The sequence below is a fragment of the Eleginops maclovinus genome, chromosome 11, assembly GCF_036324505.1.
Source record: "Eleginops maclovinus isolate JMC-PN-2008 ecotype Puerto Natales chromosome 11, JC_Emac_rtc_rv5, whole genome shotgun sequence".
NCBI lineage: Eukaryota > Metazoa > Chordata > Actinopteri > Perciformes > Eleginopidae > Eleginops > Eleginops maclovinus.
The window spans coordinates 18,173,360-18,298,614 of record NC_086359.1 but is presented as its reverse complement, the minus strand read 5'-3'; the positions used below and the strand labels follow the sequence as shown (position 1 = coordinate 18,298,614).

General features: G+C 38.6%; 5 protein-coding genes and 1 long non-coding RNA gene across 9 annotated transcripts; all 6 read right to left on the bottom strand.

Annotated features, from left to right (window-relative positions):
* Positions 1–7,219: 7,219 nt before the first annotated feature.
* Positions 7,220–15,332, bottom strand: hrh2b (histamine receptor H2b). 2 transcript variants are annotated; one of them, XM_063895631.1, is made up of 3 exons: positions 15,292–15,332; positions 9,433–10,241; positions 7,220–9,217 (listed from the first exon to the last, which is right to left on the bottom strand). In XM_063895631.1, the coding sequence occupies exons 2-3, from the start codon at positions 10,051–10,053 to the stop codon at positions 8,687–8,689; spliced, it is 1,152 nt and encodes a 383-aa protein (XP_063751701.1). In that variant the 5' UTR covers positions 10,054–10,241; positions 15,292–15,332; the 3' UTR covers positions 7,220–8,686. The 2 variants fall into 2 exon arrangements, with proteins under 2 accessions (XP_063751701.1, XP_063751702.1); XM_063895632.1 differs by lacking the exon at positions 15,292–15,332 and adding an exon at positions 14,983–15,030.
* Positions 15,333–28,329: 12,997 nt separating this feature from the next.
* On the bottom strand, positions 28,330–39,732 carry LOC134872484 (uncharacterized). 2 transcript variants are annotated; one of them, XM_063895807.1, is made up of 4 exons: positions 39,683–39,732; positions 32,586–35,825; positions 30,681–30,755; positions 28,330–28,976 (listed from the first exon to the last, which is right to left on the bottom strand). In XM_063895807.1, exons 2-4 carry the CDS (start codon positions 35,753–35,755, stop codon positions 28,757–28,759), a joined length of 3,465 nt encoding a protein of 1,154 aa, XP_063751877.1. In that variant the 5' UTR covers positions 35,756–35,825; positions 39,683–39,732; the 3' UTR covers positions 28,330–28,756. The 2 variants fall into 2 exon arrangements, with proteins under 2 accessions (XP_063751877.1, XP_063751876.1); XM_063895806.1 differs by lacking the exon at positions 39,683–39,732 and adding an exon at positions 36,956–37,171.
* Positions 39,733–42,282: 2,550 nt separating this feature from the next.
* LOC134872752 (protocadherin alpha-C2-like) lies at positions 42,283–66,691 on the bottom strand. The gene is made up of 4 exons (XM_063896182.1): positions 63,917–66,691; positions 60,399–60,466; positions 55,536–55,621; positions 42,283–46,019 (listed from the first exon to the last, which is right to left on the bottom strand). Exons 1-4 carry the CDS (start codon positions 66,455–66,457, stop codon positions 45,712–45,714), a joined length of 3,003 nt encoding a protein of 1,000 aa, XP_063752252.1. The 5' UTR covers positions 66,458–66,691; the 3' UTR covers positions 42,283–45,711.
* A 9,672-nt stretch (positions 66,692–76,363) lies between these two features.
* LOC134871722 (protocadherin alpha-C2-like) lies at positions 76,364–84,972 on the bottom strand. 2 transcript variants are annotated; one of them, XM_063894559.1, is made up of 3 exons: positions 82,419–84,972; positions 80,515–80,551; positions 76,364–79,650 (listed from the first exon to the last, which is right to left on the bottom strand). In XM_063894559.1, the coding sequence occupies exons 1-2, from the start codon at positions 84,852–84,854 to the stop codon at positions 80,540–80,542; spliced, it is 2,448 nt and encodes an 815-aa protein (XP_063750629.1). In that variant the 5' UTR covers positions 84,855–84,972; the 3' UTR covers positions 76,364–79,650; positions 80,515–80,539. The 2 variants fall into 2 exon arrangements, with proteins under 2 accessions (XP_063750629.1, XP_063750628.1); XM_063894558.1 differs by lacking the exon at positions 80,515–80,551.
* A 5,458-nt stretch (positions 84,973–90,430) lies between these two features.
* LOC134872747 (uncharacterized) lies at positions 90,431–93,000 on the bottom strand. The gene is made up of 3 exons (XR_010166853.1): positions 92,897–93,000; positions 91,284–91,388; positions 90,431–91,205 (listed from the first exon to the last, which is right to left on the bottom strand). It is a non-coding gene; the product is annotated as an uncharacterized LOC134872747 (long non-coding RNA).
* A 609-nt stretch (positions 93,001–93,609) lies between these two features.
* Positions 93,610–99,878, bottom strand: LOC134872232 (protocadherin-10-like). The gene is given in 6 exon segments (XM_063895438.1): positions 93,610–95,222; positions 95,225–95,380; positions 95,966–96,078; positions 96,161–96,228; positions 97,247–99,391; positions 99,393–99,878. Coding segments are annotated over 6 exon segments (2,985 nt in total). The 5' UTR covers positions 99,780–99,878; the 3' UTR covers positions 93,610–95,106.
* Positions 99,879–125,255: the final 25,377 nt, after the last annotated feature.

The following is a 125,255-nucleotide window of genomic DNA, read 5'->3' as shown; positions in this document are numbered from 1 at the left end:
ACAAAGCCATGCTTGACTGCCTATGAGGTTGTACACACTTTTTATATTGATTTGAACATTGTTTAGCTGCAGAGAAATGCCAGCCTAGAAAACATATTCTATAGCCTTAACAAAACAAGTCTTTGGTAAAAAAACATCTTAAATAATCACACATTAATAAAGGTTAAAAAATGTCCAATATCATGGATGATATTGCAATTGCGGTAGTAGTCAAAATAAAAGCAATTTGTTTATTTATTATTATTTATTTGTTTAATTGTGCAGCCCTTCTTGAAGGATATTTCTCTTGATTACATCACATCATCAGAGTTGTTCACCCGATGTGTGCCCTCTTACAGCTGTTACAAATGCTTTGAAGGACTCATCTCTCCATTCTTGGCATGGGGCTACAATGCGTGTCATTAAAGGAATAATCTTCGAAAAAAATATCCGAATACACAAACAAATACTTTCAATAGTCAAATTACTGTGACATGACTCCATGCTTTAATGTTCAAAAAGCTCTTTATTTTTCTCATACTGCCTGTGCTGCAGCACCTCTTTTCACCCTCCGTCTGAAACCAGAGTTCAGTCTGCTCTGATTGGTTAGCTGGCCAGCTCTGTTCTGATTTGTTCAACCGCTTAAAGATGTTCCACCCCCTTAGCCTATCATGCACAAAGTGTTATATAGTGATGTCACTATGTTTTGAAAGTTAAAAAAAGGAGTCCAATGGAGGTGTTACAGGCAGAGAAAGGGAGTGAGTGGGAGAGAAACCCCCTCTGGAGGGAACTTTTGGATTTCGGCCTTTGCAGACCATTTACATGCACACAAACCTATACAACGCACTACAGGAACGGGAAAACACCCAAAGCATAAAAGGGCCCCTTTAAGATCTGCAGATGGAGGCATACAAAAGGTGACCAGGTTTTTTGCAAAGGGTGATCCCCCTCTTTGCCTACTACACTCAAAAGCTTAACGCCTCTATCTCCTTTTAGACCCTTTTTAGAATATCTATTTGTGAATCCTTCAGAAATCATTGATCAACACTTTTATTGATTGTGTCTTTGTTCTGCCTGATTTCTGTCTGCACTCCTTTCCTTTGGTGAGGTGTTCTTTAAAGCACTTTTGAGCAAGAAAAGAACTATAGTTGATTATAACAAAATGCTAAATTCTGTATGCTAAAATCACAGGACAAAGCAACCAGCAAGTTCTTCTTAAGCACTTCACAACAAGGCTCCACCTCTGGTGCAGCTGGCACTTATGTGGGTTTGGTAAAGAAGTGCTGAGGAGGCCGAACCCACGTAAGGAAGATGAGTCTTTCTTGTACAGCAAAGTGCACACAGCCGAGATGAGAAATCGTAATTTATCACAGCCTTTTTGGCACAAACACAAGGCATCAGCAGATTAGAAATGAGACACACGCTGCTACTGAAAGTATATGTTGGAATAAACTGTTATTTTGGCTTACTTCTAACAATTGGCAAAATTCCACAACCCCCCCCCCCCCACCCAGTGCAGCCTGCGGAAGACATTTGTTCAATTATCCATTGCAACTGCTTTCCTCTTCACGTCCACTGGGGACAATTAGGATGTGTGACTTAACACACACCAGCCAGCACTACAATTAAGCACAGAGGCAGTATTTGTAACCTCACAATGCAGGCTCAAACACTTGAAGAGAAAAAAGGAATCTTTTTTTAATGCTTCGCACCTCACCACCCACTTTACCGCCTACTCAGTTGCATAATGTATGAGGTTCAATCGCTCAGTGCATTACTACGAAAATAAGTAAATAGATTAAAAAAAAAACAAGATCCAAATGTACTAAATAATGAACTCCTTTCCTCAGATAATAAGTAATCATATTTTCTTTTTTCATCTCTTTCATGCTCTGCTTGTTCTTTGAAGTGGGGTGGAATAAAATTCAATATTGGCCTTGATTCAATTTGAGACAACAAGTTCTAAGAGATTGTTCCTGCTGCCAAATTGTGAAGCTGATTCTCTCCATCCAACCCTAACGTATATGAGTGTATTCAATTAATTAGCAATAATTTATCAAATAGATCTTTTAAACTGTTAATCCAACCCTTTGAGGCTGTACTGCCACAATGGCACTTGTGCTGTCTTGTTCTCAGAGCACAGCAACCTGCAATATTATCAACAAATACAATGTTTACTTTTTCCTGTGATATACTTTTATCTGCATCATCAAAATGTTGTTTTTCTCTTGAGATGAAGAAGTCCAAATGTTATCTCTGGAGGAACATTCTGAAGAGTAAAACTGGTTTGTACTGCCATCTCGTGGACATACAATGAGAGAATAGAACATTTACTGCCCCATGTTCACTGATACAGACTGAACAATGCCCTGTGGATACATCCCAGATTTAACAACCTATCTTTATGAATCCACTCACTGAAAAATGTGCATTCTCAGCCAGTCAGGTTGAACATTATTCAAATAATAAGTGCTGCCTCAATAAGAAGGCAGCAGCTGCACCATGGTCAGATTAACCCACCAGGGGGCCCTGCAGCATAAATAAATTAGCTCTTGGCCAAAATTACCTTCTGTTGTGGTGATTTGTTTAAGAAATATTAAATTGGGAGAATGCACCATAGAAACAGATGCAGGGCTCCTCGACAAGACAGACACCTGCTTACAGGACACAGATATCATCTGTTCACATGGTCGTTCCACGATTATATACCAGAAAGAAGTGAGGCCATTGTATATATGACAAGAGCCACAAGGAAAGTTTGGTGTTGTAGGTCAAAGACAGATAAAGTCTGCAAAGGGGGATGGGTGGCGTGAATGGATGGGTCAAATAAGGACAGAATAGTTTGAGTCTGCGACCCGTGCAAAACCAAAAGTCAACATTGAATAACCAATGTAACCTACGAAAGCAAAGAAATGTAACCTACAGTACGTGATAAACATAGTCATACTGACTTATATAACCCAAACTATATATCTTTTACTTACACTTCACCACATAAATAAGGCGCCTGACGTAACTGTAAGGGAAACCTTTAACTAATCTCCTTTCATAACGTTGGATTTTCACATTCTGTCGACTTGTGGGTGCAGATTGACCCTTCTAAAGTATCATAGTGGTAGTAAAAACAACTATTAACAACCATTTAACGACCTGATAACATTTGTAACAGGTGCACCACTTCAAACCAACTAACTGTGCCAATGCCAATGCTTGTTCTATAGAGAAGTTACAATCATTGCCCCAAGCATCACCAACACTCTGCAGAGCATACTACTGGTAGAGTTAGAATCAGGTCTTTTGTCAGGGGTCCCTTTGCCCTAGTAATGTGCAACAAATGAACGAACAACACAGGTAAGCCTGTGGAATCTGAATGGTCATGAGTACACAACTTTAAACACTAGCTCCACTGCTCATGCTGGCTACTTCTGCAGTTGCTAAGGACTAAACTTATACATGGTGACTGGTAATGCATTGAAAAGATGTTCAGCACTAGCGGTTGAATGTGCACGCACTATAACTTAACGACATGGAGAAACCGATTCTGTATTATACAGATAGCATCCAAACTCTGGAGACTCAGGTTTGAAAGGTATTACAGTTTGACACATTTCCCATGTTTGAAATCAAAGGAATAAGTAATGTGAAATGAGTCAATCTGCACATGATTTCTTTGCCCTCTGCATTACACACTTGCTACTTATTCTCTCTACTCAACCCCTAGGGCATATACAAATGTCTGCAAGGAGCCCCGAAGGTATTGTTTGATAATGTTTAGAGAGTTTCTTTACAGTAACGTGCTCATCAGGGTGAAATAACAAGCATTAAGGGAGTCTCATGTTGTAGCATTATGAGTTGGTTTCTACTTTGTCTCACATTGACGACACAGAAAGACCTTCACATATTTGTAAGAAGTTTGTCTAAAATACGAGCGAAAAGAGAACTCTGGTAATGGCAATCTGTTGGAGTACTTCCTGTGTTATAACACAATAAACACAGAGCCAACATCGTTTTGTTTAAAATATCTGTGCCTTATTAACATGAAGGAATACCTGTTCACAGACCTAAACAATAACAATGCAACCGTTGACAATGAGATAAAATGCTGCTCTGTCTACAGCAGGTGGGATTTCTTTTATTATCTCTGTGCTATGGAGATGTTACATCTGAAATGATTATGTGAGAGTAAACAGGGATAACCACAATGGAAATGAGATTAAACATCTGAGGTCAGAGATGGTAGCGCAGTAACAGGCCATTTTATACCTAAGAGACAAGCACAATATTGGATTAGCACACTTTGGAGCGCTGATAAATTTCCATAAACGACATGATGACGCACAAGGAACCGTTGTGCATCGGTTGGTCTCTCAGTTGTCGCTCGACTTTTTTATGATAATCAGTAGTGGATCTATTTTTTTTTATCCTCTTATTTTTCTATATCTTTGGGATTCAGTCCAGTTTTAGGACAAACATTTCTAGAAGATCAAACACCAGACTGATAAGGTTTAAATCTGTAAAACCATTACATAAATAGGACTTTTTCAGGTTTAATTACAGACTCTATACTAAAAGTATTTAGGCCTATACCTATCCATTCTGTAGAGATCAGAAACATCTAAATAAGTTGAGTATTATATTTAAAAATACATAAGAAATGCTGAATCACTGCAATACAGAACACAGGCCCATTCCAATGCACTTATCAAATGAAAACATAAGACCTAGTTATTTTCTGGGGCTTAATTTAAGTTATAGTTATGTTTCAAGTCACCATCACAGTGTGCCAACCAATGCCAATTCTTCCCGTGACAAAACTGTGAAAACTGGTGGCTCAAGCTCAACAATTTCACTTATTTTTGGACTGATTGTAAAAAAAAAATCTGGGTTTGCCTAAATACAAATGTAAATACATTTCCAAACAATTAATAAAACCCTGAACAGTGAATATACAAAGTTAAATGTTCAAAGGTTAAATGTCCTATACACAGCTACAGTGTAGCTGTGTAATGAAAAACAGGTTCCTCAAACAATGCAATATAAATATACACTAGACATAAAACAAATCTAAAACGCATCACGATAAGAGAATACCTCGGAAACTACAAAGAGTCCAATCTTGAATTGAATCCACAATATGGTGTTCTTGAAAACAAGTTGAATATCAAAGAAATGCACAATCGTTGTTAAAGAGAATATCACATACAATGAAGCTGAACTTTTCCCTGATTGTTAATAACATTTTATTTCTCATGTCGTCTAAAACAGTAAAGTTATCCTTCCCACATCCACCTATATTCCAGATTTCATTATAAATATTATTCTTTGAGCAAAAACGGGTTAGTTTTAAGAGATTTAGATAAGAAGTTACATTCATGGAGTGACTGATACCATTTCTCCAGACTTGAGGGAGTCACATCTATAATGGAGACGTGTTTTTGCAACATGTAAACATCCCATGTCTTTAACACTGGTTTTCCATTCCTGCACAAAGTCATACTTGTTACATGTTGTGTATGTCATAGAGCTTTCTCTGGTGGATTTGAACACGTTTTATAGCGGAAACTCCCTCCCCTTCATGTCTTTTTACACATGTAACAATGAAACTCTATATACCTATACTCTGTATGACACGTACCAACATGCGTGACAGTATTACAATGTTATCATCCTTAGCTATATGAATGCTTCATATAACTGATCCTGCACATCCATTCTCACTGTTTTACTTCCTGCCACTTGACCCAAATAGGAGTCAATAATTTGAAACGACTTCCACTTTATGGGTCTCTGTGCAGCTGCTGACTTGATCGCTTCTCGTTTTCATCCTTACAGTCGTGAAGTGCAATCTAATGTCCCTTCCTTGGCAGCATCCCCTCTCCTGCAAGGTTAAGGCGAGACATCGATTCATCCCAAATGGATTTTCTTTTCCTTTCCCCCGCTTCAACCTATCAACCTCCTTCACCTAGCACCGACAGCACCAAGGCTCACATTAAACTTAAATTTGAATCACGCTATGCTCGCCGTGTTGATGGCAGTTCTCAAAAACCATTTCCATTTGCAAACTCTTTTTCAATCATGGCAAGGACCAAATGAAGCCAAAACAAATATCAAAATGCATTCAACAGTACAGCGTCTACAAAGCACTGATAGCCAATATGCAAACATGGGTTTCAATGAGGAAATTCTTATCAATATACACTGCCTGGCCAAAAAAAAGAGGTCACACACTCTAATATTTGTTGGACCATCTTTAGCTTTGACTACGGCACGCATTCGCTGTGGCATCGTTTCCACAAGCTTCTGCAATGTCACAACATTTATTTCTGTCTTGCATTAATTTTTCGCCAAGATCTTGTATTGATGACGGGAGATTCGGAGCACTGCGCAAAGTCTTCTCCAGCACATCCCAAAGATTCTCAATCGGGTTCAGGTCTGGACTCTGTGGGGGCCAATCCATGTGTGAAAATGATGTCTCATGCTCCCTGAACCACTCTTTCACAATTTGAGCCTGATGGATCCTGGCATTGTCATTTTGGAACTGAATAACCTGGTCTTTCAGTATATTCAGGTAGTCAGCTGACCTCATTCTTTGGGCACATAACGTTGCTGAACCTAGACCAGACCAACTGCAGCAACCCCAGATCATAGCACTGCCCCCACAGGCGTGTGACCTTTTTTTTGGCCGGGCAGTGTAAAATGGTTTGTTCAAATTGGATGAGATGGGTTTCAAAAGATTAATAACATCTTTGGTAAGAATATACTTAAATAATAAATGTCCTGCTCTGCCTTTGCATGAAAAAAAGATTTAGCTAAAAATATATTTAAAATGCAATAAAAGCTGTTAAAAACAACCAGTGTGCTTTTTGAAATGTTTCCGTGTTAAAGTTATCTTTTTTGTTGTCGAGTATACCACATTTACATTCCACATTTTTTTGTTCTCATCCTCATCGCATTCCACTGAACAAAACAGCAACCAATGGGCTGGAAATGGCCTGTATCATTTTGCGGTCAGTTATATATCTCGTTGATATTTCTGGTTCCAAAAATTCCCAAAAGATGTCTTACTGTATATACAGTCTATGCACTCATATAAAGTTTGGCGTTTTTGTCAGATCATTTTAACTTTTGCTGTCTTTACATGAGAATAATCCCCCAAAGGATATACAGTACATACAGTTATCAAAGCAATCTTTTCATGGATGAAGATTTTATTGTATTTAATCAAAATGATACAGTGTCTGTTCAGCAGCTGTTCTGTCCAGTTGCAATTAATCTGTAAAAAAATAAAGGAAGTCATAAAGGTCGACCGTGCCCATGTCAAGTCAAACATATACACATTTTGCACATAAGAAACTACTTGCTGGTCACTTATTTACTTTAATTGGCAGGGCTGGGGGGAGAGAAATTAAACACTTTGTAACCATCTGTGTCTCCAGGCGAATACCTTACTGAGTGATCTATTTATTCCACTGTGCTCTGTCCTGACTGCCCTTTATTTTGCTTTTTACACCTGTACTTCAAACAGACATTTCACTACTGTACATTATAATATTTTGGTAACACTTTCTATGGCGCCTATTTCTATAAGTCATTATGAACACACTCAATATGTTTACCCCTTGAGATACTTGAAAAGCACATTAGAGATAAAATGTATTATATTGCTATTCTTATTGCAATGCATCAAAATATGCTTATAGCACTGTATACTTTATAAATACTCATAAATGTATTAATTCACTCTGCATTATGGTAATCACAACACATGGTTAAGCATATCTCAATTATACTTATTATATAATGCTTAAAGTATAACCTTCATTGTAACAGGTTGACTAATTGAGTTTTAGATTTCCTTTATCTATCTCTAAACTGCCATTGCATTTATCATTAGAAATTATAAAAACAATGTGTAAGATTCAAGATTCATGATTCAAGAAGCTTTATTTATCCCGAGGGAAATTGAGGAATAAGGTGCTATAGTAAAATTACAACCCAGTTTTGTATTTTCATAATGCTTTATCGATGCGGGCGCCAAAGGTGTTAATTATAGGTAATCAATAAAATACCGGCCATCTTTTAATAATTGTAATATTTATAAGTAATAATAATAATTATTATTTATATATTATTATAATGACTTATTGTAATTTAATCATTATTATTATCATTAAAATGTGCCTGATATTTTTTTATTTTTGATAATACATGTTATTTACAAAGTGATTTTCCTGGAGCTCAAAGCGCTTTCCAAGCAAGTAAAGAAAAATAACAACAAAAGTAAAAATTGCTAAGCTACGTGGAACAGGGGCTAGGGGTTAGAGCAGGGGTGTCCAAACTTTTTTCAATGACGCCCACATACACTATACAATAGGGCTGAGAGACTGTCCTTGAAAATGTCCCAGCGTTGCTGTGCTGTGCAGAGACGAGGGTGTCCAATGTTATTGGCCAGCTGACGGGTCGGTTGGAGCCAGTTGAAACATATGTCAGATATAGCTAACCGTCGTAAAACAAAAAAGAAAAGAAAAAATGTTCAAACACAAACTGATAGTAGGAAAAATTTGCATTTGGAACATTAACACAAATGCTGTGATGAAATGCTGAATGTTGTGTTTTGAGTTGAACACATTATCTTTGGCACAATACTTAACATCCGAGTGATAGTGTTAATGGTTAGCATGTTAGTTTATAACATGTTGCTGCAAGTTTACGGTCCAGCCGAAGAACAACAGGTCCATGGCAATTCACCTTGGCTCACTCGATGGGATGGGATACCATTTATCTCCTGTGGAGTGACGCTCTTTGCGTCAGTTCCGTTATTATCTGTGTTTTTATGACTGCTTTTTTCAGGCTGTTGGGAAATCATTTGTACGTTAGTAAAGGTCAATCGTTTATGAACGGACACACGCGTGAGCTGCAGTTGTCTGCGAAACGGGCCTCTGCAGCGGAGCAGCTCTGCGTAGGCCCTGCGGAAATCCCTGTTGAAGGCTGGATACAGGATTGGGTTAAGAGCTGAGTTAAAATAGCCCAGCCACAGCACCACAGAGTTAAGTGTATTAGGGGGGTTTGTCTTTTCCTTTATGCTCATGCAGGTTAATATGGTGAAGTAGGGGAACCAGCAGATGACAAAAGCCCCCAGAACAGCTACCAATGTCACTGTAGCTTTGTGCTCCCGAGCTATGGCTGCATTTGATGCTGAGCGTGCAAACGATGGAGTGGCAGCACGAATTCGCTTCACCTGCAAAGAGCCGTAAAACAAAGGTTAGAGACACAGATTATGAAAGAAATTCCATCAGCAGCAAGTGAATATGACTGGATATCATTTCAACTAAAATGACATTCACTATTAGAAAAATCATATTTTTTATCGATTTTCCTTAGACGGATGCAAAGATTGACCTTTTACATCGAGCCGGCGCATTTTTTACAGAATAAAAAAAACGAAACACTGACCTGTTCTCGTGCCACTCTGAATATGCAAAGATACATTCCGCACATAAGAAGCAGAGGCAGGTAAAATGAGCCAAAGGCATAAAGGAGGACGTAGTTATTATTCCATTCAAAATGGCAGTAGTGTCCCTCTTTGTCCTCCTCCCCCATGCCCCAGTCCGAGTGCTGCACTCTGTAGTCCACCGTGTTCCAGCCCAGGTGGATGGGCACAAAGGACACTGCTAGTGACAAGGCCCAGATGGTGATCAAGGCCAGTGTCACCCTCAGACGGGTAACTCTCCGGGAGTAGCTAAGAGGAGATGAAATGGCTAAGTATCGGTCCACACTGATGGCCATCAAGGTGAGGATGGAGGATGCACAGAGCAACACATCCAGAGAGATGTAGATGTTACACAGGGCTCCTCCGAGGGACCATTTTCCGCTGCGCAGCTCCACGGTGGCAGATAAGGGTAACACCAGCAGGCCGAGCAGCAGATCCGTAACCGCCAGAGACACCACGAAGAAGTTTGCGATGCGCCACAGTCGACGGCTGAGCCCCACAGCCAAACACACCAGCACGTTCCCACCGATGGTCAGAATGATGAAAGCCACCAAAACGAGCGAGCGGAGAGCCATTGAGATCATGGTCACCTCCCCTCCTTGGAAATCGTTTGCTTAGGAAACAGGCTCAGCAAGGACAGATTACTTTCCCATCAGACACGTCTTTACATGGCTCCTTTGTTTCAAGGTATTCAGGTTCAGTAGTAGATCATTGTGTAAAGCACTTCAAAAAGGCATGTCTTTCCCGAAGTCCCTGGTCTGTTAACACTTTCCTGGTGAAGAAAAAGAACAGTGGTTATTATTTAAAAAATCACATCATAATATTTATACACTTTCATAATTATGCATTTCAAAGTTCATTCATTCTCAGTTCGTAAATCAAAAGGGTTAGGGTTGCACAAAATGCAAGCAGACAAATGTAACTGCTGTGTGTTTGCTATGTAAACTGTTTGAATACATCCCTGAATGGTACTGCTTTAGTCTCAGCATTGCATAAAAGGTCCACATTGATTATCCAAATGAGCTACATCTATGAAAAGATAACTTGTCTAACTTGTAGGTTTTGTTGTGTTGTTTAGCTTTCTTTAATCCTAATCTTTAATATCCCTACAATACAGGTGATTTCTTTATATACATATAAATCCATTCAATCCATCAAGGAAATAATAAAAACAAAAGTTAACTTGTAGAGGTACGCTGGGTAAAATCCTAAGAGTAATACATTACCATTTATAATCATTTCCATATTCAAACACAAGCAACATCAGTAGTACAATCTGTTATTGTTTAACCAGATTCACAACATCTCAGTTTTCCTCATTTAATGACAATGTCGATGTTAGAGCTTTGGTTGACATTTTAAAAGTTATACACTTAAGCACCTAAGCTGACAAATCAGACATGGTCTTATGAACAATACAGAAGGACTGGTTTTGGTTCTAAAGATGGTATATGCAGGGTTTTGGCTGTCACATGAACACTGATCAGTGGTATAGTTAGAGATAAAGGGAATAGGCCTCAATATAAACATATAATGAGGTGGTGGAGCTGATTCCTAGAAAAGGGAAAATGTACTATAGACAAAGAGAGATACAACATCTCAAGAAAGTGTGGGCTGCGCAATGTATTGCATCACTCTCAGGCTAATTCAAGAAAAGATCTTAAAAAACGTTCAAACATTCTGCCACAGTCTTAGGGGTAAAGTAAACAAGAAAAATTTTTCCTGTTTATCCAACCACTTCCAGAATGTTAAGGACACACATTTATTTTCCCTGATGGCTTTGCATCCACAAATAAAGCCTTTCTCTATTTACAAGTGGATACACCCGTTGAATATCAAAGTGTGTATAAAAGAGTAAAATATGATCCATCTGGAGCACCAGACTGGCATTTTACTGTGAGGTCAAAGCTCCATCTGTCTTGCTTTAAAGGGAAGCTTAACAATTTCATTTTTAAATTAGACTGCATCTAAAAATGACAAATCCTTTTACCAAATGCAACCTCAAACAAGAACTTTTAGCAACAGCAGATATTATGTTGTATGATATTTAATATATGTGTATGTTGCTTTTGCATCACCAGCATGCATTGCATGTCATCTGCGGATATTTGTAAAGAAACCTTAAGGGTTACTTGAGATGTAATGTCATAAAAATGTACAGTACATATTCAACAGCTTATTCTATACAGTGAGGTCAAGTTTCAAAAAGTGGTCGCACAACAATGAAATTGCTATTATTGGAGCTGGGATCATCAAACATTTATACAATTGGGCTCATTGAATATGTTATAGTCTCAGCTTTCTAGCCGTACCACATTTATGCAATTCAAAACATTTTCAGGAAACCCATCATTCACAAACAAATTAAAGCAAAAATAAAACCTTTGTACTATTTGCAAAAGAATGCATGGTTTCTGTCCCAAAGTGCATTGGAACAGCATACACTTGGTTGGTCAGTAGAGGAATGCACAAGCTGCTCTCAGTCCTTAATTTGGAGCCTACAAGTGGTCGGAATAACCTGCAATCATCTCAGATACTTTAGACATTTCTCTTAAATAAGGATTTTTACGTTAATTGAGCCAATTTGGGAAGACTTTTCTTTTCTGACCTTATTTTTATTTAACCTTATCAATTACACTTTTTTATTTAAAGTAACATTTGTGTACACACCTTCCGCATCTGATAACATCCTACAATGACAATCAAGAGGCTTTGTTTAACTTGGCAAAAACTTTACGTTTTTTATTTTTATATGGACTGGACCGCACCTCTCAATCTAAATTAGTTTCTAATACTCAGTGATAAACATGCAATATTTGATAGTCATTAAAAAGTCCAACTTTATGACCCCTGTTCAACAAATAAACTGCTTTCTCTTTCATGCTTAGTTTATTCTTTATATGTCAAATTTATGGTATCTACAAACATAATGACGAACAGATTGCGGGGTTATTTTGTTTTATGAGAGTGCTTGTGACCCATTCAGGGTTTTCCAAAAACAATCACATTTGGTGACGTGCTGGCTGACTTTTTGTTGGTGAATTATGCAGACAATACTTAAGGCGGTAGAAAAGTAGGGTGCTGCAAACTACAATTTGCGTTATTATTAAAAACAGTTCATTTATGTCATTATTTACTCCTAAAAATTTAGAATTAAACCTTGATCAAAGACAATCAGGACAGCATTGTGTTAATTGTAGTAAATATAAAATACAACAGTCCATCATGATATATTAGGTATCTAAGGATACACACATTTATTTAGAATAAGTGCAATAACAATTCAGATGTTAGCATTTATGTAACACTACTATAGGTAGATCATGATCAAATGGGTCCCTGGGCACAGATATGTAAAAAGACCACCTTGCTAACTAGAAGGGTCTAATTGTTCATCATTTTGCATCCCATTGTAATCACTCTGGATTGATTTGTAGTTGTTTTGCGTAATTCTGTAGTCATTTTGCAGTGGAGCGATTGTTTTACTCATTTTGGTCTTTTCGCATCTTTGGAGAGGTTAAGAATATTTGTTTAATATTCCATTTCTAATTTTCATGTTGTGTTATATATGTTCACATTGAATAATGTTTGCCCCCTGATCAAATATAAAAGTACAAAAAGAAAGTCATCTGCACTACAGACTTTTTAAGTACCAGAAACGGCAAGCATTTCTGTGAGTTTTAGCTTTTCTCAAATAAAAATGTTTAACTTGTTTCCTCAAGCTAATAGTTGAATAATTTATCGGAGCATAGTTTCAGTTGTACCTGGCCATTCAGGGAATTCAAGGTTTTAATGTTATTTAGTCAAAAGATTGCCCTCAGGGATGAACACTTCTTGTTTCCATGGTGACATTGGGTTGTTCATTACTGACAGAGTTTAAATCGAGTTGCGGATCTCGTCAGCTTGCTGCTCCTTGATGCTATGAACCAGGCTTCACTCAGGTCGAGGATTTAATACTGAACACAAATACAAGCCATGTTTCTCTCCCCTTTCATATTGCCTTGTTGTAACAGGCTTTATCAGGTGAAACACAACACCATTGTTCCATGATGAGAACCTGAGATCTTTTTAAATTTCATTGAATAATTAATAAAAAAAACCCAGACAGTCAGAAGCCTCTTTTACACATGCACTGCAAACCTGAAGCTAGAATTACCTTGCAAAGCTGTATGGGAAAACACAATAGTTCAAATTATTTAACTGGACTTTAAAACCGATTAGACCGATTTAAACAGATTAACCCCACCAGTACAAAGTCTGTGTAATTGAGCGATGTGTGAACAGAGCCGCCCATTGTAAGGTTTTTTTTAGAGCGAGTGGTTGGTCTGTTCTATTGCAGCTGGTGTAAATGGTAAAACAAAATAAACACATTTGAGGGTGAGGAACATTTCTGAATGGAGTGACCCGTTTCTGGAACCTCAAGCTGATAATGAAATTGTCCGACAAGTTCAATAAATGGTAAATTGTTCTTGACCAAAATACAAGCCCGCTACGTGACCATAATGTAATACGCTTCTTGTCTTGCCTCCTGAACGTGTTACAAGGTACCACCCCTCACCTAACCAAACAAGTTACACTTACAAAATTGTGCCGATATTATTCTCCAGTAACTTTTCAGAGCTCATGTGAAAGTGTTAAAAAATCGAATTTACCGTGGAAGAGGGTACATTTGAGAATGAGAAAAATGTACCAGAAATCAATCATGTAGTTGCATGACTAATCATTATTGTTAAGTAATATTGACTGTTTTTGCAATACGCAGCATCTGTTTCTGTTTGGCATCTGTTAATGATAGAGGTACTGAATATCTGTTCACAAAAGGATAGAGAACAGGTCGGGAATTTAAAAAAAGACACTCAACATCATTGAATACATCAAGTTAAGCTGCTCTAGTTTATGAGTCAACAATAAGGCAAAACATCCGGCTGGAACCACACAAGGTGTGCCAGCAGTTCAACAACATGGAAAACGTGAAACCACTGAGAGTAATATTGTAAAATCTGTTGGCAATTTTCCAAAGTCACATCCAAGGAGAAGATATATGATTTGTGAGTAGAACATTTTTTATCCTTGCCTTGTCCTCTTGAGCTTATTGAAATATATCTCCACTGAAGAAAGACATTTTTTATCCCATTAGCTTATGAAGGATGTGCTGTTTGCATTAAGCAGACCAGTAACATCTTTTAAAGAAACCTAGACCTAATTGCCTTGCAGAAGACTGGAAAACTCCCACAGGATCGCTAGTAATCATATTAATAAGATACACCGTCTCGTTTTTACTGTTATAAGTCAGCGGGAAATACTGATGCAATTAATTAAGTTGTACAACATTCAACTGTGATTTAAATACAGATTAAACAACCAAGAGTCACTATCGTACCAACAATTCAGAATAGAAATGGAAGATAATACTTCAACTACATACTATAGACCTGCATGACCGCAAACACATTGGATCAATCTTTAAGAAATGAATATTGGACGTAATGTCACATAAAAATCTAAAAACATACCTGTGGCCCCACTTCGACATGTTCAAAGTGGTTTCAACTGAATAACAAACTCACCATCCAATGAAACCGTATTTTTCTAACACTGAAAAAATTATCTTACAACAAATGCAAAATCATAACTTGCCTTGAGAATAACTTTACTGCACTGGAGAGTACTGCTGGATCAAGACTAAACCACCTACCTGCAGGCTCACCAACATCATGTAAATGTGTAACCAGAGAAAATAAAAACGACTCACTAAACAACACATTCAGACTTTTCTGAATTTAATTTCCTAAAAAAAAGTATTTCAAATGGTGTTGACTCACCTCACATTGTTGGTCTGTCCGTGTGATCCCAGCCTTCGTCGGAGAACATGAATGATCCCTCTGTTTCCTTGATCCTGCTTGAACTTATTTCTCTCTCTCTCTCTCTCTCTCTCTCTCTCTCTCCTCTCTCTCTCCTCTCTCTCTCTCTCTCTCTCTCTCTCTCTCTCTCTCTCTCTCTCTGTGTGACACATGTAACCTATTGAGTGCTTTAACTCCCTCTAGTGCATACATTTGTCGATTGCTCATGCGCATTGTCGCTGTCGTTAGGCCTTAGATTATTTGATATAACAAGGGTATTGTCAAATTTGAAGGGGCTCAACGGTATCTCAAAAGATTAGGATTGCATTTAATAAAACAAAGATTTGTAAGAAGCACTCAATATTGTATCATATCATCATTTCTTTATTACTGGATCAATGGGATATTTTCATTCAAGACCAAAGTTGACTGACAGGTTGTTGCTAGTATGGTGAAAAGTCCAAGCGGCAACATAACGGCACACATAAACAAGTTTGGAGCGTCGAACAACAAACGGTTCTGGTCTTTGAAGCGTAATAAATTAGACTTTATTTAAGGATAGCCCCTTCTTTGACGTGCCTACTAATACTAGTCATTACACCAGTCATCATAGCCGATACGTCTATGGTTAGTCAGAGTATAATTATGATTGTTTTCTTTTTGTGATTAATGAATTACAAAGCACAGCAATAGTCTCTTATTTAGGCTTAAGGAGGGATTTTTATTAATCTGCTATGTCCTCAGATTAACTCGCCTCACTGACATAGTACTACTTAAGAATTGACTTAAACCAAGAGAGTCACCCCTCCTTTAAGTGCATATTATGGGGTTTATTTAAGAATTCAGTCTGGAAGATTTGTGTGGATGTTGACTGGGAAGTTAATTTCCTCAATCCAAGAGGGAGCCATAAAATACCAAATATAGGGAGAGGAGAAGGCCTGAGAATCAGCGAGGCTGGCAAGACTATTTGTTCAACTGGAAATAGCAGTCGCTTCATAAAACTGAACAGGTCCTATGAGGGTAACAAAGACAGATTTCTGAGGTGGAGAATGAATGAAGAATATTGAGTAATAAATAAACTCAGAGCAATGGGATGCATTGGTCCAGAATTAAATGTTTGGTAAGCAAAGCCAGAAGATAGGAATCTTGTTATTTTAATCAATAGATTCTTTTTTAACAAACGGATGAAAAATGGACCATGATTTGTATTATCTCTTTTTTGTCACTTTCTATTTAGCTTGAAAGTTGAATTACGTTTATTCAAGGTGTGTTACCTGCAGAAAGAGACTCAACATGTCTCACAGCCACAACAAACTATACAGTAGCAAGTTTTAAACAATAAAAAATACAAATAAATCATTAAAAAAGTAGTATGAGTTTGTTACAAATGTAATTTCATTTTTGACCTAAATGATAATGAAAACAAGTTAAGATTGCTTCATATTAAGAATTTATAAAAGTTAGCAACTAGCGCTTAGCAGAAAGTTTATCTATTTTATTTACCAGCATTTCTATTTCATTTGAACAAAAACTGTACATGCAAAGTACCTTGAAGCCAAAACATTTATATCATGCACCTAAATTGTCACAAAACATTAAGCATTTCTGTTTTTTTTGGTTCTTTGTTGACTGTAAACATCTGACTCATTTGTTCCACCTGCTGGACATCAGAGTGAATTATGGTCAATCTGAATTGCAAAGCAGTAAGATAGAGAGCCAACATTAATAATACAATTTAACGTCGTGTTACATGGGCCTTTTTTGTCTTTATAGAGTACTTTGATACCGTCTCAATTATTGACAGAAGGAGCTGTTTATGTGTAATTCTGGTGAGCAGGATGTTAGATTGTTCTGGCCACAGCATAAGACTCTTCTCCATTAATAACAGGTTTAAGGACCTTACGGCTGTGTTGTCTGTCAATCATCCTCATTACACGGGTGTACTAACATTATGCGAGAGAGCCTGAAGTGATGCTTCTGACTAACAAGCTTCTTCCTCACTCTTTCAAGGTCGATGGTCTGGCCTGCTTTGTGTTGCTGTACGGCTAAATCAGAGTCTTCTTTTATCATCGAAACTGTCTTGTTAATCAAATAGAAAAACAACATTGATCCTGGCTGAAAAAAAACAAGATAAATGATTTGTGAAGGGAAAAACCTAGTTAGCAATGAAACACATTCTTGAGGATACATTCTGATCCTTTGATTTTCATCTATTTCTCTCACTCTGTTAGACGTGTAAAATGGATTCAAATAGGTTTTAATTTTATTCCTAATGAAAAATGTTTCTACAGTTGTTAGGGGGATTGCATTTAAATTCCCCATCAGATAAATTCTATTAACTTTGGTAATTTTCATGATTTCAAATCGAGCACCATAAAAATATCAATACTCTGGTGTACAATATAGAACTAAGGACATTCCCAACAGCTTTTGCTGTAGTTTTTGTTTAGTGAGCGCTAGAAGTTTAAGTAGTTCAAATATACTGTGAAATAGTTGAACCCAAACAAGACAACACTGTGGTACTAAATCACTTTGTAGCGAGGCCTTAAAGCAAACACTGCCTTATTGTCTATGTACTCTCAATGGGACCATAATGTACAAACAAACATTATGCAAGCATAGTAGGCCGATTACCTTGCGTAAAGCAAGGAGTAAATAGCGTGACTGACTGGTTGGCTCAACTATAGCTGAAAAAAAACTGCTTTAAGTGAAGTTTTGTCGGATCATGTCGGTCAGAAAAGTTTTAGTTGTTCCAAAATGCCACACTTGAGCGTGGGGTGCCATCATCACGAAAAGGGAAATGCAGTAATTGCTTTAATGTGGCGATAGCAGTGCGCTATTTCAGACAGTCTCTGCTGGAAGGCAGAGTAGTGTTGCACTCATGTGTAGGCTGCACATCAAAAAAGAAAGAAAAAGTTGTGTGAAGAAAAGAAAGAGGAAAATTCAAACACTGCCTTCTCTATCACCTCCACACAGCAGTGTGAAAAACGGATCATAGGCTTTTGAGAACTTACCCCTCATTACAAAAGTGACCTGAAACAATTGCTATTGTCTTCAACTTTCAGATGCAGTAAGTACTTTGTTGACATTTAGATTATGCACTGTACGTTTAAGGACAGGAAATAGGGTAGAAGTGGGATACCTGATGGGACTGGAGGCATACAGATGGTGTAATACAAAACTCAATAGCATGACTAAACAAACATACACATAACATAAATAGCCCAAACTGCAGCTGTCCTTCCATGTATAAATTGTTTTTTTGACATATCTAGGGTATATTTCTTCTTGTTGATGTCATTTGGTTTCATTATGTTGTTCCCAGTATGTTGCTTGATCCTTGTCCGCCCAATGAATTTCCCTAAGGGGCAATGAAGGAAGTTATTATAAGATTTGAGATGCTTTGCTTGACATTTTTCTCTGTAAAACTATTTATAAAGGGGCAAAGTATTACTTTGAGATGTTCTCTGTTGACTAAACACAACAAGGTGATATCTGGAGATAACGCTATCATTATTACAAAGATATTTAAATTGTGCCCTATGAAAGTCAGATTTGTGCCACCGTCCTCCCACTTTTATTATTCTTATCAGTGTGGCTCCAGTGTTCAAAATAGCGTTAGAGAGAAGAATGGAAATTGTTATGCGTGTTATGCAGGATTATTAGGCCAAATTATACCACGTTCAAGGCCACAGAAAAGCCCCAGGCAATTGCCAGCTCTGTTGTAAAAAAAACTTCAGCCAGTGCTCTCTCCTTCCTCTTCCATTGTGCTCTGTCATATTACATTTCCATCCCAAGGGAAGACAATCCCTGACATCTCAGCGGATTACTGCTCCTCAGCCCCTCTGGAGGACACTCGACCCTGAGAGGAGGAGCAAGAGTAAAACCCCAATCTACCCTTTCTGCCCTCCTTCACTCCTCTCTGTCCCCAAGGAAGACTGCCACTGTGTCTCCACGTCAAAATGAGTCATTAGCCGTGTCTGCAATTCCAACCAGCAGCAATGTTTCCATATGGCGAAGCAAGGTAAAGTCTGTTGTGTCTATATTTAGTAGATATAATGGCGGGAAAGAGGTAGTCTATAAATAATCAACGGATATAAACAAACAAACAATACTGACATGGGAACTGAAAGGATCTGCATAGTATGACTGACCGGAAACTTGGCACGGCTGCTGAATTTTCTTGCCAAATTAAGTACGCATCTTTTTGGTCCACATATAATGAGGTCACAAGGCCACAAGCTGCTAATTTAAGTGTGCTCTCCTGACAACCATACTGCTGTGTATCCTGACCACCCCATGATATCATTTAATTGCATATTACCCTCGTACAGAAAATTGTCTTGCTGTTTCACAAACACAAACTTGTTCTCTAAATTTTAACATTACCATTTCAAATATAACACATTATTGAATTTACCAAATGGGATTTCAGGTAAGGAGCAACTTGCTGCATATTATCCTGATAGCTACTAAATGAACCAACGACTTGATTCATGATACTAATTTTAAAATGATTTGATTCATAACAAAAAATGACCATATTGTTTCCAGTAAGAAAAAATAGTCTGTTCCGCAGTGTGCCAATGGCTGCTATGACAGTAATGTAATCTAAAATGATGGCAGCACTGATTGATGTTTTCTGTAACTGTCCAAGTCTGTTCACATTTTCTTTTCCATTAACAAGTCTTTTATTTACTGCCAGAGCCGCTACCGTGTTCCCTTTAGTGTTTACTTCCTGTCTGTCTTCTTCTGCTGATGTATCTGACGTCCAGTGCTCTTTCATTTAAACTCTTTTTTTCTCTTGTTCTCTTTTTCTTTACTGGGGACAGTTTTGCCATAACGACTCAAAAGTTTTGTGCCCTCCAAAAAAAAAATATTAAAATGAATACTAAAAAGTATTCTGTGGTGTTCTCCAAATGATGTTAAACTAATGTTTGTTGTCTACAGCTGAAGTAACATTTACCTGACTTAATTCTGCGGATTTATGTGACTGCTGGACATCAGACAGACAGACAGACAGACAGACAGACAGACAGACAGACAGACAGACAGACAGACAGACAGACAGACAGACAGACAGACAGACAGACAGACAGACAGACAGACAGACAGACAGACAGACAGACAGGAAGTAAACACGAACAGGAACACGGTATGGGCTCTGTAGTGTTTAAGCACTTGTTAGAGGAACAGAAACTGTGAACAGACTTGGACAGTCACAGAAAACATCAATTAGAGCTGCTTTCATTTTAAATGAGGTTGATGTTGTCTGAGTTCCAGCTGTTCGTGCGCCGTAACAGAGTTTTGTTTTTGTAGAGGAAGCAATACGATCATTTTCAAGTCAATAAAATAATTTCAATTAATATTGGCAGTCAAGTTGTTAGTTTGTTAGCATGTGGCCGTGTGATAGGCGGGATAATGTGCAGCGAGTTGGAGTCCGGCGTGAACAGAGGGGTCTACCTCTGAAGAGGTAACCTCTGAAATGTCGAAATAGACCACTCAGAATTGAGTATTCTACTAAGCCATGTAATAATAAATGTTAAAGGTGCCATAGAATGCATCTATCTGGGATTTTAAATTGTTCTCTGATGTCTACAAAGAAGGTATATGACTTTGGTTGATCCAAAAAATGTCCAGATGCGGTTTTACAGGCCCATTTACAACCCTATGATTTGGTCCTAGAATGAAACAAGCTGAATTGTCTTATTTGGGGCTCATTTAAATAATTATGATGAGCTCTACTCTGATTGGCTGGTTTACAAAGAGCAATCCATGGCTGCCTCAGAGCCCACAGAAGTAAGTGAAGTTCGCAAAACTGTGAGGGATGAACCATGGAGGCTATTGGCATCCAACCTTACATGTTTGAGCATTTATCAGAGGAGGAAACCGATGAATTTGAAGAACAGCAGCTGGTCGGAGATTGGAGAGCAACGTTACGGAGTGGTAAGTGCTAGCGTTAGTGTTTCCAGTAGCGGGGGAATGCAAATGTTGGGGCTGGACTATCGTGTGTGACGTCACACACAGGGATTGTTGTAATTTGCCGGTTTTGCAGCTGTGATATGCATAATCATGATTTGCACGTGAAGGAGGAAAAAATGGTGTTTGAGGTTCACAGTATGTCAGTTCAATGTACCGAACTCTCCTCATTCAACTATGCCAAGGTAAATACAGTTTTCCATTCTATGGCACCTTTAAATGATCTTCTATAACACTGGTGTATTGGTTAATCATGGCATAAGCACAAGCATTCGTGTACTGTTGCTATAATCAAACAAGTGAATACAAAAAAACGATTTTCAATATCAACAACACAGGACAAGTTGAATAAACAGTGCCTCAGTCAAAAGAATTCCACACAACTCGATAGTTAGTTAGCAGAAATAAGTGTACTGTTGTGTGACTTCAAATAGAATAGTTCTAAATATTTCCTAATTCAGACCATATACTGACACGGTTTGTAAGATGCCAAAACTATCAGCGACTCCGCTAGATTAAGGCTGTAATTATACAGCTCTGGAAAAAATTGAGACGACTTCAGCATTATCAGTTTCTCCGGTTTTACTATTTATAGATATGTCTTTGAGTTACTTGATTATTTATTTTTTAATTGTATTCTATAAACTACTGACAGCATTTCTCTTTGGTGGAATTCAACTGGAATGGCTGTCATACATGTAGAGATTGAGATTTAAGAAAAATGTGGAGTGGTCTCTTAATTTTTTCAGGAGCTGTATATGGCAAGCAAAGAATCCCACTTTGTACCCCACTGGTATATTCAGCCTCGTAAAAAAGTGCGTAAAATAGACTATTTGCATCAAACTTTAACATCATTTTATGTGGTTTTCTCACAAAATATAAAGGAAAAAAGAAGTCATCCAAGAGCTACCGTTCCGTTGTTGACATGCAAGAGGTTTACTCCTCCGGAGACGCAGGAATTACCAATTAGCACTCTGGGTGTCAACGCAAGGTTATAAGTGTATAGTGCATTTCAGAGCGTAAAGCATCATCATGATGACACTGTCAGAGTTCATTTAGAGAAAGCAACTGACACTAGTTCTCACACTTACTTGCCAGACGACATTTAAAGAATAACAATCCAGATATAAATTGAATTGAGTTTTCAAAGCTTATATTAAGACCAGAGATTTAAGTCTGTACAATCAAGTTAAAAATGTAGTACAATATATTTATTAGCATCCTGTAGACGTAATAAATTACACTTCACTATGCTGGAAATTGGAATAACAGGCACAGAATGTCTGTCAGTGCACAGCAGGATGCCCTGGGAGAAAGAGCCTTGCAGTGGAAATGAGTTAGTCCGTTCTAAAACTGTCTCACACAATATAAACTGCCAAAAAAATATTCAAACAAAGAATATTTACTACGTTTACCTCAAAAAGACCATTTACATAATTAATGACAGAAATAGTATCTCTTTGCAACTTTTCCTAAATTCAAAAAGCACAGGACACTTTCAGGCAAAAGGCTCTTGGGTAAAACAGCAACATTTGATGCCTTACTGAGTTGTCAAAAGATAAGCATATGTTCTACTGGATTAAAAGCATGCATGAATCATTGGTGCCACATACAGCTTAGTGTGGTGCAGAAATGCAAAAAAATGCAAATCAACACCAGTGGCCTTTTCAGGATACTGTTTGTGTTTGTCAGTATGCAGTTTGAGTAATTCAATGCGGCTCTAGGAGAGGAAACCGTCGTTCCACCACTTTGGCACCAGACTGAAATATTAAAACAGTTTTGAAACATTATTCACATTATCATTGAAAAATAAATAGAAAGATCACAATGTGATTTTTTAAGTGGATCTGTAAACCAATTACATTTTCATTTGTAGTCTCCATTTGTAGACTGTAATATCTCTGCATACAATAATACTTAATTCAGAACGATATTCATACATATTTTGCACTTTGGGTGTTGTGCCAGTCAATATTACGATTCAGATTACATTTGGACACCTTCCCCACAGGATTACTCATTGATTCCAAATACGTACAAAACTGATGACATGCCCATCAGCCTCAGCTGCATTTAATGTCCATTAATAAGTGCAGCTAAAATAAAAAAATAACTAAACATAAACATTTCTGGTTCCCTTTTGTAGTAAGAAGCCTGAAATAAGGTCTGTAGTTTACACAAGCTCCAAACATAAAACATTAAAAAAATTCCGGACATAGAATACGTCAGTAAATACTCCGTTTGTGAACATGCAAAGCTTTTATATGTCACAAAGACAGTGTTTGCTAACAAGTGACTAAAAGATGCTTCAACTTCATCACACCGACACGAGACCGCCGTCAGCGTACTGGCGGTGATGCGCAGTCACAGAGCTTTTTTTTTGCAATATACTGAAAGCCAATCGGGAAATTCCATGCATTCTTTTCAAGGGAGCCCTTTGCGATGCTAACCTATCTCGGTCGGCCTACAAAAATATGTCATCACTGCACCATTTAAAATTAGCATGTAGCTCACAGCTTCACAGAGGCTGGGAACTTTTTTAATCAGTGATACATTAACTCAAGTAAAATCAATGACTATGAGAGAAGAAAAACAAAGCTGTTCGCTACCCCACTTCAAAATAAGACCTTGAAACATGAAAACATTAACCTCTATTTAACCAAGCGTTGAAAGCAACGTACACCAGTCCTGTTAGAGACAAAGTCACATACTTGTCTGCTCAAATGTTTACCTCAAAGTCTATATGGCTGCGTACTGCAAACTACAAAACCAGTTAGTATACTGCCTACTCAATACACAATTTCATATGCCACTACTAGCAGAGTATTCACACTGAAATCAATAAATCAATACATTATCTCCTCATCACGACTCTACCAATCAAAACGTTTGAGGAATACGATGACACATCGCACTCTGACATAACACTATACTATGATAGGTACATGACCATTAAAAGCACTTAATCATATTCATAATGCTTTATCACAGTAATCATGACACATTTTAAATTGACTTCAAAGATAAAGCATCTTATAACATCAGAATGGCTCACTGACATTTCTTTTTTGGCAAGGATCAGAAATTGACCCATAAAATACAGCTAGATTAAAAAACCTTATTTCTATTTTAAGTCAGTTGATTAAGCTCTTTCAGAAAAATGTAACATTTGTGAAATGTAAATGTCCATCATTGTTTGAGTTGAACAAATACATTACTTTTACCAAGTTGTGTGTGTTTTTCTTGCAAACAATTGATTTATTAACTTCAAACCAAACAATGACCCCCTACGGTTACATCCAGCTTTTAATGTTTTATATCTCTCATACTAAATTGCATGATAATTCATTTTAACCTTTATTATAACGCTTCAGCTCTTCGTCATTTTTCACACACAGGTACTGTACAGCTTATTTAAGCTTGTGAGCTGGCAGCTACCCATTACATTTATGCAGCGGCTGGTGAGAGCCGTTGGACCTCAACCAGACGGACCAGTGAACCAAAATAATGAGCTGAGGGCTGCATGGAGCTGCAGACTCTGGCAGTGCTTTTCAGTGGTGTTGCCAGTGCAATGTCTAATCTTTTCACCTAACTGGGAGCCATTTGATTCAAAGTTAATATCAGAATGTCACATAATAGAGATGAACGTTTTCCAGCTGGATAGTTTGAACTGTTACGTCACAGAACAGCCGCACCAGCTTTATTAACCACCAAGCAGAAAATGGAAACATGTTTTTGAAATAAAAACTTAAATGCATTTGCTTTTTATACATTTAGTATGCTAATAAAATGTGTGGTGCATACTTGTTACATATAAACTTAAGGAAAATGGTCATTTTACATACAGGCATGGTACTTTTATAATGTATTCTGGAGCATCCTACCCTTTTTACAAGTTACATGTGATAAGATAAAGCTACATTTTTCACACATAAGATACAGAAGTATCTTAGAAGTATGTCTGACAACTAAAGGAAAATTGCAAAACAATAAGCAGGGGTGAATCTGATCCCTTACAAAGTGTATTTTGCTACCACAAAAACTTTAAACTGAAATATCTCGTGGCTGTATGACGGGCAGTATGCAAGCCCAAAAGCATTTGTGAGACATTCAAAGCAGGTTTAAATTGATCAAACATGTAGGAGGAAAAAAACACTTAAAGCAAAGGAGGAAAAGCTACTTTAACAACAGTGCTAAAAGGCGCAGTTCTAGAGAGTTGTGCACACCTTAAGTGAAATAGCACAATAGTTTCATGCCTGAATGGTGCTGAATCCTCTCCTGAGGCATAAAAGACATGTTAATATTGATCAAGTTATTTCTCTTTAAAAGAAGCAATACAATCACGTTGTAAATTGTTCTTCTCTACCTCCATGGGAATTACATTAACAGCTACAGGGAGTTTGAGAACTGATATTAAATAGAAATACCCATTTTGAAATCGAACTCTTTAATGTTCTCATAGACGACAAGTAGTTCCATTCTGTGTGAAAGACATTCTCTAATATAGAACACAAGTGCAATATGTTTTCTGGCCCCGTTTATGTTTTGTTTTATAGAGCAATTTGTCTTTGGCTCTAGGACTCTAGTGCAAAGAGGTTGCTGCAATATTGTTTAGCAGAACCACTTTTCAAAATTGGCAAGTCTGTTGGCAGAGAGCTGCAGAATCTCAGCAGAGCTCTTAAGTCCAGAATGTAGAGCTCTCTGCACAAGCAAGCAAGGACGCTTCTTCATCCCATTTTCTACATTTCTAGCTTGTTAGTAAGTTTCACAGAAATGCCACTCTGAACATGACGTAATGTAATAGGATCTAGCTTTACTGTAAGCAAGGTGGAGGTATTGCTTATACAGAAAAAACGTTAGCACGTTAGTAGGTCAAAGCAGTCAAACACCAAAGCAGCAAGGCCTGCCAGACCATCATTTCATTTCAGTCTTTGTTTTCACAAGAACATCAAAAATGCTTTTATTTGAATGAGTTAATGGAAAGTATGGAAAAATAGAAAATCATAGAAAGGGGATCTGCAAACTGCAATTTCTTTTAATAAAGGCGTATTGATTTATTAACTGCTGCAGCTGATAGTTAACTTTCTAAATACACCAATTTGCTTTACAATGTTAAAATATAACTTTATTTTAAAGGGTATTTGATACTTCTACTCCACCACGATTCAGAAGCAAAAAGGGTTTGACCTACTGCATTTACTTGATATCTTTAGAAGCTTCAAATTAGGATTAATAATGCAAGATACAGTCGACATATCATCTATCATGAATTATTAAAAAGTTAAACTAAACTTTACACAGCAGTTAAAGAAATAGCTGCAACATTAAATGAAGATACTTAATGTTCTGAAATGGTCCATTCTGCATTATGTCCAACGCTACTTTTACTTTATTGTACTAAAGTGCATTTTGATAGTAATTATTTTGTACTTTTACCTAAAATGCATTTTAAAGGAAGGACTTGCTGTATTCAAAACGTGGTATATATATATAATATATATGGAGGTATATAAGATAAATAATGAACTTGTGGTTGAATATAGTTCAGGCATCATGTCGAGCTATATCATGTGACAGCTATGCATCTGTCGGGCTGTTTGCAGAGACTTACTTTTAGCCGAGAAGCTAATTGTTGTGCCATCCCGAAGAGGGCCCAGCTGGTGCGATACTGTATCCGTTCGCCGTTTCAGGAGCTTTGTAATCCAGTCTTTAAGTTCACCGTCTTTCTGGAGACTTTAACATAATTCCATCATGATAAATCGAGCAATAAATGCCTTCTGTCATTTGTTAACCATTGTTCCGCGTTGAAATCAGTTCTAGCTGTTTTTAGCTTTAGCCGTCCTCTAACAGTTCCTGATTTCTATGATTGAGTCTGTCTACCAATCACAGGCTGTGGTCCTGATTGTGTGAAAGCTCTAAAATATTTGCTCAATGGAAAAAACAGCTTGATAATAAAGATATAACTTCATGAGAGAATACTTTATAATACAACTTCTACATTTAGAGGAAAAGTACTTTAAAATGTTGTGCTGTGATTGTATTACTTACAGGCATCAGAAAACAGTTACTAGACATTAGACGTTGGGTAGACTGAGTGGTCTGATATAAAAGGCTCTTTAGAAAGGCATAACGTACATATCCTACACATACAGTATACATTTACAGTCTGAGATCTGTAAACAAACTTTGAGTAACATTTGAGGATTTCTGAAGATATTTGGCCATTTCCTAAACACTGCAACTTTGTATGCATGCATGCATGCAAAAAATGAAATTGTTAAATGAACCTTTTTGGCAAATCTGTGCTTCCTTCATGAGGCTACAAGGCTGTCAGCTGCTATGGACCCTCTTTTCCCTCAAGCACCATTTGCAAGAATGTCATTTTCAGTTTCAGAAGTATTTCCTCTCAGCTTCATTTTAATTAAAGCACTTCCAAAGTATTTTCAACTCAAACGTTGATATGACAATATTACTTAGCTTGTTGTTCAATATACAGTTTACAATACATGTGTTTCTCTTTTTCCCTTTCTTCCCCTGAACTCTCTAAATCTCATATCCCTTGCATCGATAATTTATGAAGTTTTCAGTGGAACCGTCCAAAAGGTTTTGTTTCATGTTGCTGTTCTTCACTTTTTATGTTCATTTGCCTGTGTGTTCATGTGCACATGGACATTTTGAATTTGACTCACGCTTCATTGCAGTCTTTCGTCATGTCATTGTTTTACTCCGAAACCTTTTATGAGGCTCAGATTGTTTGGGGATTTGGAGACCATCAGCACAATTGGCAAAGGCATAATGAATGTTTTTCTATTTTCTCCACTTTCGTGGTTAGTTTGCAGTTTAAAAAAAGGTTGAGATGCACTGAAGCTGTACATCTCAGCAGATTACATATATAATTCATAAAGGGAGGTTTAACATTCTAAATTAAACAAAGCTCTGGAAAAAATGAACAGATTTACAGACAAACAAACAGTGAGTAAATTCCCATTTATTTTTACATTTCAAAATGATTCCATTGAAAAACTTGTTTTATGCTGCGCATTTAATCTTAACAAGCAGGCAAGAGGGACAGATAAAGGGGAAATGTAACATCAACTAGAATTTATGGTGCATTAATCATAAAGGTGAATAACAGAATCTTTTATGTAAAATTACATAAAGAAATGTGTGGCTGGGGTTTGCCCGTACATTTAAAGCAGGCATATTGACAACAAAATCACAGTAACTTTCAAAAGTGAATTACGGATGATACTAGCTGAAGGTCACAAAGATAAGGGGTACAAAATAATGTTTATAAGCTTTGACAATGTGCAGGAGATTGGAACTCATCTGGGTAAGAACCAAATCCAGAGTAACCTTATTCTATGGGTAGGAAAGGAGTAGTCAGAGTCCTCTGCACAGGCTTCTGCTGGTCACTTGAAACACAGGCTTATGGCTATTAAACAGCACACAGGTATTTTGGAGAGGTCTACACTTGCTGGATTTTCCTGGGTAGCCATTTGAACAGTGTCTTGCACAGCTTTTTGCTTCTCACCTTTGACTTTGTTAAGTTCTTAATGATGATATTTCTGAGCAGGCTGAAGTTCAGGGGAGGGGATGAGTGCGCCTGGAAAGCATTATTTCCTTTTGATGAAAGGTTCAGAACCTCCAAGAAGCGTCTTTCCTGCTGCCTGAAGTCATACTCCACACTGGACAGACAGATATGCAGCCCAGAATTACTAAAACACCCCCAAAAACAGATGCGTGAAAACAAAATGTATCAGTTCTTCCCAAAGAACGCATATGAATGCTTAGATTTGTCAAATCTGCATTTCCAGCTTATTTTTTCTATTATGCATCAAGCTTTAGTATTTACGGCTCACTTTGTGGGGACTCGTGTGGGAGGATCTGCGCTTGTCAGATTTCAAAGTGGGTGATTGGTTCAGGCAGAAAGACATCCCCCAGCAGTGTGTCCTTTGTGTTTGAAGGTGCACACCTTTTGTTCAAATTGCCTTATCTTCCATTTGGCCTTTAAGGACCAGATGCCAACACACAGCAGTCAGCAGATCAACTTATGTAATATGTTTTTGTCATGCAAAAGCAGTTTCGGGAGTAAGTAGATCAGGAGGAATGTTTTGAATATTTCAAGATAAAGACCATTTTAGGTTTCGCTTTGTAGAGTGTGAGGTTTTGTGAGGTTTTTTCTGAAGATGATGGGAAGACTTAGATTTCCGTAGCCACCTTTCAAATACTGTATTTCTGGGACAATGCTCTGTTGTTATGATGTTATGATGTTATGATTTTTTGCCTCATCTGATGCAACATTTCCACTAATGGGTGCAAACCAGCATCAAAGTTTGAATATGAGAGCTAAAAACTATTGCATGACATGTTTTAATGCGTTACATTTTTAGCAAAATGGGCAAGGTATATGAACTAAATGTCTGTCATTAGCTTTCTCTATGAAAATGAAGGTTTAACCTTTAAAATTGGATGTGAATACAATAATTTTCAAGATAAGGCTACTTTAGTTCAACTCACTTCAAGAGCTACAATATGTATTTACATTTAACACAATATCAAATCTATGCAAATTAACAATGCCTACATATCTTAAGTAAAGTGATACTTATAAATATGTCTTTAATATATATATATATTTTAAATGCGCAGGGTGCTTTGGCATAACTTGTCCCCTTTTTGCTAGTTTAAATTTCAGAGAGTGAATCTTTATCACCATAAATCTGGATTGTGAATAGCTAGAGTCACATACGGTCAGTGTTTTAATTTGACAGTGTTCTGAAAAGATTTATGATATGCCCAGAGGGAAAAATGTAATCTCCCTATGTATTCTGAGCGATGAAACAAATGATCAGTACAGAGCTTTTCATTTAGTAAGCTGCCCATACAGTAAGTCATTAATTTTAAGTGAGGAGAAGTGGGCAGTCTGACAGATTAGTGCTCGGTAACTGAAATGGCAAATGGCCTCGGCCTTGTTGAACCGTGCCTCGAACACAAGGGAACTTTGAATAAAACCCATCATTTGAAGTTGCCCTTTGATAAAGTAAGGCATGGTCCCACTGTTTTTACATTAAAAACATCAGTTAATCTGTGGCAGTTCATAAAAAGTCTTTAAACAAAGTGACATTGTTAAATATTGATTTATTTTTGGGGAGTATCCTTGTAAAAATATCTCAAAAGGGATTGTTTGGATCCCAACTTATTTCCTAATCTTAACAAGGGTTTCCTACTCTATAATCAAGACTTAAGACAATATCAAACTATATAAATGTATTATTTTCTCCAACCATAGTTCTACATTTGTGCAATACCTCATTTACAAAGTTGCTCTTTTCACTTATCAGTTCAAACACTGCATGAAAGCAAAATTGGCAATTTCACTATTATCTCACCTGTACACAATACAAGCAGTCTTCTGGCAGGTTAAGCAGTTTTTGAGGTCCTGTCCAGTGTTGTAGCATTGCCGACTAGGATAAAAGAAAGTAAACATAATTGCATGAATAAGAGAAAACTCCCCCATTCTTTCAGATTCACAGCTTAGTATTCTCTCCACTCATCGTGTGTGTATAATATTCTTCCAGTCTGATGTTGGCAGCAATTGGCCATATAACATGCATTATGTCAGACATCAGTTGGTTATTAGGAGCTGGTTATTCTGAAACATGACCTCGGAGGCAGTCACAACCTATTAGCACACTACAGTGGATGAGAATGATTGACATAGACACATTGCCAGAAGGCAGTTTTAATTCTTGTTATTTGTCCCAGAAGAGTTAGACGGCTAAATAAATCTCTCCGAGATATGCCCTCTCGAAATGCCCAAGTAGGTTTCTGTCACACTCATGCACACGTTTGCAGGCCTGGTTGCAATCTTCAGTGTTAAGGCTTCACATCATGACACTACGAACCCAGCTTTATAACATCTTGACAGTATGTTAGCGTTCAAAAGATGTTTGTGCAACTTCTTACATCCAAATGTATCTAAGACAGTGCAAATAAGAGCTGTTTAATCTTATTAATCCGTTATTTCAAAAGTGGATACTAGTTCAATGTCAGCAGAAAGTCAATGTTCAACAAAGTGGTACTTAATAATTTGCTGCAATAAATTAATTCCATAACCAAACATTTCTTCCAAATTCTGATTTCAATTTAAAACATAAAAAAATAAATAAAAAATGAACCATTCACATTTTAGTGACATTCTTTTTGTTATTTTAAAAAGGGGGTTGAAAAAAACCTGTAATATCTGCTGTATCTGTTACCAAATTTCTAGTTTTCTTTTGTACATAGGTTGTTTTTACCATCACCAGTCAAGGCTTTATAAAGGCTCCATGACCAAAGGCATTGTAAACTGTCAAGAATTCAAAATGTTATCTCTATACATTGTTTATGTCGTCCATACGTATTATTTACATAGATAAACAACCATTAGAATAACTACGAAATTATTGTTGTATTTAATGATTTTCTTTGATTAAAACTGTTAATTTGTCTTAAAGTCATAAATCCCCACAACTAAGATTTACGAGATTTCATTTGAACACATCATAGCTTACCTCCACCTAATACTATTCTTTCCTTATTAGAGCATGAACGCAACATAGTAATCCAACCTCTGTTAAAGTAGCGTTTAAATCTGTTATTGATCTGAACAGGACCTTGTAGCCCATAGTCTGCTAAGAGCTAGCAGCTAACGGCTAACATCTGACAGTTAACATTAACTAGTTCTCCTCTGGCCAATTATAAAACATATTTTTTGTAAGCAATGCAGTATTATCACATTGAAAATACTTTGCATTGAAAACCACCCCCATCCCCCTTGTGGCGGGTCATCTGTACCCTTTGACCCTGCCTCTTGAGGGTGATAATCAGAGTAACCAACACTTTCTCCACGGAACTATGGATGAATTGGCATAGGCTACTGTACATATCATTTCACAAATGCACACTAAAGTGTTTTTTATTCAAAAAATCAATGCCGTTTACCAAGGCATTGGAAGGCCACTGTGTGTATCCACTAAATGCAATGGATGACTCACTGAAAAGTCAAAGATCTGCAAAGCAAGGCAGCTTTTAAAGTAATTCCCTTGACCAAATCTGGCAAGCATCTACTTTATTGGAATGTGGAATTGAATGTGGAGTCTATTAATAATTTAGTCATATCTGACACTGCAGGGTTTGTATTATGCTTAAAGTATACACTAAATGTTTGATAAGCATCATGGAATAATGCTGCTGTGAGTTTATATGTAAAGCAATATGTTACACTAGTCATGCAGACATACACATCATCTTACCCGCTGGTGGGAGTGTGGCACGTCTCCAGGTCATGGATAATATTAAGCAGAGTAGTGATCCTGTCCTTGTTGGCTGCCAGGCTGGCCTCCACAGTCTCGAGCCTCTGCTGTAGGGCTGCTGATTTGCAGCACTGTGGGGAAGGAGGCAGCAACAGGGCTGCAGCAGCTGGGTGCAAGTGAGCCAGGCTGGTGTCCTCTGGGCACGGCTGAGAGGGGGCAGCGCTAAATTTTGAATCCGGTCTGATGATCGCCTCTGCCTCAAAGGACGGGAGGCGGGAAATGGATGCCAAGAGCTTTGTTGATGACGGCAATATGGAATTGCCTGTGCTCATACAACCCTTTTCCTGGCTGTTAAAAGGGACTGGTGCATTGAATGAAAGCTCTGGACTTTTGTGTGTTCGTGGTAGGGATGAAGTATCTGAATCAGAGGTTTGGAGAACTGAAGGTTTGGCAATTGGCTCGACATGTGCTTCAGTGTTTTTCAGTGATGAGAAAGTGGGCTCACAGTTTGATTGTGCTTTTGCAACTGGTTTTGAGTGATTGGGAGGTGTGCATTCGTCTGCCTTATATTTAAGATTAATATTTGCATGCCTGACTGACACTCCCGAGGAGTATTGTTCTGTTTTTGAACCCGTCTCCTGGGTCTTTTTTACTGGTGGGCATTTAGCAGAGTGTCCCTCATGTTCAGTGTCTTTGTATTCTTGATGATGTGTGCGCCTTTGTTGCCCTGTGTTTATGCAACCCCGGAGACAAGAGCTGCTTGACTTAATTAGGGAAATATAATTCTGAAGGTCGGTGACCTGGGGCAGATCTGAATTTTCATGGTCATTTGACTCATGCAAAACTAATTCATTGATTAGATTACCATTGAATTTATTTCCACGCGTATATGATTCAGTATCTGAAATAATGGCTGATTTAGGAGTTGGGGTGCTTGCATCACTGACTTTGATGTGATCTTTTGACACGTTTAGCGGCTCGGATAATGCAACTGGAGACGTTGTTGAGTAGTTTTCCTGATTGAAAACAACCCCACACACACGAGATTCATTCCAACTTTGAAACCTGTTGTCTGGTGCTGGTGTGTGATCAGGTTGAGGTGCTTCAGTACAATCAAGAATGTTGATGTGTTGTGTTGTGTTTGCTGTTTGAAGCAAAGTTGAATCTGATGCACAGACGTTACTTTGGTTTCCTGTCAATGTAGATGAAGAGGTGGAGACTGTGTGTTGTGAAGTTTTCAGATTGATCGAGGAGTACCTGAGGCCTTTATTTTTGTATGTAGATGTAGAAGTGGGTGCTGCACTTGAAGGCAACCTAACCCTTGAGTATAGGGGTTTTGTTTCACTCAATGTTGCGTTTAGAGATCCTGTGGAAACATGAAGCGCAGGTTCGGAATTTGAGGAGTTAAGTACAATTGGTTGGATCTTTGTAGCCACAGATTTACACTCAGTGCTGGTATGATCTGAACTCAACGTGCGATTCAAAACGCTCTGTGGGACAACAGTTCTGAGAATTGAATTTGGCGCAGTTGTGTGTGGCAGGGGAAATCTAGTTGAGTTTATTGCAGTGTCAATAAAAGAAGCTTCGCCTGGTGATTTTTCCTCAACGCTTGTTTTTTCTTGAGGGTAATAACCCAAATCACGAGGGATACTAGGTGGACTTACAGGTGTAGTTTGTGGCGCAGTTTCCACTTTATTGATGGGGTCTAATGTCTTGGCTGCCTGTATTTCTACATTTACTTGTGCTGCATGCGTTTCATGTTTAACTTTATCGGATATATTTTCCGTTGACACCAGTGCGGTATTTAAGGTTGTGGTTGATTTACGTGTGTTGGTATTAGATGTGTTTTTAAATTGTGAAGATGGTGACAAATCTTTTTTAGGCACATTATTTTTTGAATAATTGTTTTGTGGATTTTGGAACTGCTTAGGATAAGTGTTTGAATGTGGGTTGTTTGGTTTGGTAGCCGTGGCCAACTGCGGAGTCAAAGCGAGACTTGTTGGTCGCGGGATCTTACCGTCTTGTGGCGATTTTGCTAAATATTTTGTACTGGCTTCCTCTTGTCTTGTTTCAATAGTTGCTTTAGTAAAAGTGATGGTTTTGGAATGAAGGATGGTTGTGGGTTGAGGGGACGTTGCATCAATTGCAGCATGTGTCTGTGACAAAGTGTCCAAATTGCCTTTAGAGTGCACTGGGCATGCTGGGTGGGGGGTTTTTCCATACTTTAGTTCTTCACTAAAATATAACATTTGTGGATTAACGAGTGTCCTTTTGTCTCTGTTTGTGATGCTCTCTGAGATTTCATATTGCCTCGGCCTAAAGTTTGTATCCATATGGGGCATCTGGACATGCGTGGTAGGCAAGACCGAGGTTACAGCTGACTTTGATGGTTTCTCTGCGAGACAAGCGCCGGTAGTTGAGCATTTCTCAGCAATGGCTGTATTCGGTCTGCCACCGCAATTGCTGCATATTTTTTGTGGCATACCAAAAGGTCGGGCAGCTGATAACAGCAGCTTCCCACACCGCTCTGCATAATGACCTTGCAGTCCAGTTGGGTCTCTTTCACGAGAGAGTGCACTGTTGACAGTCTCTGCCTCGTCATTGTGAACACTAATTCCGCCGATCGCCTCTGAATCCACCACGCTGCCGTTGGTGTATCGGTGAGAAGATTTGAATTTGGACCTGACGTTGGCTACATTCCCAGCAAAGTGTGGGTTGGTCTTGATTGCCCTGGCATAGCAAAAAGTCCCACTACTGTTCCTCTGACTGCAGGCCACATCCTCAGAGGCCTCACCTCCTAGTGCTTTGAAAGTCACTTCCTTTTTGGTCTTTGATTCCCCACTTTTCTGTTTTAAAATAACCCTTTTCTCCTTGTCATTCTTTGTTAGCAGTAGTATCTCCTTGTACACTGTTTCCTTGGTGATGTAGCTCTTGGATGTTTGAGTAATGCTATCCGATGGCGTAGAGAGTGTATCAGTTAACTGTACACTGTGCTGGGTGAGTGGTCTGCTTATCCCCGGAGACGTTTGAACACCCACGCTGCACTGAGGTCCCCATGTGTGCAGCAGGGCTCTGTCTAGTCCTGTTGTTCTCCAACCACGTACTCCAACCAGAGCAGGGACACCCAAAACTGGAACTGGAGTTGTCAGGTCAGTGGCTCTTCTCCCCATCCCTTGTTTGGCTGTCTCAAAAGTCTTGTAATTCGAGAGAGCGGTGGTATTTCGACGCCATTACATCCGTCTAAAAAGGTAAGAGAGGAACAAGTTTACAGTGAGAGGCGTTTGAGATGGTGCCATGACAGAAATCCATGAGAAAGCAGGACAAGTTGAAACAATGCGCAGAGCTAGAACTGAGACGAGGGACAGCTTCAATGCCGCAGAAATCAAAGATAACTATTGTTGTCAGAAATGAAATGCAGACTTGAGATAAGGCAGGAAGACTGACGCTCTCAACTGAAAAACTCTCCCAACCTGGTGTGCCTGAATGAGAAACAGAAATCTGTTAATGCTGATAAAAAGGGGGGCTGTGAAAATAAGTGTTTTATATTAGATTATCACTTGACAAATACTGTCTCGTTTCAGTGTCAAAAACCACAAAGTATAATTTATTTAACGAACACATTCAAAATGTAGCTGTTTTGGTAAACTCTCTCTCCTCTCCAATGGGAATGTTTGTCATAGCAAGCGGCTTTCACTGTGTTGTCCTCCACATTCAGCTCACCTTGGAAAGAGGCCATAATGTATACACACACTGATGCTATAGACTTCATTAAGCTTTGTGTGCATTTAACTGGAACACCCTTTCACAGGGCTGGCATTTTGTGTGCCCATGCCACTCACAAATTCACGTGACAGTATTTTGTGTGCGAGAGGTCATTTTAATAATTTACGCAACAGCAGTTCCGTAGTCACCAACGGGTGCTTTAATGTGTGAGGTTTTTTTTGCATATTAACAGGCATTCCATCATTACACAATGAAAATGTTGAGTGTGAATGTTTGGGCTCGCAAACGTTGATTTATGACAACATTTTCATGCAAACACATTCTGACAAGGCTCCTCCATCCCCCTCAACAGCCTTCATACAAGGATGTCAGAATTGCAAACAAAAAAAAAGGAACATTTTGACATCTTTATCGGTAGGGACTATTATTATTATTTTGGTTTTTGTGTCACCTAACGTTACTGCCGCTCAGTAAAGTGACCTATGTCTGTTAATACACAATTAAATTCTCCTTTGCTGGGGGAAAAATATACATTCTCTTTCAGTGCCACACACTTTCTTCACATGATCAGGACTGAAGAAAACAGATCTGTTTCTTCAGCACAATTGTCACCCATAGTGTTGTATTATTCTGTCAAGCAGGCTTACCTGAGTGTTTGTTTGATCCTGCTGCTAGATGTCTTGTTTTCTTGAGTCCAAATGTCAAGAGCTACTTTTACGCCTTCTGTTTTATGTCCTCATTGATCCTCAAAATTTGGAGTGACTTTGTCTTCATATTTCTTATCCCTTGGTGGTCGAAAACAAACTAATGGGAGTCTGCAGGCAGTCGTTCTGCAAAGCATCGATTCTTGATGAGCCCTCAATTCTAAACTAATCTACCTTTTATTGATCAGGCATAAAGCCACACTGTGTCCTCATTGTTTCCCCTTCTCCTTTTGTTTTGGTCCTGCTGCTCCATGCTCACTCCATAATCACAACACAGCAGAATGCTACTGTATGCTGCCCTCTAACACTCTCTGTCCTACTATGTCTTGCCTTTTTGCCTCCTCCTCCACTCTCCCTCACTCTCTTCCTCTCACTCTCACCCCCTCTCCCCCTCTCTTTTTTTCTACCACTATCCTCCTCCCATGCATTCATGTACCCTGATCTACAGCTGGGTGGAAAAAGAAGAACAGAGCGAGGGAGAAAGAGAGGGAGAGCGAGGAAGTGACTTGCATCAGTGGGGTAGGGACTGTGTGTAAATTACCATGCAGGTGAAAAAGCAAGGAAAGTCATTAACAATGATTTTATAAGACATATGAACATAGACAAATATTTAGCAGTCTGTGGACACAATAAAAAACTAAAGGTAGACATTTTCTCTTTACCACAACTCTGAGTATTTTCTGCTACCAGCACATCATTATTATTGTCACATACTGTTAGTGGACATAGTCTAAGGTTAGTGTGTAAAAAGAGTGGCAGCAAGTTTTAATACAATAAACTATTTAGCTATTACATTTTCTGACCAACATTGGTTTTTGGTCTCATACACATAGTATTTGGTAAGTGTTGTCATTAATATAAACATAAACTGAACTGGACATGGTCACCTGATGTCACCTATTGGTTTGTGAAATAAAGATTTTTTAGCCTTGAATTTGGCGTCGGAATTATCTTGCGTATTCAACCCCAAGTGAGTACATCAAATGTTGAAAAACATATTTTTCGGCGACCAACATGTTACAGCAGACTTTCATAAAGCAAAAAATAGACAGCAAAATGGTAAAAGTCATTAGCCACAAACATCACCAAACCACACAACTCCGTGTTAGCGACATGTTAATTGAAAAGTAGCCCCGCCGAAACACACTTCATCTACTTTGTGTTTCTATTTGATTTTAAATAGGACAATTATTTAGAAAATACACATCATAGTGTAACATAGAACATCGTTAACTACCAATTGAGAACATAAACTCATCAGGAAAATGTTCAAACAGGTAAAAAAAATTGTGAGAGGTATAGTAGTTCTTTTCTAGGCTTCCATACAATCATCCTTGTTTTCGCAAGCAGTATAGTCACCCCCTGCTGGCTATTAGTAAGAAAACCGGTTAAAAATACTACTATTTCACTTTACTTTTTAGATGAATTTGACATTTGTATGTATTAAAATAAGCATTATTCCACTCAATAAATAAATAAATGTATAAACAGGCAGATACATAAATGCAATTGATAATAGGGGTACAATTAAATTAAGGGAAACGTCTCTATTAGGCAATCACTGTTGCATAGAAATAATAAAAATGTAATACCTCAACATTTAAACCCAAAGTACCAGTAAAGAGATGCAGAAAGAAATTGCTTTCAGGTAATATCTCTAAATTGAAAAAGTCACTCGTGGCTAATAAACTGCATTTTTGATTAAAATGATCAGAAGAGAAAGTACAGCCCTACGAAACTGTCCCACTGTGAGCCCTCACTTTAGATCCTTCCTTTGTGCTTTAATAGCATATTAAAGTTGAAAATAACTTTCAGAACAAATTAGAGAAAGTCCTTTCAAAGTTAATGATCAGAAGCCCCATTTTTAACACGCTTATTTCAATGTCCCCAAAAAGCCACTTTATGACAGCCATACATGGCAATTAATTGATTTATTGGACCCACTTATAGATCAGAATAAGCCCCGTGTTTGAAATTAATTAGAGTGACCTTCCTGCTGCAGATAAAGCGATAAAAAATGCTTTTCACAGTCTTCTCAAAATGGAAATCTAGCCGTTTGAATGAAATATACAAGCACACGGAGAAGGACATGGACATCTTTATAGACCCATCTAAAGTAGTTTAATAACGTTTGTATCACTCCTAGTTCACTTTATAGTTGGGTATATTTTAGCTAAATGGCTTTCCTACAGAATACTGACATTATCCTTTTCACATTTTTATCAAGCCTCCTATTTCGAAGTGAGTAGATCTTGTTGTTTCTTCTAATGGAAAGTAAACAGTCGCTTATAGTATTTCCACATTATTTTTTGTAACAAAATCTTTTCAAATATAATATAAAATTTGGCTGCTATGAACAGCTACTGGATTGAAATACTTAGATATAATATACAAGATGCCTGAATGTGCCAAGTTCAGTAGATTGCACTCAGATTCCATCACTGCAGCCCTGGGGAACATGAGGCTGACTTGTGAATAGAAATTGTTCCTTTGCCTCGAGGTGATTACACAATATTGTATCAGTGACAATGTCTACTGTGCCTCGGTTACAAGGTACAACAGTTTTAGTGTCACTGTAAGAGCTTTGTATATTTTACTTTAACAAATCCTAATAGTTTTTGGCTCGTTACAGTTTGTATGAGTGTTAGTAATGTTCTCTGTAATTCTTACTTTAAGTGCCTTCATCATCAGACCCAAGTCCATAAGGCTCTGTCATAAACTGTATCAATCTAGGCAAATAGTGATTGAAGAGCCAGGGTTTGTTTACTGCTGCTTTGATGAGTGGATGGGTTGCAGGTGTGCAGCTTGGAACAGGTGAATCAACTTAACAGCAATCAGGAAAACAACAGAGGAAAAGAAAAGGCCACACACAAACACACATACACCATCACACACACTTCCTTGATATTTTCTTTTAATCAATATTAAAACCTCTGTAGTTCTATCCTTTTAAAATGGTATACATACATTTTCATAAAAGCTAGTGCTTGCTAGATAACATGGTTTAGAAATCCAGAAGGGAACGTTAATGAAAGAGATGAACAGTGCATGTTTACATAATTTGTATTGTTCAGAGAAATACATGCTAGCATCGGTGGGTTTAAAACATATTTTTGTGAGGTTTAAAATAATTGAATATAACTATATTTGAGAAAGTAAGAGCTGACTGTGTAAGGGACAGGATATCACATTTATTTAAACCTGCATTAAGGAACATGCCCACTAAGGGGCAGATGGACACCAAACAGACAACTGATAATGGTATAGTTAATGTCACTATTTTGATGTTTAGCCTCCTTTTCTCTTTTTGTTTTAGTTTTTTTTGTCTTTTTTTCCTTTGTGACCACATTGTGTCTTTTTGTATTAATGTTGTGTCTCTTTTTGGTTGTTTTACCATTTCTTGAAAGTACTTTGTAGTTTTTTTGTTTTTCTTTGTAGTCATTTTATTTTGACTTTGTTGTCTATTTATGTCACTATTTATGACAATTTGTTATGTCTCTTCATGGTTAGTGTCTCTTTTCGGCAGCTGTTTGTGCCCAGTAGGCCCTTCACTAATCTATTCATGAAAAGAAAATGAATGTTCCCTTTTGGAATGCCATTCTCATTGGGATTAATGTGTTATGTATTTTAAAGATCAATCATTTATTTGCTGATTTTTCTGTGTATCATTTATATTCAATTATTTTATTTTTATACAGTAAAGGTAAGTTATAAAATATAAACAATGTGGGTCAGTTGCCAGTCTCTACCGTCATCGGTAGGTGTCAGTATTGCTCGAGAGATGGATTCCTGGAGAAGGAAGTGCATTAAGGATTTCTCCAGTCTACAGACAGACTGAGCTGTTTGTGCATACATCTACAGAGCACTTCTCCCTAGGCAACAAAAACGTGAGAACACCTTGTTCAAATGGAGAAGTAAAAGATACCCATGTTCCTCAGTATCATCAGTGAACCTCTTCTAACTGCACATGTGCAAATACTATGTTGCTGACCCTGCGCTCAGTTGGAGAATTCCAAGCGCAAAGGGTTTATAATTCCCGTTATTGTATTGATGTTTGCTCAATTGATTTTCTGATAGGTCAGCTGCTTATGAAGCCTTTCCCTAGTTATCATGTGTTTTCCATCAATTTTATGGCCTATTCCCCCCATTTGAGTATTGAACCGGTTAGAAATGTGTTTAATAGTCTTTACGCCTGCCAATGAAACAAATGTCCATGACTTGCTTGGCAGAGCTGTAGTAGTTCCTTGTAAGTGCGATTGAGTTGTTTTCTTAAATTCCGCAACAGTAGGCTACAAGGACACTGTTTAGATTATGGCCGGGGATTTCCAGGAAGACTAAACAGATTTTTCCGATAGTTATTATTAAAAACTATACTTTTTTTGCGCCGCACCCCCTTCTACGTCCCAACCGGGTTGACGCACCCCCCCCCCTCAAAAAAAACCGCAACCCCCCCCCAAAACGCAATAAAGCTTTGTTTTATCGCCATATAAAGACTCATGTTTAATCATGCGCAAATAACCAGAACACGCATGACGATAACATCAACAAAGTTTCAATATAATGAAACAAAGAAAAATTGCAACGATCCACAACATTAAAGAGCATGAGCTCAGAAAAATAAATAAAAACGAGGATCAATCATTTCCTGACTAATTTTCCCGTCAGGAAATCCCGCTAATTTTCTTCTCTCGGACTCGTTCCTATTCCCTCCGTCTCTGTTGCCTCCAAATCCTCACTCTCTCTTGGTCCCTCTCCTCCTTCATGACTAACAACTTTGTCATGAGACTTTCCATTAGACAGTTTCCCTGATTTCAGCCAGTTAATCATATTTGAAAGAATGAATGAAACGAGTTGGCGCATATATCCTATAGCCTATCAAAAACTAATAAATTATAGTTTTTTGGATTTAAAATAAAAGGGATTACAAAGGAAATGTTTATTGTTCCTGTTTTTTATTGTAGCCTATGGAAAAATCCCACTTAAAAAACAACACTAATATTCTTACACCAGACCACCATTACATGTTTCATCTCGCGCACCCCCTGGTGGCAGCTCGCGCACCCGCACCACACTTTGGGAATCCCTGCTCTAGAATATTTCTTCTGAAAAAAGAGAAATCACTGACAAGCCGTTAATTGCAGTTTATTTGACTGTACTAATAAAATATGATGAGTTACCACGTCTATCATGTAGAGTTACTAACCATTAATTGAAAACAAGTCAAAACACAGCTTAGATTTAAGATATTTAAGAAAACTTTATTTGTGACTTATTAACAAAACACATTACCAGATGAAATAATAAGAATCACTATTATCACCTTTACAATGAAAAGCAGGTGTACAAAAAAAGTTATGAACTGATCTGCACTGTCACAGTCGACTGGTGTGCACCTCTCACTGCCACACCCTGCGACCGAGGAACATTCACTATACACAAGCAGAGAATACATCAACTTTATTATTTTTTTTACAACGTTTTATGTATTTTGACATTTTTTTAACTTATTTTCTACCGTTTTCTTTACAAGGGATATATATATGGAGGATGAGTAATTGACTTTTACACTAGTGTTCATTTGATCATCATTTCAAAGTTTAACAACTTTTGGGAATGATTTTCTTATGTAAGAAAATCACAAGGGTAAAAACATGGGGGAGGGGAAGCATTTCATCACATAACACAATAGCATTATGTATATCAAGAAGATTAAATTCATTTTCAACAGGATAAAAAATGTGATTCTTTTAGGGTTTTTTTTTCCACAGAATAAATCTTTTATGTATGTATGAATGTGTGGACAAGTGTGGGTCTTTCAATGTCTGTATAGTTGAGAATGTGTATCAGAGGTATATGTATTCCAATACGCATTTCCCAGTGGAAAAACATATCTATGTATATAGAATCTATATAGTATCTGTTTCCTTTGCTTATAACATGCAAACAGCCACCTGGTGATCTGACAGCACATAAGTACACCTGAAGGACGGGGCAGGGGGAAAAACACATGTGCATGGGAGGGATTGAGCCTGAGCAGCACCTACATTTCCCTACTGTGGCTGGTAAGACGATGTTTGAAAGAAAGGAACACTGAGGTGAGATTTGATGACACTTTTCCATCATGGTAATGCTGCTCCAATATCTAAAACTTTTTTCTACCATGCCACACCTGTGTTTCACAATGTCAGGGCCAAAGAAAGCAGATCACTTTTACAGCGTTCAAACTTGGACAACAAAACCTGGACGTTCTTTCTGCAAAGCATGTCCGCGCAACACTTTTGATGCTTGTGTGCAGCAATGAAGTCGCAAATGTATCCTTTTAACTGCTGTGATTATTGTCTTAAAGATGTCCTTCACCTCTAATAAAGTGGATTCCCCCTTTCCAAGTCAACCACCTTCCACTGCTGCTGAACCACGCTGTACTTCTTTTGTACATGTTTTTGTCAACCCCAGGTTTATCAGTTCTCTCTAATGGCTGAATAATTGCAATGCCTCCGCTCATGCGAAAGAGGAATGACCTGCCCAATTAACTCTGCTGCAGTTTCCTTATCTTCTATGCTGGAGCTGCACAATGACTCTTCTTTTGCTTCTCCATCTTGTCTCAACATTTTGAGTACAGCATCATCTGAGATTTTACTAACTTGTCAGATTTTCCAACAATGCACTATGCAAGAGATGACAGAGCTGTCGACAATAAGCAATAAGAAGAGACACTTTGGCTGAAAATTCCTTAGCTCAGCTGAAGTTGAACCTAACAAAAGATGTGTGTGTATTACATGTGCACGTATCTATCTGTGGTATTGAAGCAGAATGACTTGAGAAATGTAGTCCAACCATGTTGATTCGAAGAAACAGGAGTAGAGCAAGGAAACAGGCAGCGGGTAAGCAAATGCTCCAAGCACTGAAGCAGTCGAGGCAGTGGCGCAGGGCTTGAATAACAACTACTTAACATTCAAAGACAGAAGAAGAGGGAACAGGCTTGAACAGAAAGGAAGCAACAAGCAACGTTCCTGCTTCCCACCCATATATTACACTCCCATCTTAAGGATGGCATTGGCCTCCCGTTAGTGTTCTTTTCGTATATTTTTGTGTGTTCTTTATGTCTGTATATAAGACGGCAAGAGAGAGTGTGTGTATGTGTGTGAGTATGAGGCTGTGTTTGTGTACAATAATGTCTGAGTGTGCTGATACACAGTGGGATTACGACCCCATTGACCTGTGCCATATTCCAAGAAAAGAGGCCAGGTCAGGTGCCGGTTGCATCAGCTGCACGTAGGTTCCCTAGTTATATCCAAAGTAGCCACTAATCCCGATCCACGCATTGCTAAAACACAAGCGGTAGCACCACAAAAATCTGTTGACTTTAAGTAACAACTAAATAGTTAAGCAAGCGATAAAGCAGGTGCAAATGATACAAAGTCACACAATTGCACTCACTAACAGTAAAGCAGAACTTTTTTCCTTTTTTTTTTTAACATTGTTCCTTTTCTTCAGTAATTCCACGCCAATTTGCAATTTAAAGGACTATAACAATAATGTTTCTGCAAGTTTTCCACAAAATGACACCTTACTACTACTGATGACAATATTTGAACTGTGGTTAGAAAAAAAACTGTTATTTTCATTATTCCAATATCATCAGAGACATACACTATAGACTAAAACATGCAAAAACTAGTATTGTCCTTTAAAAGTCAAATATGGATGTTATTTACCGATCGTATTGTTTTATGCCAATCCAATCAACTACAAATCCAAGTACCCATCAGCGAGGTAATGCCATTACTGATCGGCAACTTATCTGAAATCTTAAAGTTATAACTAGTTACAGCCGTAGAGTTCGCCCCTTACTAACCATGGTACGATCGAATCGAGTAACTTGCTAATCGCAAATTAACTAGCAGTTATGAAGCAACTTCTTTATACCCTAACCTTGGAACAAATTTGCGCATAGTTGGTGCAACCCAGTCCAAGTCCTCAACCTCAGCAATGTGCTATATTACATTGAAAAACAGAGCTCTTTATTAGAGTGTGGTCCTGCTTGTCTCAGTCACCCAAATCTCTTGAAGGTGCTAATCTCATGATACATATACCGTTCACTGTTACTTTTTCATTTTCATATTATTTTTTACAAAAGACCACGTTTTCTGAATTTCTACAAGGCCTCCGTATTACTGAAGACAAAAGCCTCGGATTCATTTGTTTTTGTATGGCTTCCACTTCACCTCCAAGTAGGTTAGCCAAAAAGAAAGGGGGCTGCATAAAGACAGAGATGCCAACACAGGCAGCCTCAGCTGACAATGGTCAGATACAAATATTACACCTTTTCAGGTGTTTGTGTTTTATTATATAAAATGGGGCAGGGGCAGAAAGGCTAATCTAATCCAATAAAACCCTTTCTGTTTTAATTTGGTCCAACCTTCAGATCAAGTCTGTCCATTAAGAACATTTGCTTACCATAAACCTTAGACTTTTATAGGCCTACATTATGGACCAAATGAGCCAAGACATTTGTTTAATGAGTTCGCATGGTGTGGGGAGCCAGGCCTTGTCTAATGAGGGTTTGGCCACCGTACAATGTCTATGCAAATGTGGTGCAAGGAGGCTCCTTCATTTCTACAATATTTGGCTTTTTTTCTGGCTCTGTAATTGGGATGGTAGTTTGTTGGTAGCTCTGTTTTCAAGTCACCCCTTCACCTCTAATCATCATCATCTTTGCCCTTATCCTTCTTGTCTTTCTTGTCCTTCTTCTTCTTTTTCTTCTTCTTAGCCTCCTCCTTCTTGCCGAAGCTTATGAAGTCACCTTTGTCATCCACAGGGCCGGCGTCATGGCGAATAGAAATGATGGCTGGGGATCCGGGGATGATGAAGGCTTCAGGAGGAATCTCTCCGGGCTTCAGGGGCTGAGGAGGGAGGTAGCCCTGTCCGGAGGCGCCGTATCTGAAGTGCCAGCTGTTGCTGTCTACTCCAGCGCCCACTGGGGGTGAAAGTTCACCACCATCTCCATCTGCACAGAAAGGAAAAAATAAATAAAAATAATGTCAAGTCTAGCTACTCATTACATTTATCCAATTTTTGCAGCAACACTGTTTCTTTAGTCGAACAGCTATTGAAAGTTAGATTAGGTGATCAATGCTTATATTATTTACAAGTTAAACAAACAAGCGTTACCAGTTACATTTTGATATTAAATGGTGTTGATTTTTAAGTTTTGGACAGAGTCATGCTAACTATACCCCCATTTTTAGCCTTTATGCTAAGCCAAGTTAACCAATTCCTACCAATCTAATGCGAGTGGGCAATAAATAAACGGAGCCTACTATGTTGTAAAAGTGAACCAAAAAACAGAAACTATATAACTGAATTACAAATAACTTCTAGCTTGTTTAAGCACCAAAAATATAAAGTGGCGTTAGGGAAAGTTTGTGATTTTTTGAAAACGAAATTAAAGGGACATGAACAAAACAGGAACACATCCAACTAACACTGGTCCTGTGTTTTTATTTTTTGGCTTTTGAACTACATATTTATCACCTGACATCAGCCTCTGCAGTGATAATTACTTCTATCGCTTAAGTTAGGTCATCTTTTTGTTTAAATTATTTCGTTAATCGACAGTATGAATAGACTGTAAAATATACTGGTTGACTAAGCAGGCCCTTTCTGACCCAAAGCCATACTGAAAACCATTTGTAATGCCCATTAATTGGCTTATAAACTAGATGTAGCAATCTTCTCAACATTGCATTTCCCAAAATGTAGAACTATTCAATTCCACAGTAGCTCTTTACTTGATTGCTTGCAAGTGGCAGAAGCATGGGAGTCCATTCTGACCTGGAATGGGTCAATTCAAAGAGGTAAATCCACCTTTGTTACTCAATGTGAATCAACTGTCCTGATTGTCATGCATAGTTTCCTAATAAGACTTTATGATTTGGTCTTTGAGATGTTCATCAAATCTGACATGTAAGGAATAATCAAAATGGTGCACACAATCGTACAGAGGAGTAGTATGACAATGGAGCACTAGCCACAGGGAGTGGATGTTTTCAGGACAGCGATTCAGCCGAGACCACAGGAGGAAACACTGGAGGGGGCTAACCTTTAAACCAAAGGGATGTTTGACTTGGCAGTGTTATTTGTATTTGGCTGATGACAACAGCCTAATCCTACTCTCATAGGAGGCCAGAGAGAGGGATTCAAAATGCAACATTTTGTGCTCAAGCTTGGATGTGACGGAGAAAGGAACCCTACCGGGGAAAAAGATAGTAAGAAAAAAATCTTTCTATATACAGAGGAATTGCTATGTAAAGTGGAAATAAGTCATTGCTATTAAGGTCAAAAGGTTAAAGACAGCAGAATGAAAAGCAAAGAGGATGTGAGATGAGATAAGAGGAGGGAGCGAGAGAGGGAGAGAGTGAGAGAGCTAGAGAGGCAGTAAGAAAAATGGGGGTGGGCGGGTTTTGCAGACACGGTGCTCTCAGGCCCACACCAGTTCCCTCTGCGCTGACCTACTTTCTCTCTGGATTTTATTTAGATCAAACACGGCCCTTGCAAAAGATTCTGTTTGATTTTCTTTGTAGGCTATTTATGACACTACTGGAATGCTGAGATGGTTTCAAACCATAGTCTCATTGGGAAATACACTATTTTGAAATTGCATCCATCAACTGGCCTCTACAAATGAGCTCATCAAGTATGAGAATAAATTATATATAAATGGACTATAATAAGAGCAGATGTAATGGAGAGTACCAAAATGCTCAATATTTCAATATGCCCTGTTTGACTACTCCTGCAAAGCACCGGACACCTTTCACATGATGCTATTATATTTATCGAGCCATGACTCACTGAAAATGCATCATATATTTAAACTATATGGCATTGAGGTTTCAATACAGCAGGAGTGGTCAAATGTTCTGTCTTTGAGTAACAAAGTACGTACCATTGTGACAGGAACAGAAACACAGACACATAAATAATTTGTTTTCTTCTTACAAAAATAGAAGTAAGCTTCATTAAATAATGAGCATGTGAAGCACCTTGATAAACAAATCAGTTCAAGCCTTGACTGCAGAGGAAAAGTGTGGATTCAGCTTTAAGTTGGCTGTTTTTAGTTTTAAAAATGTTGTTTAAAAATGTGTAGTATGCAGTAACCAAGTACATTTACTCAAGTACTGTACTTAAGTAAAATTTTGAGATACTTGTACTTTACTTGAGTAGTACCATTTTATGCTACTTTGTACTTTTACTCCACTACATTTATTTTGTACCTTAAGTAACTTTACATATTTGGACTAATAATGTAAAAATATCGGCACTTTAAAAGGACTTAGAGTAAATTCACAAGCTACCCTGCAGTATACAAAGTAATTAAAACTAGCTGCACCTTTACCAGCTTTGATAACACTTTAATGCATCGATAATTATAATGACAACATATAATATATATTATTCTGAAATGGGCTAATCTGTTTATTAACTACTCTTACTTTTGGTACTTTAAGTAAAATGTCAATGCTTATATTTTTCTAATTTCAGTTGAGTAACATTTTGAATGCAGGACTTTTACTTGTAACTGTATTCCTACACTCTGGTACTTTTACTCAAGTACAAAATCGGTGTACTTATTTAGTAAGGGTCAAGGAAGAATTATTATTTATTTTAACAAGCAGTGCCTTTATTTAAAAGTGACAGTGCTGAAATGGGGAGACAGAGGGGATGACACTTGGTAAATCATCCCAGACCAGATTCAAACCTGGATCCTCCGCATTGTGACCTAGCCCCAGTAGGCCTACATGGGCCACCAGCTCTCCTTATACAATGGCCCAGAAACAACAACATAACCAAAGGGGTAAACACATGAATTATGTTTACTGACTTGCTTTGTGCCACTCAAAAAATGGGTGGGTTAGGTTTCGGGTTCAAACGTGACGCAACATTCTTTTTGACGTTGTTTGTGGGTTGTATGGCATTAGCATCAAACCAACCACAGTAAGCCCCCGCCCACACTCTTATCTGAATCCCCTGCCACAGCAACCTCTGCGTGTCTGTGTATTTTTGGCTACCGGTTTCAGGAGGATCTCTAAGAAGAGTACTCGTTAACTTCCAGCTGCATGCGCAAAGTTCAAAATTCAGGATCATAAATGGACCCTTACATCGCTGAGTTTCTGCGGGTAGACGACACTTCTACAAAGGGGCGTGGCCAGCAGCAGCTCATTTGCATTTAAAGCTACAGACACAGAATCAGCACTTTTGGGACAGGGCTGATAGAGGTTTATGTCATTCTGTAGCATGATCTGTTCGTTATTTTCAGCAACAAACTTCAGAGAAATGTTTTGTATATATCTGAGACTTAGAAAATATTGTTGAAGGACGGTGTGATATGTGACTTAAGTCAGAACAACAAATTGGTAACATCTATATTAAGATGATGCTACAAACTCTTAAAAATCAACCAAAACATCTTCTTTGTGGTGTCCATGTTGATTCATAAAATACACTAATGTGTTTTCATGATTTGCCAAATTCGGAAATGGTTTCATTTAATGAGCACTTGAAAGCAGCTTGAGCCTTGTCAGACTCTTCCATTGCCATTGACCTAAGTTATTTAGCTAGTTAAATTATTTGTCAGTGTCATATGTCATCATTTTATCTTACCATTAGTACAATTCTGTAATGCTGTTTCTGAGGATCATGACATTTGATGGTATGCTCAGTCCATTTGTAGTTAATCTGGGTATTAAACCCAGGAAGAGGATCTGGTATTTTTAAATCAGTCCGATTCAATGGCTTTCAATGGTTAGACAGGAAGATTGCTTCTCATGTGGAGGAGGACAACGTTCTTAAAATAACCTGAAAAGACAGCCGGTTAGTTAGATGTGCAAAATACTGTCAGGCAGAATGTAGAAGATCTCATTCAGGCAGTAATGCAGGCTGTACGCAATGCACCTCCATTTAATCTAACCGACATATCATTTCCTGTTTCATATTTAAAGGTTGGCAAGTGTTGTTCCGTCGTGATATTTTGTCAACAGATTATTTAGGTGGTCTTGTACAGTATTTATGTAGGTAAAGACATACAAAGGACCTTTCTTTTCACATTTCATTGTTATAGGCTACAGACCCTGTAATTTGAAAACAAAACAGTCCACCTAATCCAAAGCATCCTTTAAATACCTGCAAACTACCTTTTTATCATAACATGACTGAATGATATATAACAAGTATATTGGGGCAAGCTACACAACTCTCCTACAGCTTTCCCTATATGATTTATACACAAATCAGTTCAGACTCAAAGTAAAACAAACAGGGTTCTGCCTCTTGGAAGTTTGAATGTGCTAATTACATTTTGATAAAGCAGAAGACCTCTACGGAAGTCTGTTTTTCCTGACAAGTTTATCGTAAATATTGCTATCTTCAAATGTTCTTTAATACAGCATAATGTGCACTGTAAATAATAGAGCAATTTTGGGAAAAGTACATGATAAAGCAACAGCCAAAAACAAAGATGGTCAGACTCATTTAATCAAGTCCAAAAAGCAATGACTGACAGAATAGTGATTACACCACTTCATACTGGTGTCCCACAGGGCTGTACTGGTGTCCCACAGGGCTGTGTGCTGAGCCCTCTCCTCTACTCTCTTTTCACCTACGACTGCATACCTGTACATGGTTCTAATACCATCATCAAGTTTGCAGACGACACTACGGTGATTGGCCTCATCAGCAACAACGATGAGTCGGCCTACAGGGATGAGGTCCAGCGCCTGGCTGAGTGGTGCGCCAACAACAACCTGGCTCTCAACACAAAGAAGACCAAGGAGCTCATTGTGGACTTCAGGAGACCGAAAATCGCTTCAGAGGGTGGTGAAAACTGCCCAGCGCATCACTGCTTCTTCACTTCCCACCATTGAGACTGTACAGCACAAGAGGTGTCTGCGGAGGGCACGCAGTGTTGTCAAGGACATCTCTCACCCCAACCACAGACTGTTTGCCCTCCTCCCCTCTGGGAGGCGCTACAGGGCCCTCCGATCCCGAACCAGCAGGTTCAGGAACAGCTTCTTCCCTTCGGCTGTCATCCTGCTGAACTCCGCACCACGGTGATGGCCCCCCTGGTTACCCCTACCCCACCCTGCACCTTCCCCAAGCCACTGAACTTTTTGCACTAATTACAAATGTTACTGTACATATTTTATATTTATTCCGTTTATACACTGTACCTACCTCAGCACCTCATTACCTACCTCATTCTGCAATTTCTACCTCTACCATCACTTGAATTCAACTGCACCTACATTATGCCATTTGCACTACCTTGCTGCTGTTTACTCATACATACCTTAAACTCATCTCTGTTTACTTTTTACCATTCTACTGCACATACCTTATTCGAGCTGTTCATATCCTTTATTATTTATATTTCACTACCTTCATATGTATATACATTCTCTGCACTTTTACTGCTTTACTTGCACTTCTGGTTGGATACTAAACTGCATTTCGTTGTCCTAGTACTTGTACTCTGTGCGATGACAATAAAGTTGAATCTAATCTAATCTAATCTAATCTAATATACAGTCTATAGAGTTCAATTGACAGCTGCTAGAGGACAGGTTATGGGTTCACCTAATCATCAGGATTATCCTCCGTTTCAAATGAATATTAGTTTAAAAACGTATAGAACGTATTTTTACTTGTCCCAAGTTATTTGGTTATCTAATGGTTTTGGCCAGACAATTACGAGCATGCTATAGGACCTCAATTGTGGTGGAACACTCAGGAAAACATTTTCTTTCCTGTCTTGATTTTATTAGTTAACAAGGAATTTGTTAGATTTCTGCAGTAAAGTGGAAGAAACATAAATGCTGTTTGTACATATAATTAAACCAGCTGATTATGAGCCTGAGACTAAAGATTTTCATTGCCAGGCTGCGCTGTAGCTACTGTGCATCTAACAATAAACCCTTTGACCCTTTGGATTACTGAACTGGTAGTAAAGCTGGAAACCTCACCATAATGACTGTGTTCCTGCAGTGAAGAAAATTGTACACTTTCAGAACAGAACAGTGTTTGGTTTATTTGCACTTGATGATGCTATAGCCATTCATGTCCTATCTTATGAGCAACAGAGGTAAAATATCAGGTGGCTGTGAAGTGTCTAATCAAATGAATATTGTCTCAGCAACTTGGGACATCCCAGGGCTCTCTGCAGTGGCTGTGACAAATCCAAAACCCTGACATTGTTAATTAGAATCGTGGCCCAGGTATTAATCTGAGATATTCCTCTGTGTGTGCGTGAAAAAGAAAGTCATACCGTGCTGCAAGAGCTTTGCTTCCTCTGCTACTGTTTCTGTAACATGGAGGATTATTTGTAACTCTGCCATAGATTCATATTAGCCTATATTTTTAGAGTAAATTCGCATCCTGAAACGGATTATGGTGTAACGGCTGGAAAGCAGGTCAGTACAGCTCCTTGTGAGGAGGTTGCCATGACACCTGGTAGATATGTGGGTGTTTGAAGCCTCATTTCGTGTAACCTTGATGTCCTACATTTAAAATAGGATACGTTATTTCCCGTCTCGTCCAAGATACGATTCCATCTAAAAAAGAATCCCTCTGGTGGTTTGTAGCACATGCACAAATCTTTGGTGTCGAGTAGTGCTTGTATAAATATGTTTTAGAGCATGCATTCTGCATGAGACACATCTACGATCTACCACAACCATTATTTCCTTAAATATTACTGCATCCTCTCTTTTCCTTCCTAATACCTGCCCTTGCAGAGTCCCCTTCTCTTTTCCATTCCCTACTCTTTTATTTTTTTCTGTCTGTAAATCTTCCATTCAGAGATATGACCCGTAGCCATGGAAACTGCCTTCGCCCACTCCCTGCTGATGGAGGGTGCGGCTGCTGCAGCAATCTCTCAGTTAGACAGTGTTGCCAGGCAACAGGTCACATGGCGTTCCCTAGCAACAACACTACTGCAGGAACCTGCCAATCCTCTTAACCTTTCTCTTCCTCCATCCCCCCACACCTCGCTCTTTTTTTTCCCTTCTCTCCATCCCCTTGTACCTCTCCTCTGCTCTTCCTCTCTAAAATTGCTTTAAATGTTACTGGATCTCTTTTTTCTTCTCCTTGGTACTCTCTCTTTACTGATAATAGCTGCACCCCCCTCTGGCATAAGACAAATGTCTCCTCATCTGCGCCATGGGTCACTTACATAAACACAGTTTTGAGGGTGCCGCATTTAGATGCATCAGAGCATATCAGATAACTTCTTGATAACAATTCACTGCAGACATGAAAATGTGTCACAAAAAAGGCTCCACCTTTTATGCATAAGAGGATTAACCTGCATTCCATTACATGTCTATGCCTTTAGCGCCAAAGCCACTCCTGACAAATCATTTCTTATAATGCAACAATACAGGTCTGGAGTAGATGGTGTACCCTCTGCTTAAAGACAATATTTGAGTCTTTACATGACCATAGTGGCAGCTTTTCATCTGCTTACCAAAAACACATTTCTCTGCAGCCAACAGCAGCAGAGCGCTTGTACCTTGAATCATTTCCCAGCTCTCTTTTCCCCTGAGAGAAGCGCTGACAGACAGTAAGACATATTCTGTCACTGGCTTGCCGAGTGATTGACTGGGATGTTACCCTTCACCCTCAGATCTCTACATATGTTGTTATTCCTGCAGCTAGACATAAAATCAATAAATGGCTGAAGGAAGGACGGAACAGCTCTCAATGTTCCAAACACTGTTTCAAAGTTGTTCGTTTCAAAAGTTTTCCAATCGTTGTCTTTAGCTTTGAGCTTGTGAAGCACAGGTCATTTTCCAAGTAGGTTCTGTTTACACTTTAGTTGTGCTACATGCCACATATTTTTGATGTTGCCTCCCACTCAGGACAACTCATGTCTTATTAAAAACGCTTGGCTTTTTCAGTCAGTAGCTCCCCATGCTGCAGCTGCTTTCAAGGGAGGACACAGTTGTTTATCTGTGGCTCTGTGAAAGAGCTCCAGGCTTTTGGCACCTCAGCTAAGCTCTGCATGAACACCGCAGTAGAATTCGAGATCATATAGATATTTAAAGCAGATATCAAATTCGAAAGTGTTACCATAAAATCTGCACCAACGATGATTTCAACGTCAGGAATATGATGTGTAAAATGCAATCAAGTAGCGGTTATTTAGACTTTTGGGTAAAACAACCTCTGTGTTGAATGCCCTATGGGACACCTTTCTGCAAATATTGACCTAGATATTAAATTGTCATTTTTAATGACTAGTTTACTATAAATACACATTTCATCTCTGTACGTTAAATAATAAGCTAGTGTCAGGAGACAGTCTTCCTAGCTTAACCGGAAGACCAACATTTGGGAGAATCAGCAAGCCTTGCACTGTTCAAATGTAAAAGAGAGAAATCAGTACCCGAAAAGCTCACGGAAAAACAATTTAGGTTGTTTAAACGGTACAAAAATAAATAAATTGTAGAACCAAAGATTTCAACACATCCTGCCTTATTTTACACTTTGAACCTTGTACAGAATAAACAAACAAGATGAACCTGTTACATGTATATTAGCGAGCTTTATAGGTGCTGGTAGACATGTTTAAAAAAACAAAACAAAAACAACGTTAAACAGAACAGGTCTACAGTAGCTGTTTACCTTAATTTCCAGTGTTTATGCTAACCTAAGCTTACTGTATTATGGTTGTTTTATATTGAGCTACATACATGAGTAGCATTGCTCTTCTCACCTAACCCTTGTTAAGAAAACAAACAAGAGTTTCCCTAAAATGTCAAATTATTGTATTGTTGTACCATGATTCACCAACATTAGCTTACTGAAGTTATATATGTTTCTTTGAAGGCTTAAAATGTGTCTAAAATGTTTGTTTGGTGGCACTACAAGAGCATACGTAATCTAAAAAACATTTATAGGCAAATAATTCACTGTAGCAATTGTTTAGCTAACAGCTAACATAGTCGCTTACGTAACCGTTTATGCCCTGGGCCCTTGTGGGTTATGCCCTCCTGTCTAATGATGTTATTATTTAGGTGTTTACGAATAGCTTGTACAGCCTACAGTGTTTATAAACCCCAGGGTTTATTTTTTTCACCTGACAGCAGTTAGCTTTATTAGAAGAAGGTAGTAACACGAGTGCAGTGACAAGGACATGAACACTTGCTGGCTATCCCCACCATTATGTTTTTGGCACGCACAACAAGGGTCCCAGAGGGTTTAAATCTCTGGTGCCTTACAACAAATACCTTGAGGTAGTGCATATTGCATAAGGACATTCCAGTACACCTGACTTGAACATCCTCTACCTTTGAATACATTTTAATGCAAAATCAATGAAATCTTGTTGATTTTCCTCCAGTTCAAATGTAGATCTCACGTTGGCATAATCAGTGACCTTTGACATATCATTTTTCCACCACCATTTCCCCAAGGACGCTGACACTCTGGATGCTTTTCCCACTCTCTCCTGACTGCTACTCACCTGCAGCGCTGGACACAGTGGGCCAGTTCTGGACCAGCATGCCCTGGGCTCCCTGCACCACAGAGGACTCCTCCATGTGGACCGAACTGAAAGGCAGAACACATTCAGCAAACTCAATGAGACACTTCAAATCAAATATTAATTCAACCTTTGAATCAAACATTGAGTCATTATTCATGGCTATGCAGTCAGGCTGTTAGGCATTTTTATTCCTTAAAGAAGTTTGTTTCTATTATAGTGTACACTTCAAAAACAACAACTGTTATTCAAAACCTTTTACGATTGTTGCCCAGTGCAGAGGGCGACTTACCAGTTTTAACATCCTACACAAAAACAATAACATTCAACCCTTCATGTACAGTACTCTGCCTTTAAACAGTGACCCTTTTTAACCTCAAACAAAGAGCTAAATAAATTGAGCCAAAATACATTTTATTAAAAGAGTCCTATTATGCTAATTTTCCGGTTCATATTTGTATTTTGTGCCTCTACTGTGACATGTTTCCATGCAAAAGTTATTTATTTTTCTCATACTGCCTGTTTTGCAGCACCTGTTTTCACCCTCTGTCTGAAATCAGAGCCCAGTCTGCTCCTATTGGTTAGCTGGCTGGCTCAGTTATGATTGGTCAACCTCTCAGTGATGTCCCCTAGCCTATCATGTACAATGTGTTGGAGCACTTGCCAATAAAAGCATGAGTGTGATGTAGTGATGTCATTATGTTACAGAAGTAAAAAAACGAGTCCAATCCAGGCATTTCAGGCAGGGGTGAACTTCGGGATTTGAGCCTCTACACACCGTTTAAAGGTCTCCTATTATGCTATATTTTAACAATATATTGCAGGGCAATATCTATACAAAACATGTCTAAAGTGTTGTGCTCCAAATACCAAACAGATCACCCCTTGTAGAATGCCTCATGCCCCTCTAATTCAGCCCTGTTCCTGAAGTGCTGACTCTGTGACTGTCGCTTTAAATTTGAGCTGAAGCTGAAGCTGGCCATGGAGCGCCATGCGTCAAGTTTCTAACGGAGAAACTCAGCTAAATGCTGCCATGATTAAATGCCATATTATGTACAAAACCACATCCAGCATTATTTCTGAAACACTTCTCAGTGTTTACCGCTACAACAGTGACATTATATGTATTATATATATAATTTTCAGAGATGTGGGTAAGAAGGAAAAAAAGAGAGGGTTGTATTTTCTGACACTTAGTGAGTCTCCTTACAGACCGGGGACACATATTTATAAAAGAGAGCAAAAAGTGCATTTTGCATGAAACGGGACCTTTAAACACACACAAAAATGATATAAGACACTACAGGACAGGGAAAACGCCAAGCTGCATAATAGTGTCCCTTTAATAACAGCTGTGTGGAGCTGTACTGAATTCACTGCAAAGTGATTGGGTCAACAGTATGTGGCAATGCAAGCGACTATTCACTTTAGAACAAGCCATTCTGAAAAGTTGCTTTCAGTTTAGTGTATTGCGTAACTGCTGCGGTTTAGAGTTTTGTCACGCCCTTAACCCTATTTTTTCCATCATCCTTCTTCTACAATTCATTCTCTTTCACCACTGAGTGCCTTTCTTCTGTAAACACAGACTACAGCTGCTTCACAGTAAAAGCTTTCCAATAGCTCTTTCTACTTTGCTGGTTTTCATCCGTCAACATATTTTAGATTTAATTTATTTACATATTCAATTGGGATACATACCATTTTGAAAGTACTTAAGTGTTTCCACCTGATGTTGTTACATATTTATATTTTAATAATTATGTGTATAAAAAGTAGGACACTCCTACCACACCCAAATGAAACATTAAGAATTCACGCTACAAGCACAACATAGACTCTCAGGATGTTGGCAGTTCTTGAAGTCTGAGATGTTTTTTATTTTAAGTTTCATCAGTAGACCCGCAATCCAAAGGGTGGACTTCTCTGGGATCTAGTGTTTTATTTGACTCAGCGGGGGGACTATAGCTGTAGAAGCCATTCCTTGTACATTTTTTCAACAAGAAAGCCTCAAAGTAATGATTATCTTGCATGTAGAATAAGATCATTGTTTACCTTTTAATCATTAAATCCTCCCAAAGAGTATCCAAATTATATCTTTAAAAAGGGCTTATTTTGTCAGTCCAAACCCTTAACATAATACGTATATACTGTATGTCTAAACAACTGAATTTTTCTTCCATTGTTGTATAAATAACCATTAATTAACTATCAAAATAGTTAGCGTATATGTTTATAGTGGTTGATCAATTAGTTCTATTTAGTTAGAGTATTGACCAGGCCAAGACATGTGTTTGCTGCACGTTTTAATCATGCAGCAACAATTAGTCATTTTAAAAGGTTCTGTTTTTTTTTGTTAAGAGGAAACCAAAACATTTTTTAAGTGCACTTGGGATATGGATGCAAGTTGTCATACTAAGCTCAGAAAAATGGCTGATATGCAGTAGCTTTACATGTAACAGATATACGAGTGGAGTTAAATACTTTCATGTAACTTGCAAAGAGAATAAATAACTATATTTCACAGAAACAACTATTTATTCCTTTAATAGGGGAATTTTGGAGGGGGTTTTTGTTAAAAAAATAGGGGGAATAAAGAGGGAAAATACAAGTTAAATGAAATTAGTTGAATCAGAGCATTTAGGAATCAGAATAATCTTTTTAAATGGCAACATTTGACAAGATGTTTATTCTCATAGCATGGAAGAGTGTTGGGTGACCCCTCTCACCCTGGACAAACTGTTTAACCTGCTCCTCTCTGGCAGGATGCTGCACTCCATCAGGACCAAAACCTCTCGCCACCTGAACAGTTACTTAACTTCTGCTACCGGCATCATCAACAAGGCCCGGGACCCCCACTGTCACTGACCCTCAGCCACGTCACTTTATGCATCAAATGAATGCACACAATGTAACAATATTTGTTTTGCACTTTATAACTTTTAAGAGGCGTACATTTTTTTTATCAGCGTTTACATTTTTGTTTTATTTGTATGTATGTCTATGTATGCAGCAAATTCCTCTTAGGTGTTAACCTTCTTGGCAACAAACCTGTTTCGGATTCTGGAAAAGCACTGGTGTTGCTTTCTAAATGAGTGTTCCAGTTAGAGTGACATGCTGCCAACATGCAGGAGCCTGCAATCAAATCAGCTTAATGGATTTCAGCATGATTTTATGGATTATTTACACCCATGCTTTCAGGTCAAGGAGTCAAACAGGACATTAAAAAGGATAATGGGGCTAATTTCACTTAAGCTTTACCCATGAACTTAATATAACTGGGGAAAAATGACGACACAGAATCACTAAATTGGAACTTTCGATGAAAAAACTGTTGTAGTGAAGTTATAAACATCTATAGCCAAGGGTTTTACACCTAGTGAGGAGATTTTCCACGCACACATTCATAATGAATCCAGAGCTTACTGTATAGTAGGCACTACCCTAGCTGTGGCCTCTGCAATGCAGCACAGAGCGTCTACCTCAAATGCAACACACTTATCTGTTAATGTTGAATAAGGATTAGTCATAAATAAAATTTGCTGTGTGCATTCTGAGCAGTGTGAGGTTCACTTTTCCACAATCAAGGGAGCTAGTGTTAATGTGTGACGATGTGACACAGATACTGGCGTTTTCTCCACTGACTGACTACACTAGGAATGTGGGTCAGTAAAGTTGACGCTCCACACTGTGTGTAGATACATTACAGCATGCTTGTGTTGGGGTGAAGTGTTAATACATGAGCCTCTCTGTGTCTTAGCGTGTTACAGGCACTGCCATGCTAGAGACGGCAGCGGCAAATTGCAATGATGATTTATGTTAATCCATGTCATGTTACAGTGACTTGATGACATGATGCTCATTATGATACCCTCCACGCCCTAGAAATTAACACTAATATCCAATTAAATCAAAGATAGACAAGGCAGAGGACTGCACGACTGAGCAGTAAGCATTGTTGGCAGGAAATGAGAATTCAGTGCAAATTACAGACATGCAGAGGTAAAATTCATTAGTCCCTAACGTTACAGCTGGCCTCTTATGAAATTAGCGAAACACTTGATTATGTATTTTAAACAACTTTTGTAACATGATCATTACCAAATTCAAATGACAGATGTAGATACAAAAAAGTTATTCTTGGATCCAATCTGAGTATTCTCTGATTGCTTTGTAACTAATGATAATGAGATCTTCAGACCAATCTATAATTAGGATTTGGTCAAGCAATAAGGCGTAGGAATCTCATAGCTTGACTACAAATGTCCTTTGCTGTCTATATTTACAACTTCTCCCCTCATGGCTGGACAAAAACATACAAAAAGACACAGAAGGGCATGCATGTGTGGTGTGCACGTAGACACTGATGCATGTGTGGCTCTGATCATCTGAGAAAGGTCATAGTCAGCTCATTTGTCCTTCATGCTTCCTGCTTAAAGACTGGGGGGGAAGCGATGCTCAGAATGTAGATGACCTATATAGTGTTACACTGCAGAGGAGGAGTGCTATGCATCTACTGATGGGAGCTGCAGATGGCTGTTCCCCAAGGAGGAGGAAGCTGTAAAGGTTAAAAAAGTGATGCTGAGGGGGCCACTGATGGTTGTTTTTAATAATGGCAGATACTGGTCTGCAGTGTTTTGTTGCACTGCTATCATTTCTGATAGAAGTCATTGAGACATGTAGAGATTTGCGAAAGAAGTTGATGTTTCGATAAATATTGTATGACATTCTGTACATTTAGCACCTGTGATAAAGAGAATATTGAACGGTCACTGTAGTGCTAGCATAGGTGGGACTTTTTCTAGAGGATCAAAGTTGTAAAAGAGTTAAAAGATGCAAAGCGCTTACCTCTGCATCCCTGCCCTCAAAGATGCAGAATATCGCCAGTCAGCATTCGGGGCTTTCTGCTGAGCGAGCTAGGGGTAGAGAGAAAGAGAGAGAGGGAGAGATGGGAGGGGGGATTGAAGGGGGAGATGGGAGAGAAGAGAGAGAGTTAGGTTTGATCTCATTCAGTGCAGCGCTAGGCTGGGCCATGGCCTCATCAATTAATCATGATACATAGCCCAGCTCTGGACGTGATGGGAACACTGCAGTTGTGTCCCCCATCACACACACACACACACACACACACACACACACACACACACACACACACACACACACACACACACACACACACACACACACACACACACACACACACACACACACACACACACACACACACACACACACACACACACACACACACACACACACACACACACACACACACACACACACACACACACACACACACACACACACACACACACACACACACACACACACACACACACACACACACACACACACACACACACACACACACACTTTTTGGACAGTCTCACTCTGCGGCTCTATAAATGTGGGAGTGGGGGGAGAAATGCCCTTTCCCTGAGTGCCGGCTGTGTGTGTGTGTGCACAGACAGATGTGTTCCTGTGTAACTGTCTGCTCCTGATGAACCCAGGCTGAGCTGAGTGGTTGGGAGTCCCAGCAGTCCCTCTGATGCATAATTGCCTTTGAAAACCAATAAGCAAGAGCCATTATTGCCAGGGCAACTGCATCCTAAACCACTGGTTTATATTAGCTGGGTGGTGGAGGAAGTGGTCGGATCTATTATTAAAATAAAGGTAATAATACAAAACTGTAGATGTACTCTAGTTAAGGGTAAGCGAAGATATTTGTATCAAAAAATACTTCCAGTACAAATAAATTGACTCATCGTGCACAGTGGCTTAATCACAAAACAATTGAGTATATTCTACTATTAAATATAATAATTGATGCACTAATACTCAATGATTTGGTGATTTTATTTCGTATTATTAATTTGAATCTTCAATGTAACTAAAGCTGAAGGATTATTGAAGTTAGGTAAAAAGTACAACACTGAAACTACATAACTAAAATAACTTAAGTACAGTATTTGTATAAATGTTCTTATTTACTGTCAACCACTTGTGTTACCTCAGGCTTTAAACAATATAAGTACAGTATAGCATTGCACATGTGTCTGATTTAGTGTAAGACAATGTTTGTTTCAAATCATCAATAATGATCATTAATTCATTTCTTCTATTTTACATGCCTTGGATATTTACTTGATTCTGACTGTATACATTAATGTATGTTTTATTGGTGAAAATGAAAGCCATTGCCTGGATAAGGTTGTTTTTAAGTATTTGAAATAATCTTACATTAACTCTAGTCAGAGCTGTGATGATAATTGGTATAAATGGTTAGTTCAACAGAAACTATCGCCAACGCTTTTGATGATAAAAACATTGACATGCTTTTTTCAGCCTCAAATTATTTTTTTGTATCATAAAACTGAATAAATTTGGGTTCTAGACTGATATTTGGGCTCGAAGATGAAACAACTAGGATGGACATTTTCTGAATTGTTTTAACCAAACAATAAACTAAATAATTGTTAAAAATTATTATTAGGAAAATATTTCGCAACTCGATAATGAAAAAACTTGTTAGTTGCAGCCCTAGTTTAAAGTATTGACATTTTTGGACATTATGCTAAAACTACCAGACTCCTTTGCCTTTGATGATGATGCCTTTATATTAAAAGATCCATATAGGTCTCAGTGTGAAAGTCCTATTTTAATGAGCTATTTATTATGCCTGATTATGCCTACTCATCACTTTCCTCATGAATAGGTACCGTCTAGCTGCCTTATATGAAATGATTGTGAACAGATGCATTCATGCTAAAATTTGGCAGCATCATGTGGGTTGTAGCCTCAGAACTCAAGAACTCTTACGAGATAAAAAAGAAAGCTGTGTTTAAGACACAAACCTGCTCAGGCAGCAGCAAGTGTCCCAGATAATAATGGCCCATTATGTTTTTCAGTTCAATTCAGAGGGGAGAATTTCCTGCTGGTGGACCCAGCCTATTTGAGTAAATCTAATTTGCAGGGTTGAGGAACAGAGGCTGGAGGTTAATTTAATTTACAGTGCTACATTTGTCTTGGTTGGAGATTTTCTTGTTACTAATGTACCAGTTGCTGGCAACTGATAATAAAGATGATGATCCAGAGATGAATGCCTAACCTAAGGAGCATTTGCCTTAATAATCTGACCGAAAAAAAGACATTTGAATATTTGTACCGCTAATCTACCTTCTCTGGCATTAAGGCAGAATAAATACCCAGAAATCTCAAACATTAACTCCTTAAATCTACAACATGAACATGTCAACATTAGAGGGCTAAACAAATGGTGAATGTATGTCTATGAAAGCAGGTATTTAAAGTATCTTAATCATCATCATGTCAATTAAACAGCGCTACAAGGAATGATAGTGGTGTTTTGATGCAGTGTGAGAGAAATGAAATCATTAGACATGGTCTGGCAGGACAAGGCATTCACTTTTTAACTAATCTAGAATAGCTGTGCGAGTGTAAAACTAGCTAATCATGTAGGGCCTTTGATCAAGCAGTTAACCTCAACTGCTCCAGCGCAACAGTCACATACAACTCACACACACAAATCCGCCCCGCACAAAAAAGTCAAATGCACTTGCACCGAGAATGAGCTAGTGGTGAAGACTACTTGACCTGTTCCTAGTGTAGATGTGATGACAACCTCGAACTGAAACACAAATCTCTGAATCATCAGAAATAACAGAAGACCGTGAAAAGCATCAGGCCTGACACTAATGCAGTGTGAGTGCTGGGCTGGGCTGGGCTGGGCTGAGCAACAGCACAGTACAAGTGGGAACTGAACAAAGAGAATGAAGCACGCAAGGACTCAATGTATTGCAGGAAGCGTTCAAGCTCGACATACAGGGATATCATCACCCTGCAGCAACACTACAACACAGACAGAAATTATTACAATGCAGGCTATGGCAATAGATCCAACAAAATGTCATGTAAAGTATGTACTAAAACAGGGGTCTTAAATTGCTTAGACAAGATGTCATACAAGTAAAGCTGAAACAATTAGTTGACTTATCGATTGACAGTATCAAAATAATCGCCAACTCTCTTGATGATCAATTATCCTTGATAGTTGTTTTTACTGAAAAAAAAGTTGGTAAATGCTGTTTTTGGCCTTAATATTTCATATTAGGGTGAATATCAATAGGTTTCTGACTGACAATACAAAACATTAAAAGACTTCACACTTTGTTTATGTATTCTATAGTGCATACAATGAATCAAGAATATTCTGCAGATTAATCTACAATGAAAACAGGCGTTTTCTGCAGCCCTAAATTAAAGCCACTAATAGGTAAACATGATGATTCATGACCTCCCAGTCCTAACCTCCCACTAAAGTTAAACATAAAAAATTAATGACCCACCTCTGGGCAGAGTTGCATGGAGGCATCAGGCATGCTCAGTCTGCGTACAAATCCACTGTTACTGGTGAAGAAGCGGTCAGCGCCGCTGCCCCAGGTGCCACTGATGGGTCGTCCCGTGTTGTAGAACATGAAAGTGTCACTGCCGGAGGTGGCTGTCAGGCAGGTCTTGTAGCAGTAAGTCTTTGTTAGAGAGCCGTTACCACGCACTTCGATGTAGTGAGGCTCCACTTTGAGGTCTCTCCGAAGCATCACATTGTTATTGGGCTGTCCCCCAGGTCCACCACTGCCTACCCCACCAGCACTGACGCTGCTGCTCCCACCGTCTGGAGGGGGCTTCTGCGACACACAGCAAGGCGAGCAGGACCCAGGTTGGGTGCAGTAGGCATGGCAGCGGACGATTGCCAGCACCACAACAGTGACTAGGAAAACAAAGGTGGTGGCGCTCAGAGCCACAATCAAGTAGAGGGTCACGTTGGAGAACAGCAGCGTGCTGTGAGGTCGGATGATTCTCTTGGGGTCAGGGGCAACTTTGGGCGGCACCTCCATGACAGCCACATTGATGGTTGCAGTGGAGGAGAGGCAAGGCTGCCCATGGTCCTTTACCACAACAGTCAGACCGAAAGATGTGGAGTTGTCCTCCAAGATCCTCCGAGTGGTCCTGATCTCACCTGTGTGTTCGTGCACCTTAAACAAGTCCAGGTCAGTGGCTGTCTCCAGCACATACACCAGCCAGGCATTTGGACCTGCGTCTGCATCGTACGCCACCACTTTGGTCACCATGACTCCAGGCTCTGCATTCTTTTGCACTGTTTCCAAGGAGCGTGTGCCGTTGCCAGGAGGGTTGACTATCAGTGGTGCATGGTCATTCTGATCCATAATGTAAATGTAGACGGTGGCGACGCGACTGAGTGGAGGAATGCCCCCATCTTGGGCTTTGACCTGGAAGTGAAACTCTCTCAGTGACTCATAGTCAAAGGCTCGCAGGGCATACGCCTCCCCTGTATCGGCCTTCACAGACACATATGAGGTGACAGGGATGCCATGGTTGTTGTCATTGAGCACTGTGTAGGTGATGCGTGCGTTCTCTTTGATGTCTGCATCTTGAGCTTTCACAGTACACAAAGAGGCCCCAGGGGCATTGTTCTCAGCCACATAGACGGTATAGGAAGTCTGCTCAAATCGGGGTGGGTTATCATTAACATCAGCCACATCCACCTGTATAGTCTTCTGAGAGGAGAGGGGAGGGTTCCCTCCATCTGTGGCACTCAGAGTGACATTGTAGGCATCAGTGGTCTCGCGGTCCAGGAAGGCTGAGGTAACCAAAGTGTAGTAATTTCTGAATGACTTGATCTTGAAAGGAAGGCCTGCTGGGATCTCTAAGCTCACCTGCTTGTTAGCGCCAGAGTCTCGATCGGTGACACTAATAAGGGCCACTACGGTGTCTGCACGGGCATCCTCCCTCACGGGGCTCGACAGAGATGACAGCACTATCTGAGGGACGTTATCGTTAACATCAACCACCTCTACTACCACCTTACAGTGTGCTGCCACGGCACCAGGGCCCTTGTCCATCGCCTGGATGTACATCTCATAGGAGTTGGTCTCTTCATAGTCAACATTGCTCCTCACTCTTATTTCTCCAGTATTGGTGTTCATGCTGAACATCTGCCTCACTCTCTCAGGAGTGTAACTGCTGAAAGAATAATACACCTCTCCATTTGTGCCCTCATCCAGATCAGAAGCATTCAGTTTAATAACCAGGGTGTCTTTGGGGGAATTTTCCAACAATTTCACCTTGTACACTGAGCTGTCAAACGTGGGGACATTGTCATTTGAGTCCAGGACCCGGACATTGATTATAGCCGTGCCTGTTTTCTCTGGCGTCCCACCATCCACAGCACTAAGAATTAATTGGTGGTAAGGCGTCTGTTCACGATCAACTGGCTTTTTGAGCACAAGCTCGATGTGCTTTGTATTCAGGGAGGGTTTGTTGGATACCAGCGCGAAATGGTCGTTTGTGCTGAGCTGATACATGCGAACAGAATTGGAACCAATGTCTGGGTCTTCAGCGTTTTCGATTGGGAAACGAGACCCGGGTAAAGCAGATTCTGTGATTTCTAGTTGGTACTCGTCTCTGGGGAACTGCGGTGCATTGTCATTGGCATCAACAATCTCCACCTCGATGTGGTGCACCTCAGTGGGATTTTCGACAAGCACCTCCAGATTTAGGAGGCAGGTGTTGGATAAATCACACAGTGCCTCCCTGTCGATCCGTTCATTGACAAGTAATTTCCCATTTTTGGGGTTGACAATCACATAGCGTTTACCGCTGTTGGAGGTTACCTTAATTTTTCGGGTGGAGAGCTTTCGAATATCCAGCCCCAACTCATGCGCCACATCACCGACCACTGCCCCGTTTTCTAGTTCTTCCGTAATAGAATAGCGCAATTGTCCAAAGGAAAGGCCACAAAATAAGGAAAATATCACAAAATAAAAAGGCACATTATTCCCTATCCAGTTGCATATCCCCGCCACAGCCATTGCAAGCTCAAAGGATCCGCAGACGGATTAAACGCAGCCTTCCGCCTGTTTAGCTTGCAGTATCTTGCATCCCAGCACCTCATTAAGGTGGGCTAATTGGTCTCCCTGTAAAAGAAACACAAACAGCTCATCCATTGTGCTACCCGGCGGAGTAGAACCCTCTCTAGCGCACCCATATTTCCTTTGTCCGTGATGCGCTTTTTTTTATCTCCAATGCGCGCTGCTGACGGGTGTGTTTCCCTGCCTCTGGAACTGTGAGTTAGGTAAAGACGGTCGAATTCTGCACTAAAAAAGCCGGTAACTTAGTGGGGTCCTTTCAAAATAAAACGATAAACGTGTTATATACCCACTCCCAGAAACACGTCCAGGGATTTAAAAACTTGAGCAGCAATTTCTTTATTGCACCTTCATTATAGGGCTGGGAGTCATACATTGTTAAATGTTTAATAAAATCCTGACTTGTGGTTTCTTTAACTCTTTCCATTATGCAAAATGAATGTGAACCTTTGCTATAAATATAGCACTTTATTGAGTATTGCATTTAATTTAATTTATTGTATTGTGTGTGGTCACTGAAACATACAACGCATCACAATACCCTCGGTGTGCTTTATTAAACATTTCGTAGTTAGTACGTAAATACCCAGACGACTTATTCTGATAACTCTAACCGGAAGTTATAGAACTGAATGTTGCTGACTTGACTTTGAAAGCACAGCATCCCACCCTAGCGCGCGCTCAGACTCCTGCCTTCTCCTCTCCGCTGTGGCTCATCTCCCCTCCTCCTTCCCCACCCATTTCTCTCCTCTCATGCCTCCATTACGATGTCTGTGTACGGTCTGGGAGCTAATGAACGACCATCACATTAAAGCCCCCCCAGAATAAACAAAACATATCCCTATAAACGCATATCCATTCAGCAAACCCGGTTATTCATAACGTAAATCAAAAATGCTGTTCAGCACATGGCTGAAAAACCTATGTTGAAAACGTAAAATAAAACCTGATGTTAATTTGTAAAATTTCCCGGCGTTAAATTATACTGGACTGTTGCTCATAAAAAGGCAAGGTCGAGGTTCATCTGCAGAATATTCAACACCGGCACCTCCCCCCAAAATGGAAGATACAAGCAGAAACGTGGTCGCATACATGGGCACGTTTGGGGACCGGCTTGTGTGTGTCTTCCTTTGTCTGTACGCCGGAGTCAGGAAGATGGTTCATTTGCCGGTAGCAATTCTGTGGTGCAGCCTTCCCGCATGGCGAGCATTTGGGCTAGGCGCAGAAAGAGAAAGCATTGCACTGACAATCACAAGCTTCCCTCCACATGGATCACTGTCAGCGGCAGAGCTCAGACTGTCAGGTCACATAATCGTATCTAAGATGCCCGTGGTGGACCCCATAAAGCAGGAGTCTCATTTCCTCTCTATGGAGTATATCCCGAAGAGAAACGTGATATAGGAGTAGCCTATATATGGGCATGGCAACAAAAAGACTGATAGCTTGCAGAATATGTTAAATAACTACTGAGGCTGTATTAATCAACATACAGGATTGAACCCTTTAGCCTTTGTCATAGGAAGACCAAGCTAAGCCACTAATAGGTCTCTTTTTAGTTTAGTTTTAGTTTTTAAGGTTAATTCTTATATTAATTTTCTTCAAAAAATGTTAAATTCCTATTATTCCATCAGCTGTTTCTAGGAATTTGCTTTCTAACCTTGCAGACTGTTGAAAAATCAGGTGGACATATGAGAAAATAGGAGAGACAAGCAAGAGTTTACACTGATGTCCCAGAGGCTGCATGTTCTCCCAAGTGAACTAACATTTAAATTACCTATAGGTTCAGATGCTAGTGTGCAAGTGCAAATACTGGCTCTCCTCAGTGTTTAATTGTTCATTTTAAAAATTATTATTATTCACAGTTTCAGAGGCTTCATATTCATTTATATTCAAGGTAAGTTGCTATATACACCAATTTACCTTGATCCTTGAATATCTGCACACCTTAATGGTTTCTTCGGTTTTTGTCTGAGTTTATAATCAGAGCGGGGGTGTGGGTGGGCCTCCTGTGTCTTGTGTAATTTCACTATTTCTTTGGCTGTGATTGGCCATTTGTTACATTTCCTGGTGATTTGTGGCCCAAACCCTAGTCGGTACATTCAAGTGCGCAGTTGTATTCATTGTCTGTGTTCACCTTTAGATTCACCAGCTCTTTTGTCACATATTATTGTCTATATGTATATTTAAGCCCTTTAAATATTTATTTTATGTAGGAAAAGAGTAGGAGGTGTTTAGGCGTTGATGCAACATTAAGGGAGGATGTTTGCATCATGCAACACAGACTCTAATGGGTACCATTTTATAACATGGTTAAGTCCAGTTTATACCAGAGATGTCCTTAGAGGTGTCTTGGAAATGAGTCAAAAAGCATGAACACATATTCAAATTGAGTAAAGCAATCTAATTTAATAAAAGGGGGCAGCGTGTTAGAGAAAAAAAAAATTGCTAGGTCAGTAACATGGCCTCATGTAAGATTTGGGCTTGGATGATCAGACAGTTATCCATTCCTTCATGTGCCAAAAAGGAAACTGGAATAATAAATATGGCCACATAACTTTAGCTAAGTCGCAAGGAATAGTATCCATAACAACAAAACCAGTAAAGCTAAAGAATGTTAACCCTCCACCACACAGAAAGTCAAACTATTTTAGCTGAAGCTGATGGAGTCTGGGAAATCCGTCCAAAATAGACAAGCAAAGTCGGTCACAACAGCTGGCAGGGCAAGGCTGTGCTGAGCCTTGAGCAGAATAGATCACTGGGTGAATAAATCTAATGGAGGAGAGCCATACTGGCTGCTTAATGAGCACGACTGATATTAAGATGTTGTTATACAATATTTTCATTAGAAAACTTATTTTATTATACATGGCATCTAAAACAAACAGACCGTTATACAGTATCAACATCAGCAAAACAGGAAAGATGCACAGTAATGTGATCTAAATCAATGGTTCTCAACTGGTGGGTCACGACCTTAGATTGCTTTACTCAATTTGAATATGTTTTTTGGGTCGTCAATTTTGACACACACGGTTCAAAACTTTGGGTCGTGATTTATTGACGAAGGAAAAAGTGGGTCCTGAGTCTTGACCAGTTGAGAACCACTTCAACAAAAAAAAAGAAACGTTAAATCACATGAATGCATACAGAGTAGTTCTACTGCAAAGTTATTCTCCATGGGGACTTGCACCAACATGCCGTGGGCCTACTTTTGATCAAAACGGTTTCGGTTCTCCGACTTTTCCAGTCAAACCGCTATTGCACGCGCACCATTAGAAATTTCGGGCTTCAAAATAAAAGTTTGACTTTTTTCCGTGATTTTCTTGTTTTTCTCACTTGCGTATCTGCGACCCACTCAAAATGGGTCTGCGACCATTGGTCTAAATGATGTAAAAACATAAGCTAATACATACCTCAATTTAGCCGAAAAAGCCAGTAATAGTTTTCAAGCTTGACATCTGGAAATGACCTTTAACAGGTATGCAAAAAAACAATAAAGTGATTTTAAATTTATCGATAAAGCATTCCAATAGGCTTTTTTGATTGTTCACTTGCTTGGTTACAGGAACCATTTTGGATTGTTGCATAAGACTCAGATCAAGTGTTTCCATAGCAACAACATTTTGATGAATGTATAAGCCAGTTCTGATTAACATTCTAAATGTAATGCACTGTACCCACACAAAACAGTGCATTTTTACATACCAAAAATAACGAGAAAGCTATGGAAGCAATGTTAGGCATGCCACAAAAAAAGAACACTGAAATAGCTCTGAAAATGGCATTCTTTATAGAAAATATACAGTACATGTTGCACAATTATACAATTCAATGTCTGTCCATATATCCGTCACATGTGATACCAGTCGCCTAATCCATTCAAATTCACAAACCAGTAGGTTTAAAACAGTACCAGACATTTTGGCAGAAATCCAGCTTGCACGCAGTAATCTGAAACAGCCAACACAATCTAGTGCACCAGTGACCCTTTGGCAAGGGCAGCCACTCATGAAAAAACCTGCCACAGGCGGCACTCAATGGAACCCAAATCTCACTGCACTTAACTCCATCAAGCTTCAGCCGGCCACCGGATCAGCATCCATACACTTGTTCCCAAGGGGATTTAAAGCCGGTTCCTTATTCATGTATACACTTCTATATAAACACAATGATTCTCTCCAATCTACAGCAGTGCTTGCCTCTTCCAAACCAAAACTAACTGGTGTATTATGAAGGCAGCAGGACAGCTGTTTGTGAAACGATTTTAAATCAAAAACTTTACAGATGCAACAATAGATTTGTATTCCTGTAATGTCCAGCATGCATTTTCCAAATCAGAGAGATAATCTGCTCAAATCCAATTCTGCTGGGCTGTGATGAGTGCTTAACTTTTCACACAGCCAAGTCACAAACTAAAAACAAATTAAAACTGCAAGCAAAGATGATTGGGTCCTCGCACATCAATGAACGTTGGGGTACTTCCAGGAACTCTGTCGACACGACCGTAAAGCGCCATGACCTCTGGAGACAGGCCCCAAGGATAAACATTAAGTTTTGCATTGACGGTGATGCGCTGAAAGTGATGTCTCACAAATATAGCACCACCTCCGGTTAGGGTGAACAGGTATCCTGCTTTGTGCGGGACTGCACAGCATATTCATAGTTTGTCCGGTGTCACTCTGTGAGACTATGTGCCATAACAAATTATAATAAATAGAGGGGACTAATTAACACCACTGTGATTTTGGTAAGATTTTGATCATCTGTGTGTGTGTGTGTGTGTGTGTGTGTGTGTGTGTGTGTGTGTGTGTATGTATGTATTTATATATATATTTTTTTTAAAATAATTTTTCATTTAAGTTTGTGTTTCATATCCCTGTTTTTCCTCTTCTCTGTTGCTGCATAAACACTTGCATTTCCCCACGAGGATTAATAAAGGTACATCTTATCTTATGTGGATGGTGAAACCGTCTTATTTTGTTACTATCATATCAGTTCAAACCATACACACATAGTTTAGATAGGATTTTTTATGCATAGATTCTGAAACTGAGACATATTAAAACCATGTCCGAGCAAATATTCCCTCACAGATGATTCAGTTTGGGAAGAGTTTGGTTAGTTTAGTTTTATTTTGATCATTTTCAAGTCCTATGCAACTCAATAAACATAGCAAAATAATTGAAGAAATGCAAGTATTCACATAAAACATTAAAGTATACTGACCAAAACAAATTAAACCTACGCTTAATACACATACCCTTTTATATTCAATATTTTCTACAATTCTCATTAAATGCATATGCTGAACAATAAAGACACAAATAAAATGTGTGTAAATATTCCCTGAAAGTCCCAAATAAAAATCCATTTTTTAAATAGTTTTAGATTTTAAATCCATTAAGTGAATTACACTTATTTCCTTCCAGCTATTCCTCAAATGTTATAATCTTTGTTTTTGCAAACTTCTCTCAGTTCCAAAAGTATATTTTTTTGACTTTAAAATGAAATGTTTCATTTTAAAGTCCAACAAATCAAGTAAAAATTTACATAGATCATTTTTAAATAAAACACAGTGTACAAGAGTTTATATTCAAAGTTTCATAGTTTGAAATATTAGTTCCCTGTGATAGCGAGTCAATAAATCTTTGTTTAAACCATGATGTAAGCACAAACGGAGACGTTACAGTCAAAGTGTGCGACAGGCTGAGTGACCCTTTTGTTAGTCAGTCAGATGAGCAGAGAAGATCCTCTGGCTGGAGCCCGTTTGATGCACAATGGGGTCATGAGTGCTAACACCTACAGCCTGGGATGATAAAGTGAAGAGGTCTTAGTCCAGCGGCAGTCCTGCGCTGCTGGAGCAGAGAGCTGAGCGAGGATAGATGAGTCATTAGGGGCCCGAGAACCAACAGAGTAACAGTGGAGGACCTATTGTAATCCCTAGGATTATTATTATTGGCTAAATAAATTGCTATTTTGAATGCCTAGGTTATCAAAATTACTTTTTCTTTTGCAAACTTGTCAGGTCCACTGGGATGGTCATAATTGCACAAAAATCACACTGGTGTTAGTAATGAACTTCTTTTTTGACCAAGATATATGGTGATCCAGTTATGGCTGCGGAAATCACACTAGTACTAGTTCTTCTCCTTTAGTTTAAGCAAACAAAAGCATTTTACGCTCGATTCATGGTATATAAAGCGGCAATGGGGCTTCTTAATCTGGCACAGCTAGTGTTATGACTGTTACTTTGGCTAGGATGGTCATAATCTACAAAAAATCTCACTGGTGTTAGTAAGGACCTTCTTGTTTGAACAAACACATGTTATTAACTCTGAGCTGTAAAATTAAAGGACTGTTTCAAAATCTGGTACAGCTGGTGTTATGGTTGCTTTGAACCCATGTACCTTTGGCCAGTATAAGTAACGGAAGTATTGTTAAAAATATACACATGCATGTGTGCAGAAATAGAGTGCAGGTCAAAGTTATTTTGCAAAAGCGCAGGCTTGATGTGCAGTCCGGGTTATTATCAGTGAGTCACATGGTTAACCCCTTGTTGTGCAGTGTGAAGGCTACAGGCACAAAGGAGTTTCCCAGGTGCTTAGTGCTGTGCAGAGGTGGGATGAGTCTGTGGCTGAACGTACTCCTCATCTTCACTAGCTCTGCATGGAGTGGGTGGGAGGGGTTATCCAGGATACTGTCCAGTTTCCTCCTTGTCCTCCCCTCAGCCACCTCCTCCAGATGTGATCCAGGCCTAAAATACCAGATAGAGGGCAGTAGAGAACACCTTCTGCTAATATCCCACTGCATGCCTAAACTGTAAATGACTGTTCCCATCTACTTTAAGGAAGGACTACCGTGAATGACCTAACCATTACATAAACTATCAAAACAAGAGACAAGTTTCGAGTTCAAGATTCATGCAAAGACAAACATTGAAACGGAAACAAAATCGACTTTTATATTATCTAGATAGGATTGAGCAAATCCACATAATCTGGTTGAAATATGCCTAAACAGCTTTCACCAATCTCTGAAAATCTCCCTTTTTGATATTCTGATCTGAAGCGCTCAATATTGAAACAGACAGTGCTCAATAGGAAACACACTTACTGGATCAATACGATGCTTTCTGCTAGTTTAGCTCTGTGCAAACCAAAGCTGTTTCTTATTGTGAAGGAGGCAGAATTTAAAGTGATTTATGATGAAGCGAAAAGACTACATCACTATGTAAAGTATTCCTGATGTATAACGGACCGCCTAATTGCAAAGCTTTCCAAGACCACACATCATCTGATAATGCTTTTGCTGTGGACAGGAGAACGTTTTCAACACCGCTGCTTTTCTGTGATGTAGGTTATAAGAGGAAACATCCGAAGGTTACACAGCTGCTGTTGGCACCGTAACCCCCCCAAAAAATAATTGAGGGTTTTGTGATGTCTTTAGAAAAAAGTAGTAGATACAGAAGAGTGACAGAAAATGTTAACGTGATGTGAATTTTTTTTTTTACAATAACAGTATATCACTACACAAGTACGCACAATGCATTAAATAATTCTCTTCAGTACACAATAGCATATACAACAACCTCTACTTTATTTCTAAGGAATCACACGTTGTTATATAAGTTTTACCCAACCTTTGCAACAAAAAAAGGAAGAGCTGCTAAAGCACTTTTCAGCACACAGGGGACTGATTGAAAGGCTATATAAAATCCTTGACAGACAAATCCGAAAAGTTGCAGAAACAGGAGTAAAAGATTTTTTTCTAAGTTCTCAAAGGCAAAAAACAAACAATAAAACACACTTAACAGCAAAAACAGGGGCAATCTTGCACTTTAACTCACCTGGTTTGGTGGGTGTCCCATGTTCTGGCTGAATCGTGACACCTATGGCCAAGGGTTCAAATCTCGCCTGAACCCCTGTGGTGTAAGCTCTTCTCCTTTCCTGTCAATCTTCAGCTGTACTACTACTACAAAAAAATAACTAGAAATGTAAAACTAACCAGGATCAAACAAAAAGACAACTCCATTACTAAGGCTTCCTTAAGGTTACTAACACTTAAAATACAAAGGATGAGTTAGCAGAGCTGTAGCAATGCGCTAACAAGCAAACAGAGCTTCAACAGCAGCAGCAGCAGCAGATGTACTCCACTGATTACTGAACCAGAGTCAGGTGAAAGAGTAATTAGGATCCAGGTGTGGGTGATCAGACACAGAAAGGGGCGTGGCTAACCTGAGGGGAGAGAAAGGGACAGCTAATTAATTACACTACAAATATGCATGTAGGAAGGTGGAGATTACACAAAATGAGAGGTGGTTGGTTTATTAACACAGTAGAACATGTGCATATTTAACATTATATACTTATTTCATTATATTATCAAGGTATATCACAACCAGTGTTTTGGAGTAGTACACTTTTATGTGCAAATAACTGAAACTACAAGAAATGTGGAGCCATGAAAGAAAATCAATTATTATTATATTTTTAATCCATTAACTATGGACCATTTACACTCCATGACTGACACGGTTTAAGTTCACCTTACCTGCATGTCTGTGAAATAAATATACAATGGTATACACCTGAATTGCCATTTTTTATTCTTCACCACACATACTCTTTGAATTCCTGAACAAACCAGAGATGTGGGCGGCTTTTCACAGCTGCCCTACATACTATTCTTACCTACGATTCAGTGCAAATAACTAACTGAGATAAAGTGTGAATGCAGCTCTGCAGAGTAAATACTTTAACATATTTTAAATCTTATTCCCCCTTAAGTAAAGAATGTGATAATAAACATTGTTGTGAACCACAGTGTCCTACTTTATCGCAGCTGAACACATTCAGCATCACAGAAAGCACCAGCTTTGCAAACATAGACCACTGGCAGCAATGCTCAACACACATGGATGTAGCCACAGGTGCACTGCTTCACTTCTTCCGACCTACTTCCAATTCTTTTAAAGGAGACCTTAAGGCCTTTAGAGAACTGCAAAGTGCTGGTGAGAAGAGTGGTATTTATTGGTTCACCATCTATCAAACATTTTTGGAATTTCATATTCTATGTTCAGCCACAATATCAGATCTTTACTTCACAATATCGCAATATCTAAAGAACATTTTAGTAAGTAATGTATGATTTAGTCAAGTTATTCTTTTAACATTGTTGATTGTGTGTGATTTTTTTTTGGGCCAATCGATTCCTAAATATACAGGTGTAGGGAGATGAACAAAAAACAAAAGATTGCTCCAATAGATTGAGATTTTCAAGGTGCTATATTTAGTCAATTTTATCATATTTGTATTATAACCGTACATCGAATAGCCGTGATTAACATACAAAACATCCTAAATTCAACAATTTTGAATATTTTAAATGTTTCCAAATGTAGCCTCCTTAGTACATTTCAATAGCAGTTCTCACTTAACTTACATTATTTCTGGATTTTTTGGAGTGTGAAAACATCCAGAAACAGAGATTTTACTACACTAGACGGACTTGATGCCATTGTTTATGATGGGACTCTCTCATGGAGTTGCATTGAGCTCTCACACATCATTCTCATGTAGGACTGCAGACTGAAAGCCCTGTGTGGTCACAGTGAAAACAGACTTTCACTGATCCTGACAAAACTATCACTTGTGGGCTTCTGCGATTTGAACTGCAGACACATCTCACTTTATTCAGTTTTCAATTTCCAAGAACTTGAACAGAGCGTTGTATGGAGAAACTGGGTCAAAATGTGTGCAGGCAAGGGAATTTTTAAAAGCGAGAGAGCAAGTGTGTCACATTTACCAAGTCTCTTTCGATAACTCAGTTTCCTCACAGAAAAGACAGAAATACAGATTAAAAAGCTTTATTCAAACTAGCATGATCAGGCAGAACATTTAAGCCAAATAAGCGACATCAAAATTCGACAATTAACTAGACTTGAAAATAAAGCAAGACCATTCTCTCCCATACTTTCTTTGATCCACTAAGTGGGACGGAACTGGATTAGGTTTGATGCGACTCTCGAAGAATACTCTTCAGTACAATCTGACTGGCAAATGAGCAGTGAAATAAAACTGAGCTGTGTATAACAAATGAGAAATAACACAATTTTACTATACCAAGCACAAGCACCTCCTGTGCCATTTGATCACAGTGAAGACAGAAGATATCAAAACAGTCTACTGTATAAAAAACACAAAGTATAAAGCGGTTCCATTTACAGTAAATGCATTTACCGGTTTTCAATAGAACATCTGTTTTGAAACCCGAAAGGCTGAGCCCCTATCCAACAACACTTTAGCAATCAAGGTATTTTATCACTGGGGTACTGTAACTAGGGCTGGGCAATAAATATAACATATTATATCCGGATAGAAGTAAATTCATGTCTGGTAAATCCTGATATAGTTAATTACGATTGTGTATATCATGATATATGTCATTTTAGATCTGATATATCGTTTCATACCTCATATGTCCTGATATAGGTAATTTTATACTTGTATATCATGATGTCATTTCACATCTCGTACATCGCGATATATAGTTAATTTCATACTTATATATCATGATATGTCATTTAATATCTTGTGTTTTGCGACATAGATAATAACATTTTTCAATAGCAATGTTTATCCTGATACAGCGTGTTTTCTGTTAATTCAATAAAGAAAAAATAGTTTTTAAGAAATATCCACGTGGTAAAGGTTTTAATACTCCTGTGTGGATTACGCACTTTAAAAACATGAAAAGTAGTGAGCATTTCAAAAAATGTAATTAAGAACCTTAGTGCAAAATTTAAAAAACAAAACAGCATTCATTGAATATTATTTTCTGAATATTTCACTTTCAATTTTCGTTGAAATTTGAAATAAAATGTACTTGTTTTTGACAATCAGGACAACACAATTGCGTATTGAGACATGATTTCCTCACAATCTGATTCCATTGAAAGATAATAAATGATCATATTGAATCAACCCAGCCCTGACAGTAAATTGTAATATTGTATGACATGCCTGTTTTTCATTCATCAACAGTCACGTATATCTTTTACAAAGCAGAAGGCACGCAAGGAGCTCATCGCATGTGCAATTCATTAATTCTTTAAACACTGTTGGAATCAGACATTGATTGCACACATAACGTGTACCCCACAGCAAGAGATCCCTCATTACGTGACGACGTGTTTAGTCTTATGGACGGACCACCAGCTGTGTTTATGTCTGGGAAGCCTGGTGTGCCACTAACACCAGGAAACAGTGGGAGAGGAAAAGAGGGGTTTGATTTCACCGACTCGAGAATATGTAGCTCGATACTTCTAGAAATATTCCTCCTCCGCTGCATTACTGTGTGCGTGCTGCGATCACATTTAGATGCACATTTCAGAGTGCTGTCACTCGCTTAATACTGCACTGTCTATGTGTTCTCGCAGTCATCACTTAGAATACTGCAACTATAACTAACACTATTCTCAGGATCCCATAAGCCCACTTAGATTCTATCATTTAGCACCCTAATAAGATCCTAATGAGCTCCTTGTTTCTGAGGAAGGAAAGTCCTGGGCTTCACAGTAGTGCAACAGCGCTACCTCTGAGGTCAACAAAAGTACTCTAGTTCTTAATTGTAACTTATGTACACTATCAAAACAACATCATATGCACTAAACTACAAAGAAGCAACACAAAATGCCCTGTAATAAGCTCACAAAAGCAGCATTAAAAGTTAATACATAAAATACCTATAAAAACATGAATATTCATAAAACAATACCTTGCCTTATATTCCTTTGCACCATGGCAAAGATTAATACATTTAAATATGTTTGACTCTTTTCAATAACTAAGAGTATTTATCATTACAAAATATTTTACTGTCAAATTTCCACTGCTTTGTAAAGTTTTTTTATTTTTTTTAATGGATTCATTTGTGTGCAATGAATGATGCAGTAAATACTGCCAGCTTAATCAATGGTAATTAAATTGGGACAATACTAGCTTACACTTGTGAAAAGCACAGTCTTGATACACTTTTCCCACTTTTGAAAAATATAGTTTATCATGTTTGAATGCTTTTCTGGTCCCGCCCCCATTTTGTGATGTCAAAGGGTCCTTCAACTAAGGAAACTTGATCTTAGGATGCACCTCCCCCATTTACCCTGGCTCTCTCATCCCCAGCAAGAGGAGACAGGATATGCTAGATTCTGAATGTGACAACAGTTCAGTAAATTCAATATTGCAGTATATTTTTCCCCAATAAAGCCAGATAAAAATTGTCATTATACGGGTAAAAATTCTTTCTCATTATAATTTCTATAGAGCTACAATATCTACAATCAAAATAAAAGAGAAACAATGTATCTCCTATGTTTTTTTTGTTTTTTTCTCCATTTTTCAGCTTTCTTTCATTCTTTTTTTGTCATTTTCACACATTCATTACTGTTGAGAATAACAAACATTGTAAAAAAAAATCAGAGCATTGATTATTTTATCGGCAAGTAACCATTTGACAGCCTGCTCAACGGCAAGACTCTTAATACAGTAAAAAGTATTGTTCAAAAAAGATAAACACCAAGTGCAAAGCCTGAATCGGTGACGTAACAAGCTACAGTTCGGTATTTATCATATTTACGGAAGAAACATATTCACCCTGATTAATGTGAGTCTTTGTGAATAGGCGTGTTTTGAACCCTTAGTGAAAAGGAAGTTGAATGACGACGACTTGCGCATATGGTGAGCCACTGATGGTTTCTAGAACTACAGCACACAGCATAAAAACCCTGGAGAAAAGGCAAAGATGTCCACTGAGGAGTTTCAAAGCGTTAAGGAAGGAAAGATTTACTACATGAGGCAACTCTAGAAATGTCCAAATACCCTGCCATCAATGATTTCAATTCTATGTCCAAATATTTTTCTTGTAGAATCATGCAGACCCATGCTTAGAAGAGAAAAGAAGGTAGAAAGCTGAGGTGGTTCGTGGTCGATGTTTGTACGGTGGGATCGGAGGAGCTTGAGAGAAATGGGAGCCGAGGGACAGAGAGGGAGGACAGTCGTCTTTGTGAGTCACAGGGAAGAATTTCAGCCAGAGACTCCCATGAAGAGATGATTATATCATGGCAGTTCTCTTCTGGGTTGCTGGTTAAAAACAGAAAATAGAATTAGGAAACATAGAAAGTCAACCTCCATATTCACTTGCAGAAAGTCCTCACTCATGCAACAATGGATTGTGACTGGTTACTGCCACCATCAGGGATATTTCAATTCAGGGATTAATCTATAACTTTTTTCTATATCGTTTTTCAAATTGTTTTTTGAGGAATTTCACCAAATCATCCATAGTAGTCTACCTAACTTACACGGCCGAAATGAAATATGAAAAAGCCAAATAGGGAAGCAAAGGGTGTAATTAAAGCATGCAAAAGCAGGCATCACAATGTGCTATATTTGGTATTTGGTGGGCTGTTTTTACAACTATAGAAGGGAATAAAATAGCATCTGCGCCATAATATTATCATTGGACAGATGTGCAAAGAGATTGTTGGTTGAGTCTCTGCTCTCAGGTATGTTACATGCTGAGAAAAACTATTTGGGACAAACCATTCCCTGATATCATTTTTTTCTATCTGTGTCATCAATTTGCCTTGAATCTCGGCCAAGCTAGCCAGATGTGCACAATAGAGGTCTGACCAGCAGCCAATTTCTTCCTAATCTCTGCTCTCAGTGAGCTGAAAGGGTTTTGCACTTGAGAAACTGGCCAATTGAAATTGCTCACAATAGCATCACACCGGAGCAAAATGTTGTAATTGTGAAAGACACAGACTAACCGGACTAATGGAAATATTAGTTTTTGTTGTATTTAATCAGGAAGATATGTTGACTAAAGGATTACACCATATTGGGGGCAGTGTTTTAAGCCAGACCAAGATTGTATACCAAATAGAAAAAGAATGTCTGCACAATTATAGTGGCTCTACAGAATGTAGTTAGCAACCAGCATACCTCCAGTTGTAGAATGGACTTCCTTTCATTTTGAGTACTTAAGAACAGAAGAAAGAGACAAGTTCAGTGCTACGTGTTACACTCAGATCACATCATTCACAAATCTCACCCTCCACATGCACCTGTACATTCATGCATATTCATGTGGTTTAATCTTTCAGCAGATCACTTGTTTCGGGTTCAGTCGGCGGGTCCATCTGTGTAAAAGCAAACAACATCTGGATGCGTTTGAGCGCTTCCACATTGATAACAGTCTGCTGTGAGCAGCAGTCTCTACAGACCCCCCGCATAATGCGTCTCATTACAGCGATATCTCTTGTCCTTGAAGAGAACCCCTCCATGTCTGGGTTTCTTTGAAGTAACTCCCCCCTATTTCACACCCACCAGTTATGCTCTGATTGTGTGTTATGCATCTGCAGTAAATGACCTACATAAGACATAGAACGGTGGCATATTTTCTGTTTCAGGGGGTTATTTGTTTGGCCTAATTCTGCAATGCAAGTGCAGGTAGTTTGCACAAGAAACTCACTGATGTCAACATGACAGTGCTGTTATTCTTAGTTGTGACTTATTTCACAGATTACAATTGGTAAATTACACGAAGGCTGTACTTAAATTTGATTTTGAAGTTCTGTACTTTACTCGAGTATTTCCGTATTCTACTTTATACTGCTACTCCATTACATCTCAGACTAGTACAGCTACATTTATTTGATAATTATCCCAATCAACAATACAAAATATAATCAACAAATGAATTGGTATATGTTCATATCAATAGGAATCTATTTATCCCGGGGGGGTCAGGCTACCCACTAATGTACAGAATAATATATATAAAATCAGTTCTAATGTTAAAGTCAGGAACACAATAACACATCAGTAAGATTATTATTCTACTAAATAGATACTTTTAATTTCTGTGTACTTTATTTGGATACTTTTGTATATTTACTTGTATAGGTTAATCAAACATTTCAATGCAAGATATACTTGTAATGTATTTCTCTGCCTAGAATAAAACGATCTGAGGACTTTATCCACAACTGTTGATTTCCAATGGGTTTAGCCTAAATACATTTTAAAGTTGGTGTGACACTTCACTGAAGTAGAGCATGGGAAATGTATTCAGTACAAGTTATCCTGCATCCAACACCCAAACATGTAGATAATAATTAGCCGAACGTCCTCTTTTTTGCAGAAAATATTGCCACTGGAATGAGGCTAATATACTGTATTTGACATTATGACTTTCTTAATTCTAATCAATGTGCATTTTGATGTGTTTGCGATGGTGGTAGTTTTTACAACTTTAAATAACAGACTGTATATTATGGGATTTACTCAGATCGCTTCCGATATTTACAAGATTATTTCAACTTTTCAATTTGAACCAAACTATCCAAAATGTTTAGACAGAAAATGATAGATACATAATGTTTTGGTAAAGAATAAGAGGCCAACAAGTTTGGAAACAGCTGGTTTAACAATTAAGTGCACTTTATAAACAAATGTTCAGTTTTTTAGTGAGTGTGCACAGTGTGGTATCTAAAGGTGGAGGAAATGCTCAGAAAGGTACTGAAGTAAAAGCAGTAATACCAAAGAGAAGAAAGACATGCATTCAAACTTCCATTTATGTGAAAGTAGAAACGTATAACCATCAACATGTACTTACAGTACAAAGAGTAAAAGTACTCATTCTGCACAACTTTTGTACCTGCAGAAACTATCAACAGTACTACCAACTTACATCCACAGTCAATTCTATGACATATTTTGGCCTTCCAGGGGAAAAAAGCATCACATGTAAGATTCCCCTGAACACACACATGAGTTGACTTTCTAAACCTTGTAACTCACTGTGTTGTCTGTAAGCACCCAAAAATAATTCATAACATACATACCTCCAGTGTCGATGCTCTGGAGTCTGTGGTCTCACTTGGCCCTATGCTCCTGGGTATGCTGGACACAAAATACCCAGCTCCTTTGGGAATTATCGGCTGTCTCACGACCACCTTCCCTTTTCTGGTCTCTGCGAGGAACAAACTGTACCAGTAGGCATCGCTGGAGATCAGGGTGGAATCTGCGATGGTGGAGCTTCTCTGGCTGATCATGCTGTTCCTGCTGATCACACTGTTCCTGTTGGGTGGGGGCATCTGGAATGCCTTTGGCTTAGGCTTCTGACACTTCAGCACAATAATAACCAAGATGGTTATCAGCAGCAGAAACGACACAGCCCCTAACCCGATTACTAAGTACAGGTTTAGGTCTGTGAAGACATCATATTCTAGTGGCAACTCTGTGGTCTCTGAAAAGGACATGGCGTTTTCCACCGTTGATACCTTGATGGTCACGGTGGCGGAGAGAGAAGGGTCGCCGTTGTCTTTGGCGACAATTACCAGCCGCTGTTGCCTTGGGTCTCTGTAACTGAACATTCTCGTCGTCCGGATTTCCCCGTTGTACTGATCCAGGCTGAAGAGGGTCGAGTCGCTGATCTGCAGGAGCTGATATGTGACCCTAGCGTTCTGCTCAGAATCGGCATCAATGGCGATCACTTTGGTGATCAGGTGCCCCTTATCGGTGGACCTCGGTATCACCTCCTCTACGAGAGTGCCCTTCTCCCGCCAAGGCGCCACTATGAGAGGCTTGTTGTCATTTTGGTCCAGAATGATGATGTGAACTGTCACATTGCTGCTCAGCGGTGGAACACCAGAGTCCCTAGCCTCTATGTGGAAAAGGAATTCCCTCTCTCGCTCATAGTCGAAGGTCTTCAGGGCATAAAGATCTCCGTTCTCTGGGTTGATGGAGAACAGCATTGACATAGACGTGTTAACAATCTCTTTCTCCATTATAAAATAAACCAAGTACTGGTTTTCATTGAGATCTGGGTCAAACGCACTCAGAGATGTCAATAAGGCCCCTGGTTGGTTATTCTCCATTACATGGATTGTGTAAAAGGACTTGGGAAACGTGGGTGCATTGTCATTGACATCATGAATTTCTAACGTGATGGTTTCGTTTTCAGCTAGGGGCGGTGAGCCTTTGTCCGTCACCCTCAGTGTGATGTCATATTTGCTAACTTTTTCTCTGTCAAGTGGCTTTGAAACAAGCAGCTCAAAGTAACCCTCTGCGGATTTGTTCAGTAGGAATGGTAAGGATTCTTGCTGATTCAAAGTAAGCTCAACTTGACCGTTGTCCCCAGAGTCGCCATCGCTGACACTGACCACCGCAATCAGCGTCCCCACAGACACATCCTCAGTCAGGGCAATTTTCACAGACTTGATGGTCACCTCAGGGTAGTTATCGTTCAAATCTGTGACAAACACAGTGACTTTACAGTGCCCGGACTTTGGGTTTGCCCCTCCATCCTGGGCCTGTATGTGCATCTCAAAACTCTGACTCTCCTCATAGTCAATCACCCCTTTCACCTTGATCTCGCCAGAGTTTGAATCAAGTGAGAAGAGCTCTTGAGTCTTCTCGGAGGTGTACAGTGTATATGAGTATGTCAACTGAGCGTTTGTGCCTTCATCCAAGTCTGTTGCATTTAAGGTCAGGACCAGTGTTCCTGCAGCCGAGTTCTCTGACACATTCACTGCAAATAACGGCTGACTAAAGAGGGGGGCGTTGTCATTGATATCAAGCACGTTAATAACGATGCTGGCTGTGCCGGAGCGGGGAGGCACCCCTCCATCTACAGCGGTTAAAATCAAATTATGAACCGCTTGCTCCTCCCGATCTAAATCACCGTTCAGCACTAAATCGACATATTTGGAGCCATCGCTGCCCGTTTGTATGTCGATGATGAAGTACTTGCTTTCGCTGAGATAGTACGTTTTGATAGAGTTCGCCCCCACGTCCGCATCCACGGCGTTTGTCAATGAAAATCTCTCACCGGGAGGGGTTGCCTCTGATATGTCCAAATGCATTGTCTTCCTGCGGAACACAGGCGCGTTGTCGTTGATGTCCATGATTTCTAACTCAATGTTAAAAATACGAATTGGGTTTTCAAGTATGACATCCATTTTCAGAAAGCACGAGGTTGTTTTAGTCATGCATATACTCTCCCGATCTATCTTCTCGCGGATTAGCAGCTCCCCTGTTTCTTTGTTGATGTTAAGGTAATTTTTGCTGTGAATGACATCGAGTTTTGCGCTGCGCTGCACCAAACTGCGAACATCCAGACCCAAATCTGTGGCCAGGTTGGCAACAAAGGAGCCCTCTTCCATCTCCTCCGGAATAGAGTACCGAGTGATGGAAAGCGCACAGCCCCATAGTGCAATGAATGTGAAAGCAGTCTCGATAAAACGTGTCCGTGAAGGTGCAATGACACGCGCCATCATTGTGTGTAATTTGTCAAATCTAGAAATAAAAATATATCCGTTCTTACGATCAGGCTGTCTTGTTGCAGGGGAGAGCCGGTGTCATTCTTGCCTCCAGTTGTAGCTGCAGCAGGCCATGCACGGTACAGTAGGGCTGGAGGAGCTGGGCACTCACAGCGCTGCTCTGCAGGGGCGGAGGCAGCGTGTGTGTAGGCTGCTGGGGGGGCCTCACTGAGATTAAGGGGGAGACATACAAAAGGTATAACAGGCTTCTTAAATGATCAAATCAAGCTTTATCAAATCAAATCAAATCAAATCAAGCTGTATATATATAGCACCTTTCATACATAGTGGTAACACAAGGAACAATTTAGTTAAAAGTAACATTAAAAAGATGGGTATTGAGTTTGCTCTCAAAAATATGAACCCTCTCTGCTGCATTAAGATAAGATCAGATAAGATATTCTTTATTGATCCCAAATTGGGAAATATTTGTGTTGCACATACTAGTTAGAAATGAAGAGAGTAGAAAATAAACCATTGTAGAATAAAAACATCTCAAAATAGAAAATAAATAACACAATTCCAAGTAGGATATTGATTTACATTCAGTGTGCAAAAATGGCATATTTAATTCAATATACATGTAAAATGTGCAGTGTGAAGTTATAAGTCCACTTAACAAAAAACAAACTATGGAGCTGTGGGTTCTCTGCGAGATAGAGGTGATTTGTTTTACAGTGTTTTTGCAGTAGGCATGTTTTCCTGTACCTGTCCTTGTGACAGCGGAGCTGGAGCAGTCTGTTGGTGAAGTAGGTCCGCTGTCTGTCCAGCTGCTGTGTCCAGTTGGACGCTGTTGACAGAGCCAGCTTTCTAAATCGGTTTATTAAGTCTGATGGGGTCACCGTCTCAATCCTGCACAGCTCTGAATGAACACAAAATCAAAATTAGATTTTTTGAAAGACATTGGTGAAAGAAATTACATATCGTGTTGACTTGCCATAACAATAGTGCATATATTATTTTAAAGTTATTATTTGGAGTCCTTTTTTTGGTATAATTAATGTAAATCATTTTCTGTATCTTAATATATATATATATATATATTTATAGTTGTTTATTTTTGGGTTGTGTACACTATAGTTTAGGGATGTTGTGTTTGCATCCCTTAAGCTATGTCTTGCAGGCCTCTCTTAACAATAATAATCAAGAAGGTTTAAAAAAAGAAAAGAAAAAGAAGTGCAGTCAATAATGAGTAATTGTAATAAATGTTTTCACTTTAAGGCTTTTTGTTATATGCATACCTACAATGTAGTTAAGGCAATGGACATCTTAAGTCCCAGGCTGTTCCAACAATGCAACTTAAATACATAAGAAATAACACAATAAAACAAAGATAATAAACTATGGCAAGAAGAAACAGTTGAAATAAAATAGAGCAAGAGAAAGTAATGTAGGAGAAGTTAGCTATATAGGCTACACGTAAAATAGAACAAAAACTAAACATATAATAATATAGTAAAATTGAATGTCACTTTTCTTATTGACATACAGTAAAGCCTAGCAATAGGCATTCTGACCATTTAGCAGTGCTGTATCCCATGCAACTTATACCCACTGCTATTATTATTGTGTGCCTGCATGGAATGTATACTGACATGATGGCACTAAAATGAGGATGGTCCTTAACATCCCTTTCCTCTAGCTCCATCTGGTGACAATTTACAGGATCACATGAGGATGTGGACTTCACCAACAATCTCACGTAAAGAGTTAATTTACTGTATCTGTTACTTGAGTGCATTTATTAATATGTATCTAATTTACAGGATTTATTTTGCCCCTGTTCATTGGCTCTATTCCAAAGAGTGTATATATTTTGGGGATTTTATAACCCTGTGATTTTCTCCTGTATTCAAACTTTACATGCTGCTGTGACGAAACATTTCCCAAATTGGGATCAATCAAATCATTATCTTATTCTTATCTTAAATAAAATAAACATGCATTCCAAGGCATTGAATATAGTCAAGTTCATTTAATTCACAGATAACGGAGACATCTCTCTTGGCATCACTGCATGAATCTAAAATTCATGGAAAATGATTACTTACATAAAGAGAACTGTTTGTTGAATAAAACGTTTATTTTAAATTCATCTAATGCTTATTTCTGAAGAATTAAGGAGAAATCTACAAAAGGAAATACACAAAGTTTAATAAAATAAAAACATAAATCTGTATTTTTCTGAGGTTTTCTTTTCACTAGTTTGGAAAAGCTATGCTATGGAAGAAAAATAAATTAACCCAGTGCATAAAAAATAATGTTCTTGCCTGAAGTGCCTTTAATACTCAAAATCCTCTTAATCAATTTAAGTTGGCACTGCACCTTTAAAGGAAATGTCAAGGTTTAAGGTTCTCCTTATTGAAGTATGACCACAGACTGTATATATAAAGAGGATCAGCAGTGGCTCAGTAAGTAGGGGCTTGGACTGGGAATCTGGGTCGCCGGTTCAAGTCCCCGAACAGACTTGAAAAAATATGGAAAGTGGACTGCTACTTGGAGAGGTCCCAGTTCACCTCCTATGCCCTGCTGTGGTGCCCTTAAGCAAGGCACCGGACACCTCAACCCCCCCTCCCCATTGCTCCCCGGGCGCTGCACAATAGCTGCCCACTGCTCCTAGTGCTAGGATGGGTTAAATGCAGAGGACCAATTTCACTGTGTGTGCTCTGCTGTGTGCATGTATATGTGACTAATAAAGAGGGTTTCGGGTTTCATCACCCATGCTAAATCATATATTCATATCTACTGCTAAAATGTTGTTGTATTGATTAAAGTGAGAATACCAAATTCATGCGAAAAAGGATTAGACATTAGATTTGAAAAAAAAAAAAGAAAACATGGTAAGACCCCTAGAGCATCCCAATGCTAACATTTAGTGATAAAGTTTTCTTAATGAGCAAAGTGCCTTTTTAAGCATTGCTGATATAACCACGACCACATTTACATTTTTGGGATACAATTATCCACAATTTAGTCCTTTTACTTAGCGTTTGTTTTGTGCAGATCCTGTTTGAAATAGGGATTGTGCTCTGGGATTGTGTGAACGCCGCTTGTGGCTTCCCGTATGTTTATGTTAATGTGTATTGCTTTGTTGTACTCTGCTTCTTTTGATTTATTTGTAGGCCGATCATCACGCATTATTGTCTGTTAATGTCAATGTCATATAATGCTTTTTTTGTCCATTCACAGTCATATATTTCCAGGGGCCATTCTCGCCCAGTTGCTAATTAAAGCAGGAATATAATGGTGACCGCCCTGCTAGGGGTTACGTACTGTTTATACAAGCAATGCCTCCTGCCAACAATCTAATGGTGTGTAGAGCAGGGCAGAGAGGAGGATAACTTAGAGCTCCTGGCAAACATGAGGCATGAAAGTAGTATTTTGATTTGGTCTTGAATTTACTGTGCATGCCATAAATGTATGTAGGAGTTTCTGCATGTTAAATGATATACAAGCCATATTCTGATCCTTTCCTGCAAATATATTCAAAGTTATCAATCAATAGGCAATAATAGAGACACTATTTAAGACCAAAATGGCAATGACGTTCTTTTGACTATAAAAAGGTATCTGTGAGGTAAAGGCCCCCTCTAGTGGATAAAAAGGGAACTACTCTAATCTGCCAGAGTTTTGGAAGCTTTGGGTTGTTGGGAGATATAATAACACAGATTGGGCTTTGAAAAGATTTTACATGCCCAAAAAAACTAGACATATGCTTTGTTTCTGCTTATTTCACATGGGACATATATTATGCCTGTTAAGCCTGGCTGTTTGAGTGATACAGTCAAAGATAAATCTTGGCTTGGGTGTCTGTAATTATTGGCAGGATATATTCGTGGGCCTATCTGGATTTGAGTTTTAATTTCCTAGTCGCCTGTAAATGACGGAGATGAATATTCATTTTTTTATTTCAAAGGTTTTATCCTTTTGAAGTCTTATCTCCATTGTGAAATTAAAGCTCAAACACTTTATTTCCTGCATTCGGGTGATTTCCTTATTCATAGTGGAAAAGACTTAGTTTATGTAAAGAGAAACTGAATTCATGGAGCAGTGGACAATAACAATTACATAATGGAATGTAATGCATTCTGTATTGATTTCAAATATGTATTCTTCTGTAAATCTACTTTTCTAGATTAATGTAAGTTGAGTCAGCAAATATGGAGGTATAATTTATTTTTCCCGCAGATTTTGTGTCTTTGGAAGGTTACACTTTGAAATGGGCATGTAGCACTGATTCACGTTCGTGACAAATGTATTCCTTTCTTAATAATGCAATTGGAATTTAATAAACCATTTTAAACATATTTAACTCAAGATTGTCAAACATTTCTGCCCATACAAAACATATACAAATACCTGTGTTCTCTGAGAAGTCCTGAATAAAATCACTATATAAACTATTTTTAATTCCATGAATAGTCGTAAAATAATGAGATTGAAGCAACAATGAAGATATAATAAAACCATTAATTAAACCTTATAGCAATTGCAGATGTGTGGTATCCTGAAGCATAGCAAAAAAGAAAGATTTATAATAATACAATGTAGTTGATGTAAATATTATATATATATTGTGATGGGATGTATTTTCCCTCTTTTATTTTACGTATTTTATTGAATAATAACTGTTGTGGTTGCGGCCTTGTTAAAAGAGTCCAAAATAAATCTGGAACCGGCCCTTTGCAATTAGCTTTCTAAAGCAGTTCTGCTAAGGCAGTGAGGCCCTTGCCCGAGATTAACCCACAGGTCTGCATTAGCTCAGTGAGAGTCCATGGATGTTTAGGTATTATCTCCAGAGTAGTAGTTGAAACCCCAGGTTTTATCGACCAAAATGTCAAGAGAAAAGGTTAAATGACACAACGTTCAAAAGCTGCTCTTAGTTCTTCCAATCCTCCGGACTAAGCCCGATGTCATGCCTTCACTTTCTAGGTTTAGTGGGACTGGCTGAGATCACCACACCTGACTGCATCTCAGCAGAACAACTTTGAAATAGTTATTTTTTTTCAATTTTGCAGTGGGTTTACAGTTTGTTTTACAAAAAAATATGACTCCATGGTTCACACCTGTCCTCTCTGGTGAAAATGCTTATGACAGCACATAAGGACAAAACAGCTCAATTATTATAGTTTTTTACAATTGCTTAAACACAATTTTGGAATCCATCCTGGTTTATCAAAATACTTAACACAATTCACACAACCACACACCCAAACTGCAAAATACCTCATACATGCTGCAAAATGAAGCACTGCAACCAAAACTACATATACCATTATGAAAATCAAACTTTTGCACCAAATGGCACACACTTCATTCATATTACCAGATTTTTGTCTCACCAACTACACACTGTTGGGCAAAATGTAAAGCACTAACCTCTTTAGTAAGCTTTTCCATAATACTAAAATAGTTCAAATTGTGGAAAATTCTTCAAATTGTTCACATGCACAGAAATATTTGCAGATACACACACATGCTGCTGTTATTTTTTATTTTTCACCCAAAAAGTCAATGCAAAATATGTACAGCAGATACATTGGAGTGAACAAAAATATGCTAACAAAAAACAGTAAACTGAAAAAGAAAATTACAGAGAAAATGTGCAGAAAAAATATATATGAAAAAAAGAGGCGAGAAAAATACTGTAATTACGCAGCATCCTGCCGCATAGCTGGATCTGGCCACAACGCCTCGTCCACATCACAGGCAATATCTTCCCTTGCCAGACATCGAGGGAAGAAGCGCCATGAGTGGCTTATCCATCCCTGAATCGCACCCACATCAATTTCATCACATGCCTCTTCCATAGCCTGCAAAAGAGGCATGCGCACAAAGGGCTGCCGGTCGTAAACCTTCTACCGCCATGCTGAAAAGGACTCTTCTATGGGGTTCAAAAATGGTGAGTATGGTGGAAGGTATTGCACGACAAATGGTGGGTGGTCAGCAAACCAGGTTTGGACTGGGGCTGCACGATGAAAGCTCATACTATAACATACCTGTTTCTTCGATGCTCTGCATCATTCATACGCTCTGGTGGTATGAGAATATTGTGGAGTCTGTCCAGAAATGTGAGACAATGGGCTGTGTTGTATGGTCCATGGTTGGCATGACGGTGGAGGACACCATGCGTATTGGAGATGGCAGTGCACATTGTGATGTTCCCACCACGTTGGCAAGGAACATCTATAATGGCTCTGTGGCCAATGACGTTTCCTTCCCCTTCTTCTTCTTTGCTAAGTTGAACCCAGCCTCATCTACAAAGATGAACTCATGCGGGATTGCATGAGCATCCATTTCCAGAACTCCCTAGAAACAAAGAACAAAAATCAATCAATATGGTGTTATCCAGTACACTGGGAAACCATGTTGCGTGTATGTTCTTACAGGAATCTGATTTCATTACTTTCCAAAACCAAGTTTACAATGGCAGCTTCCTGTACCCCGGTGAACATTAGGCCCCTTCCTCCACCATGGTTGCGTCTCTCAGTCCTTTAGAAAAACAAAAACATAGGGCAATGCAGCCTGAAGATATTTCCCCCACAGTAGAGTAAATGATACAGGAAACGTGTACAGTAAGTGTATGACATCAGCCATTCATGAAGTAAACAGGTGTCACCCAACTGATACACTATGAAATGGCGTGTACTACAAGTGTGAAAGACATTTTGGTTGCAAACCTGTGCTCCAGTCTAAATGTCCGGATGACAGAGGCGACAGTAAAACGGCTCAAGCTGGGCTGCACTCTCTGTCCAGCCTCTCGCATTGTCAGCCCATGGTTGATGACATGATCAACTAAGGTTGCTCTGATTTAATTTGAAAGTTGTTGTCTTTGGCCATGAACTCCTCTACCAGCTCTACCCCTACCTCTCACTCTTCCTCCTCCTCTCATTCTCACCCTTCTTCTTCCTCTCTCTGCGACGTTTTCCATTGTTGTTGTAAAAAACAGATGCTCACCTGTGGTGCTTTTATAGTGCTTACTTCCTGATTGAAGAGCTAACAATTAAGCATTGAGGTGTTTGGCCAGGTGGCACATATTTTGGCCAATTAGCTCATGAAGTGTTATTTTGAATGGCAGTGTTTTGATATGGCAAACATGTGACTGTATGTCAGATTGTTGTGTCTTATGCAGAGAACCGTGTCCAGTGCATTTAAAAAGTGCCATTTTGAATTGCAAAATGTGTGTAAAGCAGAAAATGTGTTTAGAGTTTTGGAAACTTGAGAAGAGGTTTTGCTGTCTGTGTGTCAGTTTAAATAATTGTGCTATGCATGTCATTTTAGTGTCTTAGCAACTGTAAAAAACTGTAAATACCTTGTTCACAGGTGCCATGCAAGGCTGGTGCAGGTGAAATGAGTGGCAGCCTTGCCAGGACTGACCAGCTTTTATTCTTAAGGCCTCTTTGAAGACAACTAGCTGATCGTGCTCTTGACACATTTCATTTAAAGCTTCTATTGTTTTGTAATTTACACTGAAAAATCCTTAATTCAGCTTTTGAGGCTGTCCTTCATGTTTGTAACTTTTAGGGCTTTGTTTTTTATTTGTTTATTTATTCATGTTGAAATTAATACTAAGCTACTTTAGCAGTTATTTCAGAACCACATGAATGTAATGGTTTAGTGTATTTTTTGGAGAAATAAGGTGGTACAGCACTTTAAAACTTTAGACATGGGATATTGATATTGTCATTTATTTCCAAAAGATAAAGAAATAGGCAAATCTATAACCTGGGAGTTGAAGAAAATCCTCACAGCAAGCTGCCAACTCCAGTGAATGGTATTTTACCTCCTTGGCTTCACCTAACTGGAGCATACTAAGTGCCCAGGTAAGTATAAGGATGGCAAAATCCAAAGCAAAAACCCAAATCTCACAGAATAACAAATATACAATCAACACAAGATCTCTAAGCTACTGCTAACATTTCAATCGTACTATGGCAGCCAACATACTAATGAGCCCCCTACATTTATTTAATATGCTTTTTACTGCAGAATTATCTTACCTTTTTGACTTCATGTTGACAGAGCCCTGACCCTCCCTGCTAAGGACTTAACGAGGCTCACCTGTTGGCACTTTCCTTGATTGAGTAGGGTGATCCACACCAACATCCAGGCAAAGCAAAAGGAATCCTATAATCCTGTAATACAAACTTTACAATCATGTGTAACAGAATCGTTTGATGTATCAAATAAAAAGAAACATTGGATAAATTTAAAAAAGCAGACACAAAAACTTTGTTTTATTTTGGTAAACCGGGCCTAATTGGAGTTTTCGCTTGTTTTTATAAATTAATATGTCTAAATAGAACCTAATAAAATGAATTTATGGTATAGACTAACTGTTCCTCATTAATCTTTGTGAAATGACTTAAGCTACCTATGCTAAATCACTGTGCGGCACACAGTGGTTACTTGCTTTTATTTAAATACCTTAGTATTGAATAAACCATAAACAAGTGTGTTTATACTTGTCACTTTAGGCCACCCACACGTAACTGTTCGCACAGTTAATTATGCAACTCACTTTTATACAAATGTAGTAGTCCCTGGCCTGTTTTTTTTTTGGTTAAAAATATTTTATTTTGGAAAATAAAGACATTCAAGTACCCCAAGCCAAGTCTAGGGAAGGAATGCAACAGGAAAAAAGTACAGAGTTGAAGACAGATTTATTGATATGAATATATACTGTACATAGACTAAATACAGAGTGATTCGTTCTTCTAAGCGTAACTGTGTAATCCATAAACATATCACACACAATGATTAATACAAAGGTGGATGCATATAACCGGTGATAAAGAGCAGTTGTGTGACATACAGTGTGTGTTACTTATAGTAGCATTACACCCTTGTTATTGCCATTCTTAGTGCTAATGTGACATGTCAATGGAAGGGTTGACTGAACAGGCCAACGTGCAAAATCACAGTTGCGATGCGATTCCTTGTAAAGAAACCCCTCAATGAAACCTGCCTACTGGACACATAACATGTTTAAACTTATCAAAACAAAGTCATATACTGTATCTGAAATCAGAGGCATTTGCCATGGGATCTGTTGTCTACGTATTGCTCTTAACACTTTCAATGGAACTCACGTCTTATGCAATATAAACGTTATAATCTGCTCAGACTTTAGTTATAAGCACTCATAAGTATAAATAACACTTTCATACCTGTTTTAAGTTGAACTTTTATGGTAACTTAACACACTTATGGTCAAGGGTAATTTCTAAGTATTTATTATGTAGTGTATCATTATTTTCATAGTGTTGATTTATTTTAATCCCTGTTATAATGCATTATAATGTGATTGAAAGATATATCTGCAGTGTTTTAAATGAAGTATTTGCCAATGTAAAGGCAGAATACATAATAAGCTGGTTATAAGTCACTATAAGTGATAATTGTTTGCTTTATTAAAAATATGTATAACTACATCTAAAATGGCAGTGAGTGACCAGCACAAGAAAGCATTGATACTGCTCCTTCACCTTTTGAGTCATTTTACAATGCTTTATAATGGGTAATGGTTATTGCTTGAATGCCTTTTAATATTAATGAGTGCTTATACTGATTTATAACTGCACACGGTCTTTGCCATCTGTTTGCAGAGCTTGTGCATTGGCTGCATTCACACTCAATAGACTTGTGAACAAATGACCTGTCACTAATGTAATGCAGCAGTCATGATTGGATGGAAGATGTTGAACCTATACAACTGTGGCACTGCTTCATTTTCCAACCAAAATATATGGATCTGTGAAAAAAGTTTTTTTTAAAGCAAAACAGTTATGGATTTAAATCACACATCTTAAATATGACAGCTTTAAGTAGACACTTTTACTTTAAAGGGCTTTAAAGTTTAATACCAGGCGTTTGTCGCTTTAAGACACAAAGGTATGTTGCTGTCTACATAAAAGTGATTGATACATACCCTTTTTTAATTTACTGTAAGCTTTTTAAATTGGACTTAATGATGGTAAAGTCATCCTTTGTTCCCAACATGACTCAAAATATACTTCATTTATACTTTATTATTCCATCAAAAATAAAAATATACTTGTGGTATTAAATTCCACTGGAAAAAATGAGAAACATGTCTGTCAGGCTTCCAGAGAAATTCTTTAACTGGGAAAGAGATTTATAATTAGAAACGGAACTAATAATGGCATATATATATATATATATATATATACAGAATATACAGTAGAGTTCAATTGAAGATGTCATTACTCACGATGAGACTATCATCAATGTCAAAAGATTGTTCATAGCTTGAGATGAATCTCTTTTTCTTTCCAAAAGTAGAGAAGGTGTTGTAGACATCAGCTCTCCTCTGGGAGCCAGCTTCAGAGTGCTGTAGTCCGACGTTGTGCCGGGTATGTATACATTGTGCTGGTAGTCTGCTGCTTCAGAATTAGGCTGAGTGTACTTCGGAGTCCATGAGTAGTGAGGGAGTGTCCCCTCCTGAAGAGACATCTTGCAGTCTGTAAAAATGCACATAAATTACAGTTTGTATCGGGAGATTATTTCTGCAAAAAGCTCCTATTTACATATTCGATTTAAATAAGGTGGTTTTAAAAAGGCATCTTCTTAATTTCAGCTTTTTGGCTAAAAAGAAGAAATCTCCTTAAAAGTAATCCTCGTGTTGATGCATTTAAATCCCCCTGGTATTATCTATTCAGTTTACCATTTCATACTTCAGAATAAATCCTCAGGAACAGACACAGGGAGAAAACAGACACAGGGAGAAAACAGACACAGGGAGAACAGACACAGGGAGAACAGACACAGGGAGAAAACAGACACAGGGAGAAAACAGACACAGGGAGAAAACAGACACAGGGAGAACAGACACAGGGAGAAAACAGACACAGGGAGAACAGACACAGGGAGAACAGACACAGGGAGAACAGACACAGGGAGAAAACAGACACAGGGAGAACAGACACAGGGAGAACAGACACAGGGAGAACAGACACAGGGAGAACAGACACAGGGAGAACAGACACAGGGAGAACGCCCCCCGCTCCTCTTTCCTGTGAATAATAATGAGCCAAAAATGTACCTACCATTCATATGGCTTCCCCAGGTCCAATACTGTGGAGCCACAGCACAAGAAAACCCATGGGCATCGTATTTTTGTTGACGTGTAAGAGTGCCCTCCATATTTGCTGAACTATACCTTGGGACAAAATTTGACAGCACAAGTATAAGTAATGGCGTGTGCGTGTGCGTGTTTTTACTGGCTCGACTAATGCATTCACCTCTTGTATGCTGAGTTGCGTTGGTTTTTGGTCAAGGTCCAGTCGTTGGTAATACTTGCATACTTAAGCTGCAGAGATGGAACACAAAGAACAATTACTGATCAACTCATGCAGAACAACTGCACTGCATTAATGTCCAGATGTAGTCATGTGATATATTGTAGATAATTGTACAAAGTATGTCCAAACCAGGTTTCAAAACATTAGACCAATCACAACAAATGTTGTGGCGTTTTCACTTGTCACTATAAATGAAGTATTTGGGTGCAAATGTGTTTAGTCCATGGAAGAAAAGTCTCAATTTGTGTTTTAATGAAAGAGCTTGAAAAACTTGAAGACTTTAATTTCATCTAATTTATTTTATAAAACTATTACGCAAATTGGACTAAATCCCACAACATCTGCACATTACATTAAAAGCTCTCTGGTGCAACATTTAAATGAGGGAGAAGCTACACATCTGCTAAAAATAGCTACATTATTTAGTCACTAATCTGCTTAATGTGAGGATAAATATTAGTGGTTGGTTACACTGAGGTAGATGAGCACAAACACACTAGCAGTCAAATCTGGGATACAAATGTGCAATACATTACCCATGCGACACCATTTAAGTATATCATACACACATTGACACACTGTTGGAACCTTAACAGATTGCATAGTTTATGGTCACTATATTAGTTGGTTAAAACTTCTTTTTCCAATGGATAACAAATAATGTATTTTTCTTTGAATGTTTTATCCTGTAGATAACGGTGGTTGAAATAGTTCTAATATCATTTAATTAATTGATATAATATTCACAAATTTAATAGCGTTTAACAGTTCATCACCCCTTTTACAAAACCATTTTTGAAATATATTTGAATTTAAAAAAGATTGGCTTAGAGCGTCCCCTAGTGTGTAAATGCATGGTGACATTGCCCCTGACTCACCCTTTCTGTTATTTCTAATTCATGTAAGACAACAGGATGAGTAAATACATACCGTTTTTGGACAAGTTTATTGATTAAAGTGTAGTATAAGAGAAAAAATTCCTCTGTTATTTTGATTATTAGACTTCTGTATATGTCCATTTATTACCTCGTTTGGGGTCGCTGCTCTGTTGTTGGCCAGCTCATTACGGTCCAGTGCACTCCAGCCAGAGGTGAGGTACTCTGTGCTCTTGGCATTATTCTGCTGAACTGACATCACCGGGCTGCAGGGCTTCAGGAACATGAAGTCACTTTTGGACGACTCCGGAGTCAGACACATTTTGTAGCAGTAGACCTGAGGGAGAGGTCCGTTGCCGTTTGCCTCTGCGCACACGGGCGCTCCTGCGGGCATCCGAACATTCAGATTGGACTTTTTGAACACCTCTTCCGTGGTAGAGGATTCTGAGCTAGAGCAGCAGCAGCAGCAGCAGCAGCTGATGGAGGGGAAGTTTGACTCCCTGTTGGACGCTCTGCCCTTCAGCTTGCGCACTGAAACCAGGACGATGATAGCCACCAGAAATATGAAGGAGATTGCGCCCAGAGACACGATTAAGTACAGACTGAAGTTAGGGCTATGATGCGGGCTTAGTGACAGGTCACCTAAATCGGGCTGCGAATCTGGCAGGCTGTCAACCACTGACAGGATGATGGAAACAGTGGCCGAGAGGGGCGGCTGACCATTGTCCTTCACGAGAATGACCAATCTGTGCCTTGCGGGGTCTTTCTCCACCAACTGGCGAATTGTCCTGATCTCGCCTGTGTAAAGAGCCACGCTGAACAAGCTCGGGTCTGTTGCTTGGAGCATCTGGTAAAAGAGACGCGAGTTTTGACCCGTGTCTGCGTCCACGGCGCTGATTTTGGAGACAAGGTAACCTGCATCAGCTGACTTGGGCACTGCTGCTGTTGTCGCGGAGCTGTTTTGCGCCACCGGTGACACAATCACAGGTGCATTGTCGTTTTGGTCCAGAATAAAGATGTTCACTGACACGTTGCTGCTCAGAGGCGGGAACCCTGCGTCCTGAGCTTGAATTGTGATCTGAAAGTTTTTAAGTTGTTCGTGGTCAAAGGATCGCAGTGCGTAAATGTTCCCATTGTCAGAGTTGATGGACACGTAGGTGGACACGGGCATTCCCCGTATGTCCCCCTCAAGGATGGAATAGGAGAGGTAAGCATTTTGTCCAGAATCTGGATCCAGTGCAGTCACCGAGCATATAGATGCACCAGGCGCGTTATTCTCAGTCAGATACACAGTGTACGACGGTTGTTTGAAGAGAGGCGCGTTATCATTCACATCAGACACTTGAACCAGGATAGTTTTCCTGGTGAATAAAGGTGGGGAGCCCATATCTCGCGCTGTTAGTGTGATGTTATACTCAGCCACTGCCTCTCTGTCCAGAAAATCAGAAGTTACTAATGTGTAGTAGTTCTTAAAGGAGGAGTGGAGCTGGAATGGCACGTGATGCGGGATCTCACAGTCCACATTACCGTTTTCACCTGAGTCTTTATCCATCACGCTGATGACGGCTATCACAGTCCCCGGGGGCGCGTCCTCCTGCACAGGTGTGGACACCGATGTCAAGATCACTTCCGGGAGGTTGTCATTTTTATCCAAAACGTTCACCAGCACTTTACAGTGCACTGCCACCGCCGAGGGTCCTTTATCTTTAGCCTGAACATAGATTTCATGCATCCTAGCCTTTTCATAGTCAATCACTCCTTTCACCTTTATTTCCCCCGTGCGCGAGTCCACGCTGAAGAGCTGGCGCACCTTGATGGGCGCATGGCCACTGAACGAGTAGGTGATGTCAGCGTTGGGACCCTCATCTAAATCTGACGCGTTGAGTTTTATGACCACGGTACCTTTAGGTGCGTTTTCTGCCAGCCTCACTCTGTAAAAGGACTGATCGAACACAGGCGCGTTATCGTTCGCATCCAAAACGGTGATATCAATTTGCGCAGTGCCTGATCTCTCCGGTGCGCCTCCATCCACCGCGGTCAGGACCATCTGATGCGCACTTTGCTGCTCTCTGTCCAGCGGGCTCTGCAGGACGAGCTCTGCAAATTTGCTGCCATCACTTCGCGTCTGTATGTCCAAAAGGAAATGCTCGTTCACACTCAGCAAATATGTGCGCAGGGAGTTGGATCCCACATCTAAGTCCTGTGCGCTCTCAAGTGGGAAACGTGATCCTGGTGTAGCAGACTCTGAGATGTCCAGATTAAACTCGGTCCATGGGAAACTAGGCGAGTTGTCGTTTCACGTCCAAAATCTCCATCTCCACCCTGTACAGCTCCAGGGGGTTTTCAATGACCACCTGCAAGTGGAAAGAACAGGACAAACTCTGCTCGCATAGTTCCTCTCGGTCAATTCTCTCATTGACGAATAAAACTCCATTTTCCAAATTCACCTCCACATATTGCTTCTTGGCACCAGAGACTATCCGGAATCTGCGCGCAGAAAGCCTGTCTAAATCCAAGCCCAGGTCCTCTGCGATGTTGCCAACAAAAGCTCCATGCTCCAGTTCCTCAGGGATGGAGTAGCGAATCTGTCCCCGGACTGCATCCAATAAACAAGTGCACAACGTAAATAGGCAAACTGTATGCCATCTCCAAAACAGTCTTTTCTTTACCCCTTGTGTGTCCATCTGGATGAAGCAATGCACCTCACACTTAAAACTGCTTACGGGATGATTCAGGCAGAATTGTGCAAAATAGAGTCTGGCAAAAAACTTGACATTGGTGGAACAGCGACTGCCTGCCTGAGAGAAAAGAGAGGAGAGAAAGGGGGGCGTGCAAGGGCTAGCCTATCTCTCTCAGATTAGTGCGTGTTTCGTGTGTCTCTGTGTGTGCACGTGTTTAGTATTGGCCCTATACTGTTCCAATAGAAGGGAAACGACATCTGCTGGGATAATCTTTCCTGCCTACTAGCCCGATCGAATTCATGTCCCAGTCTCTAGGCTCTGCCCGGGGTCAAACGCACTTGATCCAATTTCTTACAGGAGTGTTTCATCATTTCTCAACTGATACGCTGAGTTCAGCATAATCCAAAATAAACAAACATATTTACTCTAACTTAATCAATTGATTAAAAGAAGTAAGACTTATTATAAAAGTCATTTAAATGAATCAGTTTACTTTAAATATTTTTCCAATTGATGTATTATTATTAGCACAGGATAGAGAAACATGAATAAATTGTCCTTTGAGAGATATGGCATTAAAGGATTTTTATTCGAAACTTAGAAACTCTTAATCGGATACAAACAAACCTTTTCATATTGACTCCAATTCACTAAATTGATTTAAAAAGTGAAATTTTTAATTCAATTTATTTTATTTAATCAGCTTATTTGAAATGTTTTACTAATTGAGGTATTATTATTACAGCACAGGATAGGGAAAGTGAATTAATTGTCCATTTAGAGATTTGGAATTAAAGGATTTTTGAAAGAAAACTTTCAATTAAGTAATTTTCATATCTGTGATATGTGTGAAAATCCTATAATACTTGTTTATGTTATTAGAGGAAGTGGTAATATCAGTTGAACCTTAATCAAATCAGTGTAAAAGAGAAGAGGATGCCGCTTAAAGCAGCTTTAAAAGGTCCTGCTAAATGAAAAACAGAATGATAGCAATCCTTTAGAAAAACACAGGGACTGCAATGCAGCATTTCCTATATAAAAAAAGAGAAGTGCATATTTCATTATAGAAGCAGTAACTATAAATGTACTAATAAAAGACTAAGTATATTAAGATGACTTTTACTGACTATGTATAGTACGGGTATGAAGCGTTTAAATTGTGAAATTGTCCTCAGGAGGCAGCTCAAACTCCCAGACATCACTGCCCTGGCAAAGATTGCTCATGTTTAAAACAGATTTTTCAGCATATTTTAGGACATAAATACTCAAATAGAGTATCTGTTTACCATCCACCTCAATGCGTGCTCCAACTGTTTGCTCTGAAAAAAAGGAAACACCCAGTTTCCCCTGGTTAAAAGCTGAAAACACAATCTGTCTGCTGGAATGAAGCCGCAGCAGATGGTGAGGTTTTCCACGGGCTCATGCTCTTTTTAATTAATGGAATGGAGATTAGAGGGCATTTTCCCTGGATCATTAGTGAACAGAGGAATTAAGACATTTTGTGAGGAATAATCCCAAGGCTATCCATGTGATGCACATGTGGTTTTCTCTCAGTGGTCATACTGACCTGCTTTTCTCTGCCCTAAGTGCATGGCATCACTTACGCACTGTAGAAACTAAGTAGCTGGGATAAGGGGACACAACCACCACATTTAGGGATCAAAAATACAAAAGAGATTATCTCTCTGTCACTCGTCCCCCTCTCCCTCTCTTGCACACACACACACACACACACACACACATTGACAACCCCCCCGTGTCTCTCCCCCTTCCTCATCCTCCCACTCAAGGGCAAAAGTAGAATATCAATCCCTTTGTCTTTAACTACTTTCCACTTTAAAACTGAAGGATTAGGATAGGTTAGCCTATATTCTGCGGCTTTTAACACTTAAGCGGTTTTAGTTATGTTTCCGCTCTAATGGTAGCATGTCTGCTGTCTGCCATGTTCTGAGTGCTCCTAATTATTTTTGCATTTTATTTAACCTCTTGTGAAACACTGCAGATGCTCTGCACCACCTGCTATCGAAAGCCGACAGCAAACTGACAGCAATGACTTCTCACATGATTGACTGCTGCGGTAATGAGAGAAATCCTACTCTCCTGTTTGTGCTGCCATATAGATACATAAAAACAGCTTGTATGTGTGCTAGATAAGAAGGAGACACCCCAGGTAAACAGGGTAGCAGCTTAGACCTATTTATATCACCATGAAACCCTGATTCCCTTACATCAAGGCGATTCTTTCTTCCAGCTACTAGTTTTTTAAATGTATAAATATGTACTCGTTTGCATATATTTCCAGAAGATACATCTACGGTGGCCGACAGGGGCAGACGCGTTACAGCGGCTAAAAACACGTCCATTAGGAGAAAAGTGCTGCAGTTTAAAAAAAAAATGTAAATAAGAAAACACAGCCAAAACACATGCAAGAAGCTCAAAACACAATGGAAACAGGAACCCTAAAAGGGAATACACACAGCTGGTGTCCCTTTTTCCATTGTGTTTTGAGCTTCTTGCAGCGTTATGCATTTGCAGCAATACGTTTAAGCAGCGCTTTTAAAAAACACAGTGCGTTTCATCAAGTTGGTGAATGTTGCACAAGCGTTGTCAAGTTAGTGAAGATGTTCCTGCATTTGCATCTGTTTTGGCACATTTATGCATTATTTATTCATTTTCATCGTTTTTTTGAAAGTGCAGCACATTTCTCGTAGTGTAAGTGTTTTGGGCCTGTGTAAATCTGAGCATTAGATGAACCGGTTCAAAACTCTCCTTTCATATTGTCAACATTTTAGAGTCAAAAGGTCTTTCCAGATGGAATTTGGAATTTCTCTTTGTAAAGGTCCATTAACGATAGAAAAGCCAAAATAAATCTTCCTTTTGTTACAATTTTAGGGATACAATGATACGAGTTACTAAAAGGATCTTTTGAGGATCTAACAATCATCCTCTGCCAGCACACCCAATGGTTAGTTCCTACTGAGTTCAAATGGTCAGAGTGGTCCTTTGAAATGTACAGTTTATTTAAAAAGAAGCAAGATAAATTACTTGGATATATTGGCCTCTCTGCAGTATGGAACACATATTTGAAAAGCTATAATCCAGCTATTGATTGGAAGAGAATACACCATGTAATTACAATTAACTGATTATGATACACAGATATCAAGAAATGCTTTCAGTTGAGAATGTTCCCAAGCCCAATATGCCTTCTGGTACAAATGTACACAGGTTTTTGCAATGCTCTGCAGTTTAACAGCTCTGGAGACAATTGATTGAAATAGTATCTGAGACCATTGGAATTCAGATACCATGTCTACCAAATATTGTATTGCTGAATGATGATTCCTTTCTAAATGTACAAAACAATCAGAAAAGGTGGCTTTTTGTTGGTTTCCCTGCAACCAAAGTGTGAGTTTTCTGGCTCACACAGGGTTAAAAATGATGGAAGGAGATGGGTTTGTGGCAAACAATCAAAGTTTATTTGACAATATCCAACACAAAATCTGTGGCCATAGGTTCCCCTCTCAGACCCCAGCCTACTGCAAGCGACCAGAACCAGGTTACCAGCAGGCTTTTATTTAGTGATGATCATTACCTGATTCCGATCAGTTGTTTGGCCTCCGGCTTAAGCCACTCCCATCACTCCAGCAGCCGGCGCCCTAACACCCCACTCCCACACAAAGAAATCATCATGACTCGATGGAAACTCCAAAACAATAGATATCTTCCTTTCATGACAAACTCATTTCAGAACTGTCGATTACATCTTTAAACAATCCGTGGGCAATCAAAATGTGATAAAAAGATGGTCACAAAATAATGCAAACAAGGCATTATGTAATGCTAACTTTAGTTGATATTGGAGAAATCTACAGATGCAAAAATGCAAATTTAGGAAAATGAATTTGTATTTTAGGTATTTTTCTCCCAAAAACCTGAAATGAGACACGTTATCAGAATCAGAATCCAGAGTCAAGTGTACTGCCAGGTACGTTTACACATACAAGGAATTTGATTTGGTGTCTGGTGGTGCGAACATAAACAATTTAAGAAAATAAGTTGTAAAAGTAGGTCAAAAATATAAAGGTTATAAAAAACAAGTATTTTAAAGAAGCGTTACAAAATAAATGCTAAAGACAAGTATTTACACCAAATTTAAATTTAAATATACAAAGAACCTTAAGACTAAACATATAATAAAACACCTAGGATGGTAAAAATATGGTAATAAATGGCAAACTACAGTGAATTGGTGTTATAGGAGCAGAATAGCCCAACATTGACCAGTGCATGAACAACAAGGGTCCCACAAATTGTATACACGCTTTATGGAAAGGGTGCTAGATTAATACCGGAAACTTCAAAAACAATGCAAATAAAAAAACAGAAATGTGCCAAAACATATGCAAAGGAAAAACAAACAGGTGCAGCATTTATCAAACATTCACCAAGTTGACGAAACATGCGCAGCGTTTACTAAAATTACTGCATAAATGAAACGCTGCAAATAAAGAACGCAAAGAAACGGGGACACTTAAAATTGATGCACACAAGATTGGACCTGCGCACTTGTTGACGTCAGGGGATTATAGGGTTCCTTGGTGAATGTTTTCTTAATGCTGTGCATGTGTTGTCAAATTGGTGAATATGTTTCTTCCATTTGCATGTGGCAAATTTGTATTTCTATACTTGCCTGGTTTTTGAAAGTGCAGCGCATTTCTCCTAATGGAAGTGTTTTGGGCGCGTTTGCACCTGGAGGCCACCGCAGGAAACAGTATGGACAAGTTTACACACAGTATGAATTTTAACAGTCTGTTCAACAGGAAAGAATAGCGTTGAAGTATGTTCATACATTTACATTTGTGTTGGTCTAAAATAAATTGATGGTTTGATTTTAACAAGCGCACCCATTACAATAAATATCATTATAAGGAAAAAGGATTCTGGCTCCACTCAGGCTATTACTTCTATTATCATAGATTTTCATAAAAATAATTCAGCAAAAATTCATTTGGATATTAACTCATGCGCATGGTTGGTTGTGTTCATTATTACATTCAGAACAAAAACGGCCATTCTCTTTTTCCTCAGAGTGCGGAGAAATCAGTGAAGTTCTTCGTACTTATTTGATGTATTATCATATTATTACTTCATGTATATAATCATCATCATCATAACCATATAGTGTGCACAGGTCTTATATCCAAAGGGAAAGTAAGATAATGCCTGTAAAGTTTTATGTGAATACCTTTCATACCTCCTATAAATGTAGCCGGCTTTCCTGAGTTATTAAACCCGGCTCGCTGTTTTTGCTGAAACAGGGCATGGATGTCAGATAAAGTGGGACAGCTGAGAGCTTAGTTGTTATTGGAGTTGTCACACGGTAACCTCTTGACACTGATAGTTGGCTCAGAAAGCCTCCATGGAATCATCTCTGTATTCTTGTTTAGCAACTCACAGCCACAGGGAGAGTGAAAAGCAGAGGCAGTGAAAATAACCTGCCTCTCTCTCATTTTCCCCACTTACAAGTTGATGTGTGCATGAGGCAACCACCAGCTCACTTGATGGTTACATTATGAGATGTTTTGGCATGGAATCAACTGTGAGCAGTCATAACTGCAGAAGGAAGCTGAGAGTGACATAATGGAAATATCGTGTTTTCTCTTAGCATTTTAGATTTCCCCATTCTGAACTGATAGCATACTTCATGTCCTCTAAAACATCTAACTTTGTAAACTTGAGTAACCTCTTTCACTCCCCCCACCCTACAATAGACCCCGTTTGTCCCTTTTTTTTTAGAGGGGCAGGGGATATTAAGGGTTACCCTGATAGTTGTCTATGTCACCTGGAAGCTACAAACTAAAAGATTACATTTAGATGTAACTTGGCTCTAAGTGAATTTATTATGTAACAAACATTTGTTTTTTTATAGGCGTGTGATGAGTGTGTAAGGGCTTAGGACATTATGATGGATATGAAGTATATATGATGGCCATCCCCATGCTTTATTATGTCTTAAGTTGATGCAGTCATTTTTGGGTCATGACTGTGTCACTTGTTACAGACTCATATTATATACATATACATGCAATATTTAAAAAAATTCATTTAACCTGTAAAATATAACATTAGGACCATGAGCAACATTTAAATCCATGCTGCAATCGAAATCTATTTAGCAGTTAATTCTTCAATTGGATGCCTACCACTTCTCTGTTATGGAAACTGCTCAGATTTTTTTTCTTTTGCCAATGTGGCTAGGACATGTTTATGTCCTATGAATAACTTCCGTCTGTATTTTGTTAGTGTAAAGTTTCATTAGGCTGTGAGGTCACAACAGTCTGTGTTATACATTGAGGACAAGTTGAAAAAAATTGTCTTATTCTGACTTACAGCATCACAAATGAAACAGCTGGGCTCTTTAAATATACAAAAGTCTCAGCTTTCCAGTCATACAATTTAGGCAATTCCAAGGCTGTTTAGGGACCCTGGCTAGCACACAGATTTAGAATACGCGAAGAAAAAAAACCACATCTGTACTGCATGTATACCGGTACCAACGTTGATATAAAGAAATCTGTCAAATACAGACAAACTTCAGTAGCAATAACAGAAACAGAGCATTCAGTTTATCACCCAGACTCAATGTATTACAAATTCACCCTCAAAATAGGTCACAAGTGTCAATTTCGGTTTCACTCCATCGATGTAGCTTAAGTGCAAACTATATACACATTTTAACAACATTTTAAAATAACAACATTTTAAAATAACACGAACAGTTCTATAACATCAAACAGTAATCATATCCATCACTTAACACTATACCAATTTCCATAAGCTATTAAGAGATACAAGAGCCAAAAAAGTCGTTGTGTAAAGCAAACTTAAAACCTTGGGATATGCCTGTAAGTCTTTCTTCAGGTGAAAGAAAACACAAACCCACGGTGCAGCCACTAACGTGACTGCCTGCAAGACCTAACCCAGGTCAAATGAATACTCATTGATAGCCAACCATGCGGTATCTGAGAAAAGCCGACAGTTTATTACCAAAGTTTGTCAAACGAGACGGAAATGTCAAAACGATTATTAAAACACACGGAATGAACATAAGCTTACATGAGTTGACATTGATCATTTTACCAGCTACTAACCTCCAGATTAGGTGCAGCAGCAAGGAGACACGAGTGGTGGAGTAAGTCTCCCCCTGAGACAACCCGGGGTGCAACTGCTACCATGTCAAAAGTTCCACATGGGTGCTGCCTACATTTATCTTTTTTTTTCCTTTCCTAACACATATAAAATTTAAACTGATGTGACTGTCACCTACGTTAATAGGGATACTATTAATCCAGTGAACTCCACTAAATGACTGTTGTAGGTATTTACATTAAATAAACACCAAACTATTGCACAACTTCGGAGTGAACCTCCAAAAAATAACACAATTTTGTCCAAACTGCATAGAATTAGCATAACGTGGGAATTAATGTAAAGGACAGACTATTGGTTACCCATCGAACCAGTTTCCAATAAGATATCTTGTGTTGCGAGTTCGAAGGAGATTGTGACCATTCCAGTTTTTTCCTTCTGGCCAAAATATGGCACTTTATCTAGCTGAACATGGTTGGTAACACTGGATACCTTATATTTTTACTATGATACCAGCTGATACTAGCTTTGAAACTGATCCTACTACATCTTAAAAAATATAGTAAAGTCTGCAAGGTCCGGTTGGTGTGTCACTAGTATCTGAATAGCCATCACGTCTGCAGTTACACACTGTCCTTTGTTACCTTATCTGTTCCAAATACTAGTCGTTTCTGCTAGTAAGCCATCAAAAAATGGCTACATGTACACTTGACCTGCAGACAATTGGCTAATGAGGAGTTAGAAAGTGGTTTCAATAAGAGGCAGACTCAGAGACTATAGAGCAATTCAGGTCACTACCGTATATATGGAGCGACTACACAATTACCCCACCAACAAGCAGCTGTGTCTTTCCTACAACACACCAACACCACGCATCAATAGAGAGATTGCTCAGACTGTGTAACATGGTCTTCTTTCCCAGGGGGATGGACTGTTAGACAGCCAATTTGAGAGGCTTCTCCTCTGTTGCCATGATCATTACTTATCAAGGAACGGAGAGGCAGACTGCAGACAGAAGCAGAGACTGCCTTTGTCTGACCCGCTATTTATATTTGATCTCTTTCAGATATCAGTTTTTGCAGTTTTAATCAACAAAATAACAGATGTTATAATTTCCAGTTATGCATTTATTTTGACTTTCTTTACCAATATTGATACACTTTCTGACCTTTCGGTCTTCAAAATGTTGTTCATGACATTCTTATCTTATGACATATCGGAGGTTTAAAGCTCTTTAAAAATAATCATAAAGTCTGTGAACAAGAGCCTCAGCATAGTCCTGCAATTGCAAGAACCATACTGTATGTGAAAATGCATTCTGTCGCATAATCTTTTCAGAATATTGTTACACAGGTTGCAATAAAAAACCTTTGGAAGCAAGGGGCTATATACACTATCCAGGGTTCTAATTTAGCTCATTATATGGCTCTGCTCATTGTTTACAGTCAGATTAGCAACTTCAGGTATGCAAATAGAGTTGGATTTGCGAGCCAAAGATGTCTACAACCAGATTCTTTCACAAGCAAATTTTAAGCTAATAAAGCTCTATTGTTGTTGGACATAGGCCCAGAGACTGTTGAGCTGAACCAAACCAAAGCCTACTTTTGTATTATTTGTCAGATCTACACAGTATAAACGTAAACTAAAATGCTACCAACATCTAAATCTAAACTGTGAGTTTTCAGCGTGCAGTTGCAGGCCTTTTGCGGGTTACTCGGATGCAAATAAGCGGCAACTTCCAGGCCTACAAAGCTAATGTGGAAATGCCTTAAACCTGCATTTTTTCTTCTTTCTTCACTCAGCTTCACAAACTAGCAGAACATTTTCCACCATTTTCTGCTAGTTTGTGGTCATAACGCTAGACTGGTGCTGATTTTTGATCGACATGGTTCAGTATGCTGTTGCACTTTGAAACACTGTTGATGGGATACAATACCTTTGTATACAACTTAATTCAACTTAAGTTTCATTTTTGGACTGCTTGGAAAGACTGTAGGACACTTAAATAGTTTTGATTCAACTTACAAATATTTCCATCATGTGTTTCAATTATGATTGAAAAATAGTCATTTTGAGTATGTAATGTTTCAAAGAGTCCAAGGTTAGATATTTAACTTGTTTTGTTCAACCAACAATGTGATACTCAAGCTTAATTGACTTTAAAATAGTAAATTAGTAGATTAGGAGACAACAATTCTTAATTTCTTAGCAAATGGCCTACTCTCTTTTTGAATGGTTGGCATTTCTTTTTCTGTTAATCAGGTTATGATTTTAGCACTATATCCACTAATGCTCTAGGAAATGTTCAGATGCTTTACTTAAAAGTTTGGCACACCCATAGTAAACACACACACTGGATTTGAATTATTTTGGCTGACTAGACGATTTATCAGGATTTGGCCCGTACACAAAGTGCTTGTTTCTCATCTCCCTCGCTCCACTGTAGTGGCACATGGTCGTGCAGGACAAATTACACCTTTATCACTTATACAAAAAGAGAATATCTTTAGTGTTATTAGTAACCCCTGTGCTCAGATGATAATGAGCTACCCATAATTCAATGAAAACGTCACTTAGGTTTAGCATGTTAGCTTTTGAAGTCACCAAATTAATATGGCAACTTTTGACATGAGAGTGGATGCAAAACCTGCTATGCTGAAACCACTTATGCACAAACAAGGGGTACTCTTCAAGTCTGAAAAGTGAAGTCACTGCCAAAGTGCTTTACCCTTGTGACTCCAACTGTTGCATAAAGCATTTGGATTGGGTAAAAGTCTATGAAATGATCCTACTTCTCAACTTGGCTAGTTTCAGGTCCTCTTCAGTATACGATGATGTTCGCTTAGCAAATGATGTCCAATTGAGTGAAAACACTGAAGAAAGTAGCAACCTTGTGAGTGGCAGGTTGTTGTAACAGTGTTGTTGGATTTGGGTGTGGTCCGTGTTTTTGACTAAACAAAAGCCCATTATATTCGCAGTGCGTTTCGTGAAAGTTAATTGTAACATTTTCTCCATAAAAATGTTTTTTTCAGGATACGATTGTACTCCATCCACATGTCACTTCCCGCTCCAAAAAACCAAGATGACGAAATCCAAGATGTCACGTCTTATGCAAAGACCGTGTCAACAACTAGATTCCTTTTACACCATTTACATTTACACCATGGAAGGGAGATGCTGTAGCACGTGAGGACCTTATTTAATGTGAGAACACCAATGAAGTTAGTGCCTCAGCATCAGATCGGCCTATGGCGTTTAACCCAAACTTCCTTCTCTACTGTGAGACACTTAGAGTTGAAAAACCAAACCATGTCTATTCACACCATTCTCCAACAAGGAAATACATTGCTCAAACCAGAGTGTCATTTAAGCGCTTATTGTCATGATTTCGACTTGAACAGCATCAGTAACATAGCTAGCTTTGTTACACATTTTTTATTTGCTTTGACTGTCATTGCTTTGTATGAATGTTTCTTTTCCTATATTTCACCCATATACATTATCCTATTTTTACTCAACAAAGACAAGGTGCACTAAAGAGTGGAAGCATATTACCCTGAAACCCTCCACATTGCCCTTTGAGAAGCTGTCAACATTGTCGCTGTCCATGGTGCTGAAATGTGAACGCAATGAGACAGCAGTGTGTTGGGTGTGCAGTGTGGTTTGTTCTCCATGTGGCTGTTTATTAGTTTGGTCACAAGGCACTTGATCGAAGAGAACTCTGGTAATTCCTCCTTGTTCAACAGCCCCTAAGCTTGCCAATAAATCTTTTTAAAACCTTTATGTGAGACCGTCTGTGGAATTACATTAATTTTCCAGTTAATCACACCTAGCTGGAGCCATTGCAGTCTGATACTAAAGCACTGAAAACATACGGTATAGCTTTTTTGCTTTTCTTACAACACTGCAGGTCTACAGTATAGTCAATCTGAGGCTTGCCTATCCTATTTGCTTTGGATCAGACTGTGCAAAGGGCGCCCCTTAGTGTAAGTCTTGAAAATGAAGTTTGAACTTGGTTGTGGAATCTAAACTCTTTAGACCCAGTAGATTTGGAACTGTTTTCTACACGTCTTAGTGATTTTTAATCTACTTATCTGGCTGAGCAAAATCAGGTCGGCTGAATCGGTGACCTCCTTAAAGCCCCTTCTTTAAACATGCTTCTATTGCAGAGACTTCCCTGATTTCACTTAATGTGTAATCTCCTTTTGTATTGTATTTTATTTTTTAATGACATTGTTTGCTATTCTTACATACTCATATACAATATAACATATACATACAATATTTGTTTTTGATCAGTTTTCTTAAAACATAGATCGATGATTAAATTGTGCGATACCAATAATATAGTAATAATAATAATAATAATAATAATAATAATAATAATAATAATAATAATAATAATAATAATAATAAATACAATAATGATAATAACAAAAACAACAACAAGAATAATCATAATAATATACAAATGTCTTTTTTCAAGCCCTTTATTACAGCCTTTGCTCTGTGGTCTCTCTAACTTCCTGTCCTTTGTAACATGCTGATTTGTTCCTAGCATTAATATTCCACTTGCATCTCAATATTTCATTTCTCATTTTAATAAAGCAGCGAGATTTTTCCATTGTTAGCTCATTAAATTTTTCTCTCACATTCTCCATCAACCCAAACCTATTATTGTGTCAGCCTTCTGCAGAAAGCACTCCTCATATGTCTGACAATCAATAAGTGGCAATTTTTAACCAAGCATACCTAAGTAAAGTATTTCTCCCTTTTAGTTTCTGCTGAGTGTGTTCATCCCTCGTAGCGTCATAGCTCTCATGTCTCTCAAGTATGACTTGACACTTTGACTAGTTCATGCTGGTTCTTCTTAGTAAAGACTCTAGTAGTTAACACAGGGTATGGTTGGCTTGGACTGCTAACATACAAACACATACACACATACACTGCCCGGCCAAAAAAAGGTCACAAGCCTGTGGGGGCAGTGCTATGAGCTGGGGTTGCTGCATTGGTCTGGTCTAGGTTCAGCAACGCTATGTGCCCAAAGAATGAGGTCAGCTGACTACCTGAATATACTGAAGGACCAGGTTATTCCATCGGTGGATGTTTTCTTCCCTGATGGCACGGGCATGTTCCAAGATGACAATGCCAGGATCCATCGGGCTCAAATTATGAAAGAGTGGTTCAGGGAGCATGAGACATCATTTTCACACATGGATTGGCCCCCACAGAGTCCAGACCTGAACCAGATTGAGAATCTTTGGGATGTGCTGGAGAAGACTTTGCGCAGTGCTCGAATCTCCCGTCATCAATACAAGATCTTGGCGAAAAATGAATGCAAGACAGATATAAATGTTGAGACATTGCAGAAGCTTGTGGAAACGATGCCACAGCGAATGCTGTGACGTAATCAACGCTAAAGGCGGTCTAACAAATATTAGAGTGTGTGACCTTTTTTTTTGGCCAGGCAGTGTATATATGAATTCACAATTGACTTTGCTGTCATATACTTCCTATTAGTCACTTTCCAGTTATCTGTAATGGATTAAATGTGATTCTCTGTATTGTAATCTTGGCATCCCACAATTGCTTTCTCATTAGATAATTAAAATGAAAGGCATTATTGGCTTACAGCACTATCATCAAGTTCTAACCATCTTCAACATATATGCTGCAATCATGTTACATTGAGGTACTTTGAGAGGACCTAATGCTACATTTCAACATTACACTTACACCCCACTCTTTCATTGTTTGCTGTAAAAACATTGTATTCTATTATATTCTGTGTTGGTCTTTTTATGTTAAATCAGGCCTTGGTTGGCCAATTAAAAAACTAAAACAATATTGTGCGTTTGACCCTTGCTTTCATCAATGAATCAGTGAACACTTAGAGGCAAACCATGTATTCTGCATTACAGTTAGTGATAATATTTGAGGTTCCAAATGCTAATCAAACTTACATCTTTAACTATTACTACAAGAATAGGTCAACTTCCAGTTTGCCCACACTTTGGTAATGTTAGAATGATGTTGACAAATGCACACTTGAAAGATCAATTGCTCAAATTGGGTTAAAACAAGAACATGGTCTTTTAACAACAGTTGTAAGGTAAACAATGAGCTACAACCTCATTTTCATCAACACAAGTAAATACGCCACCACTTCGATTAGACTCTGTAACGCCAAAAGACAAACATTTTTTAATGATATTGCCTGTCATACAGGAAAGTGTTACCAAAACACATTATTCAACACTTTGTTCGAAGACAATATGCTTTTGGATCATTTTGTTTATTTTTCCTATATGGTAAATATAATTCTATGCAATGCTACCACACCACACCATGGTGGTCTTTTGTTGCTACACAACAACACTTATCGTGAAGAAATATGCTTTTGTATAATCATGGCGATTTTTTCTTGTGTAAGATATTAAATAAACTTATTGTTAAACAGAGTGGTACACAATAGCACTTCAGATATCATAGGTGTCCTACTGGTTACACAATTATTCAAAATAAATAGTTTTGAATAATACTGGGAATTTCAATGTTCAATGAATTCTCTGTTATTCAGTAAAGTACGAAAAGCAATTCACAAATTCTCCGTTTGGCCTAATATCAGCAAGTTACCAAACACTTATTTTGCATATCTTTGGGCAATATTGATTATGTGAAACATGCAGCTACTTCACTATTATACAGTGTGGCGCTACCAAAATCATGTTATACATCAATGGTCTCATTCAGACCAATAGTCCATATGTAGACCATACTGTATGTCTCGTGTAGACACATATTTACCCCCCACCCTTTAGCCACAGCAACAAATACACATTTCTTTACTAATACAAAGGGTGTGGTAATACGTCGGAGAACAATAATCTCTTCTGTCGTATTTCATATTTTTTGACCCATACAGGAACTCAAAAACCATGAATACTGGGGATGAATTAAAAACCAACAGCCTAGTTTGAAACACATATTTACCAGCAATAAACCATCATGTGTGCATGCTCACTTTTAACAGCACTTAAATATTTATAAATATAAATATACTTCCAGTTTATGGCTCACCCTACCCATTTTGAAGACTGATATGGATGTTTATGGAAGTTATATTGACTAGTAAAACATAAGAAAAGAGCCTTTAGTCAGCCTAATTCCTTGACTGAAGGAAAGAAACAAAGTCTCACAACAATGTTGAAGAAGAAACTAATTACGGATCAGTCACGTCTGGTCGAATTCTGTTATGGTCTAGCGCTTCAAACCTTACTTGGCCTCTGTTATGTGCATACATTTTTTTTTTTTTTTACTAATGATGCATTCCAACCATACTTCTTGCTGTATTTCAAAATGTCACTTAATGCCATTGTGATAGAAGAAGAAGAATAGGACTCTTTAATGATCCCCAAGGTGAAATTCCATTTTTCTCTCTGTTTGTCAAACACACATGGTGCCAATACACACATCAGAATAGGAGATACACGCATAGGAATACATATAACACAAATTTTTTATAGAGGTGTTGCCAAGGCAAAGAGGCTGCCAGGCTGTCATGGAGCAGTGCAGTAGTGACCAGCTGCCAGTCCACATTTTGTATTGTTGGTCCAATCGGGACTTAAACCGCTGAACCTTTAGTTTGCAAGCCAGGTCCGTACATTCTGAACTACTGCCCCCTCGAATAAGGTGCACCGGTCTTGGAGGTGCTGCAATAGAGTGAATGTGTGGAGTGAACAGGGCAAGCCCCCTTTTTCAACTTAAAATAAAAAAGCTGTTTAATATGCATTTCATTTGGTAAAATGGGACACTGTACATATGTTAATGGTGCTTAAAGTGCATTTAATTTCACTACAGGATTTTGATATGGGATTCTGTAATCTTTTTAAAATAAAATTCCCTGTATAAGATTGATTGTCATTGAGTTTTAGCAATCTTTTGAGTCAAATATAGTCTCACTATTGCTCCTTTTCGCATTCATATGGAATAAAACATCAGTCATATCGGTAATATTGCTATGTCAGTGCAGTATGAGTTGTATGATGTATTACTGTGTGTCATATGATGTAGGGGTTGTATTACACTACAAACAGAACAGGCTTATAATATGTGACTGCTCTTTCCACTCAGATGATCCTCTGTTAGCACCTTTGGATGTTCCCTTGATTTATTGTCTAATTTCACATCCTGTTGGGAAATGTGTAGCCATTTATTATTAATAAAGGCCAGTGAGTGTGACAGGTTGGGCATCTCTGTGAAATGGTCCAATGTCCTCCAATATGAGGTCATTCACTCTCAAGAAGTTCTCTTGCAAAATTAACTTCGTGAAAAACAAAGACCTGATGCTCAAAAGTCCCTCGACAATTACTTATACATCCAATAGTTTAAGGGTCATTGCATTTGAAATGTGATCTCTAAGTTCATTTTTTGTTAGTTTTACACTGTGCACATTTCACTTGTAGAGCTGTTAAGATGTATTGATTAATTTAGTCAATAATTATTAAATTAATTGACTCATTACATAATTTTCTAATATATAAAGATGAAAAACCAATCTATTAAGCTAGAAAATAATCAATTAGCCAACAGCATGTATAAGTGTTCTGGTTTCTTTACTGCTCTATGACAATACATTAAGTATCTTTAAGTAAATGGACAACACAAGCCATTTGAAGATATCAAAATGGGCATTAGGAAACCCTAACCAACGTTTTTCAGCTTTTTTTTATGGCCAGTTCTTTCAAACTCTGCCAACTTTCTGAAAAAAGTCAGGTTCAAAATGTGTGCAGTGAAACATCATTATGCACTCCTCAGTTGACCAGAGTGGCAGTGTGAGAGGACCCTCTGAATGAGACCCCTGTGTCTGTCTTTAGCTCATGTGCCAGTCACCATTAATGCTTGTTGCACCAGCATGGCTTTTCCTTCTGCCTGACACTCAGTTGCACTCAGTCTACCCTCAATTCCTGTCACTTGTGTCCTAAAGGCTGTCATCTCCACTTTGTGCTCCATTGCCACCATGTCTCCTCCACCGCTCTATTTTTCCCAGTTCAGTCAGGCTTGTGGCTGTTTGTCAGTAGAGGCTGATAGCCCAGTTATTTGCTTTAGCTGTCTGCCTCCCTGTTGCTCTGCCACTACATTTTGGCTCCAGTGAGACATTTCATTATCCATCAGTGCCTCAGCAACAACACGTTTCTTACACTACCTCATTGTTTGGCTCTATATAACGAGTGTAATCTTGAAACATGTATAAAGGCATGCCTGTAACCAATGTGTTGTCTCTTTGATGTAAATAATAGCAATCAATCTCGATTCATTTTTGATTGAGATAAAAACCCCTTAATGTGCTCCATAATTTGAAGTGATATCTGTCAAGAATGCAAGGCAGAAACAAACCTGTAGAGGTCAGCATCTGTCTAATCTTTTTCTAATGGGGTATGGATATTAGACAGCCTTCCTCTTAAAACATAATTTTCACTTGGAAGATATTATACAACCATAACCATAAACATGGCACGCACATAAAAAGCAAACTGTCCAAAAATAAATTATAAATCATTATCTTTGGTTTAATAATTCCAATCTATTTTTCTGAAATTGCGCGATTGTTTATTCCATTTGCACCACACAATTTTATAAATGTTCAGGGGGGGAAAAAAAGCAATTAGCTGATCCAGTTTTTCGGCGGAGTATCCACCAAGGATGAAAACTCTGTTTTCCCAGCAGGAGTCGATACATGCAAGGATTATTCAGAAAATAATCTTTTTGGCAGCATATCAAACAGTTATGCTTATGATTCAGCAATCCTGTTTTGGGTTACTGTTTGAAACAAGCAAGTGTCTCTTTGGCACAGACTAATAATGCTGACTTATGAGTATAATGATATTTAATTAACATACTTGGTGGAAACAAATAAATCACACAGCATATGATGACTGTCTTAGGAAAATATTCATGAATCTTAAAAAAGAAGTTGGAATATTGTTGTTTTTTCAGCTGCTGCATGCCAAAATATTTAATATTTACATGTCAGGTCTTGTTATTGTCCTTGTCATACCAGTACCATTTTCATGCACGGTGATTCAAACGTTTGACAACTGTTAGGCAGAACTCGTAACCTCAACCCCCCCGGCATTTTGTGCTTCTCTGTTAAACATTTCTGATAATTCATTAAAATGTTTGTCAAATGTGCGTTAACCAGTCTATATGACTTCATTCTCAATCTCTTTTCTATTTTGAAGCAGATATACGAGTTTCTAATCCAATTATAATTATTATATCAACGTCAAAACATGTCAAATCTATTTATATCAAACTTAGCTTTTTTTTCAATGCCTCAGGTAAAGCCTGTGACTTGGAAATTAATTACCGCTCTTTGCAAATTAATTTCAACCCAAAAATTAAAGTGGCACATTTTCATAGCTGATTGCAAAACTAACATATTTTTCCACAGTTTTATGCCTGGATAGACATTTCATCAGCTAATCTCTTTCAGCTTTACCGTAATACGCATGCTTTTAATTGGAAAGGTCATGGAGAAGCATTTCCTTTGCTGCAGCACTATTTGAGTATATTGTGCTTCAGTGTCATGTTCAGAGACACTCCATCGTGGCTCTGTGTACCGTAGATGCAATATCAGTCACCTTCTAGTTTCCAGCGTTGTACACCTACAGCTTGCTTCTGCTACCAGAAATCAAAACAACAACCTTTCAGTCATTACACATCACTCCTGCCTCTGGGCCAAGCCGCTGCCCCGGGAGAGTTTTTCATTGCCAGTTGTCAGCAGGACATTGGGTTTTGAAGTGTTGGTAAATAAAACTATGAACTCCTCTACCACCGCTTTAAAAAGTGCATGGGTATTGCATGAACTTCAAGTGAAAACTGACTCAAGGTTTATTGTTTTTCTTCTAAATGAATAAAATAGCAAAAACAACTCATCCCAGGACTCTGACAAACTCTGGTTAGCTTAAATGTTTGTGAAAACACTGTTAATATTGAGGTACGGTTTGTGTACTGAGGAAGCAGCTACAGTAGCTTAACAGTGGTTCACTGATGGAAACTGCAACGATTCCTTCCAGTCTTTTTTTTCCACAACCCCTCTATAATCCCCAAAAAATTACAGTAGAAGTTTTGTTTAATTATTTTTGATTTGATTAAGTTTTTTACAACCAGAGCGATATTGTTCCTCTATAAGGCGCTATTATGCTTTTGGTCTTTTGTCTTTCCTGCCATGTGTTATTTAGGTATTGTGCATGTAAATGGTCTGCAAAGGCTCAAATCCCAAAGTTTCTTCCAGAGGAATTTTCTCTCCAACACATTCCCCCCCTGAATAAAATAACTTGATTCAAGTCCTGTAACTTAGTGACATCACTATGTAACAATCGCGTTTGGCTAGCACTCCAACACATTATACATGATAGGCGGGACATTTCCGACATCTCTACGTCGTTGACCAATTCAAGAAAACAGAGACGGCCAACTGACAAGTCAGAGCAGACTGGGCTCTGAGAAGAGGTGCTGCAGCACAGGCAGTATGAGAACAATAATAGAGCCTTTTGTACATTAAAGCATGACAACAATACACAGAAGAAGCACAAAATACAAATGGGAACCTGAAAATTGAGCAAAATATGTCCTCATTCACATTTACAATATCAGGAGTAAATGCATTGTGTCAAATGCAGTGGGAGGCATGTGTTCTGTACTAGTGCAAAATCTATCCCTACAATTTAAGATGTAGATATTTAGCAATATATAAATAGTAATATAATTATCAATCAGCATTGTTCCGGGAAAATAAAGGCTTCATTTAAGGCACACAAAGGAAGAAGGTAGCGATCAGTTGCGTCTATAATGTAGATTAAAATAATAAAACTAACATAGCAAACTCTTTATCGCTCCCATATTGTCAACAGCAGCAAAACCACACACCTTCAATTCTCCCGTTTAACAACAAAACCCTGTAGAAATATAAAGCATCACTGATTACCAGAGAGCATTTCGCTGAAAAGCAACTCAACAAAACCGTTTATACTAGCTATCCCCAGGTAGCTGAACAACTGTCGTAGTGCTAACTTTTGAAGGTCTTAACGGCAAAAGAGACCCGTTGCTTGTTAATAGCACTTGGGTTTCTAGTTCTTGGAAATGTTAACAATTACTTCTTGCATTAGACCAAAGCCATGCTGTGAGCTTCAGCTAAAAATAACAACAAGTAGAGCAATGTTACTTTTGATATGAAAATGAAAACTGACAGAGGGAAGCTATCAGTTATTAGAAAGTCTTGGTCTTGGCAGTTTTCTTGAAAAAAAAACCAGTGTGTCCTGTGTTGTTGGTAGCCCAGTGTTTTCAAAATTGGCAAGAACAATGCTAGAACCTAGGGGAAAGGTTATCTAATGCGACTTCAAAAAGATTCAAATGAACACTTTGCAACATATTGGGTGGTGTCAAAGAAGTAGTACTTACCGTATGATTATCTAATGGGGCTGAACTGCAGGAGTATGTTAGACGAAAGGTTGGTAACTACTGGAATATACTGTATACTACTGTAACTTGAGCCCTCCTTAGTGGTGACACAATTAAATAATGTTTGTTTTATTTAAATACACCTCTTACAGAAATATACTTAAATGTAATAGTTGTAACACAAAATGTATTATTATTGATCAGAGTCAGAAAGAGGTTTATTGCCAAATAGGTTCTCACATGTGTACGAAGAATTTGCCTTGATGTTTTTGTTGCATAAATACAAACATTTTCGTATGTGTTATTGAGATGAACTCAAATTATTAATAAGGGTAAATGGGGGACTATCCATTGTACATGTTTTACAACTTCTTCTTTTTTTTGGTAACACTGACTACAGGCAGAATTTAATTCCTTGGTAAACATTTATTTCTTTGTACTAATTTAAAATGTATCTTAGATAATCATCTGTACATCAAATAATTTACATTTAATGTTAATAACCAAAATATGTGTCACATCAGTGATTTTTTCTCCATTTTCAGTATGAGATGACAAACCAGCTTACAATCTAGCGGTCAAGGTAGGTTTAAACAACAAATAGTCAGAGGTGGAAATAGTATAGTCATGTCCAATTTAAAAAATGCATATGTTCAATTATTGTATTATTTTTATTAAACGATGAATGTGTTACATCTTGTTCAAGGTGGGGTTCATTTTAATTACTTAATACATTGCTGGGTAGCCATTACACAATACTTCTTTCAGTTGATTAGGTAGTAATTCAGCTGAAGCTACTTGGTTAAAAAAATGAGGTAGTTACTAAAGCTATAAACCAAATGTAGTGGAGTAAAAAGTACAATATTGACCTCCAGAAAGTATAAAAGTATCATATTGTGGAAATATTCACTTGAAGTAGACTGCAAACTTTAGATACAAAATAATGAATACAGTTCAACAAATTGGATCCCTAATCTCACTATCATTCTTTACAGGCAGCAACTTTTCAGTCTGGAAAAGTTGATTCCTAAAAAAAACGTGTTGGCGACTAGTTTTGGTGGGTAAACTGAAAAGATCATTCCGCATGTCGGGTTTGTATTGAGGCAGTCACTCGTGAGATTTAGTTCAGGTTGGAGGGCTAGCTGAGGAGGCGGACAGGTATTGGGAAGAGGCTGCAGAAGCTGTAGACAGAGCCAGTGGAGATAGACTAATTCCACCTCCCACAAATCCTGCACTAGTTGATTGCCTGGGTGGGCAGTGTCGGGGACAATCCTCCCTGCCCTCCTCTTTGCTCAGGCATTAGGCGACTGCTCAGTGGAGAGCAACTGGCAAGCAACAGCCCTTTCAGCTGGATGAGATTCTGCAGTTTTTCCCTGGAGCAAGAAGAAATGGAGCAGTAGGAGATCGCAGAAGATATCAGGACAGGCTTGATTGTCGATCTTTATCCCAGGACAGGATATGTTCTGATAAGTTGATCCTCCTTATTTGTCACAGAGAAAAACACATGTGCAGCTGTTTCCTTTTCAGTTTTTTTTTATTTGAGCAAGTTGGAGGGGGTAGAAATTATGGGTTTTTAATGAAGATAATAAAGCTACATGGGTTCACAAGTCAGGCATTGCTTCTCCTTCTTCAGCAGGAGAACATGACACTCACGAGAGTTGCTAATGCTGCTTGGTAGGGGGACAAATCTTTCCGTATGTCATGATTCAAATTACATTCTTTGGGTCATGGTTCGATATAAAATTGAGTCTTTATTTATTACATAGGGGTACTAATTTTAGGATCTACTCCTGTCTCACGTGCACTAAAAAAGGCGGTGTTTGGCAAATTAAGGCACGAAAGTAGAGAAAGCAAGCGTGTATAACATATTGGAATTTTATATTGAAAACATTTAGTGTTTGCTATATTGTACAGAAAATAAACCTAAGACAAAACATGACATTTTTAGACATTTTCAAAAATCAATCCTCAGGGAATTAAGGAAAACCAGGATTGAGTTATACAGTAAATACAAAAATGATGCATGCAACATGAATACAATTGGAAGGCTAAGGGCAGTTAGCTTTCTCATTTCAAGAAACTTTCCACTTCTAAGACTAAATGTTTACCATGCAATAATTACAATAATTAACCTTAATGCTTGACACTACTTTGACCTGCTGCGTTCTGTTGTAGAATGATCAATTTTTGGAAGTTGTGAATCGATTCAAAATACAAGAGAATACTTTCTTCTTTTTTTTATATGAATACATTTCCTCCTACACAACTTGGTATTAGTATTCAAAATATTTTCCTGCTCATGATGTGAACCCATTTCAGATTGGATTTTAACTGAGAAAGTATATTTACTATGTATGCTGCTTTCAGATTTTGATATTAAATTGAATTCAATGAAATATTTTTCTAGTTCACTCTATGAAAACCTAAAAAAGGTAAAACTATTTCAAGGATTCGGTTTTGTTCCTGGTACTGAAAGTGCAATTAACAATACATTTCAAAGAGATATTATGTTCAAGTACAACACTGACTCCATTAATATCCAGGGATGATCAATTTTCTACTAACTCAGTGAAATATGATTATTTATGGCATGGCAGGATCGATGTTTGCAGACATGCAGCAACTATTAAATATCTGAAGTTTGCACAAAGTTGAACTTTTTCAGTGTTATGATACAAAGTGAGCCAGTGTGATTTGACAGAAGCTCAAAAAAATCCACGGCCTTCGATTTTTCACAAACTGACGTACAGAGGATTATCTACTGGCTCTTGATGAGATTATAATTCAACTTCTTCATAAATGTCCTCATTCAGAATTACTCACTCCTATTTCCTTTCGCTTTAAGCACTTATGGACTTAACACTAAATATCGGAGACGGGTGAGTGCAGTGCAACTCATAAATCTCGCACATCAAGCGTACATCCAAATGTTACACTTTGAAAGACTGAACCAATCTGCAGGTTTTTTTTTTTTTACACACACACACACACACACACACACACACACACACACACACACACACACACACACACACACACACACACACACACACACACACACACACACACACACACACACACACACACACACACACACACACACACACACACACACACACACACACACACACACACACACACACACACACACACACACACACAGCAACCTTTATCAACAAGCAAAACACAAATGCTGGTTATCAAGATGACGCATGCTGATAACAGGTTCACCCTTTCTGTTGACATAATGGGGAAATCAAAAGCAGGGGCTGAAAACCGACTGCTAAATCAATAGGAAGCACTTATCCTTATTGGGCACCACTACAGGGCCCCAAGTGTTAAAGCTGCTATGGTGCTAAGCTTGCCGCCTTTCTGTTGTTCAAAAATCCTTGTTAACGAAATGCATCTATGCACAGTCAAACATTGACAAGCAACCTGAAGCGTTATTTCTTAAAAGTGTTGTTGAACATGCACCTTTATGTGTTTATTGGGTAAAATACATTACATCATACAGTGCTGAATATCATCTGCTGGCTCTCAATTAGCCCAAATGCTGCTAAAGTACACACACATTGATCCCTCAGTGCTGTAAATGGAACATGGCCCCTAGCCTAGAACATGTTATCATGTACAAGTGTCCATCTGCTGACTGCTGAGCATTTGACAGTTCATCAATAACGATGCTATTAATAACTTGGATCCAACACAACAGCCCGGGGACAATGTAAGATAAGAAAACATCCATCTCCTCAACAAGTCAATTAATTGTAAACAATTGCAATTAACAGACAAGGTGCTTGATCAACTGCCATAAGCAGTCATTCCACAGCTCTGACTTGAAACAATGTGCACTTAATGAAGTTATGCCCAAGTATAGACTGTCATTAGATGCAATTATGTGATACTTGTAAGATGCATTAAAAAGTGAGACTGAAGAAGTGATTAGTCACTTGAGCTATAAGTCCTTGTTAACGCTGCTGGCAAAATCTGCTCAAATCAGATTTTTATGCAAGACTCAGGTCAGTTTTTCCTTCTTTTTTTAATACAGTATGAACAGAAAAACAATCACACAGAATCACATGTTTTCAATTCTGATTTAGGCCACTTTTTTGACTGTTCTCCAATCAGATATAGCTATGTCCGAACAGTCAAATCTGAGTTCATGAAATGTGTACATCTCTTAAGATAATTTGTTACATTTTTTCCCAAAACAACACATCTTGTAGCTCCTGACTCCAACCCTATATCCAAAACACATCCCCCTACAGAAACATGCAAAACAAAAAGCCAAAATTAAAAAAAAATCTGTATTCTTCTTCCTTGCTTTGTTCTTTATTTGTTGGCATCCACTGCACATTTACTTTTAAATGAAATTATAAACACCAGTAACCAGAAACTCCATCCCGAGGGAGATGTTAGCCTTTGCAGACCTTTCACATGCACAGAGACCTATATTACACACAACAGCCAAGAGAAAACCACCAAAAGCATAATATGAGGCCTTTAAATGTCGCGCCAATTTCAGTCTAGCCACATCTGAACCTGTGTTCTGACAACCATTGTAGTGGATTTGATTGATTATTCCGGCTACAATGACATTTTGTAGCTGCTATCTAGGCCACATGTCAATATCAGGTCCAGGGTTTGCATCTTTCCCTCACCAGAGACCAGAGTTTTCTTTACTTGATATTCCTCAAACAACAAGCCACACTACATTTTTGGCAAGTGTAAGCTTCCCTTTAAACAGCTAATGTATGCACTATGTGACACAAGGTGCTGTCCAATAAAATCAACGAGCAGGGGGCATTTTTAATAGATGCAGGCCAGTTTAACCAATAATGTTTTTTAAGTCTCTTACAGTAATTCAAGACTAATTAAGCAAGGCAATTAAACTCACTCCTCTACTCCAGACTCATTGAAGCAGATATAAAACACACACTGTACCTCAAAGCAAAGCATCTCTAATGAATTGAAGGAACAAAACAAAAATCAGCATCAGTAAATGTGTTGAAATACCAACAAATCAGCTGAAAGTTTTCATCGACCATTATAAGAATGCTGTCATTATTTTTTTTATGAAACAAAAACAAGAGTTGGAATTGCCAGGGAACTTATTGGAATAGTATTTTAACTCAAAAATAATTGCCAAATATTTTGACCAACATTCAAAAACTGTAAAAATTCTTTAACAGCCTTTTTAAACATGGACATTTCTTCTGTTGTTTTCTTTTTACATCAAATTAAAGTGAATATATTGACATTTTTCACTGACCAACTTTTGCATCATCTCAGACCTTTTCTTTTCTTTTTTTCTTTTCTGACATTTTAAAGGCCAGACAATTAATTGATGAAATTATCCGAAAACAAATGTAAACATGTTTTGGTTCCTTTTCACAGGGGATTAGGTATTGTGTTAAATCACAACATGGTACTTTAAAGGTGCCCTAATATGCTTTTTGTGGTTTTCCATTTTCCTTAGGCTTATGGATGTGTGCATGTCAATGGTCTGCAAAGGATAAAATCCTAGAGTTCCTTCTAGAGGGCATATTTCTCCCACACACTCCCCCCCTGTCTGAAACGCCTCCATTGGAATCCTTTGTTTACTTTTGCAACACAGTGACATCACTATGTAACACTTGCACTTCTATTTGCACGCACTCCAACACATTGTACGTGATAGTCTAAGGGATGGTGCATTTCGACAATCTAAGTGGTTGGCCATCACCACAGAGCTGGCCAGCTAACCAATCAGAGCAGACTGGGCTCTGGTTTCAGTCAGGGGGTGAAAAGAGGTGCTGCAGCACAGGCAGTATGAGAAAAATAAATTACGTTTGAACATTAAAGCATGGAAACATGTCACAGTAA

Bases quoted from the DNA above. Each gene is read 5' to 3' on its own strand.
- hrh2b (XM_063895631.1), bottom strand. From the start codon at position 10,053: ATGATCTCAATGGCTCTCCGCTCGCTCGTTTTGGTGGCTTTCATCATT. The intron at 9,218-9,432 runs GTCAGTGTTTCG...GGCTCTTTGCAG, and splicing joins TCAGAGTGGCACGAGAACAG to GTGAAGCGAATTCGTGCTGC.
- LOC134872484 (XM_063895807.1), bottom strand. From the start codon at position 35,755: ATGGGGAGAAGAGCCACTGACCTGACAACTCCAGTTCCAGTTTTGGGT. The intron at 30,756-32,585 runs GTAAGATGATGT...CTTTTATCCTAG, and splicing joins TGCCACACTCCCACCAGCGG to TCGGCAATGCTACAACACTG. The intron at 28,977-30,680 runs GTGAGATAATAG...CTGTCTGTCCAG, and splicing joins ACTGCTTGTATTGTGTACAG to TGTGGAGTATGACTTCAGGC.
- LOC134872752 (XM_063896182.1), bottom strand. From the start codon at position 66,457: ATGGCTGTGGCGGGGATATGCAACTGGATAGGGAATAATGTGCCTTTT. The intron at 60,467-63,916 runs GTGGGTCATTAA...CTCTACCCCTAG, and splicing joins CCATGCAACTCTGCCCAGAG to CTCGCTCAGCAGAAAGCCCC. The intron at 46,020-55,535 runs GTGAGTAGCAGT...CTTTCTGTGCAG, and splicing joins CACTGTGTCCAGCGCTGCAG to ATGGAGATGGTGGTGAACTT.
- LOC134871722 (XM_063894558.1), bottom strand. From the start codon at position 84,854: ATGATGGCGCGTGTCATTGCACCTTCACGGACACGTTTTATCGAGACT. The intron at 79,651-82,418 runs GTATGTATGTTA...GTTTTTAACCAG, and splicing joins CCAGAGCATCGACACTGGAG to CAACCCAGAAGAGAACTGCC.